Consider the following 121,896-nt stretch of genomic DNA (forward strand, 5'->3'; position numbering starts at 1 on the left):
CTTAATTACTGCGGATAATTACTCTTAAAATGGGAGAGGGACAAAGAAAGTTATTTTTACTCCATGGACTGAATGTTTGCATTGTTTGTACGTTTTTACTGGTTATTTTTAATATTGGAGAAGAAGATCGTTTGTATACGGGGCTCTATTGAGGATAAGAGTTTGGAAGACAGTTACAATGTAAAATTAACATGAGCCATAAAATAGTCACTTGGTGTTTATGTTTTGATGATACAAAGACAAAAAGGAATATAGTGGCTGCATTTTTCAGATTAGGACAAAAAGTCTAAGGAACAATGTTTGCCCTACTTCTACACTGATGAGAAATGTAGAAAATATTGCATATATATTACATTACTGGATTGCATAGGACAATTTCATAGCTTATGAGGGCAACAAATAAAGGATTTGAAATCAAAACTGCCCTCTAGAATTACTCCAAAAGTAAGCTTGAGTCTAAGTCGTTTGTTAGATTCTTGTTCTTAATTTTCATAATGGAAAATATTTATTGATAATCAATGCCAATATAATAAATAAATAAAATTATATGATACCAAATTTCTCAACTCTGTTGTGTATGAACTTGTTCATTAGAATTTTTGACAAACACTAAAATCACTGTTAAAAAATCCCACACATGGAAGCTATTAAATTAATACATATGTAATAACTAATAGCTACAAGTAGGCACTTCAAATTACTTCATTTAATTACGCCTCACAATAGCTATTCAATATAAATAAAAATAATACTCCATTTTACAGATGAGAAACCTGAGAACTAGAGAGATTTAGTAACTCTATCAAAATCATACAACTAATAAGTGGCAGAACCAGAAGACACATCCAAATGTGATTCTTAATGACTCCAGGCCACTTCAGTTCAAGCTAGTGCAGGTTTTAACTAACTTGTGCTTTGGATTCAATGATCCCAGATCAGAGTAGAGAACAAGTATAGGCCAAATCTTCGTGGCCAGTTTGGTTTGCAGGACACAGGAGAATAGAATGAGAGATACTGCTCCAAAAAATAAAAAAAATAAAAAACGAAGGTCTTCAAGAAGTTTAAGTTTTCGTTTGAATTTATATCATGTACTCGTTTAAACCATTCTCAAGATTATATTGATTCCTCTTTGTGTGAGTCCCACTTTGAAAATTCTCATCATTTGGAGGTAAATTCGTTCCATTTTATTATTATCCTATAGAGGAAATATCTAAATGTTATTATAATAATAAACCTGATCTTCTAATTGCAAAGATAAGAATTATTTCCTTGTAAAATGCATTTTTCCTGGATCTCACTTCAGAATGCCTGAATCAGACTCTTTGGGGTCATGGCCTGGGGAATCTGGCTTTTCTTTTGCAAACTCACCAGGTTATTTGTGGTAGAAATGAATTTCATTTGCTCAAAATCTAGATTCTGAAATCAATGCCCATTACAATGATTTAGACAGACAATGCAAAGCATCAGAGAGGTAGAAAAACGATGAGGATATACTCCATATTCTATTGTCCTCTCTCCCCATTTCTTGCTAACTCCCTCCTGCCCCTTTCTCCATTCATCAAACATGAGATGAAGTTTCCACAATGTGCAGTCACGGGGCTGGCCTGAGATATTGCCAAATAGTTCAGGAGACTGCATACTTCATCCCTGCTTTTGAATACTAGTGAAGGCCTGCTATTAAAAAATGTGTTTGTTATTGTTACATTCAGCGTTTTCCAAAATATTTACCCACAGAACCGTTTCTTTAAAGAATACATGCTACTCCAGAAAATACGGTTAGAAAAAGTGGACATGATAATGACATACTTATTATTTACATATCAAAATGCAATCGATAGCTGGTGGAATTCACTGGTGATGCATTCATTGCCTTTTTAACACCACTGTTGCTTAAGCTAGCTCTTGGAAGACCTCATGAGTATTAGAAGCAATCCAGGTATTTTTGATACCAGATCTTATGTAGCCAAAAAGGATTCTTATTTAAAAGTTTCTACTTCTCTTTAGAAAGGTGTAAATTCAACCTATTCAATTATTCTGTTATAAATTTAGGTAAATAACTCAGTATCTTCATCTTGGTCTCTGTCTCATTGCGATTTTTCAGTTTGCCTTTATTTGTTGCTAATTATTAAAGCATAATGTGTACTTAAAAAGCACACAGCTCAAACAAAACCATATAAAGTATACAGTGGAAACCAAATTTACACCTCATTCCTACAATATCAGTTGTATTCTTCAGAAGTATTTTTGCATTTTTCCCATATTTTCCCCTATATTTTGTGTGCAATTTTATTATTTTTAAATTTTAAAATATTTTAAATGTCTGGGGAAATAAATATGTATAATATGTAATATATGTCATACATGATATAACTGTGTATTTTTACAAAGATGCCATCATATACTAGTCTAAAATTCACTTTTGTCTATTAAATATATTACCTCAATCTTCTGAAGTTCCCTGGAAATAAGGATTTTATGTTCCTAATGCACCTTTCACAATTTTTAAAGTGCACTGCCGTGAACTATGTAATAACAGTTCCTGGACCTAGTTTTAAATTCTTTCCCAAATATCTAAGTACCACTTGGTTAGTTAATAATGTCTTAGCACATTATTATATAAGAATGTTTTCTCCTGTAATAATTATAAGTGTGTCACACGATTTTTACAAAGAGCTTCTATAGGAAACACATTTTTTGCAAATCAATGTCTTAGCACATTATTATATGAGAATATTTTCTCGTGTAATAATTATAAGTTTGTCACACGATTTTTACAAATAGCTTCTATAGGAAACATATTTTTTGCAAATCAAACAGTAAATATACTGCAAAAGATTATTATTTAAAGGAAAGCTGGTATGAATTTTATTTTACACTAAGAAGCCTATTGACAGAATAAATAATTACTCTCTAATTCATGAGTTTAAGTTATTCAAATTTTTATAAATCAATATGTGGACTTTGTGGAGAATTTACAACCACCCAAATATGATAACAGAATTTTAGTCTTCAAGGTTTACATTCTTTTCATTTGCAAAGTCATGATCAACAAGAAAGGTAAAACTAAATATTTAAATAAGAAAGAATCTTCTTTCCATAGTACTATTTCTTTCCCCATTTTTTTCCTACTTGGTAAGATAGCAAATGGAGAATATTTTTAGTTTATTTATACTGAACTGTTATTTGGCAAAATTAACATTTAAAATAAAATACTCATTTGAAAGGTTTAGCTATCATTACATTTTAAAATTGAATTTGCAGAAAGTAGACTGGTGGTTGCCAGAGGCTGAGAAAGTAAGAGAAGGTGATGTTGGTCAAAGGGTACAAACTTTCTCTCAGTAGATAAACAGGTTCTGGAGATCTAATAATGTACAACATGACTAGCGATAAATGTTAACTAATTTGGTTGTGGTAATCTTTACATAATGTACACGTATACCAAATTATCACAGTGTACAACCTGAATATATTCCATTTTGTCTATGAAATATTTTACATTTTTAAAAATATAAAAAATAAAATGTATTACAGTATTTTGTAAAATAAAATGAATCATGAATCATGCATTTGATAAAAATACTCAGGCAGTAAAGAAAGGCTAAAAGTAAAAATCTCCTTCTTCAAATCTCTCCTCCCAACAAGCAGTGCCACTCCCCAGAGATAACTATGTTAATAGTATCTTGTATTTATCCTTTCCAATAAAAATGTGTATCATATAGCAGATATATATATGCACGCACACATACATACACACACACACATATACTTTTTAGTTTTTATTGATTCCGGGGTACCTGTGCAGCTTTGTTTTATAGGTAAATTGCATCTCATGGAGGTTTGGTGTACAGATTATTTCATCAACCAGGCAATAAACATAGTACCCAATACATAGTTTTTGTTCCTCTCCTTCCTCCCAACATCCACCCTCACTTAGGTTTCGGTGTCTGTTGCTCCTTCATTTGTTCCATATATATTCAGTGTTTAGCTCCCACTTATAGGTGAGATTATGCAGTATTTGGTTTTCTGTTCCTGCATTAGTTCACTTACGATGTGGCCTCTAGCTCCATCCATGCTGCTGCAAAGAACATGATCTCATACTTATATCCTTTTTATTAGTTCCTAAATAGGATCATACCACACTCACTGTCCTGAACCTTGCCTTTTTCACTTAATACCTTGTTCGAACTTTTATCTTATTGGCATTTACAGATTTACTTCATTAAAAAATATATATATTTATACACCAATAACAGACAGAGAGCCAAATCATGAATGAACTCCCATTCACAATTGCTTTAAAGAGAATAAAATACCTAGGAATCCAACTTACAAGGGATGTGAAGGACCTCTTCAATGAGAACTAAAAACCACTGTTCAGTGAAATAAAAGAGGACACAAACAAATGGAAGAACATACCATGCTCATGGATAGGAAGAATCAATATTGTGAAAATGGCCATACTGCCCAAGGTAATTTATAGATTCAATGCCATCCCCATTAAGCTACCAATGACTTTCTTCACAGAATTGGAAAAACTGCTTTAAAGTTCATATGGAACCAAAAAAGACCCCGCATTGCCAAGACAATCCTAAGCCAAAAGAATAAAGATGGAGGCATCACGCTACCTGACTTCAAACTATACTACAAGGCTACAGTAACCAAAACAGCATGGTACTGCTACCAAAACAGAGATCTAGACGAATGGAACAGAACAGAGTCCTTAGAAATAATACCACACATCTACAGCCATCTGATCTTTGACAAACCTGACAAAAACAAGAAATGGGGAAAGGATTCCCTGTTTAATAAATGGTGCTGGGAAAATTGGCTAGCCATAAGTAGAAAGCTGAAACTGGATCCTTTCCTTACTCCTTATACGAAAATTAATTCAAGATGGATTAGAGACTTAAATGTTAGACCTAATACCATCAAAACCCTAGAAGAAAACCTAGGTAGTACCATTCAAGACATAGGCATGGGCAAGGACTTCATGTCTAAAACACCAAAAGCAATGGCAACAAAAGCCAAAATTGACAAATGGGATCTAATTAAACTAAAGAGCTTCTGCACATCAAAAGAAACTACCATCAGAGTGAACAGGCAACCTACAGAATGGGAGAAAAATTTTGCAATCTACTCATCTGACAAAGGGCTAATATCCAGAACCTACAAAGAACTCAATCAAATTTACAAGAAAAAAACAACCAACCATCAAAAGTGGGCAAAGGATATGAACAGATGCTTCTCAAAAGAAGACATTAATACAGCCAACAGACACATGAAAAAATGCTCATCATCACTGGCCATCAGATAAATGCAAATCAAAACCACAATGAGATACCATCTCACACCAGTTAGAATGGCAATCATTAAAAAATCATTAAACAACAGGTGCTGGAGAGGATGTGGAGAAATAGGAACACTTTTACACTGTTGGTGGACTGTAAACTAGTTCAACCATTGTGGAATACAGTGTGACGATTCCTCAAGGATCTAGAACTAGAAATACCATGTGACCCAGCCATCCCATTACTGGGTATATACCCAAAGGATTATAAATCATGCTACTATAAAGACACATGCACACGTATGTTTATTGCAGCACTATTCACAATAACAAAGACCTGGAATCAATCCAAATGTCCATCAGTGACAAACTGGATTAAGAAAATGTGGCACATATACATCATGGAATACTATGCAGCCATAAAAAAGGATGAGTTTGTGTCCTTTGTAGGGACATAGATGCAGCTGGAAACCACCATTCTCAGCAAACTAACACAGGAACAGAAAACCAAACACTGCATGTTCTCACTCATAGGTGGGAATTAAACAATTAGATGACTTGGACACAGGAAGGGGAACATCACACACTGGGCCCTATTGTGGGGAGCAGGGACGGGGGAGGGATAGCATTAGGAGCTATACCTAATGTAAATGATGAGTCAATGGGTGCAGCACACCAACATGGCAGATGTATACATATGTAACAAACCTGCACATTGTGCACATGTACCCTAGAACTTAAAGTATAATAAAAATAAAAAATAAACACTTGACATCCCTCTTTGACTTCACCATAATTTATTTAACCTAGCCCCTCTTCTGGAATACTTAGGCTGTTTCTCTCTTCTGGCTATTAAAATCAATGCTGCAATGAATATCCTTATGCATTCATTTTAGCACGTTTTTTGAAGAATTTCAATGGCACAGATTTCTAGCAGTGATAGTATTACTTGAATAAAGATGCTCAATAGTACTCAAGAATCAAAAACATGTCAAGAAGCAAGAACTCTCTAACACTGGTAGTGTAAGTGCAAATTGGCGCAAACTTCTAGAAGGGCAATTTGATTATGTCTTAACAAAATTTGAAATTCATATATGATTTCAACCAGAAATTTCACTGTCAGAAATTGACCTTATCAATAAATAAGATTATTTCTTATGAATATACCCTCGTACATTACATCTGTTCAGCTTATAGAGTTAAGAGTATTAGAGCTGGAATGGAATGTAGAAATTATCTATTCCAATTCCTGAGGCCCAAGGAGGTTAAGTTACACAGTGAACAGGTGCCCAACAGGGAAATTCTGTACTAGCTGCTAGATACTTCAAAGAGATGGACAATTAAACACATCCTTTTCCTCTCAGGCCTCCATCTCATTGGTCATAGTTACTATATTGCTCTCTCTCTTCCTTGCTGTGTCTGTCCTTATGTTGTTTTGTTAGATTTTTATCAAAGGTGTGGTTCTGTAGGTTTCATATCCCAGGAAAATGTTTCACCAGAGAACATGTCCATTCAGTATTATTGAGGACTGGGGAGAATAAAAGAGTAACCAGGGTGTTAAGCCTTAAGAAAGTGAGTTAGTGGCCTGGTATCTGTCCTTTATAGAATGCTAAATTAAAAATCATTTTTTAAAAATACACAAAACACTTCTGACACCAAATATGTGGGTTTTTCCTTCACATTAAGCAATTATCCAATTGTCGGGACACCAACTGGGTGTCCTACAATTCAGTTCTGACTCTATGTGGAGTTAGAGTAGATCCCACAGGTTAAGAGCTAAGTCCTATGAGACTGCCCACCACTTCAGACACCAAACACAAGTCCCAAGTTGTCACCTGCACTCCGACCAACTAGCTATAAATTGGTGGTTCCAAAACTCCTTGATAATTAGCTGTAAGAGCTCATGAAACTCAGGGAAACATTTACTTCTGGTTACCAGTTCATTACAAAGGCTATTATGAAGGATGCAGATGAACAGCCAGCTGAAGAGGTGCATAGGGTGAGATCCAAAGGGTTCTGAGCACAGCAGCTTCTGTCCCCGTGAAGTTGGGGTGAACCACACTCCTGGCACATGGATGTGTTCAACAACACAGAAGCTCTCCAAACTCTGTCATTGAGGGAGGCTTCATCACAGAGGCATGGTTGAATATTCACTCACTCTCCATTCCTTCACACCTTCTGGGAGGATAAGGGCAGGGCCGAAAGTTCCAAACTTCTAATCATGGCTCAGTCTTTCTGGTGACGAGCCTCCATTCTGGATCTATCCAGAAAGCTAGAACAAAAGATGCTCTTATTACCTAGGAAATTCCAAGGGATTTAGGAGTTCTGTGTCAAGAATTGAGATCAAAAAACAAATGTTAGATGAAAAGATGCTCCTAGCACCCCTGTCACTCAGGAAATTACAAGGATTCTAGGAGCTGTGTGCCAGGAACCAGGGGGACAGACCAAATATATATTTCTTATTATGTTACAGATGGGAATTCAAAACAAATAGGAGTCAAGGATGGTATCCTTAGTGACCAGGACAGGTCCTGATCCATAGTGACCTTCGTTACTCCAAAAAGGAAGAGCATCTACCAGTTTTGCAAAACACATAGTGAGTCACAGATTTCCATAGCTAGCATCAATTGGCTGGTCAATAACTTTATGTCCATATATTTTAAGACTTAGAATCATAATTCTTATTATATATGGCAGACTGTAAGCTGGACATCAACAGGCAATTCTCATACAAAAAAAGTAGTTACTAACAGAAAATGAGAGAAAATTAGAATAAAATAGTTATAAAAAGAAAATCATGAAGCATCATTTTTTCTGTCCAAGTTATCAAAGTTTAACTTTTCATAGTAATACTTCAGGCTATTGAGATTTTTTTAATGGGTGCTTATTTGGGTAGATGGGGGAAACTTTGAGAGCACAGTTGACTGTACAGACTTAAAAACTGAAACATTTTTGCCCAATAATTTTACTACTAGAAATTTAGCCTGGGAATATCATTCAAAAAAAGAAAGTTGCTATAAACACTGAGATGTTCCCAACAACTTAATTTTTTTACTAGAAAAATTGGAAAATGCCTAAAGTCCAACAAATGAAGAGTGATGAGTAAAATTGTAGTAGGTCAAACAGATGAAACATTAAGTAAATGATGATTATCAAAGCCATGTAACTTAGTAAGCAAATATTATCATACATTTATAAAATCAAGATGCGAAATTGCGCATACACTAGTATTGATAAACTTAATGGATGGCTGTGTAGGAATAAGTTCCAGAAAGGAATATATAAGTACACACACACACACACACACACACACACACACACACAAAGTAGACTTTGTATCATAATTTTTGTAATATTTTATTTGACCAAAAATAATAACAAAATTAAGCAATAAAAATAACAAAACAAAAAGACATATGAATATTTTTACTTTTCATAGGTTTTCTCCTGTTGCTTCTGTACATATTCTTGGTTAGTTCCACCTAGAATGTGAAGAAGAGGGGAACTGTTTTGCTCAATACATACCGTTTTAGGGAGACAGTCTCAGAATTTGAGTACAACTCCAGTGTACTATCTTAATTCATTTTGGAATGAGAGAAATCTAATGATATAACAATAGAATCAAATCAAGTAAGACTTTAAAAATGGTTACTTTTTGAAAATGCAGAAAGATGTACAATTTCAAGTTTCAACATTTCCAATGACAGGAAAGTCACTACCCTACAAAGCAGCATACTCAATTTATAAATAGCTATTCATTCATTCCACATGTATTGAGCCAATTTTCTGTTTAGAATGAATGAATCGAAAGCAACAAGATGGAAAGTGGGAAGATCAATTAGGAGACTCTCTATTTAGTATAGGTGAAAGATAATGAGACCCAAACTAAGTCAGCACTAGGAGAGAAAATGAAAGAACAAATGTAAAATATATTTGGAAAACAGCTCAATTAGACTTAATGACTACCTCCAGCCGAGGTCTAAGGGAAGAGTATTAGATTTCCCCTCTCAGTAAGAGTAGAAAATAATCTCTGGCCATCTTTACTCTGCCATACCCTCCTTCCATCTTCAAAAAATTGGTTTCAAAATCTGAGCTAATCGGAGAGCCCAGACTTCTATATTGTTTCTTCTCTTCATTTTTAAAATTGATTTTTATTTTTATATATTTAGGGGGTACAAGTGCGGATTTCTTACATTTGTATATTGTGTAGTTGTGGAACCTGGGTTTTTCATGTACCCATCACCCATATAGTGAACACTGAACCCAACAGGTAATTTCTCAACCCTTGCTCCCACACCACTATCCCATGTTTTGTAGTCTCTAGTGTTTATTATTACACTCTAAATGTCCATGTGTACCCATTGTTTAGCTTCCACTTACTGTTTATTGGAAATAAAATACATGTTCAAATGTATTTGCAAATAATGTTCAAATAGAGCATGTTTTTGACTGTATGTTTCTGTATTTGACTTTCTGTTTCTGAGTTATTCCATTTGGGATAATGGCCCCTAGTTCCGTCCACGTTGCTGCAAAAGATATGATTCCATTCCTTTTCATGGCTGCATAGTATTCCGTATATAGATAGAGATACATAGATATATCACATTTTCATTATCCAATCCTCTATTGATGGAAATTTAGGTTGATTCCACATCTTTGCTATTGTGAACAGTGCTATGATAAACATGCAAGTACAGGTATCTTTTTCATATAATGATTTCGTTCCCTTTAAGTATATACCCAGTAGTGGAATTACTGGATTGAATGGTAGTTCTATTTTTAGTTTTTTAACTTCTAATTTTTAACTGCTGACTTATTTTATTGAGACACAATATTTTTACTTTTAAGGATCCTCTTTCTGTTTTTTTTTTTTTTTTTCTTCAACTTTTAAGTTCTGAGGTACATGTGCCAGATGTGCAGGATTGTTACATAGGTAAACATACGCCTTGGTGGTTTGTTGCTCAGATTATCCCATCACCTATATATTAAGCCCAGCATCCGTTAGTCATTCTTCCTGATGCTCTTCATCCTCCCACTCCCACTCCGACATGCCTCAGTGTACTTTGTTCCCCTCAATGTATCTATGTATTCTCATAATTCAGCTCCCACTTATAACTAGGAATATGCAGTGTTTGGTTTTCTGTTCCTGTGTTAGTTTGCTGAGGATAATGGCTTCCAGCTCCATCCATGTTCCTGCAAAGGACATAATCTCATTCCTTTTTATGGCTGCATAGTGTTCCATGTTGTGTATGTACCACATTTTTCTTTATCCAGTCTATCATTACTGGGCATTTAGGTTAATTCCATGTCTTTGCTATTGTGAATAGTGCTGCAGTGAACATATGCATGTGTGTATCTTTATAATAAAATAATTTACATTCCTTTGGGTGTATACCTAGTAATAGGATTGCTGGGTCAAATGGTATTTCTGCCTCTAGGTCTTTGAAGAATCACCACACTGTCTTCCACAATGATTGAACTAATTTACACTTCCACCAACAATGTAAAAGTGTTATTTTTTTCTCCACAACCTCACCAGCATCTGTTTTTGTTTTGTTTTGCTTTTTGTTTTTGTTTTTGACTTCTTAGTAATAGCCATTCTGACCAGTGTGAGATGGTATCTCATTGTGGTATTGATTTGCATTTCTCAAAAAATAAGTGATGTTGAGCTTTTTTTCATGTGTTTCTTGGCTACATATATGTCTTCCTTTGAGAAGTATCTATTCATGCCTAGATTTTCTTCTAGGGATTTTATAGTTTTGGGTTTTACACTTTAAGTCTTTATTTATGGATTTAAGTCTTTAATCCATCTTGAGTTAATTTCTGTATATGGTGTAAGGAAATAGTCCAGTTTCAATTTTCTGCATATGGCTAGCCAGTTCGCCCAGCACCAATTTTTAAATGGAGAATCTTTTCCACATTGCTTGTTTTTGTCAAATTTGTCAAAGCTCAGATGGTTGTAGGTATGTACTCATTTCTGAGTTCTCTATTCTGTTCCATTGTTGCCTGTGTCTGTTCTTGTACCAATACCATGCTGTTTTGGTTATTGTAGCCTTGTAGTATAGTTTGAAGTCAGGTAGCATGATGCTTCCAGCTTTGTTCTTTTGCTTAGGATTGTCTTGGTTATTTGGGCTCTTTTTAGGTTCCATATGAATTTTAAAATAGTTTTTTCTAATTCTGTGAAGAATGTCAATGGTAGTTTAATGGGAATAGCATTGACTCTATAAATTACTTTGGGCAGTATGGCCATTTTCACAATATTGAATTTTCCTATTCATGAGTATGGAATATTGTTCCATTTGTTTATGTCCTCTCTGATTCCTTTGAATAGTGGTTTGTAATTCTTCTTGAAGAGGTCATTCACGTCCCTTGTTAGCTGTATTCCTAGGTATTTTATTCTTTCTGTAGCAATTGGGAATGGGAGTTCATTCATGATTTGGCTTTCTGCTTACCTGTTGTTGCTGTATAGGAATGCTAGAGATGTTTGCACATTGATTTTGTATCCTGAGAGTTTGCTGAAGTTGTTTATCAGCTTAAGAAGCTTTTGGGCTGAGACAATAGGATTTTCTAGATATAGGATCATGTCATCTGCAAACAGAGATAATTTTACTTCCTCTCTTTCTATTTGAGTATTCTTTATTTATTTCTCTTGCCTGATTGCCCTGGCCAGAGCTTCCAATATATGTTGAATAGGAGTGGTGAGAGAGAGGGTATCCTTGCCCTGTATTGGTTTTCAAGGGGAATGCTTCCAGCTTTTGCTTATTCAATATGGCATTGGCTATGGGTTTGTCATAGATGGCTCTTATTGTTTTGAGGTATGTTCCTTCAGTACCTAGTTTATTGAGAGTTTTTAACACAAAGGATGTTAAATTTTATTGAAGGTCTTGTCTGCATCTATTGAGGTAATCATATGGTTTTTGTCTTTAGTTCTGTTTATGTGATGAATCACATTTATTGATTTGCATATGTTTTCTTAAAATTTTACTTTAATTTCTGGGATACATATGCAGAATGTGCAGGTTTGTTACATAGGTATACATGTCCCTTGGTGGTTTGCTGCACCTACCAACCCATCATCTAGGTTAAGTCCCACATGCATTAGATATTTGTTCTAATATTCTCCCTCCCCTTCCCCGACATGCCCTGACAGGCCCTAGTGTGTGATGTTCCCCTCCCTGTGCCCATCTGTTCTCATTGTTCAGCTCCCACTTATGAGTGAGAACAGGCAGTATTTGGTTTTCTGTTCCTGTGTTACTTTGCTGAGAATAATGGCTTCCAGCTTCATCCATGTCCCTGCAAAGAACATGAACTCATTCTTTTTTATGGCTGTATAGTATTCCATGGTGTACATATGCCACATTTTCTTTATCCAGTCTGTCATTGATGGGCATTTGGGTTGGTCCCAAGTCTTTGCTATTGTAAATAGTGTTGCAGTAAACATATGTGTGCATGTGTCTTTATAAGTAGAATGATTTATAATCCTTTGGGTATATACCCAGTAATGGCATTGCTGGGTCAAATGGTATTTCTGGTTCTAGATCCTTAATGAATCACCACACTGTCTTCCACAATGGTTGAACTAATTTACACTCCCACCAACAGTGTAAAAACATTCCTGTTTCTCCACAGCCTCTCCAGCATCTGTTGTTTCCTGACTTTTTAATAATCGCCATTCTAACTGGCATGAGATAGTACCTCACTGTGGTTTTGATTGATTTGTGTATGTTGGTGATTTGTGTATGTTGAATCAACCTTGCATCCAGGGGATGAAGTTAATTTAATTGTGGTTGATAAGCTTTTTGATGTGCTGCTGGATTCAGTTTGCCAGTATTTTATTGAGCATTTTGGCATTGTTGTTCATCAAGGATATTGGTCTGAAGTTTTCTTTTTTTCTTGTGTCTCTGCCAAGTTTTGGTATCAGGACGATGCTGGCCTCATAGAATGAGTTAGGGAGGAGTCCCTCCTTTTAATTTTTTTGGAATAGTTTCAGTAGAACTGGTACTAGCTCTTCTTTGTACCTCTGTTAGAATTCAGCTGTGAATACATCTGGTCCTGGGCTTTTCTCAGTTGGTAGGCAATTTATTACTGCCTCAATTTTGGAAGTTAGTATTGGTCTATTCAGGGACTCAATTTCTTCCTGGTTTCGTCTTGAGAGGGTGTATGTTTCCAGGAATTTATCCATTTCTTCTATATTTTCTAGTTTATGTGCATAGATATGCTTAGAGCATTGTATGATGGTTGTTTGTATTTCTATCAAGTCAGTGGTGATATCCCCGTTAGCATTTCTGATTATATTTATCTGATTATTTTTTACTTTGTTAGTCTAGCTAGTGGTCTATTTTATTAATTTTTTTCAAGAAATAGCTTCTAGATTCTTTGATTTTTTGAAGAGTTTTTCATGTCTTTATCTACTTCAGTTCAGCTCTGATCTTGGTTATTTCTTATCTTCTGTTAGTTTTGAGATTTGTTTGCTCTTGGTTCTCTAGTTCTTTTAGTTGAGATGTTAGGTTGTTAACTTGAGATCTTTCTAGCTTTTTGATGTGGGCAGTTAGTGGTACAAATTTCCCTCTTAACACTGCTTTAGCTGTGCCTCGGAGATTCTGGTACACTGTCTCTTTGTTCTCATTAGTTTCAAAGAAGTTCTTGATTTCTGCCTTAATTTCATTATTTACCCAAGAGTCATTTATTCAGGAACAGGCTGTTCAGTTTCCAGGTAGTTGTGTGGTTTTGAGTGAATTTCTTAATCTTGAGTTCCAATTTGATTGCACTGTGGTCTGAGAGACTGTTTGTTATGATTTCTGTTCTTTTGCATTTGCTGAGGAGTGTTTTACTTCTGACTATGTGATCAATTTTAGAGTGAGTGTCATGTGGCAATGAGATGAATGTATATTTTGTTGTTTGGGGGTAGAGAGTTCTGTAGATGTCTATCAGGTCCATTTGATCCAGAGCTGAGTTCAGGTCCTGAATATATTTGTTAATTTTCTGTCTCAATAATCTGTCTAATATTGGTGGTGGGTGTTGAAGTCTCCCACTATTATTGTATGGGAGTCTAGGTCTCTTTGTAAGTTTCTGAGAACTTGGTTTAAGAATCTGGGTGTTCCTCATATGTTTATTGCGGCACTATTCACAATAGCAAAGACTTGGAATCAACCCAAATGTCCATCAGTGACAGACTGGATTAAGAAAATGTGGCACATATACACCATGGAATACTATGCAGCCATATAAAAAAGGATGAGTTTGTGTCCTTTGTAGGGACATGGATGCAGCTGGAAACCATCATTCTTAGCAAACTATCACAAGAACAGAAAACCAAACACCGCATGTTCTCACTCATAGGTGGGAACTGAACAATGAGATCACTTGGACTCGGGAAGGGGAACATCACACACCGGGGCCTATCATGGTGAGGGGGGAGGGGGGAGGGATTGCATTGGGAGTTATACCTGATGTAAATGACGAGTTGATGGGTGCTGACGAGTTGATGGGTGCAGCACACCAACATGGCACAAGTATACATATGTAACAAACCTGCACGTTATGCACATGTACCCTAGAACTTAAAGTATAATAATAAATAAATTTAAAAAAAAAAAAAAGAATCTGGGTGTTCCTGTATTAGGTGCATATATATTTAGGATCATTAGCTTTTCTTGTTGAATTGAACTCTTTACCATTATGTGATACCCTTCTTTGTCTTTTTTGATCTTTGTTAGTTTACAGTCTGTTTTGTCAGAAACTAGGATTGCAACCTGTGCTTTTTTTCTGTTTTCCATTTGCTTGGTAAATTTCTCTCCATCCTTTTGTTTTGAGCCTATATGTGTCTTTGCATGTGAGATGGGTCTCTTGAAGACAGCATATCAATGAGTCTTGGCTTTTTGTCCAGCTGGCCATTCTGCACCTTTTAATTGGGACATTTAGCACATTTACATTTAAGGTTTGTATTGTGTGTTAATTTATTTGATCCTGTCATCATGATGCTAGCAGGTTATTTTGCAGACTTGTTTATGTGGTTGCTTCATAGTGTCACTGGTCTGTGGACTCCAGGGTGTTTTTGTAGTGGCTGGTAATTATTTTTCCTTTCCATATTTAGTGCTTCCTTCAGGAGGTCTTGCAAGGCAGGCCTGGTGGTGACTAATTCCCCCAGCATTTGCTTTTCTGCAAAACATCTTATTTTTCCTTCACTTATGAAGCTTAGTTTGGCCAGATATGAATTTCTGGGTTTGAATTCTTTTCTTCAGTAATGTTGAATATTGGCCCCCAATCTCTCATGGCTTGCAAGGTTTCCACTGAGAGGTCCGCTGTTAGTCTAATGTTCTTCCTTTTGTAGGCGACCTGGTCTTTCTCTCTGGCTGCCCTTAACATTTTTTCTTTCATTTAGACCTTTGAGAATCTCATGTCATATGTCTTGGGGTTGATCTTCTTGTGGAGTATCTTACCTCATTCTCTGCATTTCCTGAATTTGAATGGTGGCTTATCTTGCTAGGTTGGGAAAGTCCTCCTGGATGATATCCTGAAATATGTTTTCCAACTTGGTTCCATTCTCCCTGTCTTTTTCAGGTACCCTAATCAGTCATGGATTCATGACATGGGTTCATACATAATCCCATATTTGTTGGAGGTTCTGTTTATTCCTTTTCATTCTTTTTTCTCTATCCTCTTCTGGCTGTCTTATTTCAGAAAATCTTTCAAGCTCTGAGATTCTTTCCTCCACTTGTCTGTTCTGCTATTCATACTTGTTATTGCATTGTGACATTCTTATGTTGTGTTCTTCAGCTCTATCAGGTCAGTTATGTTACTCTCTAAACTGGCTATTCTGGCTATCAGCTCCTGTATTGTTTTATCATGATTCTTAGCTTCTTTGCACTGCATTACAACATGCTACTTTAGCTCAATGAAGTTCATTATTACCCACCTTCTGAAGCCTACTTCTGTCAATTCAGCCATCTCAGTTTTTGTGCCCTTGCTGGAAAGGTGTTGTGGTCATTTGAAGGAGAAGAGGCACTCTAGCTTTTTGAGTTTTTAGTGCTTTTGCATTGATTCTTTCTCAGCTTTATGGGTTTATCTACCTTCAATCTTTGAGGTTGCTAACGTTTGAATGGGATTTTTGTGGGATCTTTGTTATTGTTCTTGTTTTCTGCTTGTTTGTTTTTATTTTAAAAGTGAGGCCACTCTTTCGTAGGGCTGCTATGGTTTGCTGGGAATCTGCTCCAGACTCTAGTTGCCTTAGTTCTTCCTGTACCTGGAGGTTTCACCAGTGAAGTCTACAAAACAGCAAAGATGGCAGCCTGCTCCTTCCTCTGGAAGCTCCATTCCAAGGGGGCACTGACCTGTTGCCAGCCTGAACACATCTGTAGGAGGTGGCTGGAGACCCCTGATGGGAAGTCTCACCCAGTCAGGAGGAATGGCATCAGGGACTCACCCAAAGCAGCAGTCTGGCTGCCTTTTTGTAGAGGAGATGTGCTGCATTGAGGGGTTGGCGGGGGTTCTTCCTTGTCCAGATAGTTTGTATTCTCCAAAACCAGCAGGCTGAAATGGCTGAGTTGACCAAACCACAGAGATAGTGGCCATCTCTCCCCCTGGGAGCTTTGACCCAGGGAAAGATCAGAGCTCTGCCTTTAGAACCTTGCTGGAGTGGCTGAAGCTCCCACAGGGAGGTCTTGCCCAGTAAGGAGGAATGGATTTAAGTGGTGTCCCACTTAAAGAAGCAGTCTGGCCATGATCTGTCAAGGCAGCTATGCTGCACTGTGAGTGACTCATCTCTGTCAAGACTACCTGTATTCTTCAAAGCCAACAGGCTGAAACAACTGAGTCTACTGGACCACAGAGATGGTGGCTGCCCCTCACCCCAGGAACCTGATCCTGACTCATGCAGAGCCTGCTGCCACGAGCCAACTGGAATTCCAAGTCAGTGGGTCTCAACCCACGAGGTGCTGTGGAAGTGGGATCCTCAGAATGACACGGTTTGTCTCCCTGGACCCAGCCCCCTTCCTAGGGACATGCACCGATGGTTCTCCTGCCTTGCTGCTGATCCCAGGGGCAGAGTTAGCAAAATTCCTAGGTCTCTGTGTGTGCCTGAGTGGCTGCTCTGCCAAGACTCCACACAGCTCCATGTGACAGACCCAAGGCCCTGGTGGCATGGGCTCATGAGGGAGATCTCCTGGTCTATGAATTGTAAAGATCTGTGAGAGAAGCATGGTTCCCAAGGCAGGGTTGCACAAACACTCACCCCTTCCTTTGGCTGGGGGTGGGGGTTCCCTTGGCTCCATGTGCCTCCTGAGTGGACTGTCACCCAACCCTGCTACTCTTCACTTTCTGTGGGTCAAGCTGTTTGCCTAGTTCAGTCCCAGTGAAAGAACCCAGATATCTCAGTTGAAGGTGCTAAATTCACTTGCTCCTCTCACTCCTTTCCATGAGTGCCATGGACCTCAGCTGCTTCCAATCAGCTATCTTGGGTCCTCTCTGGGATTCTTTCTTTTTAAAATCAATCTTCTCTATTAAGATTTACATCTACAGAATAATCTGAATTTTGTATTTTGACTTTTAAAAATCCACTTTTCTGAATTCTAAACAGTGCTTCTCAAATACTAAGATACACACAAATCACCAGGTGATCTTGTTGAGATGAAGATTATAATTCTGTAGGTCTGGATTGGGCCTGAAATCTGCTTTTCTAACAAGCACCCAGGTTGTGCAATGCTATTAGTCCTCAGACCACATTTTACTTTTTACTTTTTTAAAATTATACTTAAAGTTCTAGGATACATGTGCAGAACATGCATGATTATTATACAGGTATACATGTGCCATGGTGGTGTGCTGCACCCATCAACCCATCTTCTACATTACGTATTTATCTTACACTATCCCCCCCCCTAGCCCCACACCCCCCAACAGGCCCCAGTGTGTGATGATCCCCTCCCTGTGTCCATGTGTTCTCATTGTTCGGCTCCCAATTGTGGGTGAGAACATGTGGTGTTTGGTTTTCTGTTCCTGTGTTAGTTTGCTGAGAATGATGGCTTTCAGCTTCATCCATGTTTCTGCAAAGGAAATGAACTCATCCTTTTTTATGGCTGCATAGTTTTCCATGGTGTATATGTGCCACATTTTCTTTATTCAGTCTATCCTTGATGGACATTTGAGTTTGTTCCAAGTCTTTGCTATTGTGAACAGTGCTGCAGTAAACATATGTGTGCATGTGTCTTTATAGTAGAATGATTTATAATCCTTTGGGTATGTACCCAGTAATGGCATTGCTGGGTCAAATGGTTTTTCTAGTTCTAGATCCTTGAGGAATCGCCACACTGTCTTCCACAATGGTTGAACTAATTTACACTCCACCAACAGTGTAAAAGGCTTCCTATTTCTCCACATCCTCTCCAGCATCTGTTGTTTCCTGACTTTTTAATGATTGCTATTCTAACTGGTGTGAGATTGTTATCTCATTGTGGGTTTGATTTGCATTTCTCTAATGACCAGTGAAGATGAGCTTTTTTCCTTATGTGTGTTGGCCACATAAATGTCTTCTTTTGAGAAGTGTCTGTTTGTATCCTTTGCTGATTTTTTATGAGTTTTTTTTTTTCTTCTAAACTTAATGAAATAAAGCATGAAGACAAGATTAGAGGAAAAAGAATGAAAAGGAATGAACAAAGCCTCCAAGAAATATGGGGCGATGTGACAAGACCAAACTTATGTTTGATTGGTGTGCCTGAAAATGACAGGGAGAATGAAACCAAGTTGGAACACAGTCTTCAGGATATTATAAAGGAGAACTTCCCAAAGCTAGCAACACAGACCAACATTCAAATTCAGGAAATACAGAGAACACCACAAAGATATTCCTTGAGAAGAGCAACCCCAAGACACATAATTGTCAGATTCACCAAGGTTGAAATGAAGGAAAAAATGCTAAGGGCAGCCAGAGAGAAAGGTCGGGTTACCCACAAAGGGAAGCCCATCAGACTAACAGCAGATCTCTCTGCAGAAACCCTACAAGCCAGAAGAGAGTGGGGGCCAACATTCAACATTCTCAAAGAAAATAATTTTCAACCCAGAATTTCATGTCTAGCCAAACTAAGCTTCATATGCAAAGGAGAAATAAAATCCTTTACAGAGAAGCAAATCCTGGGAGATTTTGTCGCCATCAGACCTGCCTTACAAGAGCTCCTGAAGGAAGCACTAAATATGGAAAGGAAAAACTGGTGCCAGTCTCTGCAAAAACATACCAAATTGTAGAGACCATCAACATTTTGAAGAAACCACATCAACTAATGGGCAAAATAACCAGCTAGCATCATAATGACAGGATCAAATTCACACATAACAATATTAACCTTAAATCTAAATGGGCTAAATGCCCCAGTTGAAAGACACAGACTGGAAAATTGGATAAAGAGTCAAGACTCATTGGTGTGCTATATTCAGGAGGCCCATCTCATGTGCAAAGATACATATAGGCTCAGAGTAAAGGGATAGAGGAAAATTTACCAAGCAAATGAAAAGAAAAAAAAAAAAAAAAAAAAAAAAAAAAAAGCAGAGGTTGCATTCCCACTCTCTGATAAAACAGACTTTAAACCAACAAAGATCAAAAAAGACAAAGAAGGGCATTACATAATGGTAAAGGGATCAATCCAACAAGAAGAGCTAACTATCCTAAATATATGTGCACCCAATACAGAAGCAGCCAGGTTCATAAAGCAAGTTCTTAGAGACCTACAAAGAGACTTAGACTCCCACACAATAGTAGTGGGAGACTTTAACACCCCACTGTCGATATTAGACAGATCAATGAGGCAGAAAATTAACAAGGATATTTAGGACTTGAACTCAGCTCTGGACCAAGTGTACCTAATAGACATCTACAGAACTCTCCACCTCAAATCAACAGAATATACATTCTTCTCAGCACCACATCACACTTATTCTAAAATTGACCACATAATTGGAAGTAAAACACTCCTCAGAAAGTGCAAAAGAATGGAAATCATAACAAATAGTCTCTCATATCATGGTGCAATCAAATTAGAACTCACTCATAATCACACAACTACATGGAAACTAAACAACCTATTCCTGACTGACTACTGTGTAAATAACAAAATTAAGGCAGAAATAAATAAGTTCTTTGAAATCAATGAGAACAAAGACACACCATACCAGAATCTCTGGGACACAGCTAATGCACTGTTTAGAGGGAAATTTATAGCACTAAATGCCCACAGGAGAAAGCGGGAAAGATCTAAAATCAACACCGTAATATCACAATTGAAAGAACTAGAGAAGCAACAGCAAACAAACACAAAAGCTAGCAGAAGACAAGAAATAACTAAGATCAAAGCAGAACTGAAGGAGATAGAGACACGAAAAGCCCTTCCAAAAAAAAAAAAAAAAAAAAAAAACCTCAATGAATCCAGGAGCTTGTTTTTTGAAAACATTAGCAAAATAGATAGACTGCTAGCCAGACTAATAAAGAAGAGAGAAGAATCAAATAGACACAATAAAAAATGATAAAGGGGATATCACCACTGATCCCACAAAAAAACAAACTTCTATCAGAGAATACTGTAAACACCTCTAGAAACTCTAGAAGAAATGGATAAATTCCTGGACACATACACCATCCCAAGACTAAACCAGGAAGAAGTTGAATCCCTGACTAGAACAATAACAAGTTCTGAAATTGAGGCAGTAATTGAGGCCTACAAACCAAAAAAAAAGCCCAAGACTAGACAGATTCACAGCCAAATTCTACAGCAGGTACAAAGAGGAGCTGGTACCATTCTTTCTGAAACTATTCCAAACAATAGAAAAACAGGGACTCATCCCTAACTCATTTTATGAGGCCACCATCATCCTGATACCAAAACCTGGCAGAAGCACAACAAAAAAAGAAAATTTCAGGCCAATATCCCTGAAGAACGTCAACGCGAAAATCCTCAATAAAATACTGGCAAACTGAATCCAGCAGCACACCAAAAAGTTTATCCATCACGATCAAGTCGTATTCATCCCTGGGATGCAAGGCTGGTTCAATATATGCAAATCAATAAACATAATCCATAACATAAACAGAACCAATGACAAAAAAACACATGATTATCTCAAGAGATGCAGAAAAGACCTTCAATAAAATTCAACACCCCTTCATGCGAAAAACTCTCAATAAACTAGGTATTAATGGAAAGTATCTCAAAATAATAAGAGCTATTTATGACAAACCCACAGCCAATATCATACCGATGGGCAAAAGCTGGAAGCATCACCTTTGAAACCAGCAGAAGACAAGGATGCCCTCTCTCCCCACTCCTATTCAAGATAGTATTGGAAGTTCTGGCCAGGGCAATCAGGCAAGAGAGAGATATAGAGGGTATTCAAATAGGAAGAGAGGAAGTCATATTGTCTCTGTTTGCAGATAACATTATTGTATATTTAGAAAGCCCGTCATCTCAGTCCAAAATCTCCTTAAGCTGATAAACAACTTCAGCAAAGTCTCAGAATAGAAAATCAATGTGCAAAAATTACAAGCATTCCTATACACCAATAATAGACAAAGGGAGAGCCAAATCATGAGTAAACTCCCATTCACAATTGCTACAAATAGAATAAAATACCTAGGAATCCAACTTACAAGGGATGTGAAGGACCTCTTCAAGGAAAACTACAAACCACTGCTCAAGTAAGAGAGAGCACAAATAAATGGAAAAACATTCCATGCTCATGGATAAGAATCAATATTGTGAAAATGGCCATACTTCCCAAAGTAATTTGTAGATTCAATGCCATCCCCATCAAGCTACCATTGACTTTCTTCACAGAATTAGAAAAAAAAACTACTTTAAATTTCATATGGAAACAGAAAAGAGCCCATATAGCCAAGACAATACTAAGCAAAAAGAACAAAGCTGGAGGCATCACACTACTCGACTTCAAACTACACTACAAGGCTACAGTATCCAAAACAGATATATCCACCAATGGAACAGAACAGAGGCCTCAGAAATAATGCCACATATCTGGAACCATCTGATCTTTGACAAACCTGACAAAAACAAGCAATGGGGAAATGTTTCCCTGTTTAATAAATGGTGTTTGGAAAACTGGCTAGCCATATGCAGAAAACTGAAACTGGACCCCTTCCTTACATCTTATACAAAAATTAACTCAAGATGGTTGAAAGACTTAAACGTGGAAGGCTGAGGTAGGCAGATCACGAGGTCAGGAGATCGAGACCATCCTGGCTAACAAGGTGAAACCCCGTCTCTATTAAAAATACAAAAAAATTAGCTGGGTGTGGTGGCAGGCACCTATAGTCCCAGCTACTCGGGAGGCTGAGGCAGGAGAATGGCGTGAACCCGGGAGGTGGAGCTTGCAGTGAGCAGAGATCATGCCACTGCACTCTAGCCTGGGTGACAAAGCGAGACTCCGTCCTTAAAAAAAAAAAAAAAAAAAAAAAAAAAAGACTTAAACATAAGACCTAAAACTATAAAAACCCTAGAAGAAAATCTAGGCAACACTATTTAGGACATAGGCATGGGCAAAGATTTCATAAGTAAAGCACAAAAAGCAATGTCAACAAAAGCCAAAATTGACAAATAGGATCTCATTAAACTAAAAAGCTTCTGCACAGCAAAAGAAACTATCATCAGAGTGAACAGGCAGCCTACAGAATGGGAGAAAACTTTTGTAAGCTATCCATCTGACAGAGGGCAAAAATCCAGAATATACAAAGAACTTAAATTTACAGACCACATTTCTTATTGCAAAGGTCTAGAGTATTGTATGTCTGGCATTGCTTAGATCACTTTGCTCCATAACACTTTCCTAATCAGTTCATTTTTGGGGGACAGAGTAAAGTTCAGAATGATATTATTTCCTAGGCTTTTTCAAGTGATATAGTCGGAAATAAGTCAAACCAATAATGTATCACTAATACAATAAGTCAAACCAATAATGTATCACACATTATCACTAATGTTCTGCTCTTAGAGAAATATATGTACAGATAATAAAGTTGCCTATCATAAATATATGCCACTTTACCTATTTTATAAGCTATAATATATTGACTTAAAAAACTTTTTTTGAGACAAGGTCTCATTCTGTCACTCAGGCTGGAGTGCAGTGGTGTGATCATCGCCCACTACAGCCTTGAACTCCTGGTCTCAAGTGATCCTCCTGCCTCAGCCTCCCAAATAGCTGAAATTACAGACCCAAGCCACCGTGCCTGGCTAATGTTTTTTGTATTTCTTATAGGGACAGGGTCTTGCTGTGTTGCCCAGCCTGATCTTGAACTCCTGGGCTCAAACAATCCTCCCACCTCAGTCTCCCAAAATGCTGGGATTACAGATATGCCCCACTGTGCCCGGTCTGATAAAATTTCTAGAGGGTCACATAGCAGTGGTATGAAGCAGGTATAATTGTCTTCATTCTGTGGATGAGGAAACAGGCTTAGAAAACAGAGAATAGGTAAGTCACCACAGGTAAAAGCTGGTGAAGGGTAAAAGTTGCCTCCCTCATCTGGATTACCAGATCCTGAGCTGTACAAAATTAAAAGAAGTAGATATCTGATAAAGGTTTGTAAGACAAGCATTGCTTATTTACTAGTCACATGAATCAATATCCCAAGCGCAGAGCACACCTAAAATCTGGGAGGAATAAAACTGAAGTCAAGTTTATGAATATTTGAAAAATAAATAACTCTGTCCACTTGGACATGAGAAACATCATTCTTGATTTATTTGCCATCACTAACCATAGTTGAAGAAATACTCTCACCAACCCTGGTTCTCCCAAACAGCTATAATGACATGAGCAACTTCAAGTCTTCCCCCTCCCCTTCCCAGTCCCCCAAGAACAGGCTTAGGTGTAGTAATGGCATTGTCATGTTGAAGTTGAATTGAGAGCTTTTTGTCTTTGTTGAACACCAAGAATCAGGTCTAGGGGGAAATCTGTAAGTACTATAATTAACTTCAATTTTAATTTCTGGGTGTCTTTTTCCTTCCTACTGCTTGCTGCCAAGGTTCTCCTTCAGTCCCATCAGTTAGAGCAGCATTCACAAAGCTCAGGCCAGACTCCCTTTGGCAATTTTTAAGAGGTTTCTGGGTGATGTGCTTAAGCTCCTCTGGGAAACTTGGAACCAAACTGAAATGTGGCTTGACTATTAAAAAGGGACCACTAGTTTTAAGAAACCGCTTTGCCTTTCTCTGTTTGGGAGAAACTTATGGGGGTTGAATTTTTAATACTTCTTGGTTTACAAATTGTTTTGGTATGTGCTTACTCTTTAGTTTATTTTTTGCAGTTTGTTTATATTTTATTATTCCTTCCTTTTCTGTCAATATCCCTTGTCTTTATAAGTGTTCACACATAGATCTATGTGTATTTGTTCTATGATTTGCATGAGAGCACTGAAAGACCCAGAAAATGTATCTCTCAAACCTACCCCGCTGTTGTTTAAATTAAGATCCTCACTCCTTTTAAAATCCAATTTATGTTACTTGGAAGTTACATTTCACATGATCTATTATAATGTTCACTTGCCCACAGATTAATAGTGAACCAGACAGAACAAGTGAAATAAAAATAAAATCTACTTGAGGAGTTAGGCTTAATGAATAAAAAGTCCTACTATGTAATTTGTTGTAGAAAGAGGACAGGATAAGGGCAATGTGGATGGACTGAAAGCTAGCAGGCATCCAGTTCTATTCTGACATTTACTAAGGAGTAAAAATGTGCTTGATGTACTAGGTATTTTGCAATTTTAAGAACTTACATGACACAATTTCAGTCCTCAAGATGCTCACAGTCTAGACAGGGAGACAGACAAGACCATAGAAGGTAAAAAGCAATACTATGGGAATTACCTAGGAAAGAGATTTCTTTCAATGAATATAGAAGCTATTGGGAAAAGTTCATGGAGGTGATTGCATTTGAGCCAATGCTTAAAAGATTAACAGAAATTCAATAAACAGGAATGAATGGTAAAGACAGTTCAAGAGAAAAAATAGCTTATGCCATTGTCATCCACAGAGGTGGAAAAATGCAAACCATGTACAGAGAATGTACGATTAAATTGAAAGATTTCCATGAAGACCATAGAATTGAAAGCTAGAAAAGTAAACTCTCCTTTTTTATGATTTTGCCAGTGGCATATATCCAAGCCCAATGCTGCTCACTATTTTTAAAGCATGCTTTCTTTCCATAAGACCTTTTGATTGAGAATCACTATACCAGGTCTTTTGTTGGCATGTATTTTTTTGTCCTTGCTCCTCAGTTTACCTTTTTTTCCTATTTGATAGTTCATATATGATGTGTCCATTTCTATCATGAAAGCTGTTGAAAGATACTGATTGAAATGATTCTTTTTGAATTAATTGGACTTGAACTTAGATTGCCATATCTGACTTTTTTCTAGTCTCAAATGTTAATATCTGTTTTTATTTTATAGATGTCAGGTTCAAATTCAGGATCACTATTTTTTTTTTTCGCTAATTCCGATTGACTTGTATCATCTGATTTAATTTATATTCATCTCTGGGCTTCAGTTACTTCCATGGTTATGTGAAATCACAAATTTTTAGGTATGTCAGTGAATCTAAATGTTGATAAAGTACCTTATTCTCTAAATTTGTCTCCTTGCAGGGTATTACCCAATCATTTAATTCATTAAAAGGTTTTGAAGAAGACTTTGAACAGGATAGACATTGAGGCCCAGCCCCTGATATCTGGAAGCTCCTTCTTTACTCCCTCACTTTAAAATTCTACTTTTGTCAGTAAGAAAATTTGGCTTTGCTGAGAGTAAAAAAGATATCTTGATTTTTGATAGCTTTTCCTAGCCTTACATTTATTTATTATTTCCAGAGTCAAAAGTTCTCATTTTCAGAAAAATGTATCATCATTATTTTGTTGGACTCATAAAACTGTAGTGTTTAAAATTATTATACTATTGAAGGTGACTATTAGCGTGCATATTGAACGTATCATAGGTCACTGATACCTCTTCATCCAATACTTAACTGATAAGGGTAGCCAGATTCTGTTTTTACCTTCATTTTATACTGTTTTTCAAGATGTGAAGGCAATACATTCTTCTGTTGCTTCCATCTGCTCACCATCAGCCCCTCTTTTTTTTTTTTTTTTTTTTTTTTGTGCTCACAGCATGGAAACTACAGTTATAGCTTAGCACGTTTTGCTTATGGAACTGTGCCAGAAGCAGTTTCAAAGGTGTTTTAAAAATGAAGACATCTGGCAGCTGGCATACTTACAATTCATTTGCCAAAGACAAGTTGCACGCTGCTGGAATTTTCAACTGAAGGGTCACACACTAGGTAAGAAAGCAATCAGGTGGAGCTGGTGCATAGGCAGCCACACACTGAAAAACTATTGGCTCTGTGAGGTTTTGATGGGCTAAATCAGGAAGCATGTGTGTCATCTTCTTGTCCAGCCCACCGTCTTTGTCACTATAACCCTTTAAAAGAGGTAAAAGGAAAAAATAAAAATAAAAAATCCAAGCTAAGAAAATTGACAGTGAATCATAAGGCTGTGACATGTCAAAAAAAGTCTTGACAATTTGGCAAAAGAAAAGAGTGCTGAGAGGGGAAAAAAAAAAAAAAGATGAAAAACGGAATTTGACGCGATGTTGAACCAACATGTTCCTGTCAGTTGTCTGGTTCTGTTTTTTCAGAAAGAAGGAACCTGCGGGATTATGGATTTACAGCTTACCCTCTACGTGAATTACTAGCAGTACACCAATGGATGCCCTCTGACTGAAATTTCACTTGATATTTTATAGTATTAGCATAGTTTTTGGGGTTTTCTGTTTTAAAATATTTTCTTGTAACTGGTAGTCACTAAATACTAGTGCTACTAAATACTACTTTCCAAATAATTGGTCTGTGTGATTTTACACTTGTATTAAAGTTTTGTTTGTTTTGAGTTTTGTTTTGTCTTACTTTGTTTTTGTTGCAACAAGGAATTTAACATGTGAACATGGGAGTTTTATAATGATATTAACAATTGACCTAGCAGAGCAAGGAAGAGAAATTATCTCACTGTATTGACAATCTGTCTCTGACAAATCTGAGCACTTTAAAAGAAATGTGAGCCATAGTTGACAAAGAAGTAAGGAGATTTATGTTTATAAAGTAATAATTAGAGATGACTTGTACTAGATGTTAGTATATTTTCATGCAACAAGCCTAAGTTTTTTTAACCTTCTATACTTGTAAGTTCAGGTCTGCTGTTTTAAGTGGGTGTTCCTGTCTTCTGCTCAAAATATTATGTATAAAAGTATTGGTTAATGGAGAAGGAAGAAGAAGATGGTGTTGCAGTTACAGTTTTATTGTAGGAGACCGTTGACACTTACCTTACCTAAAATGAAGACAGAATTGCTAGCCTCAGAGAGGCTGCAAACTTGTGGCCTAGGTACAGAATCTAGTCCAAAAATATGTGCATTTGACACATGCACTATCATCCTGCAGATAATTTGCATTTTAAAAAATGTAATTTAACAGGAGAGTTTTTTTTTTTAAATCTGAATTTCAAGTTATTTTTATTTTTTTTAATCACAAGATCAGGCATCACTGCCTCTTGAAAACAGTCTGCCAGCCCTGGCCCACTTCTGGTAGTGTGAGAAGCGTGAGCACTTCCTGTTCACCGGAGTCCTGCACACCTGTTTCCTCCCCAAGGTTGAATGCAAATTGCTACTTCAATGCAGTCCTGCTACTGTTTTTCCAAAATTAGATTGAAGAGGAAAGTGAACTGTTTCTTGTATCTTTGTATCTGTCAAAACTGAGAAAACAAAAATAGACCAGAGGGGCAAGTTTTTCTCATGCCAGGTTCACTGCCCTCAGTCGTTCTGTCTCCTTGGCCCCTGCCCTCCTTTGGATTTGCTTCCTTTCTTCATGAAGCACCTCCTCTGCCCACCTGAGGTTATGTGGGTTAAGACTCCAGGGTTTCCAGCTGCCTCCTGGTCTAGCTTGGAGTCCTTACACCTGTGACCCTCAGTGGAACCATGGCAATCTCACAAATGGGATCTTCTTAAAGACACCCAACATATAGAGCATTCCTGGATTTCAAGGCAGGGACATGGTAAACTATTTGATAGTATTATGACACTTAATAATGTACTTTTTGTTCATACATTTACATAAACTGGTATTGCCTTTGAGAGGTTTACCTCTACCATTAGGCCCTGAATCTTTAATTGAAATTTAGCAATTACAAAATCTGGGAATACTTTTCTTTTAGCTTTTAAAGAGAAAATACTATAAACACGTATGAGGGAAATTGTATGTGGGAAAAATGAAGACCTCAGCTTGGTGATTTTAGTGGTCAGATATGAAATCATCGAGGCAGTAACTAACTACTCTTTTCACAGGGCCATCCATTTAGTATAATTGCTCCCTGAGGAGAATTTTATCATTCTTAAGATTTTAAACTATGTGAAGTACCAGCGGGCTCTACTTCATGTAATCTAGATTGAAGACTTGAGAGATGAATTATAAATGCTTAGAAATGGATTTTAGAAAGAATATTGATGATTTGTCAACTCTTCATCTTTCCTTTAAGACGTGTTTGTTTTTGTTTTTGCCCGTCAAGTGCCTGTCAGATGATGCCAATCTGAAATCCCTGCCATGTTTTCATTCATCACATAAAGCCCTCCATTCAGACCTTCTAGTATATGAAGCCAGATTCTATGGAGTATTTCATTACAGAGTATTGTACCCTCTAAAATGATCTGGCAAAATAATTACTAGAGGAACATTAGTTCTCATTCGCCTTGTGGATGATTTTAGGTTTTTTTCATTTATATGGAATGTTATTACTAGGTTAAAGGGAAGCGAAGTATAGTTTGTTGATCGCAAATGTAATTTCCAGTAAGAAACATCAAATGGAGTTGGGAAAGTGGGAAAAGTTGATTTTGAAAGAGGTGCATTTTTAAGGAACAATTCCAGATGTGTGGAGAGGGGGTGGGGATAGGGTATGTGTTGACAGCAGAGTGTCAGAGACTTATGTGTTCTTTTTAACCATTCAATTTAAAAAGGGTACTTTGAAAGTGAAATAAAATTACATTTGATTTCACAAATAAATAAATGTGAGAAAATTTCCACTTATCTTATAAAAAGGCAACCTAAAAATCTGGAAAATGGAGCTAGTTACATTTTTTCTTAGTGGAAATGTTCTCTGACATTCTTCAACAAATTTTACTAAGCAGCTATTAAACAAATTTTACTGAGCACATACTATGTCTAAAGTACTCTAATTCAACTCTAGAAGGAAATTACAATAAAATTTCTTGAAAACCTATTTTATTTTTGTTTTGAAAAATATGTTTTATATTAATATTTATTGACAAGTATAACAATGCCTGACATTTTAATAATGATAAAGAGTTTGCGAATTGTTTATATTTATGATTTTTAAATGATAGTTCTGTGGCTAAGCAACAAGGTACTATTGCCTCTACTTTGTGATTCAAAATGGGTAAGTGACTTATTTAAGAGCACATAGCAAACAAATTAGTAGAAACATTTTCCTGGCTCAGTGCTTTGTATAGCTCACCATGCTGAAAGAGATGATTATGTTCTCTTTATCATTACAATTGACATTAAAATAGATTAATATTAAACTCAGATGGAATAATGTAGGGGTTTAGTTTAAATTTTGGGTGATTCATACATGCTATATGCTAAATGCTATGGCAGGTGCTGTGTGTACAGTTGAAAATAAAACAGAAGTTGTCCTAAAGTTTACAGGGTAATTGGAAAGACAGATCTTAAATAAATTACTACACTTGTAGGTATTCCAAGAATAAACCAGGCATGCTTCTGCTCTGGGGACATTTGCATTTGCTGTTGCCTTTACTTAGACTGCTCTTCCCCCAGATATCTATGCAGCTCCCTCCCTCACCATCTTTGCTCAAATGTCTGCTTCTCAATCTTTGTGTAATTCTAAATGCAGCCAAATGAGCATTCACATGTGAGAGCAAAGTAAAGGCATGTTAGGAAGTCCATTCAGAAAGAAATACTCAAGGAAGTACTCAAAGAAAACAAACAAAAATAAGATTTCAGGAGAATGAAATTGAATACAGGAAATAGAAGGTAAAAATAAACCAGTGAACCTTCTGGTTAAGTGGAAATCCTCACAGTCATGTACATTTTTACAAGTATTAAGAATGTAGAACGAAACTCTAGATGAATTCATTATACGATTTGAAGGTCAAGGCAATGTTAGTAAAGGAGAAAGTAATAGCGTGCTGAGGTTTATTGTCTTTACTAGGGAAAGGTATATACATTTAAACAAATGAGCTTTTAAAATTCACAGCTAGCCAATACAGGAACAGAAACAAAGCACGTAATTTTTAAATCTCTGGGAAGGGAAGAAAGGTAGAGAAAACTCAATCAGCCCCCAAAGAGACAGGGGAAAAACTTACTTTTAAGAAAATAAATATTAAATATTTAATAGTGGTAATATGTTCAAACATATTAATAATCACGATGAGTGCAAAACATTAATTCTCCTGTTAAAAGACAGAGATTATCAGCTCACACCTGTAGTCCCAGCACTTTGGGAGGTCAAGGCGGGCAGAACACGAGGTCAGGCAATCAAGACCAGCCTGGCCAACATGGTGAAACCCCATCTCTACTAAAAATACAAAAATTAGCTGGGTGTGGTGGTGGGCCCATGTAATCCCAGTTACTCAGGAGGCTGAAGCAGGATAATCGCTTGAACCTGGGAGGCAGAGGTTGCAGTGAGCTGGGATCACACCACTGCACTCCAGCCTAGGTGACAGAGCAAGACTCTGCCAAAAAAAAATAAAAAATAAAAATAAAAATAAAAAACCTAACTGCTTCCTATTTGCAAGAGACACTTCCAAAATGAAATGACACAGCATGATTAAAACACAGGATGGACAGAGTTATTTCAGAAAGATGCTGATTATCATAGAGAAATACCAGTTAAAGAAATATTAATATGACATAAATTAGACACTGGGGCCAAAATTGTTAAATGTGACAAGGAGGAAGATTTATAAATACAACAATCCATTAAGATATAAAAATCACAAATTTTATTTACTTAACCATGGAGCTTTGGCATATATAAGAAAAATCTATTAGAAATACAAGTGATATTGTTAAATTCATAATGTGGGAATTATGTACATTATCTTATTTAGTACATCTCCTAGAATTTGAGGATTAAAGTATCCAAAAAATAATAAGAGTAAATAGGATTTCAATTATATATATATACACACATATATATGTGCACACACACATATACCCAACAAATAAAAGATACACATTTATCAAATACACATGGATTTTTTTTTTTAATTTACAAATATGTTTTGGGAAACAGTCTCAATAAACGTCAAAGAAAAATTACACAGTCATGTTCTCTCTTCAATGCAACAAAATTAGAAATTAATAACAAACTTATAGCTGATACAATCTAACTACTTGGACAAAGTTCTAAAAATCATTTAAATAATTCCTACACTATAGGAAGAATCTAGAATACAACATTGCCCAAGTCATACATAGAGTAACTCAATACAGTGAAGCTGGCAGTTCTCCTCAAATTAATCTGTAATTCAACGCATTACCAAATAAAAACTTAAAAGTTAACTCTGAAATATATCTGGAGGTGAGAATAATCAATAAAGAAAAGAAAAATGTGAATAAAATGTCTTCTAAAACCTTCTAAAATATTAGAGCATACTAACATGTTGAAAGAGTCTGGTGTTAATGTTGGGGCAGACAAATAGACACATAAATAAATGAAATAGAATGCAGTGTCCAGAAAAGTGAATTCAAGATATCAAAAAGATTGTATTTAAAACCACAAAATATAGAAAAATATTTTTATAATATTGGAGTAAGACGAGCCCTGTTAAGGCAAAACCAGAAGCTAAAAATCAAATGATTAGTAGATTTTAATACCTATTTAAAACCTAATACAGATTTAATACAAACTAATAACCTAAGTTTGATCCAATAAAAATCAATAAACAAAACTAAATGACAAGAAATAGACTGGGATAAAATATTTGCTATATATAAACAAAGGATTACACAGGATTATGTATAGGATATATAAATAACTCCCAATAATGAACAAGAAAAAGTTAATCCAACAGAGAAAAATTGCTCAAAAGAGTGAGGAATGTGACCAGGTAATTAAAGAGAAAACATAAATGGCTAGTTAACAAATAAAAATGTGTTTTACCTCAATAGTACTCAGATAAATGAAAATTAAAACAGAAGTGAGATATAATTTTTTCAGTTATCAGATTTTTTAAATTTAATTGCTAAGGTTTAGTGTTGATAATGATGTGAGGAAATGAATACTCGCATAGCCTTACCTCCAGCCCCTCACTTTGAGACGTCTGTAGTGAACACTGTTGGCTGCCTGCACAGGGTTTCTGCCATCTAAAACCCTGATTTCTTCAATGTTGCTCCTTCCTATACATCCTGTATTCTTCAAGGGAAGCTGACCCACCCCCTGTGTTAGGGATGAATCTGACTGAACTAAAGGTAATTTCAGCCCCTTCTCCCTCCAGTGATGGGTCAGAAATCTAGACAATGAAAGCAAGAAAAATTTTGCTGGAAGTTTTCAGAAAAGTTTTTTTACTCTTGGAGAACATCAAGAAGCCAACCATGCTTTCTCCCACAAGGCGTATGCAAGGAAGAATGCAGCCTGACGTTTCTTTAACCTCTGAAATTCCTCTTATAGGAACAGATAATTTTTCTACAACGTGACAGACAATGTTCTGTGTCCTGGGAACAGACAATATACAAAACAGGCAAAACTCACTGCCTATGAAACATTTTTGGGGGGCAGATATAAACAAGGGTAAGTAAGTGAAATATGTTGTTTGACAAATAGTAAAGCAGAGAAAGATTAAAAATATTGGGGTATAATAAAAATAGAGCAGTCAGGAAGGCCTCCTGAAAAGTGGACATTTGAGTGTATTCTTGAAGGAAGGAGGAAGAAAGATACACTGACATTTAAGAGAAAAGCATTCCAGGAAAAGCAAGAAATTGGTAAAGAGGCCAGAGTATCCTGGAATGTTCAAGGAAGAGCAGAAAACTCTGTGGGGTGGGATCAGAATGAGCAAGAAGCAGAATAATGGCAGATAAGATCAGAGATGATAGGGGGCCAGATTGAGTATGACCTTATAGACCATTATAATGGCTTTGGTATTTTTCTATTTGTGAAATGAGAAACTATTAGAAGATTCAGAGAGTTGACATGGTCTTAGTTTCATTTAAGCAAGAGGACTGATTTCCGAGTTGGCTGGACTGTCAAGGGACAAGGGAAGAAGTAGGGAGATAGAAGTTAGTGGTTTAATGCAATAAAACCAGGGAGAATTGACAGCAGGATGGACTAGGAAAGTGGCATGGAGGATTTGAAAAACAGTTGAGTTCTGGATATATTTTGAAGGTAGAGTCAACAAGATGTGCTGATGGACAAGATACAGGGTATAGGAAAAAGAGAAGAGTCAAGGAAGACACCAAAGGTTTAAGCCTAAGCAACTCCTCAAGAATGGAGTTGCCCTTAACTGAGAAGGAAAGCTGGTTTGGAGTAAAAGTGGGGAGAAGTTTAGGGTTTGGTTTGATTTTGTTAAGTTTGAGAAGCTCATGTCTCAAAGTAGAGATGTCAAGTGAGCATTAAGATATTCAAGGCTAGGTTTCATGAAAAGGTTGGTTTGAAGGTAAACATTTGGGAGGTGTCAGAATCCACATTATTTAATTACTTAATACCATGAAATTTGTAATGAGATCACCAAAGGAGGAAACAGAGAGAAAGGGAAGACTTGGCTGTGGGGCACTCCAATGTCGAGATTTAAGAAAGCCAGCAGGAAAGAATAGGCAAGAAAACTGAAAAGGAGTAACCAAGAAGCTAGGAAAGAATTCAGGGAAGCATGGTGTCCTGAAAGCCAAGTTTAAAAATTGTTTTTAGCAGGGAGCAATCAATTGAGTTGAATGCTGCAATAAGTCAGTATAACACAGTGGCTAAGATAAAGGTTATAAGCTATTCTGCCGGGTTCAAATTCCATTCTGCCATGTATTTGCTTTGTGACTTGAAAAAGTTACTACACTTCTCTGTGTCTTTTTCTCCATCTATAATCTGAGGATTATAATGGATCCCATTTCATATGGTTTGTTTAATATTTGGAATAGTGCCCAGAGCATAGTAATTGCCTAGTAAACAGCAGTTATGCTTATTATTACTATTAATAATACCGAGAAGTAGTAATATTAGGAATAATAAGAAAAGCACTGAGTATTGACCATTGAATATCACAATGTGGAGGTAATTTGTGACATTAACAAGGAGAAATTTGGGTTAACAATGGAAACAAAAGCCTGTTTGGAGTGATTTCATGTCCAAAAACAATGGAAGATTAATTGGAGACAGTGAATACAGAAACTATTACAAGAACTTTTTCTTGAAAAAGTAAAGGAGAGCAGAGACATAGTTGGCAGTTACAGGCAGAAGTTTGGTAAGAAAGGATCTTTTATTACAGGAGAAATAACAGGCTTTAAATAATAAGTGTATTTATTTTAAATATACCTAAACTGAGAGCTTGGCCTTAGAGGAGTCATTCAGAAGGCTTGCTAGTGATAGACAAAATAGAAGGTGAGTAGCACCGGAAAGGGGCTGACCTTCAATAACCTCCATTAAATTTATTGTTTATTATGTATCTCTCACACACAAGAATGTAGCTCCAGAAAAGAGGACACTACATTCCCTGCTATAGCTCCATCACCTCAAACAGTACCCCAGCACACAGTAGGTGTTCAGTAAATATTTGTTAAATGGATGACAATTTCTGGTGAAAATTTGAGGCCCGGAGAAGTTGCATAAATTCTTTGCCCAGCTTATGATGTCAGAGTTGAATCTAAAACCTGAGTCTCCTCGTTCTCAATACAGTGAACATTCCAATATTGGGATAACCTGGGTTTCAGAATTCACATCCTGTTCCCAAAGCAGTATTTTAGAAAATTAAAGCTATTTTCAAAGGCTGAAATGAGGCAGACAAGGATGGAATGACTTCCTTCTTCTTTTCAAGATTATCTGAAATCACCCTACATTACTGCAAGCACTATTTTTATTCTGTAAAAAAAAATTGAAGTTTGTTGACAATGTGACTGTTAAATAATTAAAACTTAAAAGTCTTAAAAAATCTACAAATGCTAACAAAACTCATTGTTTGTTGAATAATGTAAATGAAAATGACATTTTAAAAAATTATCACAAATCTTGACCTTGGTCCTATTGCACAATCTCTCTAGTATTTTTCAAGGACTAAAACAATTGAAAACATGCAAATATTATTCCTTGAGGTAAAAAGTTAAATTATGTATAAATGTAGCAGATACTTTCAGAAAGTTCACCAGTAATAGGACTGCTAAGGCAATTAGAAATAACCTTGGATTTCTTATTCCTTAGTTTAATACAAACTAGATAGAGAGCAAGATTGAAAGGTTAAGAGAGGTGTTTCTCTGTAGTATTTATTCCTGAATGTTTCGTGGCATTGTTAACTAAAATTTAATAACTCTAGCCATACATAAACCTTCCATTCCATCCATATAAAAATCTCTCACACCATGTAAAAAAAAGACACAGGTTTTTTTCTTTTGCATACATAAATAAATTAGGATTTTGCCCAAAATAAGATAACTGAAATTTGATTTTATTAATCAAATTGTATGGCTCATTTATAGTTCTGTAAAACTATAACTAACTAGAATTGGAGAAATGTTTTTAGAATGGCCAGAGACTATAAAAGGAAGAAAATTCATAGAACATCTTCAGTTAACTAGAGGATTTTATAAAAGCTTAGTAAATAGGTTTAAATCAGCATAGATGGAGACTTGTAACATGCCATAATGGAAGTTGAAAGTTAGGTCTTCAATCATGTAACCATAAAAATATCTCTCTTGCTAAGTTTCTGAAAAGCATACCATTGTGAAATAAGGCAAAAAGTTTGCCAGAGATTTGTTTCTCTTCTTGAAAGTGGCCTTATCCTTTAGCCTAATAATCTCACTTCTGGAAGATTACTTCAGGGAAATAATCAAAAGGAAGAAAAATTCTACATGTTCAAAGATGTTTGCTTAAGTATTATGTATATAATTTAGGATTTGGTAAAAATCTAGATGTTCAACAATAGGGAAATATTTAATTAAATTTCAGTCTATCCACTTGAGGTAATAATATGTAATCATTAAATGCATAGTATAAAATGCTCATTGTATACAAATGCATATATATGGTTAAACTGTGTGTTTATTTTATTAAACAGTTCAATCTCAATTAATTAAGCTCTTGTCATATACATGTAACTGTGTGAATACTACCTGGACTTAAGGGTGGGAAAAAAAACAGATAAGTACCACTCTTCATAAAATCTTGTCTTCAGAATGCTTAATTCTGTCTGGTTGAGCCACATGATACATTGATAAAGACTCTTAGGTTCCCAGGGTAATTATAGGTCACCCCTAAGTAATCACCAGGTAGGCTTTCTCATTCATTGCAACTAGCTTCATGAAGCAGAGAAATTTACTTTATTGATTCTGGGTATTTTGCTAGCCTCTTCAAGTCATTTTGGAATCTTTTTTCAGGCGATATGAAGTATCTCTATATTTCAGTGCACATCTTTGCTATAGAAAAGTGATTTTCAGCTTTGCAGCCCAAAGATGCATTCCATGTATGAATAGCAGTCTTTGTGCCATAAGTAAAGTCATCAGCTTCTATGTGATGCAGAAGAAATGTTCATCTTCTAATGTGCATATATGTAAGCCACCCCTTTAAAATCAGCTCCTTTAAACGGCACTGAGTATGCTTCTGTGTATGACACATCAATGTCCATTAATTGCATGCAGAGAGAACTGAGATTCCAATGGCAAAATCTGTAAAAGTAGATATACAAAGAAAAGTGGAAGCATCTGTTTAATATATACGACATTAGAATTTAATTTTACCTCTGTGATGCTTTTGTGTGGCTGCAGTGTTACAGCAGAGCATATAAGCATAGCCGTGCAGTGTCAGCAGGTGCATGCCACCAAATTACTGCTTTTAATTTGCATATTCATCTGCTAAGAAGCATGTCATTATCATATCAAAGGGATACTAAGCAACATCTAGCTTGGAGAGATGTGGCATAGTTTCAATAGGAGCAATTAATGCAAGATGAGGACTCTCTTTCTGTCATGTCTCCCAGGGCTAGCTGTAATCGGGCTGATTATTGGATACCAATAAGACTGAGGGCCCAGTTGGCACAGAATAAGAGAAGAACTGGAAAGAGAGCCTGCTAGTCCTCTCTACTGTACACTTGATGGCAATTTGACACTCTGGTCACTCAAAAGAATCCTATTAATATCATGGAAGCTGTCTACATGCACCCATCTGTTTTAGTTGTCATAAAATGACCAAATGCAGCCCAAAAGTAACGTATTTTAAAAAAAGAAGAATCTTGACAAGTGGGCATGAAACAGGAAAGTGAAAGAGGCATTAAAATTGTGTTTACAAATATGGGTTTTAGTACTTAAGTAAGTTTCATTTAACAAACATTGTTTCCTTTCTTCAAACATTTATTGAGCATCTACATATATGTCAGACAGTGTCAGAACCTACAGATACAGACATAAGCAAGTCACAATCCATAATATGAACAAACTTGCAATTGAGCAGGGGAGGCAGATGTGTAAACCAAACAAAACTTGAATAACATTGACTTTTTTGTTGTTTATTAGAAAAGGTCAAAAATGTGCAAAACCATCTTTTTGATATGACAGCAATAACACAGAATAATTTCTTTCAAGGAAAGCCTTTTCAAGAACAGAATCTTTAATTTTAGTTAATTTTGGAAACTGTATCACTTTTCATTTCTTAATGGAAGTAGCTGGAAACAGTGTGAAAACTTGAATATTAATAGTTGAACAATGGAAATATAGGTAGTTTTAAAATTGTCCTATTGTTTTTCAGTTTTTCATTGGATACAATGACATAAGTAATGCTTTTAAAAAGCAGGAACAATTCATAGTTTGCTTCTTACAGTGTCTAGGATGGGAAGTTACAAACACTTCATTAAATTATTCAACAAGGCCAGGCCCGGTGGCTCACGCCAATAATCCCAGCACTTTGAGAGGCCGAGGCGGGTGGATCACCTGAGGTCAGGAGTTTGAGACCAGCCTGGCCACCATGGTGAAATCCCATCTCTACTAAAAACACAAAAAATTAGCCGGGCATGGTGATGGGCACCTGTAGTCCCAGCTACTTGGGAGACTGAGGCAGGAGAATCGCTTGAACCCAGGAGGCGGAGATTTCAGTGAGCCAAGATTGCACCATTGCACTCCAGCCTGGGCAACAAGAGCGAAACACTCTCTCTCTCTCTCTCTGTATGTATGTATATACATATACACACACACACACACACACACACATACACACACACACACACACATATACACACACACACACACACACATACACACACACACACATACATATCAAATAGTTTTGAACACTCATCATGTACCAAATGCTGCTATAAGCACTAGGATATAGCTATGAACAAAACAAGCCATTCGCCTGCCCCTGTGCTTACACTCATACATGCTCCTGTGTATGAACCACATGCCTAAAGGAAAGTTCAATGACATTTTTTCAACAAGGATTTAATCAATACCCTATATGCACTAGACTAGTCAATAAAGGGAATTTTTCACCTTGGAAACTATAAAATGGCAGTGAATACAAAAAAAGCTTTCCAAGTGGCCAGTAAACCTAGAACTGAATGGTTTATGTGAACCAAGACTTAAGAATGTATTCTTTTATGGGTGTCCAGTCTTTCAAAGTAGTTTCAGACATCTCTAAAACCAGTTAACTCAGTATAGCTTCAGAAAGCTCACCAATCCCTCTCTTGTCAATCGTTGTTAAAATTCAGGGATGAGGAGTTAGACCTTAGTGAGCATCAGATCCAGGCACTTGGTTTGCATCATCTTATTTAGTACTCAGAGGAATCCTTTCAGATATATGCTAATACATCCAATTTGCAGATAATAAAACCAAGGCTTAGAGAGTTTATGTTTCCCAAGGTTACCCAGTTGAGAAGTAGCTGAATAGGATTAGAACACAGAGTTTCCTAATGCCAAATATGTGTACTATTCACAGCATGTTCTTTACAAATACAGCATTCAATATCCCAGTCTAATCTATTTTTTGGCAATGAACGTGAATATCAGATCTAACTTATATGATTATAGTTAATCTTTTTGAGCAAGAACAATATTTGCCCAATGCCACTTTTTAACCTTATTATGGTGAGAATTAAGAGTTAAATGATGTATACTGTATCAAAACTACTGGTTGAAATTTAAGCAAATGAACAAGAAAATGGTCTCTTTAACTATGTGTTAGTACTCTGGTTAACTTTTTTACCAAATGAAAGGGTTATTTTTAACCTTAATCTTATTAAGTTTTTAATTAAACCTATGCTGAGAATTATTAACTGAGAATTTTCATTTTGTATTTTTTTAAGTTGGTTTTTTGGTAGAGTTGAAAAAGCTGCTGACTTGGGATTTCGAGGACTTGGGTTTAAATTTTGGCTTTAAATTTTGGTTGTCTGTGAATAATACTTAGCCATAAGGGTCTCAGTCTTTTTTTATTTTTCCATTAAATGAGGAATTTAATCTAGTTGCTGTCTCAGGTTGCTTCCAAGCCTAGCTTTCTATGGTTCTATGAAAAATAGCTAGCAGGGGCTCTACTTTAAATATAGCACATAAAATATTTGAATACCCCATACTTCCTGAATTCTTCTTTCCTGCAAATAAAAAAAAATTGTCTAGTATGCTTTTAAATAATGCCTTAAAGCACAACTTTAGTAGATGGTAATTATTGATTGTTCCTCTCTCACAAAAGTTGGTTACATCACAGCAGTGAATGTTTACTTATTTCTTTGTTACCAAGAAGGAAGAAAGAAAGAAATGAGAAAAGAAAATGAAAGGAAGAAAGGAAGCCAGACTTGTGTACGTGGATATTACATACACACAGGTGATCATATTGTCAACTTTTTAAAGTTGTTTGATTTGTTTCTGCCATAGAAAAATAAAGACAATGTTACCCTTCAACAAGTGATATTCTTGGCATCCTCCCTTAAGTGAAATGGGAGGTTCTACAAATGCTAGAGTTCCACAGAAATTTTTATTTATTTATTTCTTCTGTTAACAACAGTAAATTTTATGAATTTACTATGAATAAACTTATAGCTTTTTATATTTATAACTATCATTATTCATATTATTTATGACTATCAAGTCAAACATCACTTAATTATCATCCACTGTAGGCATTTGGATATTTTCTTTTTCCTTTTTCTTTTTGAGACAGAGTCTTACTCTGTTGCCACGGCTGAACTGCAGTGGCACATCTCGGCTCACTGCAACTTCCGCCTCTCGGGTTCAAGTGATTCTCCTGCCTTGACTTCCTGAGTAGCTGGGATTACAGAAATGCACCACCATGCCCGGCTAATTTTTGTTTCTTTAGTAGAGATGGGGTTTCATCATGTTGGCCAGGCTGGTCTCAAATGCCCGAACTCAAGTGATCCACCCACCTAGGCCTCCCAAAGTGCTGGGATTACAGGCATGAGCCACTATGCCCGGCCAACATTTGGATATTTTCTAACTGATTTATTTAAGCCTGCATTCACACAAGGAGGTCTTCAAGATTAATCTATTGTTTTCAAGAGACCCCAATTCAGATCAAAACCTTTTCTAACTTCACATATAACTCTGTTAGAAGCATACTCAAGGGAAAGCACCTTTCACAAATAAATGTCACTTTCAACTATCAGTTCACTTTGTCCCCTCTCATCAATCTTGGTACAATCTCCCAAACTTCTATAGAGTGACTGCAGGTGTAAAAAAAAAAAAAAAAAAAAAGCTCAATTCTTTAAAAACTTGGTACAGGTTTTTTGTTTATTATTCACAATCCACAGAGGAAAGTTTTTGTGTCATCTGTTATCTATATGGCTTAAAATGGTGACAGAGATACTCAGCAAGTCCATTTGCAAACCTCTGATGTCCATTTTCAGCTGCTGCAGTGGGGAATATGAATCATCAATGCTTTTGTTGGAAGGATTCAAGGTACTTCATATCTACCTCATGGAAACAACAGGTATTGGTATATATCTGATTTTTAAGTTTCTAAAGAAAGAAAAAGAGGCTGCTTTCATTCATTTATATATGTCTATATTATTAACAGTGAGCCAAGTGGACACAGTAGAACAAGAAAACATAGTGTTCTTTAGAAAGCCTAGGCTTTATTGGTGCAATTCAAATGGTCAGATATCACATTTATGTCTAAAAAAGAAAAACAAAAAATTGTTAAGTGATGACATGGGTTAAAATTGAAGAAAGAACTCTAGTATCACATGTCAGTCTTATTGCTGATAGGGGAAGGTAGATATGAATAAAGGAAGATAAAATTGTGCCATTGATAACATGGGGAAAGTGCATCATGGTACATTTTGTTTTAACCGCATAAGAGATGAAGAGTAATAGATCCATTATATGCTTGTGTTATGCCAAATCATAGCTAGAAATCCTTGATCCACTTCAGAAGAAATACTTGGCAGCAAAGAGAAATGAATACTTAATTATTCAATTAAAACTAACCTAAACCAAGGACAAATCCTGAGATTATCCACAACCACATGACATGAGGTAGATTTAGATGGCAAAAGGAAATTAACACTTTCCCAAGTAGAAAATTAGTGACATACAAGTGTTTTGTTTGGCTGCTTTAAAAGTAGGAAAATTTTACACTTAGCTAGATTTTTTCCTCTTTTCTTAAAAAGTTAAAAGACTTCAGAGCACTTTAGGCACTGACTTAGATGTCTACATGACAATTGGAAGAAACTAGACAGTGGATGCCCCCTTCCAATTGAGTCTCTTCTGTTTTACCATAATCCCCACCAGCCCCTCTCATCTTACCCGCAGCTTGGTTACCTACCTGATCCCCTGTAGGTTTGTGGGGTTTTTTTTGTTGTTTTTTTTTTTTTTTGAGAAAGAGTCTCGCTCTGTCGCCCAGGCTGGAGTGCAGTGGCACAATCTCTGCTCACTGCAACCTCCTTTCTTCGCCTCCCGGGTTCAAACGATTCTCCTGCCTCAGCCTCCCGAGTAGATGGGACTGCAGGCATGTGCCACCACACCCGGCAATTTTTTTTTTTTTTTTTTTTTTTGTATTTTTAGTAGAGACAAGGTTTCACTGTGTTAGCCAGGATGGTCTTGATCTCCTGACCTCATGATCCGCCCACCTCGGCCTCCCAAAGTGCTGGGATTACAGGCGTGAGCCACCACGCCCAGCCCCTTGTAGGTTTTTGAGCATTCAACCCCTGATAGCCTAAGCATTACTCTGGGCCACATGTTTTATCCTGGTAATCCTTGAAAATATCTCAAGAGACATAGCATTATTCACATTTTAAAGACAAGAAAACCAAAGCTCTGGGAAATCAGGTAACTGGCACAATTGTTAATCCAACATAGATAGACTATCATGCTCTTTCTTTCCTCTCTCCCTAAATAATGTTTTAAGGATTAGAAAAGTTTAGAACAGCCTGGATGCAGTGGTTCACACCTGTAATCTCAGCACTTTCGGAGGCCGAGGTAGGTTGATTGCTTCAGCCCAGGAGTTCAAGACCAAACTGGTAAAACCCCATCTCTACAATAAATACAAATATTTGCTAGGTGTGGTGGCATATGCCTATAGATCCAGCTACTTGGAAGGCTGAGGCAGGAGGCTTGATTGAGCCCAGGAGGTTGCAGTGAGCCGAGATTGAGCCATTGTACTCCAGCCTGGGTGACAGAGTGAGACTCCGTCTCAAAAAGAAAAGTTTAGACCAGTCATTCTCAAACTTACTTGCATATTAGAATCAATTGAAAAGCTTAAAATAAAAAAGTGTGAGCTCCATCCCAGGCCACATAAATTAGAATCTCTTGAGGTGGATGCAGGCATAGATTGTTTTCAAGTTTCTCAGCTGATTGTAATGTGCAGCCAGGGATGCAAACCCCAGCTTAGGTATCAAAAGACAAAATAATTTCCAGTTTCTGCTGAATTTTGTTTTAATAGTTTTGAAACACATACAATGTCAGACAGACTTTTGGCCTTACGAAAAACAATGTACTTGAATGTTTTACTTTTGAAAGTGTGTATTGTGTTGTATCAGCAAAGCATTAACGAACCTTCTAAAGTACATTTGATTTGACCTAACTCTACATGGATTTTATACAGCACTGTCTGTTAAAGTACTGAAACAAAATGAATATGTGAATTCTGGTGACTGTTTGCTGTAGGTGTCGAGTATCTTCACACAGCTGAATTTAAACTTTGCAGGAGGCCAGGCGCAGTGGTTCATGCCTGTAATCCCAGCACTTTGAGAGGCCAAGGTGGGAGGATCGCTTGAGCCCAGGAGTTTGAAACCAACCTGATCAACATAGTAAAACCCCATCTCTACAAAAAATAAAATAAAATAAACTAGCCGAGCATGATGGTGCACACCTGTAGTCCCAGCTACTCAGGAGGCTGCGGCAGGAGGGTTGCCTGAGCCCGACAGTTGGAGGCTACAGCCTAGGCCACAAAAGGAGACCCTGTTTCTAATTAAATAAATAAGTAAAAATAAAAAATAAACTTAGCATGTATAAGGCACAGCTGTCCTCTGACTATATTCAGCAATTAAGTTTTATGATGGTTCTCTGGGCAAAGCTTGCATCTTTTCTGATGCCTTAGGCTTGTTTTAGGTGGTACACCAAAAGCCCAGTTTGATCAAGTCATTAAAAAATAAATAAAACTAATAAAACTGATTGACTTTTTTGAAATAAAAAATTATTCTCATTTAACTGGTCAAATTATTGTAGGTGTACTTGTTTGCATGTATTGGCAATTTGTAATATTAAGGCATATTACTTTTTATTAAATTATTGGAAAAATTCAATGTAATGTTTTTGTGGATCAGTCCAACTATGGCCCTGAACAAAGGAGGATGAGAGTTGAAAATGTAATTATTTACTCATGGCAAAGTGTGGCATGATTTTTGCTTTAAAATAAACTCCATGCATTATAGATGAGAATTTGTTTTAGAGGTCTCATTCAGTCAGAAAAAAACCATGCAAATTCTTCCTTCTTTTGGAATATGTCTTTACCAGTAAGTGTACTGGAAATGCTTCTACATTAAAGTGAGTTTTGATAAAAATTTAAAAAGCAGTACCATCTAAAATTAGAACATTTACTTCAGACATGACTTATTTTGATGCATCATAAAATTATGAAGATCAATTATGAAGCAAGTTTTAAGATTGCAATGTTCTCCATTTTTGCAAATAGAGCACTAGCTAGTAAATTTTAGAATTTGGATATTCATCCAAAATTACAAGCTAAAGAAGCACTGGAGTTGGCTATAATTAAGGCACGGGTAAGTGGAGACCTCATAAGCCTGCTTTCAACAGGTATATGTTAATCACTTGGCATCAGCAGGCTCTATTCACATCCCCAAAGCCAGCTCATTTTAGCTCATTAATTCTCAAAGCATCTTCATAAGTAGGAATGCTAATAAAAATCTATTTTGCAATAGAATATAGGGAAAGAAACTGTATCTTTTCAAAGGTGAGGCTGAAAGTTTTTTAAGAATTTGTATTATTTTAATTATTTTTATGTACAGAAAGCTCAGCAGTGTACACTTAACCCTTCAGTGGCAATTTCTTTCGCCTTTGCCTTTCCAACTTTGCTACGTGAGCCACAGATTTGGGACCCAGGACAATACCTCCCCAGTGACAACAGATCTCATCATATCTGTCATTGTAATTGGTCTTGATAGCTTCCACCAGCTTAGCCAAAGCTCTTTTGTCTTCTGAGGTAACCTGTGGGAAGGCAGCAGCGGTACAGGTCTTCTTAGAGGTCCCAGTCTTGCCTTCCCCTTAATAATGCAGTAAGGGACCCCCATTTTATGAGACAGGGCAGACAGGAAGACAATCAGCTCCATGAGATCCACGTCATGTGCAGTCACCACCAGCTGAGCCTTCTTGTTCTCCACCAAGGTGATGATGGTGGTAACTCTTGCTAGAAGGACAAGTGGTCTGTTGGTGGGGATATCCCCTTTGCCAGTAGCTTTCGTCTCAGCATGGTCTCATAGTCTCTTCTTCTGTTCTTGCCATGTCTCTGGTCTGTACTTGGGCCAGCTTAAGCAGCTGAGTGGCTCTTTTGGAGGTCCAAGGCCTGGGTAAACCGGTTAATTGCAGGAGGCACTTTCAGCTACTTATAGTGGATAGCTCTTTGACACGGCAACCTGATATAGTGGGCCATTTGACAAAGCAGGTGAGGTCCCTTTTGGGCTGGATATCCTGTCCAATGGCAAAATTCTTAGGCCTTTTCTCTAACAGGGGATTCACCCCTTTCCTGGCCTCCTGCTTCTTCAAGACAGCAGGGTCTGGAGCCACCTTCTTCCCGTTGGCCTTCTTTCCTTTCATTATCTTGGGCAGCAGAAGAGACAGTGAAGTTGAAATTATAATAAAGTTTAGATCAGGGTATTGGGCACAGTATTTTAGCCTGTATGAGATAGATAGGTAGATAAGGACATACATACATAAATACATACAACATATATGTATATGTATGTATATATGTACCTATTTACACTTAGACACCAAATATAGATATGTAATACTTAGAAATACAATGTACATTTTGATATTAACATCATGATATCAAATTCTATGTGATGACATAAACTTTAGAGTCAAGTTAGTTGTAAACAACAAAAACTGATTCCAGCCAACCTAAACAATAAATGGGATTTATCCCACTAACTAGTATAACCAGCATAGCTAACATAACTACAAAGTGCAAGGAGCAGACCTGGCTTCATTCAGTGACGAATAGTATCAACTGGGCTGTATCTGGGTGTGTTTCTCAGGCTGTGTCCACTTGGCATCAAGGTGGTGCTGGCAGCCTCCTTTCCCCTGCTGGCAGCCTTCTTTCCCCTAACCCCACTATCATTCCCACTGTGTCAGCTCAGTAACCCCTCCAAAAATAATTGTTCTTTCTCAGTATCTATAACAGAAAAGCCCAGGGCAGGACCCTGATTAGCCTGCCTTGTGTCACTTGCTTGCCCATACTGATCACTATGGCCTGAAGTATAGGGTTCTCTGACTGCCCACGCCTACGTTATGTGCCCACCCTTGTGCCTGGGTAAGGATAAAAGGGGCAGTGTCTTTTTGCCTTTGCCAACCATGTGAAGAGGGTTCCCTCATGGAAAAGAATGTTCTGATACAAAGAGAATGTAGAGAAGGGTAGTGGCTACATAAAAATAACATATGTTCTGCTTCAACAAACAAGGCCCTTTATACGTGGCCCCTGCCTAGTAGTGTAGATCTTTTGGATCTCATTCCCCATAAATACATTAATTCTAGCCAGGCCCAATTACTAGTGTTTCCTAAACTTGATGTGTTTGTTGAGACTGTTATCAATAGAGGTGCCTCTATGCTGTTATTAAGTTTGTAGAAAACCTGAGGCCTCCTGAAAAGTCCAGATTACTTAAAAAAAAAAGGGGACGGGGTGTTCTTAAATGATCTTTATTATTTTATAAAGTATTGAGTAAATATGAAAGTGGACTGACTCATTGATGATGGTTATATATGAATATACTTCTACTTGTGTATGCAAATATCTGTCTCCTCTCTTAGAATAAAGGCAGGAACCCCTTTGTGCTTGCAGCCTTCAAAGCACCTACTATTATGTTATGCAGTTACTACGTGATTACTAAAAGTTTCAGAACTAAATGTATTAGTTCCAGTTCTTAGGCAGGGCACTTCGTGCTTTTCCAGGATGGCTATTTCCCCTCAAGAATCTACCAAATACTATGATTTCCATATGTATATCTGATGAAGAGACTGCCCAAGTGTAAATATTCTGACCTGATAGTAGTTGCCCAGAGCAGCCTGCATAATAAAAATTGTGTTGCCTGATTTCGAGATTGAAGTTGAGCACCACCAGAGTGTTTTAGAAATATTAGAGTCCATGGGTGGCTAGGTGCAGTGGCTCATGCCTGTAATCTCAGCACTTTGGGAGGTTGAGGTGGTCAGATCACTTGAAGACAAGAGTTCAAGACCAGCCTGGCCAAAACTGGCAAAACCTCGTCTCTACTAAAAAAATACAAAAAAAAAATTAGCCGGCCATGGTGGTGCATGCTTGTATTCCCAGCTACTTGGGAGGCTGACACACGAGAATCAGTTGAACCCAGGAGGCAGAGGTTGCAGTGAGCCAAGATCATGACCCTGCACTACAGCCTAGGCAACAGAGTGACACTCTGTCTCAAAAAAAAAAAAAAAAAGAAAAAAAAGAAAAAAAAGAAATATCAGAGTCCATGGGTGATAAAGCTCCTAGTTACAGAGATTTGCCTCTATTATTTGCAGGCAGATTGCCCTAACCTGTTTTTTAAAAATTGTATAGGGCTTTTTAGAAGGAAGTACTAATATGCACCAATTAAAATGTGTTCTATGAACTCTTTTTCTTTAAATATGGGTCAAATCTACCATATATACTACTATTAATAGATCACATTAGTATAGTAATTTATAATCTATAAATTCCCATTCATAAATTTCATAACACTTGTAACTCATGTAAAAGTTAAAAAATACAAGGTTTTAGTTGACAGCAAGTATAAAGTGAACCAGTAAATGCTTAGTTGCCAAGAACCGTAATGCAATTTCAGACTACATCAACAGAAGTAAATGTCTGGACAAAGGAGGTGATATTTTCATTGTCTTCTGTACCAGTTAGAAAACATCTAGGGTGTTGTTTAGCTATGGGCTTCATCAAGTTCTAAGAGGGATATTGATTGACACAGCTGGAGCTTGTCCAAAAGATAGCATCCCAGAGGGTGTAAGAGATGAGGCCAAGTCACATGAGTAACAGCTGAAGGAGCTGAAGATATTGAGTCTTAAAAAGAAACCCACAACAGTTAATTGAAAAAATATCAACAGAATCTAAATACTAATAGGGCTAATTGTTAAGAATTCTCTTCTCTTGTCTGCTGCCATGTGTGATGTGCTTTTCACTTTCCACCATGATTGTGAGACCTCCCCAGCCCTGTGGAACTGTGAGTCCAATAAACCTCTTTCTTTTGTGCATTGCCCAGTCTTGGGTATGTCTTTATCAGCAGCATGAAATCGGCCTAATACACTGTGATAAAATAGAATAGAAAGCAGTAGATGCAGGTTAGGGAGGTCAGTTTGCAGAAGTGATATTGGTTGGTATTGGTCCTACCTTTCTCTAAGTGGTGAAAGGAAGACACTAAGAACACCAGTAGTCAAGATAATGAGATGTGGAAGAGCATCTGTCTTCCAGGGATGGCAAACTCTCTGGAGTGGTTTGAGTATAGAAGGTTGTGAGGAATGAAGGAAAAGTGGGAAATGGACCTAGAAAGTCAAGGGCTGTCAGATGTTAAGGAGGAGAAACCATGCTAACAAACTGAATAAGGAAAGGACCTTTGGGGAGGTTCCATGAGAACATATTCACTATTATGTATCATCCCTTGTGGGGTTATTGATGACTTGTTTGGGCCAGAGAGTAACCAAATGTCCCAGGAAGGTTGCTGAACTTGTGTTGAGACAACTGGTAGAGGTCTCAGACTAAGGAGATGAGGGAAGATACAACTCGGAGAGCAATTAAAACTTCTTGCCTGAGGAGTGAAATCATGAAAATTGTGTTTGGGGAAGGTCAGACAAATACAGTAATTATGAAGGTCAGAGGGGAATTGACTAGATGCTGGGAATTATGCTTCAAGACAATGTGAAGGAGTCTGTGTGTGTGTGTGTGTGTGTGTGTGTGTGTGTGTGTGTGGTCTGGCTAGGGAAATGGTTAGGAAGTAGCGAAATAGGAAAGAAACAACAGAAGAGTAAGTGGAAGGATTAGAAAAGAAATATGTAGGTGTCAAGGGAAGGAGAGGACTAAATATACTATATATGTAGTATATATAGTAAATTGGTATATACTATATATATAATATGACATATACTATATATAATCACCAAAGTAGTGCTGTATAACCATATATATCTGAAGGATGCTATGGCTCAGATTAGCCTTTTGGTTCCTTTTGGGTTCCTGTACTATATCACTGTTCTGCTTTTTAAAAAGGAAGAAAAGAAGGAAGGGAGAGAGGGAGAGAAAGAGGAAGAAAAAACACTATCTTGCTATCTTGTTGAAAGTGTCCTTTCCTTATTTCCTTAATTAATTAATTAATTTTTGAGACAGTCTGGCTCTGTCATCCAGTTGGAGGGCAGTGGTGCCATTTCAGCTCACTGCAACCTCTACCTCACGGGTTCAAGCGGTTCTCGTGCCTCAGCCTCCTGAGAGCTGGGATTACAGGCACGCATCACCATGCCCAACTAATTTTTGTATTTTTAGTAGAAATGGAGTCTTATCATGTTGGCCAGGCTGGTCTTGAACTCCTGACCTCAAGTAATTCACCTGCCTTGGCCTCCCAAAGTGCTGGGATTACAGGTGTGAGTCACCAGGCCCAGCCTATTTCCGAATTTTAATTCCATACAGTCATAACTTCTTTATTGGGTATATAGATCCTGCACTAAGGAAGGGAATTTCTGCATAAAGGAACTAAAAAGGGATTAATTGTTAATTTCCCTCACTTAAGTTTGCGACAACTGAAGCAAAAAGGAAATAGGCTTTTATTGTTTGGAGTTTTGTGAGCAAATCTACAATGGAGTTTTTGTTATTTATAAACTGGAGTATTCTAAAGATGGCTGTGGAGCAAGCTTTGTCATTTTTGAGCATGATGGGCCACTTATTCTTTTTTTTTTTTTTATTATACTTTAAGTTCTAGGGTACATGTGCATAACGTGCAGGTTTGTTACATATGTATACTTGTGCCATGTTGGTGTGCTGCACCCATCAACTCGTCAGCACCCATCAACTCGTCATTTACATCAGGTATAACTCCCAATGCAATCCCTCCCCCCTCCCCCCTCACCATGATAGGCCCCAGTGTGTGATGTTCCCCTTCCCGAGTCCAAGTGATCTCATTGTTCAGTTCCCACCTATGAGTGAGAACATGCGGTGTTTGGTTTTCTGTTCTTGTGATAGTTTGCTAAGAATGATGGTTTCCAGCTGCATCCATGTCCCTACAAAGGACACAAACTCATCCTTTTTTATATGGCTGCATAGTATTCCATGGTATATATGTGCCACATTTTCTTAATCCAGTTTGTCACTGATGGACATTTGGGTTGATTCCAAGTCTTTGCTATTGTGAATAGTGGATGGGCCACTTCTAAATTCAATCTTGTTAATTAGGGATGCAACCTCTTCTCAGCCTGTTGTCTTAAACTGAAAACATCAAAAGCCATGATATTTTGAATACACTTTGACTAAACTCTCTAAGAATTTATCATTACAATTTTGTGTGTTTATATCCAAAGATTTTGTTGCATGGGTATTTTGTCATCAGTAGTAAAAGCGAGCACATGCCTTGGTGCATACCTATAATCCCAGCTGCTCAAAAGGCTGAAGCAGGAGGATCCCTTGATCCCTGGAGTTAGAATCCAGCCTGGGCAACATAGTGAGATCTCACCTTTTTTTGTAAAAAAAAAAAAGGAAAAAGAGGGCAATCTATGTTTCTCATAAAATGGAATTCATTAAATAAATTATGATACAGCCATATGATATACAATGAAATATTCTACAGCCCAATAAAATGTTATATCAACACATTATTTAATGTCATAATGTTCACAATATGTTAAGTGAAAAGGTGCATTAAAAATAGTCTGTACTGCATAATCCTATTTTTGTAAAAATTAATTATATGCATGTATGTATATGCATAGAACAAAGTATTGAGGAATATTCATTAAAATATAAGTTATCTTTGTGGGAGGTTTTTTGGCTTTCAAAAATAGACACTTTATTATTGACAGTAGTGAAAAACCAAAGCTACTAAAATGCTCAACAATATAAAGTGGCAAGATAAATTAGGGTACATGCAGAAGCTGAAATACTTTAACGTCATTAAAATTATGTTCTTGGAAAATTTTAGTAATGTCCAAAGTTGTCCAAAGGGTAATATTAACTGACATATATGTGTGTGTGTGTATATATATATACACACACACGCACACACATACACACATTTGGACAGTTGCCAAGGGCTTAGACAGTTGCCCTTTGAATGCCAGTTCACCTGTGATGAGAAGGGAAGTATCTTTTACAGAAAGAAGCAGCAGCTTGGGAGAGAAAGAAAGAGATAGAGTGATCTCTGTTGTTAGAAAGAAAGCTTTATGACCACATGTTTTCAGGTTTAATGGTTCTAGTTTCAAAATATATGTATATACATACACATACACACACATGAATACTTTAAATATATGTGGATATATACCCAAATATTTTCCATATTTGGGTATATGTTTAAATACATGTTTTCCACATATATCTGGACATTTTTACCTGTATAATTAAAAAACCATAAAGTTCTGTGTCTTATAATAAAGCACAGAACCATGTAACCAGCTCTCAGATTTAAGAGCAATACATTTTTTTTATTATTATTATACTTTGAGTTCTAGGGTACATGTGCATAACGTGCAGGTTTGTTACATATGTATACCTGTGCCATGTTGCTGTGCTGCAACCATCAACTCATCAGCACCCATCAACTCGTCATTTACATCAGGTATAACTCCCAATGCAATCCCTCCCCCCTCCCCCCTCCCCATGATAGGCCCCGGTGTGTGATGTTCCCCTTCCCGAGTCCAAGTGATCTCATTGTTCAGTTCCCACCTATGAGTGAGAACATGCGGTGTTTGGTTTTCTGTTCTTGTGATAGTTTAAGAGCAATACATTTTTAAATATAATTTCAACTTTTATTTTAGATTCAGGGGGTATATGTGCAAGTTTGTTACCTGGGTATATGGCATGATGCTGAGGTTTGGGATATGAATGATCCCATCGCCCAGGTAGTGAGTATAGTACCCAACAAGTAGTTTTTCAACCCTTGCCCTTCTCCCTACTTCCCCCTTTAGTAGTTCCCAGTGTCTATTGTTCCTGTCTTTATGTCCATGAGTACCCATTGTTTATCTCCCACTTATAAGCGAAAACATATAGTATTTGGTTTTCTTTTTCTGCATTAATTCACTTAGGAAAATGGCCTCCAGCCACATCCATGTTGCTTCAAAGGGCATGATATCGTTCCTTTTTGTAGCTGCATACTAGTCCATGGTGTATATGCATCGCATTTTCTTTATCCAATACACTGTTGATGGGCACCTAGGTTGATTCCATGTCTTTGCTATTGTGCGTAGGGCAGCAATGAACATAAAAGTACATGTGTCTTTTCGGTAGAATTATGTATTTTCTTTGGGGAAAATCTTCTAGTGGGATCGCTGGGTTGAATGGTAGTTACTAAGTTCTTTGAGAAATCTCCTGACTGCTTTCCATCATGGCTAAACTATTTTACATTCTCACCAACAGTGTATAAGCATTCCCTTTTCTCCATAGCCTCACCAGCTTCTATTGTTTTTTGACTACTTAATAATAGCCATTCTGACTGGTGTGAGATAGCATCTCATTGTGGCTTTGATTTGCCTTTCTCTCATGATTAGTGATGTCGAGCATTTTTTCATGTTTGTTGGCCAAATTTGTATGTCTTCTTTTGAGAAGTGTTTCATTGTTTTATTTGCCCACTTTTTAATGGGGTTGTTTCATGACCATTGAATTATTTAAGTTCCTTATAGATTCTGGATATTAGACCTTTGTTAGATGCATAGTTTATGAATATTTTCTCCTATTCTGTAGGTTGTCTGTTTACTCTGTTGATAGTTTCTTTGGTTATGTACAAGCTCTTTGGATTAATTACATTCCTCTTGTCAATTTTTGTTTTTGTTGAAATTGCTTTTGAGGACTTAGACATAAATTCTTTCCCAAGGCTGATGTCCAGAATAATGTTTCCTAGGTTTTCTTTTAGAGTTCTTATGGTTTGAGATCTTACATTTAAATCTTTCTTTAATCCATCTTTAGTTGATTTTTGTATATGGGAAAGGTAGAGGCCCAGTTTCATAGTTCTGCATATGGCTAGCCAGCTATCTCAGCACTATTTATTGACTAGGAAGTCCTTTCCCCATTGCTTGTTTTCGTTGACTGTGTTGAAGGTCAGATGACTGTAGGTGTGCGACTTTATTTCTGGGTTCTATATTCTGTTCTGTTGGTCTATGTGTCTGTTTTTTTACCAGGACCATGCTGTTTTGGTTACTGTAGATTTATGGTATACTTTGAAGTCAGGTGATGTGATGCCCCTGGCTTTATTTCTTTTGCTTACGGTTGCTTTCGTTATTCAGGCTCTTTTTTGGTTTCATATAAATATTAGAATAGTTTTTTTCTAATTTGGTTAAAAATAACATTGGTGGCTTGATACGGATATCACTGAATCTATAGATTGTTTTGTGCAGTATGGCCTTTTTAACAATATTGATTTTTCCAATCCATGAGCATGGAATTTTTTCCCATTTGTGTATGTCATCTCTGGTTTCTTTCAAAAGTGTTTTGTAGTTCTCCTTGCAGAGATCTTTCATCTCCTTGGTTAGATGTACTCTAAGCTATTTTATTTTTTGTGGCTATTGTTAATGGGATTGCATTCTTGATTTGGCTCTCAGCTTGAATGGTATTGGTATATAGAAATGCTTCTAATTTTTATGCATTGATTTTGTATCCTGGAACTTTACTGAAGTCATTTATCAGTTTCAGGAGCCTTTTGGTGGAGTCTTTAGGGTTTTCTAGGTATAGAATCATAACATCAGTGAAGAGAGATGGTTTGACTTTGACTTCTTTTCCTACTTAAATGCCTTTTATTTCTTTACCTTGCCTGTTGCTCTGGGTAGGAATTCCAGTACTATGCTGAATAGGAGTAGTGAGAGTAGGTATCCTTGTCTTGTTTCAGTTTCCAAGAGAAATGCTTTCATCTTTTGTCCATTCAATATGATGTTGGCTGTGGGTTGTCATATATGGTTCTTATTAATTTGAGGTAAATTCCTTTGATGCCTAGCTTGTTGAGGGTTTTAATCATGAAGGGATGTTGGATTTTATCAAAGGTTTTTTCTGCATCAATTGAGATGATCATGTGATTTTTAATTCTGTTTACGTAGTAAATCTAATAGTTATCTTTAGATGGTGATTTTTATATTCTTCTTTGGCCTTTATATTTTCTAGAATAAATATACAGAAAATAATACTTCTTAAATAAAGGAAAAGTACTTAAAATACCCTTTTGATGGCATTTCAGTGTACTTTTATTTTGAAGCTTAAAGCATCAATATATTTGTCACACTCGAGTGGTGGCTAAAGAATTTTTTAAAACAATTTCTTTAATTCTTTATTTAAGTGAAATTCATCCCAACAAGAATGGTTCTCAAAAGAAAGAAAAATGAATACTTTATTTGCCATTTAGAAATAGTATATTTTCCTGTAACGTGCAGTCAGAATAACTGTTTTGTTCTTTTAGTTTGATCTGACAGTCAGCTCTACATTTCTTGGGTATACACATGTAATCCATATGTAGTGAATTTGGAAGAAGAGATGAAAAGGGGACTTTCTGCTTGGACAGTTGCCCTTTGAATACTAGTATACCTGTGATGAGAAGGGAAATCTCTTTTTTTTTTTTTTTTTTTTTTTTGAGACGGAGTCTCATGCTGTCACCCAGGCTGGAGTGCAGTGGCATGATCTCAGCTGACTACAACCCCCGCCTCCCGCATTCAAGCAATTCTCCTGTCTCAGCTTCCTGAGTAGCTGGGACTACAGTTGCATGCCACCACGCCAAGCTAATTTTTGCATTTTTAGTACAGATGAGGTTTCACCATGTTGACCAAATGGTCTCGATCTCTTGACCTTGTGATCCACCTGTCTCAGCACCCCAAAGTGCTGGGATTACAGATGTGAGCCACTGCACCTAGCTGGGAAATATCTTTTATAGAAAGAAGAAGCGACTTGGGAGAGAAAGAGAGAGATAGAGAGATCTCTGTTGTCAGAAGGAAAGCTTTATGACCACATGTTTTCAGACTAGAGATGAAAAAATGTCTTTCCAAAAAGCCGAACTGAGATTACAAAATGATAGGAGTATGACTCTCAGAGCATGCTGGGCAATGTGATAAGCAAGGGAAGCATGGCCAGTGTGTGGCAGAGAGCTCAGCAGAACCTGAACTGTCATTCTCCCCATGGCCACGTGACTCTGAGAAGAAGCCTGAGACCTATCCTGGGAATGGAAAGTAGAGCGAGAAAGAGAAAGCCAAGTCTTGAGAAGTATCTCTCTCTCTCTCGCTCTCTCTGTGTGTGTGTGTGTGTGTGTGTGTGTGTGTAAATGGCATATGAAAAAAGCACAGAAATACGTAATTTGATTTGGTATGCTAATCAAGTTGTGATCCGTAATGAAAAGAGTTATGGCTTCTCCATCAGTCAACCCAGTGAAAGATTAAATACTACAGATGAGAGGTTAGAGGATAATGGCACAGTGACCATAGGAGCTACTTTTAGAGGGAGATATTACAACCACGGAAAGTGAGAGTTCTCTTGCATACCATACCAGATTAAATGTCCTAATGCACAACTCTAACCAGATTATAATACTCCCTCCTCAGAAACCTTCCATGCCTCCCATCCCACCACACCCCAGGGCCTATTGAAGGAAGCTCAGATTTCCTGGCCTGCCATGCAAAGTGTTTCAAGGTCTGGCATCAACCTCCTTTAAAACTTTACCTCCCAGTGCTCTCTTTCACACTCTCTATGCTGCGAACAAACAGGATTCTACACTGGGCACATCCTGGCTTCCCCACTTCCCTACTTTTTACACACTGTTTTCTCTTACCTGGAAGGCTCTTCTTCATTGTTGCATAACCACACTCAGCTATCCGTCAAAGCTCCATCTCAAGTGCCATTGGTATAAAAAGCTTGACTTGGTCTCTTCCTCTGTTGCAAATAATTTCTCCCATTCTCATTCCCTTATTTGTACTTCTCTTAGTGCTATTTTAGTTCAGTCTAACCAGCATTAATTGATCATGTAATACAAGACACTCTACTTGGCCGGGTGTGGTGGCTCACGCCTGTAATCCCAACACTTTGGGTGAATCACCTGAGGTCAGGAGTTCGAGACCAACCTGGCCAACATGGTGAAACCCCATCTCTACTAAAAATACAAAAATTCGCCAGGCATGGTGGCAAGCGCCTGTAGTCCCAGCTACTCGGGAGGCTGAGGCAGGAGAATCACTTGAACCTGGGAGGCGGAGGCTGCAGTGAGCTGAGATCACGCCACTGCACTCCAGCCTAGGTGACAGACTCCATCTCAAAAAAAAAAAAAAAAAAAAAAAGACACTACTCTAGAAATACAACTGCATACATACACAAACACACACAAATAAATCTCATGTCCTCAAGAAGCAATATCAATGGGAAATAAGAAGCTAAATTATCATTCATTATGAATTTGTGTGAAAAAAATAAAGAAGAGAAGCATATTCTAAATCCACCAATGTCCCAAAAGAATGATTAGATCATCCATTTGGTCATTTTGGAGTCCTGTCATTCCCTTAACCCACACATCCAGCCTATTGGTGAACCTGTAAACTGCATTTCCAAAACTTATCGTGGAGTGGTCCCCTTTTCTCCATTTCCATTACTGCCACCATCTCTTGCCCTATCAGTCTCCCTAATAGTCTCCGCTTCCAGTCCTGCCTTCCTGCAACCATTCTCCACAGAAAAGTCAGAGAAGTCTTTCTAAAATGTTAATCAAATCATATCTTCTTACTGCTTATGACTTACTCCAGTGGTTTCCAGCTATTCATAGATCCAGCACCTCTTTCCATGGTCTACAAAGTCTTGCATGATCCAACATCTGCTTCCCTCATCAGCTTCATTCTCCATCTCTCTCATGCCCTCCACTACTTTTCACTCACATTGATCTCATTTCCGTTCTCAGACATGCCAAAGTTGCCTAATCTTGGCATCTTTCATTATCTTTTCTTCTAGCCTGGAACATTCTTCCCCTGGATCTCCTCATGGCTCTTCTCATTTTCTGTTATTAACAATGAAGATGTATGCTCTCCTCTGATTGCTTAAATACCTCTTCTCTGTCCATCCTACTTCAAGAAAACACCCACATCCTACTACCCTCTAACTACCCTCTATTACATCCGTGTGTGTGTGTGTGTGTGTGTGTGTGTGTGTCCTTCATAGAAATTTTGGAACTGGAAATTATCTTGTTTAGTAATTTACCCACTGCCTGTCACCCCCACTACAAAACAGGAAATTGTTTATTTCACGTCTGCCTATCAACTAAACTGATCATATTCCCTGGCATCTTGTAGGCACACAATAAGTATTTTTGAGTAGTATTAATCACAGCTTTCACCTATGTAATAGGTACCATTACACTATTATGTACCAGGCACTGTTCTAGCACTTTACATATATTAACTTATTTAATCTTTACAATAATCCTATAAGATGGATACTAATATTACCTTTTTTTACAGATAAGAAAATAAAGGTACTGAGAGGCTAAGTAACCTGCCTAAAGTTAAATAACTCCTAAGTGTCAGAACTAGGATGCAAACTCGGAGTATGACTCCAGCGCCCTTGCTCTTAATCCCTGTATAATACTACTTCTGCAAATGAAATTAATGTTGAACTCTGCTTGTATGGAAGGAAAAATCGCTCAGAGAAAACAAAAAACAAAAAACAAAAAACAAAACGCTACAATGAAATTTAGGACAACCAAGAGTTTGCCAGAGAATAAAGGCACATGAGGCATTCCAAGCTGAGGAAAGAGTGTATTCAAAAGCATGTATTTATTCTTTTCTGCCTTTTGCAATAGTCATTTGTGCATATCTTCTTTTTCGCAATTGTATATACCTTAAATTTAAATAGTATTTATTTATGTACCTGCATGCCCTGAGTGGTGCACATATATTAGTTTTCGACTTTTTCTGGAAAGAGCTATGAACACAATCCAGGGGGAAAAATGTGTTCTTACCCCATTCTAGAATTTCAAGTCTCTATGACCTCTTAAATGCTCTCTGAGCCTTAGTTTCCTCACCAGTAGAATGTGAAAGATAACCCTTCGTATCAGGATGCTGGCTGCCATCAAGGAAATTATGGATGTAAAAGGCATGTGCATCCATAAAGCACAAAAGAAACATTCATGTTCTCATCTGCATACAGCTTAATTTAGCTTAATGATTCCTTATTTTTCTCATACCTTAAAGCCCAGGTCTTTCAAAACTGGATTTTCTTTCTTGACTCAGCTGACTTAATGGGGCTAGATGACTTCTTTGGGTTGTTCAGTAAAGCTTTACTTTGATGAAACTCAATTCTTTACCAATCCTACTACCTTCCGTAGTGTATAACTGAGATTTTGATTGGAATTGCATTAATCTGTGAATCAATTTGAGGACAAATGACATCTTAATATTAGGTCTTTCAATCCATGAACATGCTATATTCTTCCATTAAATTCAGTCTTTAAAAATTCTCCCAGTTGTGATTATTCTGTTGGTAGAGGTCCTGTACATATTTTCTAAGGATTTAATGACTTTTGATGCTATCACATATAATATCACTTCTTAAGTTTATTTTCTAGTTGATTTTTGCTGGTATGTAGAAATACAATTTATTTTTATATATTGACTTTATAGCCAACATTCTTTTAAAATATTAATTCTAAGAGCTTATTTGTATACTGTTTTGTATTTTCTACATATACAATTATGTCATCTGCAAATAATGATAATTTTATTTCTTCCTTTCTAAACATTATATCTTCTGTTTTTCTTGCCTTATTCCATTGCCTAAGCACCCCCAATACAATGCTGAAAAGTAGTAATAGAGGGCACCCATGTGTCATTGTACATTTCAGAGGGAACTCTTTCAAGATTTTATCATATATTATCATGCTTTCTGTAGGTTTTTTATAGATGCCTCTTCTCAGTTTAAAGAAGTTCCCTCCTGTCTTAGTCTTTTCAGGCTGCCGTTAAAAAAAATGCTACAGACTGGGTGTCTTAAACAACAGAAATTAATTTTCTCATAATTCTGAAGCCTGGAAGTCTGAGATCAGGGTGCCAGCATGGTCACATTCTGAGAAGGGTTTTCTTCCTGGCTTTCAGACTGCTGTCTTCTCACTGTGTCCTCACATGACCTTTCCATGATGTGTGTATGTGGAGAAAAAGACAGCAAGCTCTCTGTTACCTCTTCTTTAAAGGGCACTACTGCCACCCTGAAATTCCTACCCTCATGGCCTCATTTAACCCTTATTACCTTCCAAAGACCTCATCTCCAAATACCATCACATTGGGGGATAGGACTCCAACATATGAATTTCAGAGGGACACAAACATTCCATCCACAACACCGCTTATTTCTGGTTTGCTAAAAATGTTTAACATGAATGGGTGTTGAATTTTATCCACTGCTATTTCTGGACCTATTAAAATTATCACATGATTTTTCTCCCAATTGTTTCACTAATGTGATGATTTAAAAGAAATAAATTTCAAATATGAAACCAGCCTTGCATTACTGAAATAAGCTCAGCTTGGTCATGGTATATTACCTTTGTAAGCATTCCTAGATTTGGTATGCTAATATTTTGTTTGCAATTTTTGTATCTATGTTCCTGAGAAAAAGAGGAAAGAAATAAACAGGGAAAGGGAGGGAGGGGGGGGAGAGAGAGAGAGAGAGAGAGAGAGAGGTCTATAATTTTATTTTTTATAATATTCATATTAAGTTTTGATATCAAGGCTATGCTGGCTTCATGAAATATCTTAGAAAGTTTTCCCTCTTTTCTATTCTTTTAGGAGGATTTTGTACAATTTGGGGTTCCTCAAACTTCCTCAAAAGTTTGATAGAATTTGATGAAGCTATCTAGACCTAGTGTTTAAAACTATAGATCCAGTCCTTTAATAAATGTAGTACTATTTAGATTTTTTAAATTTCCTCTAGATCAGTTATACTTTTCTAAGACTGTACATTTCATCTGATTTTGTATATGTATTGGCATAATACTGTTTATAATCTTTTGTCGGTTTTACATCTGTAAGATCTGTAGTATTGTCCTGCTACTGAGTAGGTGTACCTTCTCTCTCCCTTTTCTCTTTTTTTAAATCAATCTTACTTTCTATAGATTTAATTTTCTTTTTCTTTTCTAACTTCTTGAGATAGATGCTTAAATACTTACTTTTAATCTTTATTCTCATCTAATATTTTATATATATATATCAATTTCCCTCAAAGCATAGCTTTAGTTGAATCCACAACTTTTGATATGTAGCATTTTCATTATCCTTCAATTCAAATATGTTCTAATTTCCAGAGTGATTTCTTCCTTGACCCCCTTGCACATTTAGTAGTTTATTGTTTAACTCCTAAATTTTGTGACTTTTTTAGCCTTGTTACTGTTATTGACATCTAGTATACATCCAGTGTAGTCGGAGAAAATGCTCTGAATTTTTTTTTCTTTAATAGTTTACTATATGTCAATTTGAACAACTGTTCCATGTTTGCTTGAAAAGAAAGTAATTTAGGGGTGAAATGTTCAGTTTGTTAATTGTATTTAAATCTTCTGTTCATATTTTTTGTCTGCTTGTTCTATCAGTTATTGAGACAGGTGTGTTGAATTATTCCACCACGATTGCAAACTTGTCTATATCTTCTTTTAATTTTGTCAATTGTTGCTTTATATATTTTTCATGCTATGTCATTAGGTGCGTACAAAGTCAGAATTTTAAACCTTTTGGTGGGTTGAAACTTTTATTATTATAAAATTCGTAAGCATGTTGATGTCTTATCTCTTGGTCATGTTTGAGAATGGCTTCATTTTTTTTTTTTTTTTTTTTTTTTTTTTTTTTTTTTTTTGAGACAGAGTCGCTCTCTGTTACCTAGGCTGGAGAGAATGGCTTCATTTTTCAAAGATATTCTCACTAAGTATAAAATTCTAGGTTGACAACAAAGTTCTTTCAGTGTCTTAAAAACATAATTACTTTGTGTGCTGGCTTTCATTTTTTCTTTTGAGAAAACAGCTATCTTATTTTTGCCTCTTAAGGTAATATGGTTTTCTTTCTTTCTGCTTTTAAGATTTTCTCCCTGATTTGGTTTTCAGTTCTTTCACTATTATGTGCTTTGGGCTGGTTGTGATATGATTCGGATGGTTTGTCCCATCCAAATCTCATGTTGAAATGTGGCCTCCAATATTGGAGGTGTACCTAGTTGGGGGTGTTTGGGTCATGAGGACAGATCCCTCATAAATGGCTTGGTGCTGTGTTGCAGCAATGAGCAAGTTCTCACTCTACAGGTTCACAAAGGCCAGTTGTTCAAAAGGGCCTAGCATATTTTTCTAGTCCCTGCTCTTGCCATGTGCTATCCTGGCTCCCCCTTTATCTTATGCCATGATTAGAAGCTTCTTGAGCCCTCATTAGATGCAAATTCCAATGTCATACTTCCTGAACAGCCTGCAGAACCATGACCCAAGGTAAACGTCTTTTATTTAAAAATTACCCAGCCTGGGGTTTTTCTTTAGAGCAATACAAAAACGGCCTAACTCAGGTTGTCTTTGTAGTTATTCTATGTAGTGTTTACCATGCTTGTTTAAAAGGTGGCTTGATATCTTTTAATAGTTTAGAAAGTTCTTAGCCATTTTCTCTTCAAATATTGCCTCTTACCTAGTTCATCTCTACTCTCTCTTCTATGAATGTATCTGATATATCTTTTATGCTTCTTTTCTCTATTTTCCATTCTTTTGTCTCTCCATGGTTATCTGATGTTTTTTCTTGAACTGTCTTCCACTTCATAAATTCTTTCTTAAACTGTGTCTAATCTGCTATTAAACCCAATTATTATATTTTTATTTCTACATTTTTTTTTTTATTTTGAGACAGAGTTTCACTCTTGTTGCCCAGGCTGGAGTGCAATGGCACAATCTTGGCTCACTGCAACCTCTGCCTCCCAGGTTCAACCAATTCTCCTGCATCAGCCTCCTGAGCAGCATGTGCCACCACACCCAGCTAATTTTGTATTTTTAGTAGAGATGGGGTTTCTCCATGTTGGTCAGGCTGGTCTCGAACTCCTAACCTCAGGTGATCCGCCTGCCTCGGCCTTCCAAAGTGCTGGGATTACAGGCATGAACCACCGTGCCTGGCCTTCTAAAATTTTTATTCGATTTTCTTTTATAGTTTTCAATTTCCTGTTAAAATGCTTCATCCTGCCTTTTAATTCCTTGGACATAAGGAACAAAATTATTTTTAAACTTAGGCCTGATAACTTCATTATCCATATCTCCAGTGTATTTATTTCTAGTATCTACTTTTTGTCAGGTCATGTCTTCTCATCTCCCTCATTATTATTTTAAAGATATTTTGAAGCTTCTGATAACATTATCTTTCTTTAGTGACGCGTTACAATTGTTTCTGCAAAAATTTAGGCTATGACCACCCCTGATCTCATGTCACCTTGAAATGTGATGAACTAGGAAATAAATTTACTCAAAGCTTGGCTTTAATCCCTATAACCTAGTTCTAGATTAATTTTACTCTAATAACATAGACTTTCTTGTTCACAAACCAAAGGCTTGGGTTATTATCAAGGCCTTGCCTCCTTGGTGGGCTCTGAGAGTCCTGAAAGCTTTGCACAGCTTCTTGGCCTCTTTTAGAACTGGCAAACACCTTGAAGGGGAGAGCCAAGCAAATGTTGGACTCAGTCCTCTAGGTTTCTTCTTTCCCTAGCTATTGGACCCACAAATCTTCACTTTCTTGGGGCTTCTTAAATGTTTTTTCTGGATTCAAAAAGTATATTTTGTCCTGTTTAACCAGTCATTCTCAGCAGGAAAATTGATCCTAAACAGCTTGGATTGTCATTTCAGGCAGCGTAAATTCCCATCATCTCTTGCCAATTTTATTACAATAGACTTAACAATTCTTCCTGCTTCCACCGCAACCCACTTCTGTCTATTCACACAACAGTCAAGGTGACTCTTTTGAACATCTGTCATATCATGGCATTTTTTTGGTTCAAAATCCTCTAATGGTTTCTTATCTCACTAAAAGAAAAGCTTAAAAAAACTCTTTACTTACAAGGTATTGCATGACTTACCTTCTCTCAGGGAACACACTCATCAAAAGAAAGCTGGTAAGACAAAATAGAATTTCAACTAAAAGCATTATAATGATAGATTGGTATTCCACATAATAATAAAAGGAACAAACCTTTCAAACCTTTGAAAAGATATAACAATAATGAACTGATATGTACCCAGCATCACAGCTTTAAAATGTTCCAAACAAAAAATGACAAATTACAAGTAAAAATTGGCAAGTGTACATTTTTAGAGTGATATTTTCAGACATTTCTTTCAGAAATGTATAGGTCGGGCCAGCTGCGGTGGCTCACGCCTGTAATCGCAGCACTTTGGGAGGCCGAGGTGGGCGGATCACGAGGTCAGGAGATCGAGACCATCCTGGCTAACACGGTGAAACCCCGTCTCTACTAAAAAATACAAAAAACTAGCCGGGCGAGGTGGCGGGCGCCTGTAGTCCCAGCTACTCAGGAGGCTGAGGCAGGAGAATGGTGGGAACCCGGGAGGCGGGGCTTGTAGTGAGCTGAGATGGCACCACTGCACTCCAGCCTGGGTGACAGAGCCAGACTCCGTCTCAAAAAAAAAAAAAAAAAAGAAATGTATAGGTCAAGCAGACAAAACATTAACAGCAATATAAAATATTTGAATGCCAAAAATAATGAATTTTATCTAAGACACGTAGGTTTCTTCTTTCCCTGGATATTGGGCCCACAAATCTTCACTTTCTTGAGGGCTTCTTAAATGTTTTTTAAAAACATTAATAAATAAGATAGCTGTTTTCTCAAAAGAAAAAATGAAAGCCAGCACACAAAGTAATAGTAGATTAGACACAGATTAGGCATAGTATCCAGTAAATAAAATAATGTCCAAGGGCATGGAACATTTATGAAAATTGTCCATTTAACAGGTCACAAGGCAAATATCAAAAAATGTCATCAAATAGATATGTTACATGTCTCCAATCGTAATGCAATTGTTAGAAGTGAACAACAAAAACACTTTTACAAAATGTACATTAAAAGATTTTAAAATATAACCATAAATATTTTTGATTTAAGGCATAAATCTCTTGTGAATATAAAAATATTTTGAAACTAAAATTTCTGAAAATACATGAGTTGAGAGATCAAGAAGCTGGAAAAAACAGAGTAAATTCAATGAAGTTACAACAAAAGAAAAACCTGTAATAATGTTAATTAACTTGATTATGGTAATAATTTCACAATATATACATATACTAAATCATCATATGTACACCTTAAATATATACAGTTTTTATTTCTCAACTATACCCTAATAAAACAGAGGAATAAAAAGAAATACAAGTAATAAGAACAGATATAAATGAAATAAAAACAAAAACATTAGTGAGAATTGACAGAACCTGGTTTTTAGCAGGACCGATGGGGAGAGAGAGAGACAGAGAGTGCGAGAGAGAGACAGAGAGAGGGGGAAGGTGCACAAGCACATATTCAGGCACAAATAACATTAGGAGTGAAAAGGAATCAATTAAATATTATGGTAGTTTTTTTGTGGATTTTTGTTGTTTTTTGGGGTTTTTTTGTGAGACAGGGTCTCGCTTTGTGGCCAGGCTGGAGTGCAGTGGCATGAGCTTGGGTCACTGCAGTCTCCACCTCCCGGGTTTAAGCAATTCTCCTGCCTCAGCCTCCTGAGTAACTGGGACTACAGGCGCAGGTCGCCAGGCCTGGCTAATTTTTTTGTATTTTTAGTAGAGACGGGGTTTCACCATATTGGCCAGGATGATCTTGATCTTCTGACCTTGTGATCTGCCTTCCCTGGCCTCCCAAAGTGCTGGGATTACAGGCATAAGCCACCATGCCCAGCCAAGATTATTAAAAAATAATAAATACTATACTACTGTTTTCCATAGTGGTTGTCCTAGTTTACATTTCCACCAGCAGTGTAGAAGTGTTCCCTCTTCACTGCATCCACGCCAACATCTATTATGTTTTGATTTTTTGTAATGGCCATGCTCGAGGGAGTAAGGTGGTATCACATTGTGGTACTGATTCGCATTTCCCTGATCATTAGTAATGTTGAGCGTTTTTTCATGGTTGGCCATTTGTGTATGTTCTTTCCAGAACTGTCTATTCATGTGCTTAGCCCACTTTTTGAGGGGATTGTTTTCTTCTTGCTAATTTGTTTGAGTTTGTGTGTGTGTGTGTGCATTCTGGGTATTAGTCCTTTATTTGATGTATATATTGTAAAGATTTTCTCTCACTCTATGGGTTGTCTGTTTACACTGCTGATTGTTCCTTTTGCTGTGCAGAAACTCTTTAGTTTAATTAAGTCCCAGCTATTTATTTTTGTTTGTATTGCATTTGCTTTTGGGTTCGTGGTCATGAAATCCTTGCCTAAGCCAATGTCTAGAAAGGTTTTTTCAATGTTACTTTCTAAAATGTTTATAGTTTCAGGTCTTAGATTTAAGTATTTGATCCATCTTGAGTTGATTTTTGTATAAGGTGAGAGATCAGGATCCAGTTTCATTCTTCTACATGTGGCTTACCAATTGTCCCAGCACCATTCGTTGAATAGTGTGTCCTTTCCCCACTTTATGATTTTGTTTGCTTTAAAGATTGGTTGGGTAAATATTTGGGTTTATTTCTGGGTTTTCTATTCTGTTCCATTGGTCTATGTGCCTGTTTTTATAACAGTACCATGCTATTTTGGTTACTATGGCCTTATAGTATAGTTTGAAATCAGGTAATATGATGCCATCAGATTTGTTCCTTTTGCTTAGTCTTGCTTTGGTTCTGTGGGCTGGGCTCTTTTTTGGTTCACATATGAATTTCAGGATTATTTTTCTAGTTCCCTGAAGAATGATGATGGTATTTTCATGGAATTCGGGAAATCAGTGTGGAAATTCCCTAAAAAACTAAAAGAGCCGGGTGCGGTGGCTCATGCCTGTAATCACAGCACTTTGGAAGGCCAAGGCGGGTGGATCACGAGGTCAGGAGATCAAGACCGCCCCGGCTAACACAGTGAAACCCCTTCTCTACTAAAATTACAAAAAATTAGCTGGGCGTGCTGGCAGGAGCCTATAGTCCCAGCTATTGGGGAGGCCGAGGCAGGAGAATGGCGTGAACCCAGGAGGCGGAGCTTGCAGTGAGCCGAGATCCACTGCACTCCAGCCTGGGAGACCGCGAGACTCCATCACAAAAAAAAAAAAAAAAGAACTCAAGGAAGAACTACCATTTGATCCAGGAGTCCCACTACTGTGTATCTACCCAGAGGAAAAGAAGTCATTATATGAAAAAGACACTTGAACGTGCATGTTTGTAGCAGCACAATTTGCAATTGCAAAAATGCAGAACCAGCCCAAATGCCCATCAATCAACGACTGGATAAATAAACTGTGGTATATACGCATGATGGAATACTACTGAGCCATAAAAATGAATGAATTAATGGCATTTCTAGCAACCTGGATGGGATTGAAGACTATTATTCTAAGTGAAGTAACTGAGGATTTAAAAAGCAAACATCGCATCTTTTCACTCATAAGTGGGAAGTAAACTACAAGGATGCAAATGCATAAGAATGATAAGATGGACTTTGGGGATGTAGGGGGAAAGGGTGGGAAGGCAGTGAGGGATAAAAGACTATAAATTGGGTTCAGTATATACTATTCTTATGATGGGTGCACCAACATCTCACAAATCACCACCAAATAACTTACTCATGTAACCAAATACCACCTGTTCCCAAAAAAACCTGTGAGAATTAAATAAATAAATAAATAAATAAATAAATAAATAAATAAATAAAATAAAGATGGAGAGAAAATAGAGAGCCAAAAATAACAAATAAATAAATTACTTAGGCTGATTTTATTGAAAACTTAGAGGAAGTGAAAATTTTTCTAGAAAATACAGATTTCTAGACTCATGAAGTCATACTGACTCATGAAGCAATAGAAACTCTTAATAAATTAATAACCATTAAAAATACAATAAATACAGTTAATATAAAGAATTAGTAACCATTATAGCCAGGTGTGGTGGCTCTTTTTTGTAATCCCAGCACTTTGGAAGTCTAAGATGGGAGGATTATTTGAGGCCAGAAGTTGGAGTCCAGCCTGGACAACATAGAGAGACCCCATCTCTCTCTCTCTCTCTCTCTCTCTCTCTCTCTCTCTCTCTCTCTCTCTCTCTCTCTGTGTGTGTGTGTGTGTGTGTATATATATATATATATATGTATATATAGTTCTGTGAAGAATGGTGGTGGTATTTTGATGGGATTCAGGAAAACAGTGTGGAGATTCCCTAAAGAACTAAAAGAGCTGGGCACGGTGGCTCACGCCTGCAATCCCAGCACTTTGGGAGGCCGAGGCAGGTGGATCACGAGGTCAGGAGATCAAGACCATCCTGGCTAACACAGTGAAACCCCTTCTCTACTAAAAATACAAAAAATTAGCCGGGCGTGCTGGTGGGTGCTATATCTATAGATCTATATAGATCTATTTCTATATCTGTATATATAGATATATATATACAGATCTATTTCTATATACAGATCTATATATATATAGATCTATTTCTATAGCTGTATATATAGATATATAGTTATATACAGATATAGAAATATCTATATAGATCTAGATAGGTAGATAGATAGATAGATAGATAGATAGATAGATAGATAGATAGAGACTATTTACAGAGGATTAACTACTAGAGGGAATGAAAAAGAATTCTATAAAGAATGCTGTAGGGCTGAGGGAGAGTGCCCAAGGAAATAACAAACTTAAAAGGTGGTTGGGAGGGGGGACTTCCCCAGACCTCACTGGAAGAGTTATAGTTGCACTGGATGGAAAACAAGATTGCAGAGTTGATCTGGGTCAAAGCTGGTTCCCGGATGGCAAGCCCACAGCTATCCTTAAGCTTTCAGGGTAGAGTGTTCATGGACCTCTCTGGGAAGCTTGCATTAACCAGTCTCCTGAACTCTCTGGGAAGCTGGCTAGAGTGCCTGTGGAACTTATCAGGAGCATCCCCACTGGGGCAGCTGCTGCACTTGCTGGAAGCCACCCTCATGGCAGCGGGGTGTCTAAAATTTGGGGGGGCTGACCTCCACTAGGTGTACAAGACTACACTCACTGAGCACCACAAGAGTAAGAAGGAAGAAAAACATCTTGGAACCAATAAGAGAAGTTTGCCACATTATTTATATTACCAAAAAATTGAAAATATGTATATAACAGTTAAATATAGAGTTAAAATGAATTCATCCTACATGTATCAACATAAATACAAAATGTAATTTTCAGTGAAAATTTGCAGAAGTTTTGTACAATATTATGCAATGTGTAATAACTTTTATATCATGCAATGCTATATACATGTATTATGTGTTAGTATGTGTGGGAATGTATCAAATTTAGAATGTTGATTGCCTTTGAAAAGAGTAAGAAGAGAATGGAAGTGGGAAAAAGTGTAGAGGGACATTTAATTAAATGTAATATTTTATTACTTCTTAAAAGATATTTAAAAATGAGAAATGTTGATTGAGTTGAGTAGTGAGTTCTTAAATGTTTGGTAATATTACCCTTTATAAATTAACTGGTTACTATATATTCTGAAGGGCAGATTTTAAAATCTGTTCAGCCCAAAATTTTCTAAACTTTTCTGACCTCAAATTTTTTTCAACAAAATATCCACTAATATCTTACCGAACCCTATTCCATATAGGGCAGATTAGAGAAATGAAGATTTGCTCAAATGGAACTGGTTATACATAATTCAATCAGCAAATTTATGAGAAGGAATTAGTCTATTAAGGAAATCATTCCTTTATTTAAGCTGTGTCTGATTTGTTAAACGATAAACATAGTTCTCCCAGTGTCTGATTTTCAAGTCATACTTTATCAAGCCATTTGTGATACCTCAGCTCAAGCCTTGATTTTTCAACTGAAGAATCATTTGCAGTAGAAAATATTACAAAAGAAAAGTGTTGTGACCTATATGTCCATCCAATCCCACCAATTTTCCTGATTCTACACAAGCTCAATCAGTTGTAACACCCTTTAATTATCCAGTAAAATAGTTGTTTTCCAGTTCAAAGCATTCAAAACCTACAAAAGCTTATGTTTTAAGCAGTGATTGACAATACTCCTTTGGAGGTGGGGACCAGAGAAATGCAGCTAATTTTTCACTATTTCTTCTTATGGATGTCTTTGTAATAGAAAAACGTAAACTCAGATTTTGTAAATATCACTTGTCTAGTCAGGATGCTTGATTCTTAAGTAAATCAAGGAATTCATAAAAGCAATTTAAATAAAAATATACCATCAAATCACTGGCTGTTACCATTTGGTGTAATTTGCTGACCTCAATATTTGTCAGTTTTTCTACAAACACACAAATTTTAGTGCAATCTTAATTTGTAAAATCGTAAGAAAACCTTGCCGGGGTGACTTATTCAAGAATTGAAAACTGGCACTACATTTAAGCAATGAAAAGAATTATCTGTTCTCCCTTTAAGATCTGTCTTTCTATAAACAGAGTTAACTCTTTTTCTGGTGTCACAAAAATGTTAATTCATTTATTTATTTATTCAACAAAAATTTTTTTTTATTTAATGTGCCAGATGTTGAATAGCTTTAAACCGATATTGGCCGGTTGAGCTCCTTTAATAAAAAATGACCAATGAGGCAATAGAAGCTGTATGACTTTAGAATGGCAAGTCCTTTTATTCAATGAATATTTATTGAGCACCTACTATGTTCCTGACATAGTTCTAGGCATGAATGATTATAACAGGAATGAACAAGAAAAGCAAAGCTTTTGACCAGTGCAGTGATTATGAGAAACATTAAACAAGTAATTATTATAAAGCACAATGAGTATGATGATAGGAGAAATACAACGTGATCTTTCAGAAGCTAACTGACTTTTATTTATTTTAAAATTATGTTTTAGCACCTAATATTTGCTAGGCATTGTTCTTGGAACTGGAGTAAAGCAAGAAAAAAATCAAAATACCTGTTCTCACAGAGCTTCCGTTCTTATGGCAGTCAAATCTGCAGCAGTTGTTTTTATCAGCATCAAGCACAAAACCAGTATTTTCCAAAGAGTGATACTTTTACTGCCCATAGAACATGAGATATTGTAGGTGGTTATACAATAATAGTTATATAGTTATAATTATTTTTTATTCATAGCTTGTGATACAGGCTTTCTATTTGTGGTAGTATATCTAATGATGCCTTTCTAACTGAAATTATTTAATTTTTTTAAAGCTGAGTTCAAAGAAAAGTTATTTAGTAAGAATAGAGTGTATATCAATTTGGCAAAAAAGAAAAAAGTTATGGTGATGCACATATTATCAAAAAATGGGAAACACAAAATAAGATGTTATCTAGTTGCCAAAGGTATTATTCTACCACCCAAATTCTCAATATAAACTTTTTATTATTTTAAAGTTTTAATAGATACATGACATAAACTCAATTTGGGAGGGGGGAGGCGGTGTGAGGTAAGAAAGGAGACAAATTTAAAACATTCTTTACTCCTGTCTTTTGTAAACTGCTTGAAAGTGGGGAAAGTCTTATTTATAGTTCTCAACATACCTATGCTTAGTAGGCACTAAATAAATGCTGCATGAAGGAACGAAAGAACTAATTAATGAAATGAGAAATGCTCTTTTTTACCATTCAAACTGAATTGAATACTCTGGACTGATTGAATGTAATTATCCATAGGGTATGAGAGGGAAGAGTCTCTGTGAACCAATCCATCTTCAAAAACAATTTAGGACTCTGCCCCGAAGATTCAGATCTGCCTTTCTAATAAAAGGAACATAAAAGAGATTAACCTTTATGCTGTGTAACTGCAGACCAATTGGTACAGCTCGCCTTATATCACTGCCATAGAACAGTGATAATGAAATACTCTTACCAAATTGTATGTCTTTTTAGAAGCCTGTCTAAATTAAGATCCCATTAAATAATATTTTACCACCAGTGAGGTCTCAGTATTATGCTAACAATTAAGAGAACCCATGGAAATTGCAAACCATAGAGGGTTCTCATTGAACCTATAGAAACAAAAAAAAGAAAAAAAAAATGGTAGGATGAAAGCAACCTTTAAAAAATGGCATCCTGATAATTTTGTGTAGGGAAAAAATACTAAAATGCTACAATATTGTTACTTTCCACATTTTCTGCAGCTTTAGAATAAAGTTTTATTTCTCTTATTTCAAAATGTTAATACCTGCCATTTTCAACTACTGAGGAAACTTTTCTATGTTGAGACTTTGAAGAATTAAAAGATTGTTAAATTTTTTGCTGATAGAAGAATCTTAAGAAACAGTTTAATTTCAAAGAACTCAAGATTCACTTACAACAAGTAGCTCCTACTTTTATTTTTGCTGTTGCAATTTTAAAGAATAACTCTACAATAGGCAATCTCTCACTGTCATGTGAGTCAACCAGGAATTATTCTCTTTTCCTTTCCAAACTGTGATTGTCACACAGTTAGCAACACACAAATAAAGTTAATATTCTGATCCTGTTGATACCATTCTCAGATTTTCTTGTCAAGTGTCATCAGAAATGTTGGCATTCGCAGGTTGGTACATGCCCACTGCCAAGTCCTCTTACTGCATCAGACAAACCTCATAAGCCTTCCTGAATCTATTTGGTAGAAGCAGGATGAAGACATCCCTGTTTGAAACTAAATTCTCCCAGCAGCTACACCTCAAGCAGTGGACATCTATTTGCTTTCTCCTTTGCCAGGCCATGGCATAAGTTGAGTAGGATAGGACAAAGGTGACCTGCTGAGTTATCAAACTTGCCATTCTCCAAGAAACACACATATGGTTTGCTCAATTTGAACAATTGCCTGGGAACAGGATTCAGTTCCCGATCCTGCCTAAGTTCATTGTAAATGTTTGACAAGGGGGAAAATGACTTTCTTCTTCTTGCTAATGCATCTTTGATATGTACTACATCTAGATCCACTTACAAGTAGTTGCTATGTCAGTACTTTGACTTCCCTGGCAAATCAATCAAAGAATCTACCATTTCTCTGAAAAAAAAAAAATTAAGATAAACGATTTCTTAGTGCTGAACCTATACTTCCATGATCAAAGACCCTCTATGAGCCTGCATTTTGTAAAGCAAAACTATGGTAAATACGGCACAGAGTGTGCTTTCCAATGACCAGGTAAGCAAAGATTATTTATTTATTCATTTATTTATTTATTTGCATATTTACACTTACATTTTTGTGTGGGAGCATGTCAAGTCAGAGAGATTAGAAGGCAATTTTCACATAAAAGCTCCAAAGAAACATGTTGTTATTCTGTGGAAGTTATTTGATTGTTCCTCATAGTCTTTTCGTTTCAATTGGCATTTAGAGAACTAGCCACACAGGCTGCTCCCCACCTTCCTGCATGATACCATTTCTTCCTGTTCTCCTTATCTATAGCTGTGATGATGCACAGCTTTCTCTTTTTTCTTTCTTGTGCGTTTGTGCAGTTTCTTGATGTTTGTGACAGGCCACGATAGGGGAAGCTTTTATCACCGTGGGGTTTGGAGGCCTCAGTAAATTGAAAATTGCAAATGAAATCCACTGGGCTTGAATTCATCAGCTATTATGTCAGATGACCTTTGGCAGCTGCTGATAAAAATGAGAGAATGTTAGCTCTGATCCAATTTTCAGCACTAACCATTCCTTTTCAAATCCATTCACAGTCAGGCAGCAGACACATGGGAAGTGAAAATGATAGGGTTTCAAGAGAACGGCATTGTGTTGCAGATTAAGATTTTCTCCCCCTATTTCTAGAGGTCGGCCCCCAGGCCCCTGTCTGGTATCTACCTATTGTCCAATCAGTTTCAATATCTGCTTCAAAGGACATGTTAGCCATCCTTACAGATAAGTGCTTACAGGAGAGAATGTTGGACTTAATAGTTTTGCTTAGGAGGCATCAGGGGTCGCAGTGTAGCAATATTGACTGGCACATGTTAGTTTAATCTGACATTCTAAGGAATGTGACACTAGATTCTTTCAGAGTTGTTGATCTCTAGGTGATTTTTGTTACCAGCTCTGGTTTTATGAAATTTATTTTTGCACAACTATTTATATTCATGAGTCAGAGATATTCTAAAATATCTATCATAGCCAAGCAAAGGCAGCCTAAGTTTGTCTAAAAAAAATATATGGATGCCAAAATTATGAAACTGGGAAAAAATGAGTTGTGCGTATTCTGTTCTTGCAATCCAGCTAAAGGTCAATGTCATCGATAGTATTTTAGGAGCTGGATTATCCCAAAATAAATATGTGTCTATCGACTGGTAGGCTTCTCAATAAATGTAATAGATTTTTATCATGCAGAGAAAAAGAATTAGCCTTGTTACTTTCTGCTGAGGTAGCATGAACCAGCAAAATAATGCTATATATGGTTGCATCATCAGTATGATTTCGCATCTATGAAACTCAGGAGCGATCTGAAAATAAAGAAAACTGAAATTAATTTTTTCTCCACACTTCTCTGTGTTCAGAAAAGAAAAAAAAAGTCTCTTTCGATCCTTTGAAAATGTTGAGTTCATTGAGGGAACAGTCTCAAGCAAATGCAAAATTGAGAAACACCAAATAATTGAAAACCATGTGTCATTATAAGCATTCTCCAAAAAATATGATAAACTGAAAAGTATTAAATCTGTATTCCTCTAGGTTTTCCTGGTATGCATATTTTTTCATTTTTTCTCTTGACATTGGTTAACATTATATGAAAATAGTTGCTCATATATGACTAGGGTTACAAAAATGCTTTTTATGGCATAGCAATTCCTTTCTGATACACCAACCCGTAGCATTATGGAGTTCTAAAAATGCTTTGATGTCTGGGTGCGGTGGCTCATGCCTGTAATACCAGCACTTTGGGAGGCCAAGGTGGGCGGATCACCTGAGGTCGGGAGTTCGAGACCAGCCTGACCAACATGGAGAAACCCCATCTCTACTAAAAATACAAAATTAGCCAGGCATGGTGGCGCATGCCTGTAATCCCAGCTACTCGGGAGGCTGAGGCAGGAGAATCGCTTGTGCCCAGCAGGCAGAGGTTGCAGTGAGCTGAGATCGTGCCATTGCACTCCAGGCAGCCTGGACAACAAGAACAAAACTCCATCTCGGAAAAAAAAAAAAAGTTTACATGACTCTTCTAAATGCCAGTCTTTCAAAAGAAAAAATATGGTTCTATAAGCTTCCTTCATAAGAAAAACAATATAATAAATATATATATATGTAAGTTATCCATAGATTACATCTTACTTTTAAAAACTAACTTAAAGTTAGTATCCCACTGTTTGCCTTACTACCTTTTGTTGATATTCACAAGTTCTTTTAAGAGAAGACAATTATCTGTTGTCCAATGAGCATGTATAAATAAAATCCTTAATGATAGTGTCAAAAAAAATACCATATGCACATTTTTTTGGAGGTAGGGTCTCACTTTGTCTTCTAGGCTGGTATGCAGTGATGCAAACACAGCTTACTGCAGCCTCGGCCTCCCAGGCTCAAGCAATCCTCTCACCTCAGCCTCCTGAGTAGCTGGGACTACAGGCATACACCACTATGCCAGCTAAGTTTTGTACTTTTTGTAGAGACGGGATCTCGGCATGTTGCCCAGGCTTCTCTCAAACTCATGAACTCAGGCAATTTGCCCTCCTTGGCCTCCCAAAGTGCTGGGATTACAGATGTGCACCACCATACCGGCCTCCATATGCACATTAAAAGTCCGTTTTTATTGAATAATATTTTAAAAGACTCAAGTTATAAGCAATGATTGGGTCTAAAATTAATAGAGGAACCACCCAACCAAAAAATATGGGTTCAGCATATTCCAAGCTAGCTTGATTTCCCCAAATAATTGGGTTTTCTATTTTTTTTTTTTTTAACCAATGAAGGGACACATTTTAGAGTCCCATAGATTTCTTTTTCTTTTTTTTTTTTTAGTCTATATTTTCATATTTATTTTAAAGAACAGAAACTATGCTGATGCGTTTCACTTTACCTAAATTTATGAGTACATCCATGAATTGCACCAGAATTAAGACAATTTGATTATCTTAATGATTCTGTCATGAAACTTGCACAGTGTATCCAAAGGTAAAGACCAGCGGATGGAGCCTCCCACAAGTTCTGTGCACAAGGACTCTCTTCTTGGGAGTTAAGGTATCTGAGAAAGCAGTTCTCTTCCCAATTTAGTCCTCAAAAAAACCCCATAGATTTCTCAAGCCTCATTATATGGTTTCCTGGCCCTGTACACATTTGTACCTCAAGGAAAATGAGACCTGTGCCTGGCTGGCTTTGTAAAAACACCACAACTTTAGGAGGCTGAGCCAAACCTCCCTCCTGACAGAACAAACAGAAGCTCTTATCAAAATGATGAAGTTTGCACTTCACAAGTTTATCAATGATTGTGGTCACACATTGCTCAGTTCATCCATATTCACAGAACAAGAGTTGCTTCTTAGAGTTTAGTTCCTCAAATCTCTAACTACCCTTTAGGCTTGCAGCGGATGCTGTCACTATTTCCAAAGTAGTAAATAATTTAATAATGAACATGTTCTTAGTGAACTGCAACTGTGACAGCCCCAAGTCATTCAGCACGGACCCACTCAGACAACAGGTTCCTGCCAGAAGAGACAGCAGCACCCACACTTGGCTGTGCCCTAGGGCCTGGCTTTCAGCCACTGTAATCTGCATGCTCAGAGAGATGAAGCAATTAGATAAGCCTGTTACGTTTTATGTCTTCATTATTGATTTATAGTATGAACTCAGCATGATTATTGGACCAGACCTGCCACTGAAACAATTGAGTCATTGATCCTTACATAGGCATGTATTTCCAATTTAGATTTGGGGAGGAAATACATGGATATATTATTATTTCTGATGTTTTGTCTAAGGGCTTGGACAGAAATTTAGATAATTCATTATTTCCACCTCCTGACCTTTCTTCATTCCCACTCCTGTAGCACCCTTTCCAATAGATATTTCTGTTATGATAAAAAGGTTCTACTCTGCGCTGCTCAATATCATAGCCTCTGGTCACAGGTGGCTATAAAGCATTTGAAAGGTGACTAGTGTGACCAAGGAACTGAATTTTTTTATTTTGTTTAATTTTAACCAGTTTAAATTTAAATAGCTACATGTGGCTGGTGGCTACCATATTGGACAGCGCAGCAGCTCTGTATTATACTAAACTTTTCTACTGCCTGCAACAATGGCACTTGTCAAAATTCTACTTACTTTTCAAGACCCTGTTTACATATACTACCTCTTTCATAAAACTTTGATTACTTCTACCACTTCAACATTACCTTTCTCTAAATACATATCATTTGAAAACCATGGATCATTTTCTGCTTGTATTATCGTTGTCTGCTCTGCTATACCACAGATTGCTAGAGGACAAGGACTATGTCCACCTAGTGAGGTGCTGTGTCAATAGCAAATATTTGAGGAACTAAAATGAGTTGTAGGTTTTGCAGAGGGAAGGACTATTATTTTGTTGTTGTTGTTTTAATACATGCTAATTAGAGAAGCAATAACACTATCATCCTTTTCACACCCTCTTAAAAATAATTTAGGAAAAATTCAATTATTTTTCTCTCCTCATGTACTGTTAGCACTGAGAAGGAAATTTCAAGCAAAATTATTATGTTTTCTTCTTTTGAAGGCAGGAAGCTTGACACTTCTTCGTCTACACAGAGAATAACATAATGTTTACATGTAGAAAGAACTCAGTAAATACTTCCTGAGTGACTAAATCAATGAATAAGAATTATTATCCAATGAACAGTCATATGTATGTGTCTTTATGATGAATGATTTATATTCCTCTGGGTACTAGATAAAGAAAATGCAGTACATATACACCATGGAATACTATGCAACCATAAAAAAGAACAAGACCATGTCTTTTGCAGGAAGATGGATGGAGCAGGAGGCCATTATCCTTAGCAAACTAAAACAGAACAGAAAACCAAATACCACATGTTCTCACTTATAAATAGGAGTTAAATAATGAGAACTCATGCACACAAAGAAGGGAACAACACACTGGGGTGTACTTGAGGGTGAGGGTGGGAGGAGGGAGAAGAGCAGAATAAAAGTAACTATTGGATGCTAGGCTTAATATCTGGGTGATTAAATAATCTTTACAACAAACTCCATGACACGAGTTTACCTATAATATAACAAACCTTCACATGGTCCCCCAAACCTAAAATAAAAGGTTTTTTTATAAAGGATTATTATTCAAGTTTCTGAGTATGTTTTAGGTCCCTGAATCAAGATGTGCTTGTATTTACTTCTAATGTTAGAAAAATTCCTTCCAGAATATTCACAGGAAATTCTACTCAAGGCTTTGGGAGGCCAAGGTGGGATTGCCCAGGAGTTTGAGGCTGCGGTGACCTATTATTAGACCACTGAACCCCAGCCTGGGTGACAGAGTGAGATCCTGTCTCTTTAAAAAAAAAAAAAAAAAAAAAAACTACTCAAAAGTAAACTAAGAGAATGAATTTTACAGTTTATGAATCTTTAAAGGTGAATAAAAATACCATGTACATTAGTGTATGTTTATGATATTTAAGTGGTTGTTTAGCATTTTAGCACTAAATTGTTGATATTGATATAAGACATAATACTAACTTTATTCTTTGGGTCGCATGACACCTAACTGGCTTTGGGAGAATAGTAAGGTAGTCTGAGACAGCTGCGCTATGATCGAAAGAACACTGAATTTAGAGTTAGAAAACCTTGTTTTGAAATCAAATTCTTTTACTTACTAATTAGGAGTAATCATTTTTATTACCACAATATATCATGATAACTTATACTTATTGAATGCATATTATGCCCCAGAACTGTTCTCAGGACACTATATAAGTTAACTTATTTAATCCTCCAACAACCCCATGAAGTCAGTATTATAATTCCCATTTTACAGCTGATGAAACTGAGGCACAGATAGATTAGGTAACTTGCCCAAGGTCACACAGCAATGACAGTGGCACCTGGCCACAGTAGGTTCTTCATACTTTTTGGAATATTAGCATGGTGTAGATTCAGGTTTAAGCAGAACATACTGGCTCTTATCTTACCATCTCTGATTGTATTCTCTTCAATAAAAGGAAGATAATACTATTTTCCTCCCATGTCACAGGAAAGGCTGCTATGAGGGTCAAATGAGATAATAATATGAAAATGCGATTACCCATTTACTAATTGTGCTTGGTAGTTGTGCCTGGTGTCTTACATTAAGTTTGATGTGCCTTTTTTTGTGAGTAGGAAAGCCATCAACGCTAAATATGCCTCATTTGCTGACAAGAGGTCCTCCTCACTTCCATTTTAATAGTCAATTAGTCATGACCACTCTAAAATAAATCCGGGGAAAGGGATCCATCAGTACTTCAGCCTCCCAACACCTAGTTACACAGCAAAGCCCTTTGGGCCATTTTTGCCTTGGTGAGAAATCTGGGAAAGAATAGATGAGAAGGGAAGGAACTGGTGGATTGAAGGAAGAGTGGAGGAATCCCCCAGAGGTCACTGTGAGGAAACATAATTTAATTCAACCAAGAACAACCAACCATCCTGCCCATTTGCCTCAGCTGGGTACTGTCAGAGTCACAAAATGCTAGCCACTAAATGGGTCCTTAGTGTAAAACCTTTAAAAAATAACAGAATACTTGATATCAGAACACTTTGAAATTATTTCTCATTCCCAGAAATATATACATGGAATATGTGGGGCTTTTTAAATGAGGTTAAATTGTTCTACCTCATACTACTTTAGGCCTGTTATACCTACTCATTTGTCTGTGAATAACTTACAATACTTCAACGGAATCACATGTCCATGCATTTAAGTTTGTTAGTCTATAAATACCCAAAATTATGTCCAAATAGATTTATGACTATAGATCAAACATTACTAATCAGTACCTTCCACCTACATATTGTATTAATTTCTTTTTCATAAAAGCAATCATGAAGATGAATAAGAACCAGTGGCTTTAAGAAGTATAGGTTAGGTGGAGACCTTAAAGAAATGGAACTGATTATAATAAAATATAGAATACTTACTGTACTTTATAATTCTTGTGAACACAGCCTCCTGAGGACATGCAATGATTTTTTTAATGAGGTAAGGGTGAATCACAGCTGGAAAAAAAAATGGGGTAAGGAGAGAAGGTTTTCAGAGTGAAGGAAATTGTTTTAATCCATCTGACCAATTAATATTAAGTATGATTCAAGTATAAAGCTGACATTAGCCATCACTTTTTATTGTGAATAATAATAATAATGTCGATAGCTTCTATTCCTCAAGTGTTTACCATGAGCAAATGTATTGCAGAGTAAATAACTCTAGCTGCTGCAATCAGTAAACCCCCAAATCCCAGTAGCTTTATAAAAAAAAAATCTAATAGATATTAGTAGAATCTGATATGGGTCAGGTGACTTTTCTTTGTGGCTTTCCTCCAAGTGATGATTTGGGGAAATACCTTCTTTCCATCCTGTAACTTTTTCATCTCAGAGTCATTCACTTCTACCAGTGTGGATGGAATAAAGAAGACTTGCCTGCAGCAGTCTACAAGTGACACATCACTTCTGTTCGCATTCCACTGCCGAGACTTAGGTGACCATACTTAGATTTTTGGGGAGCTGGAGTTTATGAATATAGTTTAGGTCCATGCCAAGGAAAGTGAAATGGATGGTGAACACGTAACGTTGTGCCTACCACAACCAGACACTGTGGTTCACATATTTAACTAATTTAATGTTTATACGAGCCCTGGAAGGTAGATGCTACTAACCTCATTTCATAGATGAGAAGCCAAAACTGCAGAAAGTTTAAATAAGCTGTCCAAGACACACAGTTAGTGAATGGTGGAACCAAGATTCAAACACGGCCTGTCTTTAATGGATGAGAAAAACAAACTTTTATACAAGAACATGCAAAAAATATATAATATGGACAAAGAACACGAAAAAAGAAAAAATAGAGCCTGTAATTTGTTTAGGAGAAATACTCAGGCTCAATAATAATTAAAGAAGTGGAAATTTAAGGGAGTAAAGGTTTTACCTATGAAATCAACAACAGGAACAAAAAACTTAATGCTATACTCAGTGCTGTAAGGGTATGATAGAAAAAAAAAACATTGCAAGAAGTATTAATAGTGGTTGTTTATGGTAGTGGATTTATGGGTGATATGTCTCACTGTTTTACCTTTAAACATTATTTTGTCTTATAAACACATACACATACATATACATATATAAACATATATAAACACATAGCCTATAACTGGTTTACAGGAAATTCCAGTTTGGGCTATAGCATGGCAAGAAACATACTGTTAGTCCTCATGTGAAACATGGACTAGGCCCATGCAGGTAAACGTAAGCATTTTTTAAAATATGAAGGCATTTGTGGCCCCCAAAATATCTACCATCTCAAAGCAAAAGACTTATTTGTGATATGACTATGAGAGAATGAAACAAATTTATTTCTGTGGCTTGTGAATTCTGTCATAATTTTATGGTCACTTATGGAACTTGTGTCTCTTAAATTCATTTCTATAAAGAAATAATGGTTTTGACATTTATAAATCTGTCAGAACATTAGTAGAGAAAGAATATTTCCACAGACTCACATAATTTTTTAAATTGCTATTTAAAACTGTTACCTAATAGTAATGTCAGTCATATAGAAAGCAATATAAAGACTGAAAATATAGAATACAGTGGTTTAAAAGGACCAGATCCTGAGAAATGGGGTATAAGGTTATTCAGGAGAGTAGGGAGCAGAGGGTGAAATTTTCACAGGGCTCATATTTCTGACAATTTTGGGAAATCCATTTTCAGTTCAGCAACCAATTCAGTAATTACTCTTTTAGCCAAAAAGGGAGGATCTAATCACCTCCCTTCTCCATCACTGAAGCATCCAGAGAACAGACTCAAGCTGTTTATATGTATTTAAAGACAAGTAATCTGTCATATTTTCTGTATAGAAAAAAAACTCATGAAAATCAACTGATGAAGATTAGCTCTTTTAAGTGAATTTTGAAAGATTTCATTAGCTGACCCCCAAAATAATCTGTAAGCAGTAAAATGTCCTGAAATAAGAAACTGACCAAAGCCAATACAGACGAACTTAAGACCAGAAGAACATGAGAAAAGCAAAAGAAAATAAATGCAGATAGAAAAGAGATCTCTAAGCCTAGAAAAATTCATGGGTAATAGGTTAATTAACGGGTTAATGTGTTAATGGATAAAAATCATTAATGAGTTAATGGGCAAAAAACCTAGAAAGAATGAATAAGACCTACTATTTGATAGCATAACAAGGTGACTATAGTCAATAATAACCTAATTAGATCGTTTAAAACTTAAAGAATAAATCCTTGAGGGGATGGATGCCCCATTCTCCATAATGTGCTTATTTCACATTGAATACCTCTATCAAAACATCTCATGCACATGATAAATATATACACCTACTACGTCTCCACAAAAATGAAAAAAAGGTTTTTAAAGAAAAATCAAATTTGGATAATATTTTCTTGATCAAGGAACAATGTATGGTATTATCTTTAAGGCTCATTTCACTGAATCTAAATAATGGGTCTGCCTTGCTTACCACATATGACTCTCAGAATTAGGCTTCCAGATTTGCATTAGTCAAAGAAACTGTTAGCAACAAGTAATTTTGGAGTACGGCCAGTTATTACCACAGCGTTTTTACTTTTTAAGGCAGTATTTCTCAAAGGGTAACCCATATGATACTGATTTTGAGATACAGTAATAAGATATTATACAAATGAAGATCCTGTACTAGGTGTACCAGTATTATTAAAAGATTTATTTATGACAAAACTTTCAAAGCCCTTAATACTAGTACTTACTATGGTTCCGCAATGAATGGTGGGAAGAGGGACATGTAATATTCAGCATTTCACCAGTGCCATGAAACATAGTGAGGGACCAATGTCTTCTGAATCAGACTTTGGAAGCACCGATTTGGCATCATTTCTTTGCACCAACCAAGGCCTTTCCTTTTAGTTGTGAGAGGTAGGATAATACAGTAGTTAGGAGTATGGACTCTGGATGTAGACACTGGTGCTTCAACACTGACTGTGGCTTGTTGTGGGCTCCTGGGCATATTGTTTTATCTCTTGATGTTTCATTTTCTTCATCTCTAGGGTGGAGATAATAGCAGTACCTAGCTCAGAGACAGTATTAAATAACTTCATACACTTAAAGTGCCTAGAACATTTCTGAGCATACAGTAAACACTCCATGTTGCTCTTGGCTACTAAGGCAAGTGAGCATATACATCAAATAAGTATCCTTCTTTATTAGTACAGCCCCAGATCTATTTTGGGCTATGTTATGCAGAGCATCTTCTTTATTTTGTGGGGAATATTTTCTCCCTGAGACTACAAATGATAAATTCATTTTATAAAGTCTAAAATATGTAATTAAAACCAGGAAGATTTTCTTTGTTCTAGATTAAAAACATACCATTTGAACCTTTGTTTTTTCCCTCTTAACACTACCATTCTTATCATGTTGATGTAACAGTGATAAATGAAGGTATTTTCAGCTTTGTTTTGCCAACAGGGCTTCCAAAATGACCAGAACATTTTACTAAGGAATATCTCTTAAATTCTGCATTCATGAACAACCAGAGCACTGAGGTTTGATTATGCCTTGCCACTGACAATGTTTTCACAAACATACGAACACTTAAGATTCTTCCTGTACCAACTTCCTTTAGCCCAGGCTCTCTCCTTGCTCTCAGCTGTAGGTTCAACTATATTCATGTTCACTCCCATGCAGGAAGCATTATTTCTCATGTATTTAAACACATTTCATTCTTTAAGAAGAATTTCAGGCAGATCACAAGAGGCTGACTGAGTACCAACATTAGCTTTGCTACTTATCATCCTCCTCTCTCCCAGCAAATGACCTGCTGCTCAGACACCCAGTAGTTGGGTTCTGCCTAGCTGCCCAGATTTCTCATACAGGGCTCACGCACTACCCAGCGCCCATTGCCTCGATCCTGTCTCAGCCTCAAACATCCTTTGTTCCAACCTCTAGGACCTGGCCAACCAGATTTCCTATATCACTATCTGCTCTGAAAATTCTTGACCAAACTCCTGTTTATAAACGCTCTTGAAGAAAAACATACGATAACAATAAATAGTGATGGTTAATATTCTCAAGGAAGTCATGCCAAGTTCCATGTTCACTTTTTGTTCAGAAAGAAAAATTTAAGGATAACTTTCTTATGGGAAATCTATGTCCAAAAGTTTCTCACCTTTCTGTGTGATGTTGCAACTAAATAAATGGAACCTGTTCATTAAGCCCCACCAATGAAGTAACAGATGCCATCACTGTCCATCAAAAATGGCGAGAATATTCCACAATTACACAGGCAATAGGAAGAAAAAGATGGCCAGAGTAGCTCACATTCCTTTGAGGCCTAGACCTGTTGGAATCCAGAGAATATAGATATGCTTCGACTCGTGAATAAAAAAGAAATCAACTGGGCATGGTGGCTCACGCCTGTAATCTCAGCACTTTGGGAGGCGGAAGCGGGCGGATCACGAGGTCAGGAGATGGAGACCATCCTGGCTAACATGGCTAACATAGTGAAACCCCGTCTCTACTAAATATACAAAAAATAAGCGGGGCGTGGTGGCGGCGCCTGTAGTCCCAGCTACTCGGGAGGCTGAGGCAGGAGAGTGGTGTGAACCCGGGAGGCGGAGCTTGCCGTGAACCGAGATTGCGCCACTGCACTCCAGCCTGGGCGACAGACAGAGACTCCGTCTCAAAAAAAAAAAAAAAAAGAAATCAAGGCTTCGAAACATGTGATGATATCTGAATGGTATATAATAATGTTTGGGGGTTTTTTTGACTGAATGATTTATTTCGATTTTCTCATCTTAAAATTATAAGACCCTAAAACACAGATTAATTTTTTTCTGATATTTATCTGCCCTCTCAGCTTACTTACATAATATTGCCCAAACTTTTTCTACATTTTTGTTGTACAAAAATATATGGTGGTAAATACATAGAACATATAATTTGCAATTTTTACTAGTTTTAACTGTACAATTCATTGGCATTAATTACATTTACAATGTTACACAACTGTCATCACTATTTTCCAAAACATTTTTTATCCCAAACAAAAACTCTGTATTCATTCATTAAACAATAACCTCCCATTTCTCTTTCCCCTCATTCCCTAGTAACCTCTATTTTACTTTCTCTCTCCATGAATTTGCTTATTCTATATATTTTATATACATGGAAGCATATAGTATTTTTCCTTTTGTATCTAGTTGATTTCAGTTAGCAAAATGTTTTCAAGGTTCACCCCTGTTCTAGCATATCATTCTGTTTTTTTTGGCTGAATAATATTCCATTGTACAAATATATCACAGTTTGCTTATCCATTTATCTGTTGATAGATACTTGAGTTGTGTGGCCTTTTGGCTACTATAAATATTACTGCCATGAATTTCACATACAGGTGTCTATTTGAGTTCCTGTTTTCAATTATTTCAGGCATACACGTAGGTACTAGGGGTGGAATTGCTGAGTCATATGGTCGTTCTGTGTTTAGTTTTTTGAGGAACCTAAAAAGCTGTTTTTCACAGTGGCTGTAACATTTTTATTCCCACTACCAATATACAAGGATTCCAATTTCTTCACATCCTTGCCAACACTTGTTATTTTCTGGGAGGGGCGTGTGTGTGTTATAGCTATCCTAGTAGGTGTGAAGTGGTATCTCATTATCATTTTTATTTGCACTCCCCTAATGGCTGATATTGGGCATCATTTCATGTATTGATCATTTGCATATCCTCTTTAGAGAAATATCTATTTAAGTCATTTGCCTATTTGTTAAATTGGGTTGTCTTTCTGTTATTGAGTTGTAGGAGTTCTTTCTATATTCTATATATTAAACACTTACCATATATATGATTGGTAAATATTTAATATTTTCTCCCATTCTGTAGGGTGTCTTTACACTTTCTTAACAATGTCCTTTGATTCATAAATGTGTTTAAGTTTGATGAAGTACAATTTATCTGGTTTCTCTTTTGTTGCTCATGTGTTTTGTGCCATATCTAAGAATTCATTGCCAAATCTAAACTCATGAAGATTTATCCCTATGTTTTCTTCTAAGAGTTTTATCATTTAGTTCTTATCTTTAGGTTGTTTATCTATTTTTAGTAAATTTTTGTATATAGGATAAGGTAGGGGCCAAACTTCATTCTCTTGCATGTGGAAATCTAGATATCCCAACACTATCTATTGAAGAGATTATTTCTTTATTAAATGGTCTTGGTACCTTTGTCAAAATAAATTGGCCATAAATGTTTGGGTTTACTTCTGGACTCACAAGTCTATTCCATTGGTATATATATTTATTTATTTTTATGCCAGCACCATACCATTTTGATTTCAATGACTTTTAAATCAGAAAATTAAATTTTAAAGAGTGTTTTTAAGTCAGAAAGTGTGAGTACTCTAACTTTGTTCTTCTTTAACAGAGATTGTCTTAGCAACTCAGGGCCCCTTGCAATGCCATATGAGTGTGAGTATAGGCTTTCCCATTTCTGCAAAAAAAAAAAAAAAAAAGCTATTAAGATTTTAATATGAATTACATTGAATCTGTAAATAGCTTTGAGCCATACTGACATCTTAGCAATGTAAATCTTTCCATGAACATGAAATGTCTTTCCATTTATTCAGGTCTTCTTTAACATAGTTCAGAAATGTTTTCTAGTTTTAAATGTCCAAGTCTTTTACCTCCTTGGTTAAATTTATTCCTAGTTCCTTTATTCTTTTAGATGCTATTTTAAATGGAATTGCTTTTTTAATTTCCTTTCCAGACTGCTCATTGCTCTTGCATAAAAACACAACTGATTTTTGTGTGTGTGTGTGTGATCTGACCTTGTACTCTGTAACTTTCCTGCATTTGTTTATTAGTTCTGGTAGTTTTCTTGTCCATTATTTGGGATTTTCTATACATAGAATCATGACATCTGTGAAAAAAATAGTTTTACTTATTTCTTTCCAATTTGAATGTCTTGTATTTCTTTTTCTCATCAAATTACTCTAGCCAGAACTTCCAACACAGTGTTGAATAGCAGGGGTGTAAGTGAATATTCTTCTCTTGTTCCTGATATTAGTGGGAAAGTTTTCAGCCTTTTGCCATTGACTATGATATTTGCTATGGGTTTTTCGTAAATGACTTTTTTCGTGTTACAGAAATTTTCTTCTATTCCTAGTTTTCTGGGGGTTTTTATTCTAAAAGAGTGTTGGATATCATCATGTTTTGAGTAGACAACAACTGGAACATAAAATAACTCTTTGCTTGGTCTCTGGTTCTCTTACTGTAGTGAAATTTATGTGTCATTGCTCATCTAACAGGAACAAGAATTAGACTTGGCCAGAGGAGGGAATCACTTCAGATTCTGGCTAGTATTTGGTATACAATCTTTGCTGCTGACATGGACAGTTCTGCTTTCTTAGATCATGATTTATGTCACTTCCGCCTGTGAATCCAGACTATATACATGCCTTGGCCCTGCACTTGGGTCTGGGTCTTTTGACTCATGACAAACACTCTACAGTCTCTCATCTCAGCCCTAACTACTACATTGACATTAAACGCACGCAGAACCCCAGTTTCTACAGTAAATGATTCCTTCCCACCTTCCCCAAGTTGTGGCCCCTTGCTTAGTCCCTCATAATCTACCAAACCTTAAGTCAGCCTTTCAGCGTGTCTTGTCAAACCTCTCTCTCTCTTTCTTTCCCAGGCTTTCTGGGCATTCCTGCTAACTTGATGGTTGTGGTCATCTGCCTTGAGAGCCTTTCTCCACCGAGTTCTCACTGTCACTCACACATCACTACTTCCTACTCTCTTATTCGGGCTGATCCAATAATAAACCCCAGCCATCTTTGATTTCCATGATTTCTGTAGAGCAGACCACTGGAGGTTTGGGGAGATGGTCTGTGTTCATAGCACAGTAACAACAAAGCAGAATCTTAGATTTCATTATTCTTAAAAAATACCCTCAGCTATCTGTGCTGCTTGGGGGTCCAAGTCTCCCACAATATTGCATATGCCCTTCTCTCTTTCATTTCACTGCTCACTTTATTATACAGAAAAGTTTAGCTCTTTTTTTAAAATCTATTCTAAAGTAGATTCTGGCAGCCCCATTGCACATCAGCAGACTTATTTTTGTGCTATGTCTCACTCTTTTTTCTTCCCTCCAGCCACAGGAAAAGAGTAGAATAGTACTGATGTTTGCCCCTACTCTTATGAATTAGCCTGGCTCCATTAGAAGAGGAAAAAGGCTACAGTCATCTTGGGTTTTAAATAGCATCCTCTCTCTCTCTCTCTCTCTCTCTCTCTCTCTCTCTCTCTCTCTCTCTCCCTCTCTCCCCCTCTCTCTCTCACACACACACACAAAATACAGTTTGAATACTTAAATACCTTATACTAAAATATAAGATATTGTATATAATACCCTAATCCCATAGTCTCCAAACTGTGTACAGAGGTGGCTCAGGGCACCACAAGTGAATTCTCAGAGGTGTCATGAGGTATTTTATATTTTTGAGAGAATCAGACACTGTGCAAACTACCAGCTCTAGGTGGTTCATAGTTTCAATATTAGATCATACTACGTTCCTTTTGATAATTTCATATCTTTGCAACGCTGAGTGTTCTGTGGTGGCTTTGATAAAAAAGCAATTAACATTCTAAAATCAGTGTGTAACGAGAAATTAGAATGTTGGGAACCAATCTGATTCCAAGAATTGAGAAGACTTGCAGTGGTCAACTGGTATAGAATCCCATTAGTAAGTAATTACAAATATTTTGGAATAAAATATAAATATTTTTCTTCATAGATATACACACACATACACATGTACATAAATATATATTTATATATAACGTTTTAAAATATTACTAAGTTCTTAAGACATACTTATTAACTTCTTAGGACCTTATGATTTAATAAAAGAATCTACTAAGTATTTCCTTTGGCCTGGGGTGTTGTGAAAAAGACACCATGAAAGTCTGAGGAACTTTGGCTCTACTTTTTTATACATATGACAGCTAAAAGAAACATATTTAACATTACAAAAAAAGGTAACTAGAGTAACTAATACAAACATCTAGGGAAATCATTACTATAGAAAGCATTAATTTATGAGAACACTTGTAATTAACACTACCTCCTTTTTAATGTAAGTACTTGAAAAACTTTAAAGGGCATTTCCATTTGTGCTGCTATAGCAAAATATCTGAAACTGGGTAATTTATAAATAATAGAAATTTATTTTTTCATCGTTTTTGGAGGCTGCAAAGTCCAAGATCAAGGCATTAGCAGCTTCCTTATCTGGTGACGGCCCAATCTCCCATTCCAGGATGGCACTTTGCTGCGTCCTCCGGTGCAGATGAACATTATCTTTTCACAGGTGGAAAGCAGAAGGGCAAAGGAACAAAAAGCGGTGACAGCTCCCTTGAACTTCTTTAACAAGGAAACTCAACCCATTCATGAGGGATCTGCCCTCATGACTCAGTCACCTCCTACAGGCCCCACCTCTTAACACTATCACATTGGTGGTTAAGTTTCAACTTATGAATTTTTGAGGGGGCACAAACGTTCAAACCATAGCAGGCATAAATCAGGAAAGTCGCTGGAGAAAGTCAAACACTAATGAATAAAACTATTCGGAGAAACAAGCCACTATGGCTAGTTAAATCTTTCTCATTAACTGAATGTTAATGAAAATCTTATGCTAATCATTTTTCTGAAAGTTTAAACAAAAAACATATTGGCCATTTGTCTGTCTTTGTGTGCACATTTTGCTAAATATAATTTAATTTTCTTTTGGTGACAAAGTAACTTAATAAGAGGTCAAATTATTTTCCCAGTGCTAAAACAATAGTGAGTGGCAGAACCAGCATTTGAAACCAGACATTCAGGCTCAAGCACTTGGATGCTGAGCTCCTCTCATTAGCATCAGGATGTTTGGTCTGATCAGCAATTATTTCTGGACCATAGGTGTTAGAGGTATTAAACATTGGCTTGAATATCACTTGATTAAAGGACACCCCCCTGGAATTCAGTTTTTGAAAGTACTAGTGGAATTGTAAAAAAAAATAACTGAGCTAGAAGTCAGAGCCTTAGGTTTGAATCCCAGGTCTACCACTTCCTGGCATTTAAACCTTTTTGGTCTCATTACCTTTCCTATAAAGTGGGTTGTTGTTAGAATCAAATGAGACAATATATAAGAGTTCTCTGCACATTGTGAATATTGAGCATTAACATCATTTCTTTTTCTTATTTGACTCTTTCTCCTAGAAGTGGAGTGTAGACAGAAAAAAAAAAAAAGGCTGGGTATGGTAGCTCATGCCTGTAATCTCAACACTTTGAGAGACTGAGGCAGAAGGATCACTTGAGCTCAGGAGTTCAAGACCAACCTGGGCAACATAGCAAGACCCCATCTCTACAAAAAATAAAAAAATTCGCTGCACGTGGTGGCATGCACCTGTAGTCCCAGCAACTTGGGAAGCTGAGGTGGGAGGATCTCTTGAGCCTAGAAGGTCAAGGCTGCAGTAAGCCATGATCATGCTACTCTACTCCAGCCTGGGTGACAAAGTGAGACCCTGTCCCAAAGAAAAAAAAAAGAAAGAAAAGAAAAATAATAATAAAGTAGACAGCCAATTACGACTACTCTATATTATAGTTATTCACATACATTTCCTCCGCTATATTTTCTAAGTCATGCTGTATTTCCCATCACCCCCTGAAGCCATCATGAACCTCTGAGATTCTCATTTGCTGAAGAATAGTGACTTATTCTTAATTTTAAAAAGAATCAGTGGAAAGCATAATTGGGTTAACCCAACAGTTTCTAAAAATACATACCAAGGCAGTCTTTCCCAAAGTGCTAGGGGGGAACATTAATTACATGAGAGATCTATGAGGATCAATATGTTTGAAAAATACCATATATTAGATTCCACCTTCGAAAGTCAGTGTTAATGGGCATATATATTAAATGCTCTGAGAAATACTGCAGGAAAGAAGTTTGTTCAATTTGTTCTACCTCGTCATTTTCGAATTCATTGATCACCCTCCTCCCCACCAACAGATGCTTTTTTACCTAACAGCTATGTTATACTGTTTAAGAGTATGAGCTCTGGAGTCACACTGCTGGGTTCAAATTCTGCCCAGTACAACTGTTGAGCCACGTGACTTGACTTCTCTAATCCTCACCTCTGTCATCCATAAAATGGAAATAATACTAATAAAACTTTTAAAACTTGCGAGTATTGGATAAGAAAATGCATGTAAAACACATACTAAATGTTCAATAAATTTAGGTAAAGTTGTTAACATTCCTGAAAATGAGTGTTCGTAGACTATAATTTGAAAATGCCATCATAAGTAATCAGATAAAAGCACAAAAACGCATATACAAGTAATTGCTGAGGGTCTATAAAGTGCTACTGAAAACATGAAATTTATTGTTAGCCTTCCAGGTAGCATATGTCTGTGAAAACGAAGGAGACTATTTGCAGTCTTGGCAATTCGAGTTTTCATTCAGTTAGGAAGGACCAGGCAGCTGCTGTGGCCATTGCTGGGATCTGCTGGTGTCTCTGTAGATGTTTGCAGGCACACAGATGGTTCACAGGACAAAGGAAAAGCTGCTGCTCAAAGACAGATAAAGGAAAGGCAGAGAGAGAAGGGAGTGCTGACTGCTGCCGCTCCTCTTACCCCAATCAGTGGAAGGGAACACCTGTATCTCCATTAATTCAGTCCCCTTCCTTAGCTCATGGAGAGAAAAGACGCTCTTCTTGGGAGGTACTATTGTCAAAGAAAGAGAAATCATATTCTCTATCTTTAAAAACACAGTAGAGAATTATGTAGTAAAAACAAAAACTGATATTCTTCTAAAATACAGGGTTAGGTAAAATCATAAAAGAAGACAGTACAGAGTAATACAGCAGGCTTCTTTTAGGTTGGTGGGTTAGAAAATTCCTAAGGAGAAATTAAACAACTAATCTTGCTGCTGTTCATATATTCGTATGACCATTAGTTTTCCATACAGCAAAGTATTTTACATGCTACTGAAGAACTTTAATTACAAAAACATCACTTCAATGTAATTAATAACAATTTCTTCACATGTACACAATGGGAAAATGGAAGATTTTCTCTATGTTAATGTACAGTTGGCAAACAAATAGTTGTACTTGACTCTAATAATCAAATAGACTTTTTGTCTTAAACAAAATGAAATATTATATTTTCTACAATGTACTTTGGCTACATGCTTCTGTATGATTAAGCTGTCTCTTCAATGTGTTAGTCACACAATTTATACCTGGATAAAGTTGTATGGCTCATCAAGAAATCTTTATGTGACACAGAGTTACGTAAGTAGGCTGCCTGGTATATTATTTCTTTTCTGAGTGTGATGATGAGCATTTGATTCATTTGTTCATGTCTCTCTAAGGATGATTTATCAATGTCAATGACACTTAGAGATCTGAGAGCAATTAATGTTGCTTCAAGTAAATATGGCAGCCCTACTATAGGGATCCAGGGAAAATATTGCTTCTTATATGGCTAAGTTCACTTAGTTTGTGACTGAAACACTAACAAGTCAACCTCACGAGCTTGTTGTATTTTTTGTAAGCAAACTGGAGAAACTCTGTGGAGTACACAAAAAGTATCCCTCAGTTCAAATGTTACATTTGTATAAATCAATTAGCACAGCCAAGAAAAGTAATGTAAGCCTGAACTCTTGGTTTTTTCCTTTTTCCTTGCGTGCAATAGCAGTTTGGTGTTTTATTCTGACGTTCAAAGCATCTTAAATTAGAAACTACTGTTTGTGTGCAAATTAGCATATGTAATTTTAACCGTGGCATCTTTCTTAATTCATCAATATAATCAGATATTATGCCATCCTCTGATAGTTCTCCCTTGAATCAGGTCAGTCTCAAAACGTTGCTCTTGCAAAGTAGCTGCAGAAATGAAGCCAGCTCCTTCAGCAGGATCCGTTTGGCTGCCCAGCCTCACTGATATGAGGGAAGGGAAAAACAGGCCGTAAAGAAGCCTCTCCCAGTGGGAGGGGCTCGTGAGTTGATAGGTACAACCTCACAATGTTAGAAATTGGAATTTGTTGAGATTACAGGTGAGGAGATAGTGCTTATGTTGATTTTTTTTCTTGGAAGTTAGTGCTGCATGCAATCAGTCATGGATGTATCTTGGTACTTATTCAATTGTCACTGAAAACAATGTGTTCTTATTGCATTCGTCTGGTCAGAAGGAGATTTTTCAGTGGGCACTTTTGCTAGGGCTGAAGAAATATGAATAACGTCTTTCACTGTCCCAAAAATACCAATATATTTTGTTTCTTGGTCTTTTCTTATCTGTTATTCTCTTTCCTTTTTACCTTTTTGTTTTGTTTTGTTTTAAAAACTCTCAAGGTATTTCTGGGTTGAGGAAAGTTGACTCCATGCAGAAATCAAAATATATCACTCTGAATTTCCAAGGCAATTGCATTTCTCTGTAGGCAAATACCTAGAAGTCAGGTTTCTTTGACAATTAAAAAAATAATAATGGGTAAAAACATTCAAATAGCATAAAGGGCTTCTGTGGCACTGTGTTCTGTGTTGTTGCAGCATATTAACACAGAACTCTTCAGAGTCTTAATTCACTTCAGCAGCCCCTGTAAAAACTCATGCCAGAGAGTGGGAGAGCAGGTTGGCAGCCAGAGGACTAGAAGCCAAATGGTTCCTCACTGGCAGTGGCATCTGGATAGGAGGTTGGCCTGCCTCCGGGACTCTTGGCCAACAGCACTGTTGTCTATACAGACGGCTGTGTATCTGTTCAAGAGTCCAACAACTGTGTGTGTGTGTATTTTGGTAAGCTATTATTTCTGGGCCAAAGATTTCCATGGCATTTTTGCATCTGTTGGCACCAATTCTATATTTGGCTCCCTTCATTCCCACCCGCTGCTACTTTTTAGTTTTCCGATCAAAAACATTGCACATAAATGGAAATGTATTAAGAGGAGAAAAAATATTTTTAAAGATTTTTCTTAAACCCAACAAAGCATATATAGATGTGACATTGACACTATTCCAGATGGGACGTTTTCCTTTCCACAAGCTATGAATAATGTTGAAATTCTAATCTCAGTGCAAAAATTTTCTTGATCCTTTAGATAGAATCTAATTATAGAATTATCAGAAGTTACTTTAATCAGAAATTTAAGGAACCATTAAGAACCGCAAAGTCAAGCTACTCTTTCAAGGTTTCCAGAGGAGTAATCATTTTACAATTTTATAGAATACAGTTAATGCGACATGATACCAGGAGTTGCCAAACATCCAATCAACTGGCTTGTCAAAATCCTTCTTTACTGTACAAGGTTACAACCTCTTAGCCTTTTAAGGTTCTACTATCCCAAACTTACTTGTGTTGAGGATATTTCCACACTAATTCAATTCACCTAACATCTCTTGGTTGGTCCCTTTATGTAAAATGCTGGGGGATGCAAAATTGAATAAGATGTCTGCCTCAAAGAGTTCTTTTTTAATGAAGAAAACTGAGAACATAGTTGTCAACAAGTAACAAGAACATCAGAAAAAAAGACATAAAAGTCAACAGAGGTCCAAAGTACAATGCAGCACATACCAGGAATGTGGAAATAAGGAAATGAACTCCATTTTTATGTGCATCTTATGGAAAAATTTTAGTTGAGATTAGTGTTTTAAAACTGGAAGGGTCCATGGGAATCGTGTAATTCTGAATCTCTCCTCTACATTTTATTGATGAGGATAACTTATTTGGTCATGGTCTCACAGTGATTAATACTAGGACACAGGTCCAGTTCTGTCTCAATGCTACTCCTCTTGGTTCTAGAGTTAAAACATACTTAAAATGAAATTTGCAGGAAAATCTTTTAAATACCATGGCATAATTTCATGGAATAATAATAAACAGTAAACCACAACTAGGGAATGACTATGTGATGTAAATGAGAAATGGAATAGAGTTCCTGCAATCACAGACAGTTCTCTTTGGCTAGAGTGGCTAGAGCGGGGCTCCTAGAAAGATCACTCAAAATTGACTTATAGAGGGCCAGGAGGTCACACCTGTAATCCCAGCACTTTGGGAGGCCAAGGTGGATGGATCACCTAAGGTCAGGAGTTTGAGACCAGCCTGACCAACATGGCAAAACCCCATCTCTACTAAAAATACAAAACCAACCGAGCGTGGTGGTGCATGCCTGTAATCCCAGCTACTTGGGAGGCTGAGGCAGGAGAATTGCTTCAACCCAGGAAGCGAAAGTTGCGGTGAATTGCGCTTTTGCCATTGCACTCCAGACTGGGTGACAGAGCAAGATAAAATAATCTTCTGCTCTAATTCAGCATATCAAGTGCCATGTCTATAGAAACAGAATATTCCTATTGTATTTCTCATTGACGGGTTAATAAATTAGATTTTTAGGCTTCTGCATCAACCTTGTGCACTTAATTAATATGAGTTCATTCCTAAAAGATCTGTTCTTAATCAGGCTAACATTAGGCTTCTGCGTGTTTATGATGAGGGTCACAGTTTAACGCCTTGCTTCTCAAAGTCCTCAGGCCAGCAGCATCAGTATCACTAGGTAGCCTGTTGGAAATGCAGAATAGACCTACTAAATCAAGAATTTATAGTCTAACAAGATCCCAGACAAGTTGTATGTATTTGTCCCGGGTATTTCTAAAATTTGAGAAACACTACTTTTGAGCAGGAACAAGCAAAATTTTTCTGGAGAAGACTGAATAGTAAATATTTTAGGTTTTGTAGAATATATGGTCTTTGTTGCAACTACTTAACTCTGCTGTTTTAGTACAAAAGCAGCCACAGACAACATGGAAACCAATGAGCATGGCTATGTCCCAATACAACTATATATGGACACTGAACTTTGAATTTCATATAATATTTATATTGCAAAATATTTTTTTAACCACTTAAAAACCTTTCTTAACTTGCAAGTCCTTACAACAGTAGAGGGCAAGCCAAATGATCCTACTGATAATAGTTTGCCTCTGCTTTGCTCTGGACCAGAGAAAACTCCCTTAGGGTCAAGTCGTCCTGAAGCCAGGCATTCCCTATTGACCCATCCCCAATTCCCATGTGCCAAGTGAGACTTTTCTTCTTTAAATTTTCAGAGATGGGCTCAGTGCAATGGCTCACACTTATAATTGCAACACTTTGGGAAACTGAGGCAGGAGGATTGCTTGAGCTCAGTTCAAGACTGGCCTGGTTAACATAGCGATGCCTCATCTCTATGAAAACTGAAAAAAAAAAAAAAAAGTGTGGTGGTGCACACCTGTAGTCCCAGATACTTAAGAAGCTGAGCTGGGAGGATCACCTGAGCCTGGGAGATCAAGTCTGCAGTGAGCCGTGATCATACCAGCACACTCCAGACTGGGTGACAGAGTAAGATCCTATCTCAAAATAAATAAATTTTCAGAGATAGAATACCTTTTTTGTTTTTGTCAAATTAGATAAAGTATAATTCATTACTTTTAAATAATTAAACATTTAAATTAAGATATTATAGGACTACAGGAATTCTGGACTATAGATACAGAACTTGATAGAGAATGAGCTGATTCTCTGGGAACTGTAACATAATTTGGAATATCAATGTTCTAGTCAAACAAGCAATTTCCGCTTTATTTCATGTGGTTACCTGGGTTCTCTGACCACAAGCAGCAATGAAGAAGTGATAGACCAATGAACCCTACTACAACCATAGACTCATGTGCACCAAGGATGAGCAAAGTTTAGGTAACAAAGTGCAGAAAGAAGCAGGCATAGACTACCTACTACCTAATTTTTAATCCATGTTTATACATCCCAAATGGCAGGAATATTTGGTCTCTTAACTCCCTGCCACCATTTGTGCAGCAGGATATCCACTTGGAAGCAGACCACAATCACCAGTCAGCCCTGCCACCACCTAGTTCATCTGTCAGTCACAGAAATGTTTTGGCCACCACCACTGGGTTTATTTTTTCCAGTGAGATAAGGCAACTGACCCTGCAATTCTAATGAGTGGTATAAAGTAAGCTGATGGATTCTGAATATCATTCTTATTGTCTAAATTATTACATCTTTTTCTCTTCAACTGGATTAACTAACAACAAAAAAAGTGTTTCAATCATGATACGTTAAGTAACAAGTTTAGATAACTATAAGGCTCCCATATGTGACATAAGTTTCTAGACATCCATTTCACATTAATAGTTCTGTCATCTAAAGGAATGTTTACTGTTTTTATTGTCATGACACAAATTTCTAATTTTATGTGTTTATCCCCAGTTCTAAAGTTTGAAGACACACACATAATCACCTGAAGAACTTTTCTTTTCTTTTCTTTTTTTTTTTTTTTTGAGACAGTCTCGCTCTGTAGCACAGGGTAGAATGCAGTGGCGTGATCTCGGCTCACGGCAACCTCCACCACCTGGGTTCAAGCAGTTCTCCTGCCTCAGTCTCTCAAGGTAGCTGGGATTACAAGTGTGCCACCACGTCCAGCTAATTTTTGTATTTTTAGTAAAGGGGTTTCGCTGTGATGGACAGGCTGTTCTTGAACTCCTGGCCTCATGTGATCTTCTTGCCTTAACCTCCCAAAGTGCTGGGATTACAGGCATGAGCCACTGCACCTGGCCCAGGAACTTTTTAAACATGCTCGTGAGCAAGGGGCTCCCCAAAAGGAATAGAATCAGAGTACCTGGTGGTGAGTCCTGGCATCTCTATTTTAGAAAAAAGTTTACCTCGCTTGACCAGTTGCAACTTTTGTGCCTCTAAGAAGTATCTGAATAGCTTAGAATAGCACCTTGGGATATCTACTACCCTGGGATATTACTAATCTTAGTTTTTACTCAGGAATAAGTGAGTATAATCTTGTTTTGCTTTTTAAATTTCATTGTTATTTTGGAGTCTGTGGAGAAAAAAAAAATTTAATTGGTGTTAAAGCAATTCATCATATGAAACAGAATATGAGAATAATTTGACTATTCAAATTTCAAACTGTTGTGTTAATAGTAATTAAATTGCTAATCATTGAGCCATGTCTATGCCAGGCACTGTGCTAGGGTGCTTTACATACATTATCTCATTTAACCTTCACAGTAACCGCATAAATACAAGTTGGAAATGCTCTCACTTTACACTGGAAAAACGGAAAGCTCAGACAGATTAAGTAACTTATCCAAACTCACAGCTAGTTAGCGGGACCACAATTTGAATGTAGGTCTTTAGGATTGCAAAAATCCACAATTTTAATCTCTCCATATGTAATTCAAGAATCCAAAAGAACCACAGTTAAGGCAAATAGCTTCTTTGACTATGACCAAAAAAAAATAATACATTTAAAAATCAAATAAAATAAATTGGGTTCCTTTCATTACTGACACTTTGCTTGCCTGTGCACACAACTCGACTCTTGGTTAATCACCAATTAGCTCAAACAGGTTAATCACCTCTTGACCAATCTGTTTGAAACTGGTCAATTCAGTAGAAACAATCAAGCTGGCAGCAGTTTTGAATAGCTGCCTCAGGAAAATGGTTCCTTCAGTTCTGGATTGAGACATGGGGTTGGGATAACTCACACTGCCAATGTTTCCAGGGAAAATATCCAATGCAAGGAGGGGGGAAAAAACAATTAAAACTAAAAAACGAGGGAACATCACATATCTATATGTTTGTGACTATGTTTTTTAGCATAAATATTCCTCAATAGTTACTGTACATACATGTAAATGGGTATAATGAATATATGTATGTGGATATGTATACACACACACACACACACACACACAGAGATTACCAGCAGGTGAGCATAAATTAAACCAAGTGTGAATCCTGTTATTTTTTAGTCTTTCTTCCACACCTGGTGAATTTAAACCCCTATAGGTCATCTTGTCAAAATACAATTTAGTTCTGAAATAAAAGAACGGAAACAAACACAATCCATTAAAACTCACTGCCAATGTTGCCAGATAACTACAAAAAAATAGAGTGTCTCAGGCAGAAATATCAATAACTTTAATGCGTGCGATTTGTTAACAGGGAAGAAAACAAGCAAACTTGCTCTCCGCTGACTGTCACTAATATTTATTCGTCCAGTGACTGTTAATCAAACCAAGTTTACAGTCCCGTACAGCACCTGTCACAGGTGCTGATCATTAATCAGCTATTACAGCAGTTTATTCTGCTGCTGACAACTCGCAATTTTCCACTGATTCAGCTAGTTTGTCAGGTGGGAATTATGGCATAGCGCATGTGACAAAACACATCACCCTTTTTTTTTTGCATTTTCAGGCTTCTCTCTCCTGCTTTCTCCCCCTTTTTAGACAAACAATATCTGGGAACTCAGAAGTAATAAGGCGGAATGCATAATTAATTACCCAGCTTGCTCTAATTAGGGATGAATAAGTTGTGTCCCTCTCATCATCACAAATGTGGTGATGGGTAATACCAGTTTATGCTGTATTAACTGCAAATATGCAATCCTTCTGAGAGCACTTTTGTTGATGAATTTGATGAATGTGACAATAATTAGCAGAGACAGATGAGAGCTAAATTACTACTGACAATGTAATGCTATCCTGCTCGAGGGCCTGGGAACGTGGCAGGATAACATGGCAGGGACCTGGGCCTCATTTCTAATTAATAGTCTTTTTTTCTTTTTTTTTTTTTTTTTTTTTTTTTTTTTTTTTTCTTTTTGCCAGTGGGGGAAAAAAGGAGTAACGGTAATTGTTTTCGTCAAAGGCTGCAGGGAGTTATCAGGGTAATAAAGTTAATTAGCAGAACAAACATCCTTTCAGGGCCTTACCAGTCTGAGGAAAAGAGGGTAATTCAGACTGCAGAAAGATATGACTAGATGGGATGATAAGAAAAGAAATTTTACACAGGAGGCCAACAGAGAAGAATGATTTTCTCCCTTCATTTATTTGGCTTGATGCATGGAAAGAAATTAGACAGCCTCTTCTTTCAGGTCACAAAGTTGCTCATGTAAAGGACTTTGTTGTTATAATTTTGAGTTTGGGAAATAAAGTTAGCTTAGATAAACTCCACTGTTTACTTCGTTCTTTTCTAGGTGGTGATAGGTTTGTTCAATTTTATCTTTATTCAAGTGGCATTTTCCTAATGTCCCAGGCATAGGAGTTCTAATGTTTGCCAAAGAGAACATTTGGCTGCACTTTGTCTTCCAGAAATCTGTTTTGTTCTCTGAATCTTTTGGAAAAAGTAAGAAATTGCTCAGCAATTTCCATGAAGTAGTACTCTTTATTTTCCTGTGTAAATTTAAAAACTAAAATGAGATTTTTAAATGTATGTTATCTAATTCTATTTTTGTAACCTCAAAAGTCATCTTTATTAAAATATGGCAATATTATTTTTCATTTCTGTCTCAGCATTTTAGATATATGAGTCATCAACCAAAAAGGTGCATAGTTCAATTAATCTCAGTTTTGCATGTAGCTGTATTCAGTTTGGTCACATTGCTTAACATAAGTAGATACAACATAATGGGAAAACATCCACCAGACATTCTGAAGACTTTGCAGGTTTATTTTTTCCTGTGAAGATCATAAGTGGTTGGCCGCCTTCAAACATCATACACCTGAAATGACTGTTTAGTATTAAGTAAATAACACTAGGATAAAAGCCTGAAGCTTCTAAAATAATATCCATAAGAAAGTGTCTAGTATTTTTATTCCTTTTAGGTACATTTCCAAAAATTTTCATTTTATGCTTCATAAATCATTACATAAGTTCTACATATTTCCAGGCATATAAATGTGCACGCATTCATTTGTTGTTAGAGCTAAATGAAACACATTTCACATGACTCTGTGCTTAATTATAAGTTAAGAACATAAGGAGTTAAGTGGTGAATTTCTACTTTTGTGTTTGACAGTATGGCACCAGGCTGACTTTTCAAAAGAATCCTATATGGATAGACTTCCATGAAAAATGGGTGAAATTTCTAACAAAATGGCTTTTATTCCTAACATCCATATTACTAAGTAATGTACTAGTCCCTAAGGACAAAAGTAGTATGGAGGACATAACATTGAACTGACTGAGTTCTTTACTGGCTGTGCTACCACATGTGTATGATTTCCATTGTCCTGTCATGTCCCTTATCATTGATTTGCTCATCTATAAAACTGGTTACCCTGCCCTGCCAACCTGATAGGATTGCTATTGAGCATACACACAAACACACACACACACACACACACACACACTTAGATTGCTATGTTTTACCTTGTATCCTTAGCAGCATTTTTAATTTTTTGCCATATAATCAAACTTTATCTTTAAGTAGGAAAATTCTAGAACTAAAAGAAGCATTCCATGCTACTTTCCAACAACGTGTAACATTTTAAAACAAGTTCACTTACCGAAAGGGAGACAAACTATGAAAGAAGTAACACAAAAACACAAATGCAAAATTGCTTTTTTCTAGAAATGGTCTAAACTTTTTATTGTGAGAGAAAGAATAACAGGGAACACATTTGTTTGTTTCCTTTGGGACCTAGGACAAATATATTGAATATTCTGGTCCTTTCCCCTCTAGCCACTACTTCCTTCATTGGACTGCAAGGTTTTCCTGTTTGGAAAAGTAATGGAGTCCAGTCAACTTCATTGATCTCCAAGGACTATCAAAATTATAAAACTTGCCGTGGAGCTCTGACATGCCAGAAGCCGCTAGAAAAAGAAGTTTGATATTCAGAAACTTACCAAGAGGTTCTACTCTTTGGATAGAGACCAAAATAATACTTTGAAGTAAGTAGTAATTTCCAATATTAGCCCGCTGGGTGAGCTAAAAATGCCTTAGTTAGATTTGCCAGAATTAGAGATTAGATTTGTTAGAATTAGGGGTTCACTAATTAGATGCCCTAGGCACTAGCCATATGTACTATTGGTATTATTATGAATCTTTAGGAATTTAATTCTTTCTTTGCCTTTTTTACTCTGAATTCCTAAGTCATTATTTTAAAGAGTATTTTGACCAATACCCGGTTTATAAGGGTCCTGGGGCATTTTTGCTTCTTGTATGAGTTCAGAGGAGTGTTAGTTGGCTAACTAATTACAAGGGACTAAAAATAAACCATGGTTTATTATTTTCCAATTTTGAATTACAAAATTATTTAAATGTCTGTAATCGAAGTGCTACATCACTGTGTAATGAAATTACAATACTGCTTAATGACATTAGGAAACTGCATGCAAAAAAATATTTGTACACAAGGTGGTGATGTTAGCAACCAACTACAGTACTTTTATTCTGCTAAAAACCACAATAAATAACAACAGATTACTTTCCCTAAGTGATCCCCAAAGGGCACGTTTAGTTGTTCATATAATGATGGCATGTAAGGACACAAAGCCACATGGAAAACCTGTCAGCATATGTCATTAGAGTAGCAGAGAAAAAAGAGGAAAAACGACAAATCACGAAATAGAGAATAACTGCTAAAGAGTAAAATTATGTTTACAAGTAGTAAAGATTCAAGAATTCAGCCCTTAATACATAAGTTTCTACTGACTCCTATTTAGATATGTATGTCCAAAGAGCTACATTCTAAGTGTAAAATTGTCTCTGTAGCTCTAATAAAATATACCTACTTTCCAGACAGCTTTCTGTCTGAAAACTTTTGCCTCCCAAGCTTCCCCCTGCCTTTACAGATAGGTTTCCTGATCCCAGTCCTAACTACAATCTTGGTCCACTGAGGACAGCATCTTTCCCTCTATTCATGTTCCTTGTGCGCAAATTCAAGTTTTTATGTTTTTATTAGTATAATTCAGAGCAATTAAAAATCAAAGATGTGAAAATAATTCATAAACATTATTTCTCATGAAATATTTGACCTTATCAATTCTAAAATAGAAACTAATACATGCCAACATTAAAACCAGTTCATATTTCTTGTAAAGTGGTACATTAATAATGACCTCTCAGGCATAAGTAATTAATTTTATTATATTTATCCCCAAAATTCATGTATTTGCTATAGTGAAATGTTTTTATTCTCAGATACTTTTTTAAAGTAAATGATGTCATCAGCAGGAACACAGAACTTGTTGGCTACAAGGTAGAAAGCATATGTGCCATGAACCAAAAAGGTAGGAAGGTGTATTTTCAATTTTAAGATTCTTCTCTTAAGATGAAAAGAGCTGCAATTGTTTTTGTAAGTAAGAAAGCAAAATATCTGTTCTTGAATTATCTAAGGATGAGTCAGAAACTTAAAGCCAAAGAAAAGTAATAAATAATGACAACAGATGTTTGTAAACCTGTGCTCCCCTGTTCAGTGTTTGTATGTGTTGTTTTGCCTTGATGTGCTGTCAGCAGCCTCTCACCTGGGAGTAGTGATATCTTATCAAAGCCCAAACAGTTCCTCTTCACAACAGACAGATAATAGTCCCTTTCAATTTATCATACTGGAAGTCTAAAAGAACCATGGGAACGATTGGTCAGGTGACAGCTTGATGGACAGTTTGACAGCCCTTAAAGCATCATGGGAAATGGTTGTCACCTGATTTTCAGAGCGACCAGAGAGATAACCTTCAGAATGATGAGGGAAACAAAAATCTGAATATGTGTATAAGATCCAGTGGCAGCCTCAGTGCTCACTTAAGTGATAATAGGTGTGAATTTAGATGACTCAAAATGTTGTTATCAAACCTGAGGGGTTTTCCAAGTCCAGAAGTGCCCATCATCTCTTTAGATGCCTTTTACATTTTTATTCAAATGTCATTTCAAAAATATATACATAATATAGGGCTTTCATTTTAAAGAGACACAGTCAAACGTACTAAATATTTAACCACATGTTAAATATATTAGCTGACCATTAATATTCTCCGGATTTCAAGTCTGCTTTCTTTTTGACAAACTCCTTGTACACCATATCCTAAATATAGTTTGCATACTGCAGTACTGATTAAGAAGGCTATTATAGACAAATCATGTAGATCAAATTTTACAGATGGGACTCAGACTCATGAAGACCGGTGTAGTGTTAGTGCAAAAAAACAAAATAAAAGAAATAAATTTGAAGATCTCAGGCACAAAAACCTTTGAATCTATATTAATTCACTCATGCAGCCAACAAACATAAATTGAGCACTTACTACATGCAAGGGTCTCTGCTGGACATATAAAGATGAGAAAAATAAAAGCCCAGTTTTCAACAGCTCACAGTTGGTGATGGCAAAAGAAATCATCAGTCCAAATCCACTGCCTTTTAGTTGGTAAGGCTTACACACAACTGCTGACAACAGCGTCCCTTCCGTATTTTCTCTTGTATATTATATATGCTGTTTACAATAGTTTTGTGGTCTGACCTAAAGACATACTCCCTGGAAATTGGGATTCCACAGGAAAAAAATAATAAGGATTCAGTGTTTATACATTTATTGAGTGCACTCCAACTTTGAAGAATGATTTCAGAAACGGTAAGGAAGTAAAGAGACTTGAGATGAAGTTCCCACAATTGAGTAGGACCCTAAACCTCACAAACTCTCTGTTCCTTAGATATTTGAGCTACTTTTTTTTCCAGAGCATACACTCAAAAACTTAATTTTAAAATCATATTGAATATACAGAAAATCTAGAATAATACAAAAAACTCCTTTATACTTTTATTTCAAAATTTATTAATCATTAACATTTTATCACATTTGTTTTTATCATTCCAGTTCTCTCTCTCCTTCTTTCCTTCCCTTATCCCCATTTAGCTATCTATATATTTTCCAGTAATGTTAATAGGGAGAAATGTGAACAGATTTGTATCTAATTTGTCTTTATACTTCTTCACAAAGCCTGGCAACTGCCTTGTATATATGTAATAAATATTTATGAATGAATGAATGATGAATAATATTCAACCTAGATCTTGTATTTGATCTTTTAGACTTGTGTTTATACATACATATAAAATGTACTTATTATTTTTCTAAACATATGTAATATTTCATAAAATACTAATCTACTCTCCAAAACTGTGTCTGATCAATGGGTCTAATAAACAAATAACATAAAAATTTTTTTTATTGCAGCAGGAATGTCAAGTGACTTCCCAATGAAAGTAAAAGATAAAAGCTTTAGGTGCTGCTGGCTCTTTGTCCTGCTCTGGGACAACTATAGATGCTGGCCAAACAAAAAAAAAAAGCAAGGATTTAAAACAGAAACTGTCTTTCTGAAAAACACTCTAGCACCATTGTTGAAATTGGTACCATTTGGCTGCTTGACACTTTTGGGGTAACACTCTGCTTTCACAAATTTTGATGCTTTGGACTCACATTCCAACCTGATTTTTCAAATCTAGTTGTGCTAAAGCCAGACAAGACAGACAAATAGTGAGAGCACCCTCCATATTTTCCAGGGAACTGAAAAAGAGCCAGTAAATAATTTAAATAACTCTTACCAACAAAATATTCTACGTGTAATTCTTCACACGAAGACACATTATTTGGAAAAATATGAATCTGAAGTTTGCAAATGAAAAACAAAATGCTTTTGAGTACCATATGCAAATTTAAATACTTGGAGAGTGATAAAAACACATTGTGCTTATTTCAAATTGGGAGGGCAAGATGTGGGAGGGAGATGTGTCATAATTGATATGTGGACAAGGTCCAAGATGCTACAGAACAACTGAATTCAGAATCATTTCTGAATCAGAGCTGTGGTTTAAAATGCTTTTCCTTTCCTTGTTGAAATAAACCCATGGAACATCAAGTTATAACAAGTCCCAGATGTAGTCCCTAGTTCACCTGATATGAATTAAGTTTCATTGTTAACAACTAATGTCCTTATTTAAGCCAACGAAATAAGCTAAATATAAAGCCAGCACCAAGCCTCATAACATGTTTCATAGTAATGCCAAAATCTGTGGTCTGGAAACTTAGAATAAATACTAAATGCTAAATTTTCAATCAGACACACATTTTTCAGAAAAAAAAATCAGACAAAAAATTCCACAAAAAGCAAAAAAAAAAAAAAAAAAAAAAGCATTAATTCATAAAACCATACGACTTGAAAAATATTATATGCACTTTTCCATTATGCATTTAAAAATATAAGGTCAGCTTGACGGTTAAGCAGCATTTTGGAGGGCATAAAAGTCTTATATTATTGGCTAATGTAAGTTATATGAATTGCGGACTTTTTAAGCACCATGTATACTTAGAGTGTATAAAGTTGGGGATCTTTTGATTCAAAGCATGTAAGTTCTACTGTTTAGATTCTTCCACTAAGGTATAACAGAGTCTCCATGTGAGACACAGAGGAAACCGTGTGTCTTGTGACTCAGATTAGGGTTTTTAAGTTATTTATATTAACACTCTTCTGTCAAGGCATGTACACTATTCTTTAAATGTGGGAAATTCTGGATTCATTTCTCTTATTTTTCTGATTTCATCTTTCCAAATTTGGTAAGTCTTGGTATTCTAAACACAAAAAGCTTTTCGTTAGGTATCTTATTTCATATAAATTTTTTGTCATTTAATTACTTTTAATGATTAAACAACATGTCGCTTACACAATTAGAAAATGGTGTTAAGGTTTTGAAATCTTCTGAACTTGTCATATTTATTCCATACCTTTCTAGTAAACTGGAGGCTTGTCAGCGTAGTGAATAAATGAGTATGCTGTTTTCTTTAAAAAAAAAAAAAAAAAAAAAAAGGTATTTAGAAATCCATCTGATTTCTTCAATGCCAAAAAGTAACCATTGAGAACCATTAAGAATTATACCTGAGGCTTAATACCTAGGCGATGAAATGATCTGTGCAACAAACTCCATGACACAACTTTTCCTATATAACAAATCTGCACATTGTACCCATAAACCTAAAATAAAAGTTAAAAAAAAAAATGTTACCCTGTTGTTACAGCTTTTATGACTTCTTTACAGCTAAAAATGTTTGTTGTCATAAAAATATGAAAATTGAGAAAAACAGGGGGCTATGGCAGGATATCTCACTAATACTATTTTAAACATTTGCTATTACATTATTTAAGCTACGTATTTAAATTTATAAGGCCATGTTTTGAGTGCAGAAAGGGGATTCTAGCTTTATCCCCTTGGATAAATTGGATAAATAGGATTTATCCAACTACTCTTCAGAGTTCTGATTTATAATTATTCAGAGATTTATGATAAAATTTCTGAACTTCATATATTCTGAATTATCATAGGATTATCAAAATAGCACCTTACATGGTTCAACTTTCACTTGTACTAATTCGTTCTCATACATAACTCTTTTGAAGGATGTGAAAGGCAAAAAAAAAGATGTTAGATTTAAAGTAATTCTTAGAATCTAAGTAGTGTTAGTACCTACATTAGCACGCCTTTTTTCCTAGACTTTTTAACTATAATGAAAACTCAAAGTGGAAATTGAAATTATGCCCAACCAAGTAACTATTTTGTGTGCATTATATCAAATAAACTGTTTGACTTTTTCCACTGATTATGCTTAACTGACAGTTGTTTTGGAATTTTACAGGCACAGCCATAGTGTTTTTACAATCAAGCTGTGCTTCCCATTATCTGTTCTATATGGCACTTTAAACTCTCCATTTTCTTTCTAGCCTTATAGTTAACGAAGAACAAATGAACGTCATTACATTCCACCCTTGTAATGTTCTTTATCTGTCATATTTGAAAATTTCTCTCACCTCCTCTTTCCTCAGCCAAAAAATATATAATTTGTTTTTATTTCTACCTCTTCACCATCTTAGGAAAGTTACTTAAAGTTCTCTGAGACTCAGTTTCCTCATTTATAAAGTTGAAATAACTGTACATACTTTGATTTGTTAGGAAGATTGAAGATTACTATAAGTAACTGCATAGTACATACTGTGACACAGTCTGCTCTCCATAACAGGTCATTCCCTCCTTTTGATTAATATTGAAATTCTTATTGACTGACTTGTATCAAAAGACACATTATTCAATGTCTTAAACAAATGTCTTTTCTCAATTATATTGAAGCCAAGGCGTCAGCAGGTACTAATATTTCTTCTGGATCTATTCATTAAAAAGGACTGAACATAAACATAATTGTAAATCATAAGACTGAACATTGCCAATGCTCAGAAAGCAGAATCCTCCCCAAAGACAAAAAAAGAAAGAAAGATTTCTGCCTACCTTATTTTAAAAGACCAATAAAAATCTTCACTTAAGAAGTTTCACCTACAATTCCATGAAGCAGTAGTAGAAGAACATTTGGATTATGTTGTCCGAGACATTTATATGGATATCCGAAAACTTCAAAAGATATTGAAGGTATTATTAACATTTTGTTACCATGACATCAAGGAGGAAGCTGTCACAAAATGGTAACAACACAACAAATGCTTATTCAGTGCCAGGTATTGTGCTCAAGAATTTGACATGGATTATTGTATTTAATCCTCACAACCCTACTGAGGTTGATATTACTATTAATTTTATTTTATTATCATTTTACAGATGAGAAATATCATCATGGTTAGGGCAAGCAGCATGGTCAAGCATGGGCAGTGAGTATTGGGGCTGAAAATTGAAGTGACCTACAAAAACCCATTATGCTCATTTGGACATAAGCTTAAAAAATAAGTCCTTTTTTTTTTCTTAAAGAAAAAGATATTCTTAAGGAAAAAAAAGGGGAAGAAAAAAATAACATGCAGGTGTACATGATGTTTTGATATATGGACACATTGTGGTGTGGCTAAATCAAGTGAATCAACATATGTATTACCTCACATACTTACCATTTTTTTGTGTTGTGAACACCTAAAACCTACTCTCTTAGCAGTTTTCAGGTATATAAAACATTATTCACTACAGTCACCATGTTATAAAACAGATCTTTTTAACTTATTCCTCTTCTTTAACCAAAATTTTAAAATATTGTCAATTAAAAAACAAATTTAAAAATCTAATTCAAGTTGTGAGTAAATTCTCTTTTAAAATTCACCTGATTATTAAATAACTTAAAGTTTATTTTTATGAATCTTTGAGTAGAGAGCTCCTAACAGTATAACTCACATATTAATGGGCTGTGTATTAAATGGTTTTATTTTCAGTTTTGCAGCACAGAAAACTGTTGAAATACCCATATCAACTTGATTTTTTTAACCTAATTCAGGTGTCCTTTGACATCTCTTAAATGTTGGGGGTAGGGGTCAGAGCCAGTTATCTGGCTTCTATTTCTGTCAATTGCTTAGATTTGTTCCTCTAGTCAAAACTGTCACCCCCAAAATTGGTGTGACACATGCTCACGCATAAAATGTTAAAATGAGTACATCCTTGTATTTGTATTTGTTTTCAACATCGCCAAGGTGCTATGGGAAATTAAAGTAACAAAATTAGGAAAAAAATAAAATTATTAAAAAACCAAAAAACTTTAATTCTAAATACTTAAAGCATTTATTTAAACTGTGGTTCTCAATTTTTTTGGCCTTGGAACCCTTAGAAACATTCTTTAAAATTACTGAAGACCTCAAAGAGTTTTTGTCTATATGGGTTATATTTAGCAATATTTATCATATTAAAAATTAAAACTGAGAAGCTTCTAAAACAGCAATTTAAAATTACAATTTAAAAACTCACTTCATGTTAACATAAATAATATATTTTTTAAATAATTATGATTGTTTCTTGAGAAATGTGGCATTATTCTACATTTTTTCAAATCTCTGTAATATGTGGCGTAACAGAAGATAGTTAAATGTTCATACCTGCTTTACAATTCATCTATTGTGATATGCTATTTTCAAGTCTATTTTTTAAAAACTGACCTCATACAAAAGTGGATGGAGAAGAGAGGAATATTTTAATAGCCATTTTGCATAATTATGTCTATTATTTATTGATACACCACCAAAACTTTACCAACATGGTTTTTAAAGGTTAGTTTCAAAGTGGAGTTTGAAACAATATCAACAAAATTTTTATTTTTTCTTTAATTTATATTTTAGAGCTGGGACCACAGGCACACACCACCACAACTGCTAATTTAAAAAATATATATATTGTAGAGACAGGCTCTTGCTATGTTGCCTAGGTTGGTCTGGAACTCCTAGCCTCAAGGTATCCTCCTGCCTCAGCCTCCCAAAGTGCTGGGATTACAGGTGTGAGCCACCCCTTTTGGCCTGAAATTCTTATACACTGTATTTTAACACCATTAGTTTATTTGGCACTTAGAATGGATCTTTTACATACCGATGATTTGGAAGTATTACATGTTAGACACATTTGGAAAATATCTGTTCACTTCAAATCTTCCACATATTAATACACTTTATTATGCAATATTTAACAATTAAACCACATTGGTTAATACCATCACTGGTTTTATTATGAAGTCTGCTTGTGACTCAAAAATTGCACCAGTGCTTTCCTTGAGATAGCCATCTGACTTCAATATACACAAGTGCTTTATGCAGATTTCCCATTTTGTCAAACATAATGTTAAAGACATGCCCTCGAGAGTCAAGGTTTAATAAAATTAATGACATTTACTGTTTAATCAAGAACATTCCTAAAGTGAAACTGGCTACTTATTATTTTAGTGTAAGTGTGTGGAAGTGAGGAATACACTGACTAGTAGTATAGCTTAGTGCCAGTACCTTAAGTTCATAAGTAGTTTTACCCATTATTGCTTGTGCACCATCAATGCAAAGTGCCAACACAGCAAAAAAAGCAAGTAACATTTTAATATCGTTATAAAAGTAAATTTGACTTTGTAGACCCCCTGAAAGGGCATCAAGGATCCGTAGAGCACTTTCAGAACCATTGATTTGAGGTTGTACTCTCCTTCTGCTACCCGAATGTTCTATAGGTGATTCTAGAAGATGAATTAAAATGCAATAGAAAAGTTGCATGTAAAAAACTATTCCTTAAAGTAGAATAAATAAAATACATTTTTAAAAAAGGAAAAAAAAGCTATTCATGTGATTCTTGATTCTCCTTGTTGTATTATAAAAGTTAAGCAAAACTTGGCCTCTTTTCATATGCTATATGACTCGGAATTCACTTCTTTTTAATTGCTTGTCTGAATTATCATGGTTCCAGGTCTATGCATACTAGTGATTACACTGTTTTGAAGGGGTTTTTTGAGCAATATGTTAGGAGGAAGCCAGAATAAACAATAAGATTTTCAGTCTGTAAATTAGTCACTGTGTATAAACCACACAGCAGGTGAAGTCATTCAGGTCAATAGGGTATCTCTCACTAATCAACCTCTACATTAATGTACTAATTTCTCTGTGCCTCCCAAAGTGAGAATTCTATTCAGATGCATTATTTGTATTTCCCATTTTGAATAGATAATGAATATATTATGATGCAATTAAAGGTACACAGATTGTGCATATTAGATTTTTTTTCCATAACTAATTCAAGAATGAAATAATATATGTTGTTTTGAAGTCAATTGTCATGGATAAATGAGAGAAGCTGGCCATAATTGAACCTGAGGTGACTTCCTTTAGACTGGGCCATTGTAAACTACTTAATTCTGAAAATCTCTCTTTAAAATAAATTTTAAAATTTATCCCAACTAATTCACCATGAATAAAGGTTAAAGACTTAATCCTATGATTTTATAAAACCATGTTGTTTAACAAATTACATGTTTGTTTTACTCTATTATCAAAATCAGTTCATAAATAAATCTTCTTCAACAAGAAGGTTTGATGCTTAAATATACGATACCTTGTGATCTGTGACCCCTTTACTGTAGTCATTTTAGATTTTTAATATGTCACTGGTTTCTTTATTATTTTCTTCCTTTTTTTGGTTGGAATCTAATAGTAATAGACATGTGATAACTTTTACCAAATTTCCTTCATATTATTTAAATAACTTTATTTTGGGTAAAAATAAAACTACTAAGATATTCATTACACAAGTGGTATGAGTGGGGATAGAGTGAAGGTGGTATATTTGCCTTGACCTTTCAAAAATCACCTGCCATTTCTGTACTAAGGTCATGCTAACCAGGGACCACCTTTGAGCTTGCCTGTTTCACTCTTTCCTGGTACAACAGTGTCCCTCAACCTCCTTCATCTTTTCCTTTAAATGCTACTCATTCTTCAAGGATCTCCTCAATAAAACCTAGTGATACAGGTACCATACTTAGCTTCTTGTTTATTTACAGTCTAGAGGCATTTCTTGTGTTTCGTCAGCATTTTCTGTAGCTCATTACCATAGAGCTCAGTTCTTAATAGACACCCCCCCAAAAAAATTGTCATGATCAAATATAAACTATTAGAAGGAAACAAACAAATGAAAGTTAGTTTGTTAGAAGCATGCTTTTCATAAATGATTTGCTACATATCATGATTTTGGGAAGTCAACACAAAATTAGAAATGGAAACAATTTAAAACTCAGAAAAACAATTTCACTAAGAAAATTATAAATTATTTGGCCCTCTAAGCACTGAATAATGTTGAGTAAAGGTTTTTGTTTGTTTGTTTGGTTGGTTGGTTGGTTGGTTGGGGTTTTTTTCTGAAAGAAAGAGTAAAATGTTAGCTATAAGATTGCTATAATTTGGTAATGGACTAAGCAATAATCATAGTAAAGAAGAAAAGAAACAATGTCTGCTTTGCTTTCTTAAAAGGCCATATATTAAGAGGCATAACACAAATCTTACAGGTTTGGAAAAGAAGTAAAATTGGAACTCAGCTCAGTCCAACTCTATGTGCTTGAGATCTACAAAAAATTCTGTACTCACCTCTGTTACAAGCATTTAAAATATCTATATCTGTTGAAATATGGACCTCGGTAAGGCTGCCATTACTGCTTTCTTAACTGTATCTTTAGCTTTTAACAGAAATATGAACTACAAATATTAGAAGGCACCACTTCCTTTTTATAAATGTTATCATTAGAAAACTCAGAAAGGTCAGAAAAATGAAAATTTAATATACATTAAATAGAGAAAATCAATAGCATACGTGTATGCTGGCAACAACTCAACAATTCATTATAAAATAGAAGTTTTAAAGAAGTCCTATTGGAGACACACACACACACACACACACACACAAATATACTTTTAAATCTCTAGGCCAGGTGCAGTGGCTCACGCCTGTAATCCCAACACTTTGGGAGGCTGAGGGAGGCTGATCACCTGAGATCCGGAGTTCAAGACCAGCCCAGCCAAAATAGTGAAACCCCATCTCTACTAAAAATACAAAAACTAGCCTGGCATGGGGGCACATGCCTGTAGTCCCAGCTACTCGGGAGGCTGAGGCAGGAGAATCGCTTGAACCCAGGAGGCAGATTCTGGGTGGCAGTGAGCCGAGATCGTGCCACTGCATTCCAGCCTGGGTGAGAGAGAGACTCTGTCTAAAATAAATAAATAAATAAATAAAATCCCTAAATAGTTCTATAAAACTTTCACAAGAAAAGTGCATACCTTATGTGAAGACAACTAAAAAAATTGTTAAAACATAATTTTAAAACTTTAATAATAAATGTACAATTAATAGGCCGGGCGTGGTGGCTCACGCCTGTAATCCCAGCACTTTGGGAGGCTGAGGCGAGCGGATCACGAGGTCAGGAGATCAAGACCATCCTGGCTAACATAGTGAAACCCCGTCTCTACTAAAAATACAAAAAAATTAGCCAGGCATGGTGGCGGGCGCCTGTAGTCCCAGCTACTCGGGAGGCTGAGGAAGAAGAATGGCGTGAACCCAGGAGGTGGAGCTTGCAGTGAGCCGAGATGTCGCCGCTGCACTCTGGGTGACAGAGGGAGACTCCGTCTCAAAAAAATAAATTAATTAATTAATTAATAATAAATAAATGTACAATTATATCATATGCATGATTAGGGAAAGTAAACACCATAAAGACAGTAATTTTGCCAAATAATATATGTGTATATATACACATCTAATGTTATTACAATAAATATCTTAAACAAATTGAGAGCTGGGGGTCCTAAAATGCACTGGAGTACTAAATGTGGGAAAGTGCAAAGAAACTTTTGAAAAAGAAATGTACTAAAGGTAAAGTAACCATACACATTGTTTTTCAAAAAAATGTTTTATTTAATTTTTTTTTCTCTAGCGACAGGGGCTAACTCTGTTGCCCACACTAGAGCACAGTGTCCCAATCATGGCTCACTGCAGCCTCAGCCTCCTGGTCTCAAGCGATCCTCCTGCCTCAGCCTCCAGAGTAGCTGAGACTACAGGTGCACACCAACACACCTGGCTAATTTTTTTAAATTTTTTAGAGACGAGGGTCTCACTATGTTGCCCAAGCTGATCTCCAAATCCTGGCCTCAAGCAATCCTCCCACCATGACCCCCCAAAGTGCTAGGCTTACAGACATGAGCTACCATGCCTGGTCAAACCACACAAATGTTCTTTTTTTTTTTTTTAATTTTTTATTATTTATTTATTTTTTTAGACATGGTCTCGCTCTGCCTTTCCAGCTGGAGTGCAGTGATGCCATCATGACCTCCCAGACTCAATGGATCCTCCCATCTCAGCCTCCCTAGTAGCTAGGACTACAGGTGCATGCCACCACACCAGGTTGATGTTTGCACTTTTTGTAGAAACGAGGTTTCCCCATATTGCCCAGACTGGTCTCTAACTACTGGGCTCAAGTGATTCTCCCAACTTGCCCTCCCAAAGCGCTGGGATTATAGGCATGAGCCACCACGCCTGGCCCCATACGCGTTTTTTTTCTTTTTTAAACATACTTCAGCTACAATAATTAAAAGAGTAAGGCTGAGGCCAGCCATGTCATGCCTGTAATTCTAGCACTTTGGAAGGCCAAGACAGGTGGATCACCTCAACTCAGGAGTTCAAGACCAGCTTGGGTAACATAGTGAAACCTCGGCCGGGCGCGATGGCTCAAGCCTGTAATCCCAGCACTTTTGGAGGCCGAGACGGGCGGATCACAAGGTCAGGAGATCGAGACCATCCTGGCTAATACGGTGAAACCCTGTCTCTACTAAAAAATACAAAAAACTAGCGGGCGAGGTGGCGGACGCCTGTAGTCCCAGCTATCGGGAGGCTGAGGCAGGAGAATGGCGTAAACCCGGGAGTCAGAGCTTGCAGTGAGCTGAGATCCGGCCACTGCACTCCAGCCTGGGCAACAGAGCAAGACTCCGTCTCAAAAAAAAAAAAAAAAAAAAAAAAAAAAACATAGTGAAACCCCATCTCTACCGAAAATACAAAAAAAAAAAAAGAGTAGTGCTGAAATAATAATTAAGCTTAGTATATAATAGCTCAGATATTATGTATGTGTACTTCATACTTATGTATATATTATGCATTATATATACAATTTAATGTATAATAATTTATAACATAAGCAGTCAATGAGGGAAAGGAAGGATTATTCAGCAAATAAGAATGGAAAATAAATTAAGAATTTGGAAAAATCATTACTTTAGATGGTTACTACATGCACAAATGAAATATGCATGTTTTGAGGAGAAGAGGAAAAGGAAAAAACTCAAAAATTTTGCAAAGGGAAGTTTCTAAATATTGCTTTGTCTAGAGTGTTTATTGCTTTTAATTTCCAATGGTTTTTACAATGTATGCATCTTTGTCTCCTTCATAACCAGCACTAAGTTTTCCATACTGTTGAGTATGCAGTGCACTTTTTGGAAAGCTAGTTAGTTGATAGAGTCATCCATTCATTCATTTACTCATTCAAATATTCACTATTTTAAAATATTTGGCCACATTTCCTTTTTAAAGGTACATTTTTTTCCTCTAAAGAGAGTGTATTTTGATCCATCTTTTATCTGTAAAACTTAAAGTTGTATTTGTTTTGCTTGGGCCCTATTTTCCTATAAAAATAACAACAACCCAAAACTGAAAACAACTTTATGCCTTTAGCTTTTGGGTTGTACCATGATTTCCACCACTGGAGCAGTTGAATAAAACAGGATTTAAGATAATATAAACCCAAAGAACAGAGTGTTTCAATGACTTTCTTCATGCCATAATTCAAACACACTAGTCTAAACTTCATTTTCCCAGTGTAATGATTTTGGTCATGGATAATTTGTAACTGAGGGTTGATACTGGAATTGGTCTCATTTCAGGATGAGAGTAAGATTTATATGAGAACAGCAAGATAATGGTCAAAATAATCTTTCAAAAGTCAGGAGATAAGCTTATCTCAAGAGAAAAATACTGTCCAGTGACTACATGTTCTAAAATAAGGGTCTTGCTCCTGATCTCGTCAAGGAAACTGTAAAAATATGATAAAATGGAAGCTATTACATGAGTTCAGGGAAAATTGAAGGTATTTTATTTAAATGTTGCTCTTTCCCCAGTCTGCTATTTGTTGTTGATTTTTTACATCATATTATTTCATGGCATTTTGTTAGAATTTTGTACCTAAAAGAAATCTTAATATAATTTGTATTATTGACCTGAAAGTTCAGAGGCAACATTATCAAATAGTAAGCAATGTCTGAGTAAAATTTTATTACTTATGACAAAGGCATCCCTGTCATTTGTAGATATATTAGCCAATTGTGCTAAAAGTACTCTCTCTTGTACTCTGTAGATTGTGTTTATTTTTTCATGCATGTTTTCTATTCTTTTAGAAACCTTAAGTCCATAAATAATTTTTTTCCATTTGAGTAAAAAATCCATTTTTTTCTCTTTCTAAATGATTGTACAAGGTTCCTCTCAGTTTCATTAACCTATGATTGTTTTAAAAAGCTGAATCTACTTTGATCCCTGATAGATGCTCATGTATTACTCTGAATTTCCAGAAACACTTATGAAATAGAAACTGATGATATATATCAGCAGTCTTGTAAAGGGCACTCACTCTCATGTAGTCCATTTTGCTGAGCACTTTAAGGCCTGTGATACTCTATTAACAGCTGGTAATTTTTTAATAGACTGATAGGCAGACAGACAGATATGGATAGATGGGTGAATAAATGAATGGATAGATGGATGGATGAATGGATGGTCAGGGAGGTGACCCTATTTGTATAGTTGGGTCTTTTCCTGATGAGGCCAAAGCCTTAAACTAATTTCTTCCCAAGGCCTTTGTATGACAGACATCATCTGTCTTGATGAGTGCTTCTGCAGGAGCCTGTCCAACACTGTTCTTTTATGAATGGCCTCCTGGGGTCCTCAGGAACCATGCCAGAGTTTTGCCAGCTTAGATTATCACTCATGAAGATCCTTCCAGGCTTTGGTTATTTCCATGGCTGCTGATTTTTACATTTCTTCCCCCTCAGAGCAGCACTGAACTCATCAAATACAATTTATTTATTTATTTATTTATTTATTTTTTTTTTTTTTTTTTTTTTTTTTTTTTTTTGAGATGGAGTCTCGCTCTGTCGCCCAGGCTGGAGTGCAGTGGCGCAATCTCGGCTCACTGCAAGCTCCGCCTCCCGGGTTCACGCCATTCTCCTGCCTCAGCCTCCCGAGTAGCTGGGACTACAGGCGCCAGCCCCTGCGCCCGGCTAATTTTTTCTATTTTTAGTAGAGACGGGGTTTCACCATGGTCTCGATCTCCTGACCTTGTGATCCGCCCACCTCGGCCTCCCAAAGTGCTGGGATTACAGGCGTGAGCCACCACGCCCGGCCAATCAAATACAATTTAATTCTCCGTTGTTGTTTTCTGAAATGAGCTTAAAAAAAAAAAAAAAGCATATAGTATTTTGAAAATTATGTAAGGAATAAGTATTGATAATTCATTTTTAAAGGAATTTACATTGTATATTCTAAAACATAAACACAGGAATGGTCTATAGGAAAGGATTTATTTTTCTGTGTAAAAGTTTCATAAGCACTTAATTCTTTTTTTTTTTTTTAAAAAAAGCTAGAATCAAGTGGTAGCACCGTGAATTACCAACATTCCTCTGAATACATTCTGCTACTAGATTTGAATGAAGCATTTTGCCTCTGCTTTCTCTCTGACAAATGGGAACATTCCTAGCCATTTGGCATTAAGGCTTCTGAAAGCTGACATTAATGATCAATCTAAAGACTTGTCAGAATCAGTCTGGATGTACAGGCTAATACACACATTGACATTACATGGGTCATGTTTTTTTTCTCTGAGAGATGGAACATGAAATAATTTTGGATCAAGGATATATGGGATGGCATTAGACACTAAAAGACAATGTGAGAATAAAGACAGGGCCATTTTCACAGCAATAAAGAATCTCTCTCTAGAAATAATCTCTAACTTCTGGCAATTCACATGGGCAATATCTCCAGTTAAAAGTCTTCATGGTATGATTTTTCATAGGGGGAAGTAAGATACATGCAAAATACATTCATTCAATGATAATTTTAAGAGATAGAATCATAAAAAAGAATGAGAGCCCAACGTGGTGGTGCACGCCTTTAGTCCCAACTACTTGGGAGGCTGAGGCAGGAGGATCCCTTGAGCCCAGGAGTTTTAGGCCTGCCTGGGCAACATAGTGAGACCCCATTTCTAAAAATAGTGACAACAATAACAACAACAAAACCATAATGAGAATAGTTTGGCCATTAAAATTTGAGAAACCAAAAACCTACCTCAATGCAAGGTATTTTCTAATGTGCCATTTAATAATAAACTTTCCTGAGAATACTATGGAAGCAACAAGTTAGAAAGACATTGATATTCATTAAACCTACACAGAAAGAGCAGAGTTTCATGAATACAATAGCAACAACCAGTCATTTCAATGAAGTTGTGTAATGGGGATCTTTGAAGTTTTCCGGCATAGCTTAAAGCAGTGAGAATGAGTGGACCTAGCATTTGATGAACAGCTGCAATAAGCAGGCATTATGAAGAATATTTTGAAAATTTGAATTCACTGAATGCTTAAAATATTTCTTGCAAAGTAAATTGTTTATTCCCATTTCTCAGATGAGAAACTGAGTCTCAGGCGAAGTGACTTTCTTAAGCAGATATAGCCAGAATGTAGAAAGGATTTGTTCTTTTGGCTATATTTGATATATCCTCGGAGCTGTAGAGAACTATGGAGATGGATAAAAGCTTTTTCTCTCTCACCAGATAATTTTCGAGTTGATGAGGTATATATAGACACGTATATAAATGTAATAAAAATTGTGCTAAAACAGGGATTAGGAAACAGTTGCTAATGGGTACTAGGCTTAATACCTGGATGATTAAATTATCATCCATGTATTCCAAACCCCTGTGACACAAGCTTACCTATGTAACAAAGCTGCACATGTACCCCCGAATTTTAAAAATGTTTAAAAAGGAAAGAAACTGAGAAACGTGAAATTCAAAAGAGTAGTTATTTTTGTCTAAGGAGAGAAAGGAATATGACAGGGAAGGACACTTCTACCTCTGAAGTAGATGCGAGGTAACATGGGTTCTTCTTTTATTACTCTTTATAATATATATACATATACATATAAATATATACACACACATTTGTATTATACATACAAATATGTATATACATACAAAACAATTTGTATTATACATACATACAATACAATTTGTATTATACATACATACAATTTGTATTATACATACAAAACAATATAACATATACTTTTGTATGTACAAAATAAGAGACTTCCTGTTTTTAAAAACATAATTATAAATAGGTAACTTGTTGGAAAAGTCAAAAATATAACTTACATATCAATCAAATGCAAGATAATTTGTAAGAAAATAACTTTCATGTCCATCTGTAACTGACGGGCTCAATGTCAGAATAAGCCCTGTGATAATTGGTGGAACTAGTAAATGCTTAGAAGTGATTAAGCACTTTATCCTCAAACCATTTTAGGGGTATTTTATATTTGTGACAGCTGTTAGTGCAAGCTAAGAATATGAAAAAAACAGTGGCTAGTACAGTGATATAATAACCTCCTTCATCATAATACAAAATATTTTTCAGCCATACTGTAAATTCACATCTTCCCTACAGCACATATCACAGGGCATTAAATGTAGTAGATACATAAATGATGGCTTACTTCAAAATAACTTCCATTAACTGAATATTTAACATGGTCTAGATAATTCTCATACATTATTTTTTATTCTCACATCCACCCCAAAAGGTAGGTAAACTTTTTTCATTTTTTTTTTTTTTTTTTTTTTTTGAGACGGAGTCTGGCTCTGTTGCCCAGGCTGGAGTGCAGTGGCCGGATCTCAGCTCACTGCAAGCCCCGCCTCCCGGGTTCACGCCATTCTCCTGCCTCAGCCTCCCGAGTAGCTGGGAGTACAGGCGCCCGCCACCTCGCCCGGCTAATTTTTTTTTGTATTTTAGTAGAGACGGAGTTTCACCGTGTTAGCCAGGATGGTCTCGATCTCCTGACCTCGTGATCCGCCCGTCTCGGCCTCCCAAAGTGCTGGGATTACAGGCTTGAGCCACCGCGCCCGGCCTAACTTTTTTCATTTTCAATGTGCAGAAACTATGGCTCAGAGAAATGCAAGATTTTGCCCAAGACCACAAAGGTAGTGCATGGCAAAGGTAGAATCTGAACCCAGGTCTATTCTATTCCAAGACATGTTTTGTCTCAACCATACAACCATCTAATGGCAGATAAAACTAATCCTCACAACCACCTTTTGAGGTAGGTTCTATTGTCTTCCTAAATTTACAGATGAGGAAACTGAGTCATGAAAAGATTGTCAACTTACCTATAGTCACACACTTGACTTGGGTTTGGGGAGACAATAAGTGGGAGGGAGATGGGACCAGATCCCGTATCATTAGACCTGGATTGGTGGTGACTGTTGTGGTAGAAGGATGCATCTTACATGCAAACTTTTCCAAGGCAAACTAGCAAAGAAGCCTTGCTGAAGGGTAGACCTTACTTGGATGGCCTGAAATTGACAAAAATGCTTCACATTCTTAGGCCTTTTATGATCCTTTTAAGAGTGAAAAGAATCTCCACATGTGGCCCAGAAGACCAAAACCCACAGTTATATATACTTAACACTTAAGGAATTCGGTGCCCCGTCAAAAATGTGGTGAGACAAGAATCTCCCCAAAAACTATCTCTATTCCTCTTTCTCCTTCTCATAACCAGGCTTCTGACATCAAAGTTTATTGTTAAAAGCATCCTTAATAGAAATATTACTGTATATATTTTCACCAGAAGGAAAAATGTCAGGGGGATTTGGCATGATAGGTGTTTACCGTAAGTTTGACATGCATTATTGTTAGATCATTCTACTCTCCCTCCATAATTTTTCTATGCAATTTATTTATGTGCATATTTAAGTGGTGTGCCACTTAATTGAAATTATAGTGTGTTCAAGCCAGATTTGACACTGACTGGCAGTTGCTGTTAAGGAATACTTGGAACCTATGAAAGGGTCATTTTCCAAATAGTACAGATATAACTCTATTCATCCAGCAGAATATTTTAGGAAATCAAATAGCTGATAGTGCCAGTACAACTACCCCATTCATTCTAGGCAGGATTATGTCTTATTTACCTCTCACAACCCCAGAACCACATACGACATATCAGGTAGTATTATAGTGCCATTAGCTTCCTCACCTTCTCATACAAAGACTCTGCCTACAGATTCAACTGTCTTGAAAATAACTTTTTAAAGATCACTTAATCCTCAGAAGACTTTTAAAAATGTAGGTGTTGGGCCGGAAGCGGTGGCTCATGCTTGTAATCCCAGCACTTTGGGAGGCCGTGGCCGGTAGATCACGAGGTCAGGAGATCAAGACCATCCTAGCCAACATGATGAAACCCTGTCTCTACTAAAATACAAAAAATTAGCTGGGCGTGGTGGTGGTACATGCCTGTAGTCCCAGATACTCAGGAGGCTGAGGCAGGGGAATCGCTGGAACCCTGGAGGCGGAGACTGCAGTGAGCTGAGATGGCGCCATTGTACTCCAGCCTGGTGACAGAGCGAGACAGCATCTCAAAAAAAAAAAAAAAAGAAAAGAAAAAGTAGGTAAAGTAGGTGTTTATATTGTGCATAAAAACAACCCAGTATTTAATTCAGTTTTCTGTATTTTATATCCAGATATTTATTAGAAAAGTACAGCCCATAGCAACAGGATGCAAATTCAGACTGTTGCAGATAGAAGATTCTTGATAAGGCAATAGCCAAGCAACTTCAAGGAACCAACAAAAACAATAAATAGCCTCACATTTTACTTTTCAATTCAAAAGGCCTAACATTTTATAAAGAGTAACTGATAATTTATCTTCCTTTTTCTCCCCTTTGTGTCTCCTACTTTATATGTCTACTCAGCTCCTGGACACATCATTAACTCCTCTGTGCCTCAGTTTCCTCATCTGTAAAATAGGATAATAATAA

At 36.4% G+C, this 121,896-nt stretch overlaps 1 long non-coding RNA gene across 1 annotated transcript; it reads left to right on the forward strand.

The window, feature by feature from the left end:
• Positions 1-41,270: 41,270 nt before the first annotated feature.
• LOC126948401 (uncharacterized) lies at positions 41,271-104,687 on the forward strand. Its single transcript, XR_007723430.1, has 3 exons — positions 41,271-41,473; positions 101,204-101,412; positions 102,665-104,687. It is a non-coding gene; the product is annotated as an uncharacterized LOC126948401 (long non-coding RNA).
• Positions 104,688-121,896: the final 17,209 nt, after the last annotated feature.

This window comes from Macaca thibetana, chromosome 2, assembly GCF_024542745.1.
Source record: "Macaca thibetana thibetana isolate TM-01 chromosome 2, ASM2454274v1, whole genome shotgun sequence".
NCBI classification, from domain to species: domain Eukaryota; kingdom Metazoa; phylum Chordata; class Mammalia; order Primates; family Cercopithecidae; genus Macaca; species Macaca thibetana.